The following is a 144179-nucleotide window of genomic DNA, read 5'->3' as shown; positions in this document are numbered from 1 at the left end:
TCAACTCCATCGGGTATTTAGTTTAGTTTATTATGTACATTGTTCGTACGACGACTCATTATCAGCGTATCATTCGCGTCGTAGCGCCGATTATATAACATGGTTCGCCGAAGACCTTAAAAAATGTAGCAATTCGCGTTAAGAATATTTTAAAAACAAATGGTAAATTTAACGTTCGAAGAGTGGGAGAAATTCCATAGCGCCACTCGTTGTCATATATGCAAAAAGCCGTTTGCGCACGACGATACACGCGTTCGCGATCATTGCCATCTGACCGGGCGGTACAGAGGTCCTGCACACTCAAATTGTAATCTAAATTATAAAGATTCTTTTTGTATTCCGATAGTGTTTCACAATTTATCCGGTTACGATTCTCATTTTATCATCGAGGAAATAGCCACAGCGTTCGAAGGGAAAATCGAGTTATTACCGATAACCAAGGAAAAATATATTTCATTTACCAAAAGTGTTGATCTTAAAGAAGAAGAAGAATCAAAAAATCAAATAAAATTACGTTTCATCGATTCATACAAATTTCTCGTATCGAGTCTCGATAAATTGGCAACATTTTTGGACAAAGATAAACTGAAAATTTTAAAATCGGAATTTCAAAATTAATCTGCCGAAAATTTTAATTTGTTAACGCGAAAAGGTGTATTTCCGTACGAATACATCGATTCCGTTGACAGGTTGCAAGATACGTGTTTATCATCGCGCGAATCGTTTTACAGTTCCTTGACCGGTGAAACTGTATCCGAGAGCAATTACGCGCACGCCGAGAACGTCTGGACACGATTCTCCATTCGGACGCTAGGCGAATATAGCGACTTGAACCTCAAAATCGATGTCTTGTTATTAGCCGACATTTTCGAAAACTTTCGAGATAAATGTATTGAAAGTTACGGATTCGACTCCGCGTATTATTATACTCTCCCCGGATACACGTGGGACGCCGTGTTGAAACATACAAAGATCACGTTCGAGTTGCTTACAGACATCGACATGGTTATGTTTATTGAACGTGGTATACGCGGTGGTCTGAGTCAATGTTCGGGTAGATAAGCTCGCGCTAATAACAAGTACATGGAGTCGTACGATCCATCGAAACCATCGTCGTACTTGATGTACTTTGATGTAAATAATTTGTATGGATGGGCAATGTGTCAACCGCTACCCTATGCCGATTTTCAATGGGTCGACGATGTGTCCAATTTTGACGTATCATCCATCGCGCTAGATTCGCCTACGGGCTATATCCTCGAAGTACCTGCAACATCTTCACGATGCGCACACTGACCTACCGTTTTGCCCGACACGCGACAAACCAACTGGCAAGCTGGAATTCAAACTGCTTGCAACGTTATACGATAAGAAGCGTTACGTGATACACTACCGCAACCTGCAGCAGTGTACGCGGCATGGCCTTCGTGTAACAAAAATACATCGAATTTTACAGTTTTCACAATCTTCCTGGCTTCAAAATTATATGGAATTAAATACACATTTCAGAACATTGGCTAAAAATGATTTCGAAAAAAATTTATATAAATTAATGAACAATGCGGTGTTTGGTAAAACGATGGAAAATGTGCGCAATCGTGTTGATGTAAAATTATTAACAAAGTGGGACGGTCGGTACGGCGCAGAGGCGATGATCGCGAAACCAAATTTCCACAGCAGTAGCGTTTTTTCGGAAAACTTAATCGCTACGGAATTGCGTAAACTCGAGGTGAAATTCTACAAACCAATTTACGTGGGTATGTGCATCCTCGACATATCCAAGACATGTTTGTACGAATTTCATCACGAGTATATGGCGCCAATGTATCACGACAAATGCCGAGTAATGTATACCGATACGGACAGTCTCATATATCACATCGAGTGTGCGAATGTGTATGAGAATATGAACGCGACATCGCTAGATTCGACACGAGCGATTATGCGGTGGACAATGAGTACGGTATACCGCTTCTAAATAAAAAGGTCTAAAACCGGGTCTGATGAAGGACGAAAACAACGGTGCCATAATGACCGAATTCGTCGTGCTCAGAGCAAAGATGTACGCGTTACGAGTGAATGGGAAAAAGGATACGAAGAAAGTCAAAGGCGTCAAGAGCAACGTTGTCGCGAGAACGATAACGTTCAACGATTACATGCGGTGCTTGAACGAAGAGATTGAAATGATGCGTTAGTAGTCGTGTATACGATCTAAGTTACACGAAGTATACACGATTCGCGAAACAAAAATTGCTCTGAGTCCGTACGACGACAAGCGATATATCGTACCCGATACCACCGATACGCTACCGTGGGGACATTATCGGATACCGTTGTAAATAAATGTATATTTCGTTTATTAATTGTATATATTTATATTGTATATATTTGTATATATATTTTGTACATAACCATGTATATATTTTGTACATTATATATTATATATTTTTATATTTATATATTTATATTTTAATAAATTTTATATACTTTATACGCATATTTTATGATTCAATAAATGTTGACAATACATTATTTTTATGAATCCAAGAGTTGTATGATTTATCCATTCCCAACCATTTCACGTAAACCTCGTCACCCTTTTTTTGTAAAATTTTTTCCACGAGATATACGTCAGGATTTGCGACGCGTTGTAACTCGTATTCGTAGAATCCTCCAGCGACGAGATTTCCCCGCGAATCCTCGAGTATGAATGTCGCGGGATTAGTTTTCTGCACCTCGATAATCTTAAAAATTTCGTTCGTCCAATTTGGTGTGAAACCTTTTTGAAAGATGGTCTTGTATTTGCTCACGCATACCGAATCGCCTACTTTAAATTTTGCCGAAGCCGCAATTTTTACGTTGCTGTACACCGTATTTAAAAGTTTTTCGGCGTTCAACGGAGTGACGTCGACAGGTCTCATACCGATGGTGCGATGTTTTCGCGTATTGTACTCTGCAACGAGTCGAGATAGTTTGTCGATCCATTTGTAATTTCCATTCAACGTAAACACTTTCCACATATTGTTTTTTAAAGTACGATTGAATCGTTCCACGACCGAGGCTTTCATAACGGAATATGTCGAGTAATGATTAATGTTGTGTTTCTTTATGAGTTTCTGCACACTCGAGTTGTAAAATTCTTTTCCCCTGTCGGGGTTTGAAAATTTTTTGGACATCTTTTATTGTCTCCAATAATCTTTGCGATCGTTTCGGACATTTCGTTCCCGCTCTTCTTACTCTTGAGCGGTACGCATACTTGTTCAACACATCGATAACCGTGAGTATGTATTTATGACCCTGTTGAGTCAAGAGTACGAACGCATGTCCACTACGTCCGCCTGCCACTGATCGTCGTATCCGCGTACAATGACGCGTCTTCGTGGAAAATTTCTTCTCGCCGGAGCATGTAATTCCTCGACTAGTTATCGCTTTTCGGAAGTGTTTTTGTTCTCTCGCACGTTTGATCGAGGCATAATTAATATGCGATATTAGTATACGTCTCGCTTACTGTGCCGAGTCAGATGTTGCATATCTCAGCACGTTCTTTATCTCATCCATCATTAATCGCAGCGCCTGTACGTTTGTTTCGAGCGCGATAATTTTTTGCTCAATTTCTCCCTGTCGATCTCTCAAAAGTTTATCCACGTTTGTTGACGACGTCGGTATCAGCTTCCGGTTGCGCTACGCGTTGAATCTTGCGCGACCTTGCGTCAAAGCCGGTAGTAGTTTGGCAGAGAGCGTTATCGCAAACGTAATTTCTCAATAATCCATTCCATTCATAGTACAAATTGTTCGACGTTCCCAACGATAATCCAAATTTATTAATCGACATTTCGGTATCGAGAACATTAACCGAATGACACGTATCGCTGATGCATAGTTTAATTTATAATAATGCCAGCCTCGCGAAGTTCTTCGATAATTGACGAGATTTCATTGTCGTGAGCATTGTTGCCGGCTCGACGCGAGGCGTCCAGCAATCGCAAACGATCCACCAATTCGTTGGGATCGTTCCAATGCACGTAATCGATCATGATATCGCTTAGCCTCATGGTGCGCGGCGCGTCTATATCTCTTCCCATCTTTCTATCGGGGAATAATGGCGCAATTATATATTTGTACTTGTATCCTTTATTAGTTTTAATAGGATTATTAAAACTGGCGACTTTGTTGTCGCGCTTATGCGCATTTGTTATATTTAATATACTTTGATATTTATACAAATCGTCTCGAGTATATTTTTTATGATTAGGAAATTTTTTAAAAATCAAATCGTAGATTCCTTCGGCTCCCTTATATTTTATTTCATCGATAATTATATTATCTTCTTTGTCCACATCGAAATATTTATCACGGAGCATCATTCCTTCGTTGGTAAATTTAACACCGTAGACGTAATCCATACTCTTATTTTTATCAACACTCATAATATCTCCTATATATTTTTGCGCCAATGGACCTAAATGCTCTCGGAACGTTTTCTGACCTTCGGACATTTCTAATTCGTGTTGGACCGATGTTACAAACGAATCGGGTGTGGTCTCGTGAATTTCTTCGACGGATGGTATTGTTTGACGCGGTACTTTTATCAGAGTAGAAACAGTAGCCATATTAGAAAATTGCTTCCTTCGCTTTGATCGATTCGGTGTCGAATATATCGGTGAATCGTTTATCGGCATATTCATCCGTGCTCGCTTTATTCCTTGCTTTGACTCTTTTATTTTTTCCTCATGCTTCTCTCCAAACGTCAAACTCAACGGTTCGATTTTCGACGCATCATTCCACAGTATTTTCGACAAGCTGTTTTAAGGGGTAACACTACTCTAGGATTTTGAAAAGATCGATTTTTTTTGTCTTAAGGGGACCGCCTACATTAGAAGGTCAAAATCAAACACTTTTTCGTGAATTTTTTACAAAGAAACTACACAATGGATTGTTTTGAAATTTTTACTGTTTATTATGTATATCAAAAGGTTTACAAAAAAATTTTTTTTATTAAATTTCATATGTTTAAATAAAAGTTATTAATAATTGAATGCCGATGCCTTTGAAAATTCCTTCTCCACGGCGTGCAGGATAGCGTCCCATAGAATCATCTGAATCATAAAAATAAAAAATTTTTGTAAAGTTTATGAATATAGCTTCTATTTGAACTAAAAAAATCATGAATTTATTAAAATAAATAAAAAAATTGTTGTTTAAACAATAAAATTGATTTTTTGTGGAAAATTTTCGTGTTTTTTTGTTAATAACTTTTTTTTGGCAATAATTTTTACTGATTTTTTTAGTTTAAATTGAAGGTAATTAAATAAGCTTTAATTTAAAAAAAAAAAAATCGATCCGTCCAGTAGTTTTTGAGTAATCGTGCACGCCAATTTGAAAAACATCGTTTCGAGAAAAACGCGTTTAAAGTTTTCGTACATGAAAAATAGTCGATAAAAATTTTTTATCGTTTATTTACCTTAACTTTTTGGTCAATCTGCTATCCCTGCTCCATAAGAAAGTCCCTCCTCTTCTTCAAACAGTTCATTCCTTTGTAATTGTTGTTGTTTCACGAGTTTTGCTGGCTGCTCAAGTGATCTGCTGCGGCGTTCCTGGCTTTTCGTCCGGTTTTCATCATTTCTCGAAGCTATTTCGCGGCAAACTGGCCCAATAGTGATGTCCATGCTTGACATAATCCTTAGGACTGACAAATAGCCTTCGTTAAAAATCCCAGCGGCGATCCAAGCGGCGATTTCGATTATTTTACGGCCGCAATGAAGATGTTTTGGTGCCAGTAGCCAAATCGTCGCGTTGAAGCTTTCGTTTGCATTCTGTGTGTGTCCGCCTAAGCACCTCTCAAGTAAATCTTTTCTTGAAAGATCTTCAAATATCGGGAAAATATATTTAGCTACTGTAGCATCCAAAGGAGGTGGGTGGGTGTATTCAAGTCCACGGCTCTCTGCAACACGAAATTTACACCAGCTGTCTTCTCCTATGGGGCAATTTTCATGTTTCGGATTCTCATCTGTTGAGACCATATGCCAATACGTTGCCATTACATTTCTCTGCATATCCTCAACAGAGTCGCTATTTCTCATTATAGCAAGGCCGTAATACTTTGTAATTTTTTTAATAAGAGCATCGGTTAGTTTTCCTTTGCCTCTGAGCTTTTTCTCTTTTTTTATGTTGCGGAGCCGAGTACCCATACGTTTTTCTACGTGATTCACACACTCACTTTTTACTACAACATGCTCGTCTCCGTAGGGATTCAAATCAAGGATAGCTTTGAAAGTTTTCGAGTCCCCGTCACCGATATAGTTCATGTAATGCACGCCGTATTTCCTTTCAGAAGCCGAGAACATTTCTTTTATTGAGTCCACTTCCATTTTACCCGCACTGCCAATATGATTCGCCGAGCATTCTTCTTCGTGTGTCTCGTACCAATTTTCAAATTCTTCTGTTTGTTCTTTTCCTTTCCAAGCAATGCACGGTTGACAATAAGAACTTTTCACCACCAGATCAATAACTTTACCGCTGAAAGAGGCAATCAATGTTGTAACGCCGTATAATTAAGTAAATCCTCGTTTTTTCCAGCTCCCATCACCGGAAACTTTGAAATCGAGTAAAGGCCTCTCCCTTTTTTCATTCTTTTTTTTCTCTTGCTCAACTACTCTTAGGCACATAGCATCAAACACCAGTTTCGTACATTCATGTATATGCTGTACTACTCTATCATACGTTCCTTTGCTGAGTCCCTTGCTAATATCCATGAATGAAACAAATAAGTTGAGGCGTTGTAATCCGATACCCAAAAGTCTCATGGCAAATATAATTCGATGATTTATTTCATAGCCAGTGTTTCTTAACGGCCCGGAATCAATCAGATGAGTACCACACGCGCACTTGACTGCAATTTTGAAACCAAGGCCACGAGTTCCCGTTTCTTCAAAATTCAAATTACGCTTGCACACTTTACAAATCGCGAGTTCTGAAATGGCAGCGAAAACACTTACAAACTCAATTATTCTATAAAAATGAGTTAGTTTTACACACACATCTTCTTGGGACGCAGTTTCTAATTTTCGAGCAGACGTGCCTTGTCCGACAGGCTCGTTATCTTCACCTGTAAAGCGATTACCGTGAAAATGTCTTCTTTTTGGTCTTGATGAACGAAATGAATCTTCTTTTTCACCTTTCGGATACGAAGCCATGTTGACAAAATCACGATAATTTATAAATAAAGCGCTATTATAATAAGCGCTCGGAGCGCTCGGAGCACGCGCACTATATATTATATTTCGACTGTTTACAGTTCGAATTCGAACTTGAAACTTTGGGAGCATATTCTACGGATGATATACTTTCAATTTAAGCAAAAAAATAAAAATCGATTTTTTTGACCCTCTAATGTAGGCGGTCCCCTTAAACAATGCTTTAACATCATAAAAACAATATGCACTTGGTTCTATAGTAAAAAAAAATTTTTTAAAGGCTCTGCTAACGTTTTTTCCGCAGCGCCTCGGAGCGCCCCTTGACGGTCAATCACTAACGCGGCGCGTTCTGGTTCATCGCTTTTGTCCTGTTTTACCTTTCAGGATAATAAGTGGTCCTGTTATTTATAGTGCAGAAGTGCATACTCAAAATAGCAACGAGAGTTTTAATTCGACAGTTTGGTCAATGACTCCGAAATCGACTTCCAGTGGCAAGCATGTGCTTGATACTGCCATATATATTGCTGTAGGCATATATAATGATGGCTTATCAAGTGTCGCGAGGCTCATGCAAAATTTAGGCATGAAAATTGGGACGAATTGTTACAATTTCTGCGTCGAATCGGACGAGCGCCGCATCAAGTATTCGGAGCGATCGCTGACTGATGCTGCAAAAGAGGCTCGAGTGCTGTTAAAATCATCCAAGAAGGATGAAGAAGAGGCGAGCATCAATCTGGATGGCCAAATGTATGGTTTTATCGGCATCGCCGATTAAAGGTAAACATACATTTCAAGCATTTAAGGGCTCGTAAAACTTTAAACGTGTTTTTCTCGAAATCGCTTTTTTCAATCTTAGCGAACACATTACTTCGACACGGTTGCATGGATCAGTTTGAAATTTTGAAAGTAGCTTCACAATTACATCCTTTATAGAAGTACGTAGGGGTTTTTCGATTCGATGTAAACTTTTTATTTTATAAACAATTTACTGCTTATTATTTGGCAAAAAACCGAATTTTTTTTTCAAAAGTGCACCGTTTCTACAAAATTTGATTAAATAAAAAATCCCTACGTACTTCTATAGCCAATAGTATATAGATTTTAAATTTTTTTGGTTTTTTGTTCCAGGTCTTATATTTTACGAGAAATTTGTTCGCTACTGGAAGTATTTTTTAAAAAGATCATTTCGAAGATTGGCTCTCTCGTCGCCATTTTGTACAAAAATAATAATAAAAAAATTTTTTTCTATACTTACATATATGCTGAATAAACGCTCTAAAAAACAATTCCCATTTCTTTTATTATACTCCCCAAAAAAATCGTCAAAGTTAGGCCATTTTTTCGGCCGCTAGAGTGGTGTTACCCCTTAAAGGCTTGGCAATCGGCTTAAATTGCCTTTCCAATATGATATCTTCCTCCATTTTACCAGTTTTCAAAGCGCGATATTTTTTGCGAATCGATTCGCTCGTTTTTGTAATCTCTGTCGCAATCTTTTCACGATCGCCGTTCATGATGCTCGATCGATATATCGATGATGGTATCGCGAAATCATTAAATTCTCTTCTATATAGTCTATTGATCAATGTACTATCTTTATCAATGACTACGAAGCCATATTTGCGTTGCCAACATTTTTGACACAATGCACGGAAATCATCGTAAGACATGTCGGTATTCACGTGATCGTTGTACACGTGTTTCAAGTTTGTGCTGTCTTGTTTAAACAGAATCAAGGCCATCGCACACGAATCTCCATAACCGTAACATAAGACGTAACGTAAGAATTAGCCAATAATCAAGCGTATAGAACAATTCAACCAATCATAGAGTATCCATAAGTTACTGTGCTTAACAGTAAGCCTCGACCAATCAAAACTGATTTTTAGAAAAGAATAGAAATAAAAACAAATATCAAAACATATAGCTAAAAGTTAGGTTATCTTATTTCATTAATCTTATTTCATAAATTCCAAAATATTAAGATTTATAAATCTAATACAAAAATGTCAAGAAAATGTTAAGATTTATAATATAAAGACAAAGTTTATAAAAATTGTTATGTAAGTATAATTATATAAAATTAATAATATAACAATAATATATAAATAATTAATAAGATTTACATGTATATATATATATATATATACAGGGTGTCCGTAAATTTTCGACCTTAATGAAATAAATAAGTAGATTGGCTCGAATTAACAAGAAATGACCGGTATTGCTTTGGGATTGTCGCAATAATTAACGAAATATTAAATAAAAAAGATCGGCCAATCTGCGTGAGTAAAAGCGCGCGGCGACGAGAGTCGTCCCACCGTAATCCGATACTACGAACGCGGCGAAGCGGTGGGCGGGTCGCTCTCCGAGACATGATGGTGGTTTGCGATATATCGCAATACCGCGCCGAAAAATGACCCGTCCCCCCTTTTCGTGGCGAGAAAATGATGCGCTATCATTTCCACACCACCTTGCGGTAGATAGCATGGTGCGCTTTTTTTATAGTGGTTTCCCCCATAGGCCTATTCCACTCTCAATTTAAAAATTATTCAAAATGCCATTTACTATACGCTGAATATATCGTAAATGTAAAAAATTAATGGACAGTACCTTTACAAAAATTCGTGGTTGAAAATTCCTCGATAAAATGTATTGCACACGTTGATAATGTGATACGATGATAAAATTCTTCAAGAATCCTTTCTTCATCTCGTACACGAAGACGCACTGCTGGACCGGTTATCCCGATATTATGCACGACACTCAGTTTCACATAATTATTGCACAACACGTAAAATTGTACGGCCACTTGGTTTTCGTGCACGCCCGAGAAATGATTCCATGTAAATTGCGGCCGCACGATAAGTATTTTCTCCCGCTAGTCCGTATGCCACAATCATATCCGTATATTCCTGCAGAGTACACTTCATTTTCACTGTTAATTTACTACGCAAACACAAGATTTTTATTAAAACGTCTTAGCTCTCGCACGCTGTTACCAGACTGCGTACGCCAGCAGCACGCAACTACAGCTGACAGCTGAGCGGACATGTGAGTGTAAGCGTACGTGTGAGTTCGACGCCTGCGCACTATGATTACACTCGCATGTCCGCTCAGCTGTAGTTGCGTGCTGCTGGCGTACGCAGTCTGGCAACAACGTGCGAGAGCTAAGACGCTTAGTAAAAATCTTATGTTCGCGCAGTTAATTACCAGTGAAAATGAAGTGTACTCTGCAGGAATATACGGATATGATTGTGGCATACGGACTAGCGGGAGAAAATACTTATCGTGCGGCCGCAATTTACATGGAATCATTTCTCGGGCGTGCACGAAAACCAAGTGGCCGTACAATTTTACGTGTTGTGCAATAATTATGTGAAACTGAGTGTCGTGCATAATATCGGGATAACCGGTCCAGCAGTGCGTCTTCGTGTACGAGATGAAGAAAGGATTCTTGAAGAATTTTATCATCGTATCACATTATCAACGTGTGCAATACATTTTATCGAGGAATTTTCAACCACGAATTTTTGTAAAGGTACTGTCCATTAATTTTTTACATTTACGATATATTCAGCGTATAGTAAATGGCATTTTGAATAATTTTTAAATTGAGAGTGGAATAGGCCTATGGGGGAAACCACTATAAAAAAAGCGCACCATGCTATCTACCGCAAGGTGGTGTGGAAATGATAGCGCATCATTTTCTCGCCACGAAAAGGGGGGACGGGTCATTTTTCGGCGCGGTATTGCGATATATCGCAAACCACCATCATGTCTCGGAGAGCGACCCGCCCACCGCTTCGCCGCGTTCTTAGTATCGGATTACGGTGGGATGACTCTCGTCGCCGCGCGCTTTTACTCACGCAGATTGGCCGATCTTTTTTATTTAATATTTCGTTAATTATTGCGACAATCCCAAAGCAATACCGGTCATTTCTTGTTAATTCGAGCCAATCTACTTATTTATTTCATTAAGGTCGAAAATTTACGGACACCCTGTATATATATATATATAGTATATATATACATATATATATACTCTATATATATATATATATATATATATTTGTGGAGAGTTTTCCACAAATATATATATATATATATACAGGGTCTACCAAAAGTGTGGAAACCCCTAAATATCTCGGAAAATATACGTTTTACAGAAAAGTGTTTCCAACAAAAGTTGTAGGGTTTAAGAAGATCTATATACTGATTCTATCAGTTTGACCTTGGATGGCGTCGTCAAGGTCAGGTCAAGGTCACATTGACTTTTTTAAATGACACCCCCTACATTTGATTGCATATTCTTATAGCTTAATTCAAGAGCTTTCCAAAACACTATAATAATGTTCATTTTTATTAAGTACTTTGCGAGTTATGAGGGTTGAATGATAGAGTAGCGCCGGTATTAACATTATCCAAGGTGTACTACATGGAGGTTACTCGCTCGGATTTGCATCTGTTGTGTGTGTGATCCAGCTAACTAAGGCAAGATCGATTCCTCAACATATCCTCATATTTCGCTGAAGTCAAATTGCCAAAAAATTGCTCCATAAAACGTGTATGAAACGTCTCGTTAGTTCCTTCATTTACCGCTATGTGACGCACTACATGCAGTCTAACTCGCATTTAAAAATCAACTAAGAATGTATAAAGCTATCAAAGAACGAGCACCTTCTAACTTCAGCTTTGAGCAAGCAGAAATTAATTGTTATCGTCCAAATACAACGTACGATTAATTAAAATTAAACGTTTTAAAAATGGCTGGCGACTTGTCGGAACGTGAAAGAATCACTATCCTCATGATGCGTGGATGGGGTGATAACGAAAGATCGTTCTCTGATGTCGTTCGATTATTTAATGACACGTATCCGAACCGTCGAATTAATAAGTCCACTGTGTTAAAAACAATAGAACGTTTTAGACAAACTGGTAGCGTAAGAAATCGCTCTAAGTCAGGAAGACCATTGTCTGCAACCAACGAAGAAAAACAACTTGATGTTCTGAAGACATTTATTGAAGATCCCAATTCTAGTGTTCAGAGAGTCGCTCAAACTCACGATATTGCTCCCATGTCGGTTTGGAGAATTTTAAAGAAGAACAAGTTCCATCCATATAAATTGCAATACGTTCAAGAATTGCAAAACGGAGATGAGGAGCGTCGTATACATTTCTGTGAAAGAATGATGGCACTAATAGATGTCCGGCCCATCTTCCCTTATCAAATTGTTTTCACAGACGAGGCAACTTTTACCTTAACGGGAGAAGTTAATAATCAAAATTTTCGTTTCTGGTCAGATGAGAATCCGAATTGGGTGCGGGAAACTCACACACAACATCCACAAAAAATAAATGTATGGTGCGGAATAATAGATGGCTATTTAATAGGGCCGTTTTTTTTTTAAGAATATTTGAACGCTCAAAGGTATGAGAGATTACTTGTTGATCAAATAATTCCAGCCATACAGAATACTTTTCCAAATAATTTCCAAGAAATATGGTTTCAGCATGATGGAGCTCCTGCTCATTTTGGTGCAGGACCACGTCGTATTTTAAATGAGACTTTTCCGCTACGGTGGATAGGAAGAAGGAACGGAAATGAGGGAGGAGAGGATTGGCCACCTCGGTCACCAGATCTAACTCCTCTTGATTATTATCTATGGGGATATCTGAAGAGTAAGGTTTACAGAACAAAACCTAAAACCATTCACGAATTGATACAGCGAATAAGGGATGAAATGGCTTTGATACCTTTTGAAACGAATCGTAAAGTCATTTCTACATTCTACCAAAGATTAGCATATTGTCAGGAAGTAAATGGCAGCCACTTTCAGCATTTACTTTAACACATTGAAACACATTTGCAATCGTTTGGTGCAACCTAACCTGATCTCTGTATACACGCACCGCACGCACGCACACGCACACATTTCGAACAATTATTATGATAAATGAGCATCCACAAATTTATTTACTGTTTACTATGTCGATTGCTTTCCAGGTCTTTAAATGCTCGATTGTAATTTGGTTGGGTCTTTGCTTTTGCTGACTGGATCCACGACCGATCTTGCCTTAGTTAACTGGATCACACACACAACAAATGCAAATCCGAGCGAGTAACCTCCATGTAGTACACCTTGGATAATGTTAATACCGGCGCTACTCTATCATTCAACCCTCATAACTCGCAAAGTACTTAATAAAAATGAACATTATTATAGTGTTTTGGAAAGCTCTTGAATTAAGCTATAAGAATATGCAATCAAATGTAGGGGGTGTCATTTAAAAAAGTCAATGTGACCTTGACCTGACCTTGACGACGCCATCCAAGGTCAATATACTGATCTCTGATATACTGAGTCATATACTGATAGAATCAGTATATAGATCTTCTTAAACCCTACAACTTTTGTTGGAAACACTTTTCTGTAAAACGTATATTTTCCGAGATATTTAGGGGTTTCCACACTTTTGGTAGACCCTGTATATATATATATATATACAGAGTATATATATATATGTATATACATATATATATATATTTTTAGAGTATATATATATAGAGTGTTTTCCACAAATATATATATATATATATATATACATATATATATCTCACAGAATTATCATCTTCCATTTCTGGAACATATCACAATATTACGCATTATAATAAATCTTAACAACTAAAAATTAAATCTTTGTACATGGTCACATATACATATTAGTATCACATACATACGTATTATAAAATAAACTTTTGGCTTGTGCAAGCCACTTTAAGATATACACGTAGTCTTGAACCAAAAAAAACGTAAGTTTCTGAAAATTATATAATTATTAAATTTTTAATAGATTCTAAACAATGAAAGAAAGAATTATTTTCTACAACTTTCTTAGTTACAACATATGTTAAATTGTACTATTTGATATATTGCGTGTATGTGTGTATATATATATATATATATATATATATATTTAATAAAAATAGCAAAAATAAGGAAAATGTATGTGTATGTATATATATATATATATACATACACATACATTTTCCTTATTTTTGCTATTTTTATTAAATATATATATATATATATATATATATATACACACATACACGCAATATATCAAATAGTACAATTTAACATATGTTGTAACTAAGAAAGTTGTAGAAAATAATTCTTTCTTTCATTGTTTAGAATCTATTAAAAATTTAATAATTATATAATTTTCAGAAACTTACGTTTTTTTTGGTTCAAGACTACGTGTATATCTTAAAGTGGCTTGCACAAGCCATTTGGACATATAAGCTATCATTTCCTTCTCTGTAATCGTACCATCTGTAATACGCACAGCTCCTAAAACAGTTATATTTGTAATACTTTATAATACTATATATAAAAATATTAAACTAAAATAAATATTAAAATAAACTAAAGATTAGCTTAATAAAAACTTACGCATAATACACTTCGCGAGCAACAAATCTTTGAATCCCATTTTTTTTAATTTTCCAGCCCAGCCGTACTGTTTTGCTATTTCATTTGTAATACTTCTTTTTAAAATGTTTATTATTAATTCTCGGCTGTCACGTCCGCCAATTTTATTCAACGAAATAGCCTATAAAAATCATAATTTATTTAAATTACTATTTATACCTAATTACGTATTTTATAAGTATATATAGGTATATATATGGAAAAAAATATTCACCATTTTCTCGAAAAAATCTTGATCTTCCAGATCTTTCTCCATGTTTTGGACTTGTTCGTGTGTTTTTAAAGGTAAAGCTACAAATTCCTCTAAAATTGATGCTTCTTTTTTTGTTGTATTATTTATTTGGTTTGCCTCTATTTTACAGAGGCGATCATCAACTAAATTTAGTTTTGTAAATATTTGGTTCAATCTTCTTAATATTTCAGGCAGCACATCTACAAAAAACAGCAGAATACATTCAGAACACTCGCATAATAATTGTTATTATAATACAAAAATATGTAGATTTGTCCGTATTAGAAAAAATTTATTTTGAAAGCTTTGTATAGTAAACATATATGAAATATATAAACAAGGCAAATCAGAGCCTGTGAGATTAACGCATCACCAACCGCGTATGGTTCTGATTTGCCTTGTTTATATATTTCGCGTTCGTTCATATTATAATTTCATGTCTATAAAATACATTATTTCATAATACAATAGTATTACTTTTGCCTGCAGTGTCTAAATAAGTGACTGAGGGCTCCTTTGTAAGATTTCTGTTAAAACTAGGATTATCAAATTCCACGCTTTGCATTTCGTTTCTCTTTGAAGGTTTAGTAACAATTAACGTTTTTGGCAATGGTGGTACTGGAAGTGTCTTATTTGCTTTTTGATGTTTAGAAATGATATCATTTCTAACGTTTACGTTATTGTTGTTGTTTTCATTGCTTTCGTCTGAAGAGTAATTATAATTTGTAAATAGTTTGTTTGGGCGTGATATGCGTTTCTGACATAAATTTTCCTTCTCAGAAAGATCTAAATCGGAATAATCTTTAGCAAGTTTTACTTTTTCCATTCCTGACTCGTACGTATCTGAAAATTAATGACAAATACAACATAAAATTTTAATTGTTAAATAACAAATATTAAGATTGTAAAATAATTTACTCACTTGCGGTCCCAAAAATGCGCAGAATTTTGTAAGCAGTCCACGTACTATTATCTGGAGAAATGTCGTCAATTATTGCTTTACGAAGCTTTTTTTCACTCAAAAGGCGGCCAGTAACACATTGTTTCGTCGTCAAATATCCACAATGATGGCACCAATTGGAGTCCATCATCAAATAGGACTATTGTAAATCGTGACATCTTCAATCTTCCATAAATATAGCTAATATATAAATATCTTGAAGCAATCGAAATAAAAATTAAATTAATTTGTTTTTAGAAATAATTAATAATAAGAAATAATTAATAATTTGTATTTCGATTTGTAAATAATTAATCGCAAAAATAAACATTCTTTCTTATCGCTGATTTAGTGATTTATATAATAACGTAGAACAAAATATACACATGAATATAATATATTCGTTGGTCTTTACTTGAGTACGAATTAGATAATTTTAATGCTATTTGTTCTAATTGAGTCAGTTTTAATTTTAAACTCACAATTCTTAATCTTTTGAATGCGTATTATAGCCTTATACGAAATAATTTTACGTCAAAAGATAATTTCATAACATAAATTTAATAATATTATATTATGTTGCCAACAAGTCAAATTAAAAAACTTAATTATAATTATTTTATTAATCTTATATAGAATAAAATAGTATTAAATAAAAAAAAAGAATTTTCAGAACTGTCGAATTTTTATTATATCAATATAATATCGTTACATGTCAGTTGTCAAGTATCTATAGAAAACATAATTATAGAATTAATGTAACAATTGTGTACCAATTAATAAAGCAAAAAAAGTAAAAAAATTTAATTAACATATATAATTTTATATTTGCTTATTATAATAAACTTAATTCACAGAAATGAAAGAAATATATTTTATGTATGTATAATAGGAAAAACAATGCTTAAATTATCTTTGTAAGTCATTTTCCACATTTTAGCTTCAATTTTTTCACATGGCCATACACGTATACGATCGTTTTCAATCACAATTTGAATATTAAAAGTATTCGATTCGCAAGGTAACAAGTACAAATTTTTTACATATTTTAATTTTTTCCCAATAATTAATTTTGTGTTATCTTCAGTTTGTATAAAGTTTAAAACTAAAACAACGGTTCCATTTTCTAAAAGTACACAATTATTTCCTTGATTATCGCAGTTAATCAAGTATGAATGACTCTGAAGTATTTTAAATTGAGAAATAACATTATATCCTTCAATCAGAGGTCCAGCTGTGTGACATTTTTTGAATAATATGCGATCATGAAAGTTATTAACACGATTTGAAGTCTTTGAATTTAACATTTCTATTTCAGCGTACCGTTTTACTGATTGCTGAAGAGGTTTATCTGGTTTACGAATCAATGTTTTAATACGTGTCATATGATTTTCGAATGGAAATGCACTATACTCATCTAAAGGTCCATATTTCCTTACATCTGCACAAATGTGCAATAAATTGTGAACATTATGAGAAACATATTGTTCACCATAAATTTGAGCGATTGTATTAACAAAATATTCTAGTAAACTTTGCGCATAGTCTATATTACTCATATTTTTTGAAAGAATTGGACTAACGAGAATTATTATTGCAACGTGTAAACTTAAAAAGTTTAAATAAACATCTTCTCTTAAAATATTTTTTAATACAACTGGACAAGTATGTAGGAGGAACTGTCGAAATTCTGTTGCTTTCCATAATCTAAAATCTATTAAAGATCTTGGTCTACGATGATACTCATAAGGCATTGTATTTCGTAAATTAAGTAACGCTTCTGATATCATTTGTTTCATTTGATTTGAAAGTTTCACTGAACTTGGTCCATTATGCCAAAGTAAAATTAGTTTCTTGACAACTCCTAAACATACTAGATGCATATAATCTAGTGGTACGGCTGTTACAGGTTTAAAATTAGGAATATTGGTTAATATTGTTTCTCCTGTTTGATAATTATTATATTTATAATTAATAAAATCTTCATCTGTTTTTAAAATAAAGTCATTATTTTCCGAGAAAAAGCATATTCGTCCATTAATATATTTCCCTCGAATAGTACATTTTGTACAGCTGCTATAACCATTAAAATTTATAATATTTAAAACAAAAGATTTAGCTGGAGCATCACATATTAAACCATCTATCTTAATTTCAATCTTTTGTCCGTTATGAATTAATGGATTATTTATTACATCAATTGCTTCGTCAACAAACTTTTGCAGAAAAACATTACTATTTGCAGGTTTTGCTTCGCCATAGTATGCCCCAACAATATATACTAATTTCGTAACAGAATTAAGACACAGTATAGGCCACAAAGAAGCATTACCAGATTTCGTAATTGGTAGTCCGTCGATATTTATAAAAACTCTAAGAATATTAGTCGAACCTACTTGTTGTATATGATCTCGTAACATTTTCTTAAGAGCTTTCTTAAAACCAAAATGATAATAATTCATTTCTGCAGGAATGCATTCCACATTTCTGGGAGTACCTAACAAAGTTCGCGGATCTTTAGGAAATGGTAAATTTGTACGTTTCCGTAAAATAAGGAACAAATTAGCTAGAGCTTTGTGCGATATACGATTATCTATATACCAATGACATAAATCTTTTTTAAATTCATCAAAATTTTCTGAATTTTCAATTTTATCCCCAGAATCATTTTCGAAATCGAATTCTATTTCGTTTTCTGACTGTAAATCCTCAACTTGGCAAGGTAATTCTACATCATCAAATTCGCCAGTTAGATCTATATTATTATCATCGATATCAGATTCAACAATATTATTACTTAAATTAATATCATTGTCATCATTATCATAATTGTCGAAATTATTCGAATCAGTACTTGGTTCTGTAATTGTATTGATAGTATAATTTTTAGATATTATTTCTGGACTGTTCTCATCAGCGGAAGATACATGATAAGAACAACCCGGTATTGGCTCAGATATGACATCTATATCCGTAGCTGTATTTTTTGCAATTAACCTTCGAACGTGTCGTTGAGAATAACACGAAAATCTTTTCCGTTTCTTCCATTGAAAAAATAAGTGTATATGTACTTACTGCGAATTCAACTTACTGCCTCAAATTCAACTTGCTGCAAACTCAATTCACTGCAAATTCAATTCACCTTTGATGAATATAATAATTAGAGACCTGTAATAATATGAAACATTATTAATTTTATTTTGAAGTAACACAGAAACAATAAAAATTTAGAATACTAAACAATGATAAATTAAAAGAAATGAGAAAAATGAACACTTCTATATCAATTTAAAAATGTGTATATAAAGAAGGATTTTAATATTGGATAGTTAGTAGTCTTATGTTGAATAAGATATATAGATAGCCCTAAATAACTCTTAATATGTGCATTGAAATACTATGTACACTTAATATCATTTTTTACTTTTCGATGAATTAATTCTCCTGCCAAGCAAAACTTTTTGGGAAGAATAGTGTAGACATTGTAAGATAAAATTAGAATACATATGATCAAAGATCTATTATTTATATAATAGATGTATAACATAATATATTTAGTATATTTTAAATTATACATACGTCTGAATATATTTGGGAATCCTTTTTTTTACATACTCTCTTTCTCGATGATCTTCAAGCATCAAAAGGGCTAATTATTTGCCACTTATTATTATTATCGATAAACCTAAAATTGAAAAAACAGATTATTATTTGGTTTTAATAAATATCAAATGTATGTATTTTTGTATCAATAAATATTTTTTCGTATCTATGTCTAATATTAATATTAATATTAATTGAATGCTACACGCATACTTTAGTACTATAGAGAACATCAAGAATTTGCATCTATTAATTTATTCTAATAATAACTATTAAATCTTTTTAATTTAGTCTATTATTATTTTATATCTTATTCAAAAAATTAATGATTATATTCTTATCAATCTGAATATTATATAAATACATATATAACTTTTGGTCGTTATAAATGTGAAAATAAAAGGCATAATTTTTGGCGTCTATAATCAATTAAAATAATAAATACCTAACAGAAATATCACACATTATAAAGTTAATAAATTCTAGAAAGATTAAATAAGAATATAATTCTAACAATAAATTGTTGTCCGATGCTGGTCGAGGTTGGATCTTTGAAGTTGAATAAAGTAAACATATATATTTATTATTCTATTTTTGACACACGTGATACTTTAATTTTTTATTAAACAATTATTTACACGTGTATATATATATATATATATATATATATATATATATATATATATCAATAAAGCTTATAATTTTTATAAACTTGGGAAACAACCTTTTTTCTTCTTTTCTCTCTTATACACAATAACTATACATTATTAACTTTTCTGTTGAAAATATAACAAGATCGACATTTCATATGATTTTTATATGTTAATTATATATAGTGTTGTTTTACACATACCTTTTATACGTGAGACAAATTTATCTTCAACAATACACTGTTCGATGCAACGCACGTGCCACCAACATGCTATCTGCGATCCCGCGGTAAATGTGATCACATTAGGTTAGATATAACATGGCCGCACTCGCGATAACCGAGAATCGAGAATGCGCGCCAAACATATATCATATGAAAGGTTTCAGAAATTTTGCATTTGTAATGTTACAAAATACTACATTGCAGATACATTTCAAATGTAAGGTTTCAATCAAGATGATTGCAGAAATGTTGCAAATGTAATATTTCAAAAAAGGTAGTCTCAGAAATATTACAAATGTGATGATACACAATTGAAACATTGAAACGTCTCTGCAACGTAACTGAAACTCTTTGTGCTATCAGGGTTGTATATAGAATAGATTCTTGTTCATGCTATCAACGTATACTATGGCATATTTTACTTATAAAGTGCAGAGACAAAAAATACGATCACAAAAATCTTTATTTTGTATAATAAAATAATAAAAATAATAAAAACATGATAAAAATATGAAGTTAATATAATTAAGATGATAAACATGATAAACATAATGGTGATAAAAATGATAATAATAATATTAATAATAATATCAAAAAATAGAATAAATAGTAATAATAATTATTATTTCTTCACAGATATGTTTACTGATAACACAGCCATGAAAGATCATAAAGCTAATTTTAAAGAACATAAATTATATACCAATTTTATTGTTGACATCTTTTGTTTTATTATTTTCTATGTTATGTTCATTGTCTTGCGAAATATCAAGCGACGCGGTAGCGTCGCGACGCCAAGTACATAAAAAATAAGTACATAAAAAATAGATCCGAGCATTGAGAGTCACTGTTTTTAACGCGGCGCTACCAAGTACCTTATCCGGAATTTTAGGTCTAAGAAATTTTCAATTAAAATATTTCAAAAACTAAAGCCGTAATCATAAATCTAACGATACTTTTATAACATAATATGTATACAAGCTTTTGATTGCGACCAGTTTGAATAAGATTGGTGCAGTCAATCCCGAGAAATAATGACCGCATATCAGAAATGTGACATTTTATCGTTTTCCTTCATTTCCAGGTTCAGACTCACGTACATATGCTCGCACGTATACACGCAAAGCAAGTTTGTCCCTCAAGGCGCATTTGCAACGCTCATATACGATTATTCGTTCGAGTGTGCAAATATGCCTTGAGAAACAAAATTATGTGTGGATATGCGTAACATTGTGCGTTAATTTTTTATTTTATCATATTATATTAAAACGCAATAATATATTAAAACGTAATACAAGTAGTATTCTCGTCAAGATAGAGCGCGTATCTTGGCAGGAAGCGCGCATTACGACTCTTTGGCCGACAATTGGTCCTTGGTTAAGTCGGACAATGCGTAAATATCTCAGCGCAGACCTGGCGCGTGATTGGTGGCCGGAGTACCACGTGGTACTCCGGGCCCCAGGATAGGAAGAGAGAGGTTAGTGTGAGGGCCTGAGCAGAATGGCTGCCTTATAGTATTAAGACATGTCTTTATGTCTTAAGACTTTGTCTTCATGTAACGCACAATACTGTCTTGTGTATCGAGTCTTAACGGTGCGTTTTGCAAGAACTCGCGTATGCGTATGTGAGGAATATACGTAAAAAAGCAATAGTGTATAATATACGACTGCTAATAATAGGTAAGTTTTCATAAACATTTATAATATAATATATTTAAATGTTTTAATATGTAATAACAATTTTATACGTTGAAGTGTATTGCAATAAACGAATATAACCTAACTTCTTTGTTAAAAGAGATTCGTTATGACACTTATAAATCAAATTTTTTATCCAATATTACATGTTTACATCTAATTATATGTTTAATTATTATTATATTTCTAAAATAATTATCTCGTTATTCAAATAGTAGAACTACTTTTTTTCTAAAAAATTGAACAAGATATATATTGTGCTTTAACTTAGATGGATAAATTGAATCTATATATTATAGTATTTGGGTACAATTTTTTCAGTCAAGTAAAATGGATCATCAATATTACGATTCTAATGCATATGTATACAATGTAGAGATAAATGAACAAGATGAGAGTGATATTTCTATACAAGAGAAAGACGGCGATGCTTTTTTGATTGAATTATATAGAGAACGCCCGTTTTTATACAATAAAGGAAACAACGAGTTTAAAAATAAGATAGTTAAAGATAATGCTTGGAATGAAATTTCCAAAATTATGCAAAATAAGAATTATGGTAAATTATGTTATTTTTTCAGCAATATATTTTATTACATCTTATTACTAATTCATGATACGATGGATAAGTAAAACAATATGATTTATTATGTATTTCAAAATTTTTAGGTAAGTTTTATACGCCTGAGTACTGCCAAACTCGGTGTACATCTCTCAGAAATCAATATAATCGTGAGAAACGAATCATAAATAACCAATACAAAAGTGGAAGTGCTGCTTCGACCCACAAACCCTTTGCATTTTATGCTCAATTGTCATTCCTTGACAACTATGTCAAACAACGCAGGTTTATAAATTGTTATTGCTTAAAAAATTACTGTTTTGTATATTATAACATATACCTATATATTTATTATATTTTCAGAACACATAGTAATATAAAAACAAATGAGACTACAATATCTTCTGCATCATCTTCCAAGCAATCGGTCGATATTCCAAAATCTAATTCAAAACAGAAACAGCTGATAAAATTACTACAGCATCGCTTTGTCTGCATAATTTTATAATGATTGAAGAAGAACAATGTAAACAAAAATTATATAGTACAAATCAATTTCTTCAAAACAACGAAAATGAACAAGTAAGACATTAAAATAATTTCCAATTATAGATAATAATATTTAACTACTCAAAATTTTGATACATGTACAATTATTGTAAATATAATAATTAATATATGATATAGATAATATTCTAAGTGCAATACTACGTTTTAATAATTTTTATGCAAGTTAATTAAAATATTAGAACATATATTTTTAATTAAATTAATTATGTAATTTTTTATAAAGGAAATAAGGTGGATATCTTTAGCAGAAAATTTAGATTTTGATGAAACTGTATCTTTTGCTTCAAAACAAAGAGATACATTGTGCAAATATTTTATAACACCTGCAGGAGAAGTCCCGTGGCAGTACGAGTATGTGCGAAGAGGTACATATGGTGAAAATGTTTAATAACAAAAATAATGGTTTATGGGTATGTACATAATTTTTATTTCTTACAACTTATTTATAACAAAACATAACAGACGATGTGCAACATATTAAAAAAAGTAAAATACTTTAATAACATAGTAGATACTTTAATAACATATTTTAATAATAAATACTTATATATAATATATTTAATATTTATATACAGGGTGACCCATTTTAACTTAGGCAGCCAAATAACTCGAAAAATAAGCACACTACAAAAAAATGGTTAGAATCAAAATTTCGTCATTTCGAGGGGGACGTACAATGACGTTAAAATCAGCCCCCCCACCCCTCCCCCTGGGCGGTGAGGGGTGGCAAGTTTGAAATCTTAAATGGGAACCCCTATTTTTTATTGCATATTCCTGTAGCTTATCTCGAGAGCTTTCCAAAACACTATAATTAAGTACCTTTTTATTAAGTACTTTTTGAGTTATAAGGCTTGAAATAATTTCTTAATTTTACATAAACCATAAAATATCTAGTAAACCATTCATTTTTCGATTATCTTACCTTCATACTTTTATGTACAAAATAATGAGAGGAATCAATTGGTGTAAAGAAAACATACAGTTGTTTTTAAGAAAAAATATGGAATTGTTAATTGCAAATTACATATTTTTTCTTAGAAACAACTATGTGTTTTCTTTACACCAATTGATTCCTCTCATTATTTTGTACATAAAAGTATGAAGGTAAGATAATCGAAAAATGAATGGTTTACTAGATATTTTATGGTTTATGTAAAATTAAGAAATTATTTCAAGCCTTATAACTCAAAAAGTACTTAATAAAAAGGTACTTAATTATAGTGTTTTGGAAAGCTCTCGAGATAAGCTACAGGAATATGCAATAAAAAATAGGGGTTCCCATTTAAGATTTCAAACTTGCCCCCCCCTCACCACCCAGGGGGAGGGGTGGGGGGCTGATTTTAACGTCATTGTACGTCTCCCTCGAAATGACGAAATTTTGATTCTAACCATTTTTTCGTAGTGTGCTTATTTTTCGAGTTATTTGGCTGCCTAAGTTAAAATGGGTCACCCTGTATATAATATATGTAATATTTATATATACAGGGTCTACCAAAAGTGTGGAAACCCCTAAATATCTCGGAAAATATACGTTTTACAGAAAAGTGTTTCCAACAAAAGTTGTAGGGTAGGTATAAAGAAAACACATAGTTGTTTCTAAGAAAAAATATGTAATTTGCAATTAACAATTCCATATTTTTTAAGAAGATCTATATACTGATTCTATCAGTTTGACCTTGGATGGCGTCGTCAAGGTCAGGTCAAGGTCACATTGACTTTTTTAAATGACACCCCCTACATTTGATTGCATATTCTTATAGCTTAATTCAAGAGCTTTCCAAAACACTATAATAATGTTCATTTTTATTAAGTACTTTGCGAGTTATGAGGGTTGAATGATAGAGTAGCGCCGGTATTAACATTATCCAAGGTGTACTACATGGAGGTTACTCGCTCGGATTTGCATCTGTTATGTGTGTGATCCAGCTAACTAAGGCAAGATCGATTCCTCAACATATCCTCATATTTCGCTGAAGTCAAATTGCCAAAAAATTGCTCCATAAAACGTGTATGAAACGTCTCGTTAGTTCCTTCATTTACCGCTATGTGACGCACTACATGCAGTCTAACTCGCATTTAAAATTCAACTAAGAATGTATAAAGCTATCAAAGAACGAGCACCTTCTAACTTCAGCTTTGAGCAAGCAGAAATTAATTGTTATCGTCCAAATACAACGTACGATTAATTAAAATTAAACGTTTTAAAAATGGCTGGCGACTTGTCGGAACGTGAAAGAATCACTATCCTCATGATGCGTGGATGGGGTGATAACGAAAGATCGTTCTCTGATGTCGTTCGATTATTTAATGACACGTATCCGAACCGTCGAATTAATAAGTCCACTGTGTTAAAAACAATAGAACGTTTTAGACAAACTGGTAGCGTAAGAAATCGCTCTAAGTCAGGAAGACCATTGTCTGCAACCAACGAAGAAAAACAACTTGATGTTCTGCAGACATTTATTGAAGATCCCAATTCTAGTGTTCAGAGAGTCGCTCAAACTCACGATATTGCTCCCATGTCGGTTTGGAGAATTTTAAAGAAGAACAAGTTCCATCCATATAAATTGCAATACGTTCAAGAATTGCAAAACGGAGATGAGGAGCGTCGTATACATTTCTGTGAAAGAATGATGGCACTAATAGATGTCCGGCCCATCTTCCCTTATCAAATTGTTTTCACAGACGAGGCAACTTTTACCTTAACGGGAGAAGTTAATAATCAAAATTTTCGTTTCTGGTCAGATGAGAATCCGAATTGGGTGCGGGAAACTCACACACAACATCCACAAAAAATAAATGTATGGTGCGGAATAATAGATGGCTATTTAATAGGGCCGTTTTTTTTTTAAGAATATTTGAACGCTCAAAGGTATGAGAGATTACTTGTTGATCAAATAATTCCAGCCATACAGAATACTTTTCCAAATAATTTCCAAGAAATATGGTTTCAGCATGATGGAGCTCCTGCTCATTTTGGTGCAGGACCACGTCGTATTTTAAATGAGACTTTTCCGCTACGGTGGATAGGAAGAAGGAACGGAAATGAGGGAGGAGAGGATTGGCCACCTCGGTCACCAGATCTAACTCCTCTTGATTATTATCTATGGGGATATCTGAAGAGTAAGGTTTACAGAACAAAACCTAAAACCATTCACGAATTGATACAGCGAATAAGGGATGAAATGGCTTTGATACCTTTTGAAACGAATCGTAAAGTCATTTCTACATTCTACCAAAGATTAGCATATTGTCAGGAAGTAAATGGCAGCCACTTTCAGCATTTACTTTAACACATTGAAACACATTTGCAATCGTTTGGTGCAACCTAACCTGATCTCTGTATACACGCACCGCACGCACGCACACGCACACATTTCGAACAATTATTATGATAAATGAGCATCCACAAATTTATTTACTGTTTACTATGTCGATTGCTTTCCAGGTCTTTAAATGCTCGATTGTAATTTGGTTGGGTCTTTGCTTTTGCTGACTGGATCCACGACCGATCTTGCCTTAGTTAGCTGGATCACACACACAACAGATGCAAATCCGAGCGAGTAACCTCCATGTAGTACACCTTGGATAATGTTAATACCGGCGCTACTCTATCATTCAACCCTCATAACTCGCAAAGTACTTAATAAAAATGAACATTATTATAGTGTTTTGGAAAGCTCTTGAATTAAGCTATAAGAATATGCAATCAAATGTAGGGGGTGTCATTTAAAAAAGTCAATGTGACCTTGACCTGACCTTGACGACGCCATCCAAGGTCAAACTGATAGAATCAGTATATAGATCTTCTTAAACCCTACAACTTTTGTTGGAAACACTTTTCTGTAAAACGTATATTTTCCGAGATATTTAGGGGTTTCCACACTTTTGGTAGACCCTGTATAATATATGTAATATTTATATACAATATATTTAATAATAAATATACGTACTTTAATAACATACTAGAAAAATCTCAATTTGAATTGGATAAATTTAATATAAAAAGGTCGACAGTTCATTAATTTTTATATTATAAGCATTTAAAGAGTTTACTAATGATGTCGATTTTGCACAATCAAGTCCTTCTATGTGTCCTTATTATATTTACATCAATATGTACAATATTGATATTTACAGTTCCAACTAATTTTAATCTTTTGCTTTTTAGGAGGTGTATTGTGTACATTGCATACTTAAGGATACTGTATGCACTGCAACAATCTGCTGTGATTGATAAGCTTTACTAGAATGAATTTTATTTATTAATAATCTTGAAAAAGTGTTTTATAATCTCCGTATCTGTACCTTAATTGGTGTATTGGTCTCACGTGCCATCTTCTAATATACTTGATACATCTTCTCTTACCTATTAATTTATATAAAATCATTCAATATAATGCAACTATCAACAATTTCTTTCTCCTTTGCATTTTATTTTGCACTTTTAACATTAGACGTTTATCTGTAAAAAAATTTTTTCAGTTTAATTTTAACATTTTATGATAAATTGTACATGCATGCGTGTATGTGTGTTTGATACAGATGATTTCCTTGTACGATATATCATTTTAATGAAATATTATATAAAATAAAAGAAATACAACTGTATGTTCTAATTTTAATTTTATAAAAATAATATAGCACAAAATATATCTTGGTCAATTAAAAAAAAAGTAGTTCTACTATTTGAATAACGAGATAAATATTTTAAAAATATAATAATAATTAAACATATAATTAGATGTAAACATGTAATATTGGATAACAAATTTGATTTATAAGTATCGTAATGAATCTTTTTTAATAAGTAAAGTAGGAATGTATTTAAAACTATTACTTACTTATTTGTTAATTATTTATTAGCTTTATTAATACTGACTGAAATTTCACTCATTATTCTTATTGTATCCATGTTTAATCATATAGCATAATGTTTCGATCACAAAATTACATTTGCAAGAGAGCTGTGATGTTGATGATCTGCGTGTAATAATAAACAAATATTTACACATAAATAAAAACTAATTACAAGAAACGAAATAAAACTTTAATTGTAATTATGCAATTAAATCTGTACATTAAAATACATTAAATTAATTATTGAAAACAAAAAAAAATATACTTTAGAATTGCACATATTGTATGTACATTTTATACATTTAAAATTGCACAAGTAAAAAAATATATTAAACACAAAATATTATTTGAGCATCTTAAATTATAAAATTTAAGTTTCATTTTGAATAACAATATGAAAAACATAATTTTTGTAAACTGAAAATCTTCATAATATAATATTTAATATTTTTGACAATATTATTATTGATGATATGAAAAACATGAAACTTAAAAAATAAAACAGTGCAAAGTGACAACTGTTTAGATAATAAACAAAAAAAAATCGTGCGTTAGGTATACAAAAAATATTACATTTTTTGTAATGGAGAAAATAAAGCATCAGTTATCATTTTCTTCCTCATATTTTTTTCAGATTGTGGAAGATTTGCTAAATGAGCAATAATAAATTGAGTAAATGCTTCATCTTCATTATTCTCATGTTTGTTATCTAAAACACTGCAAATTTTTTGAGTAACTGATGAAAATATATTTTCAAGTTCCTTAGTTTCATCTATTTTGTTTTTCTTATGTTTAACAGGTTTTATATCTAATACATCTAAATCTCTCTCTTTAGTTCGTTTACATATTTCATGTGGAACATTTTCGAGAATATTTTCTTTATTCTTCTCCTCATTATTATTCTCCTCATCAGTATTATGTTTCTCCTCATTATCTTTTTTCTCGTGTAAATTTGAATTAGATTTTGGAATATCGACCGATTGCTTGGAAGATGATGCAGAAGATATTGTAGTCTCATTTGTTTTTATATTACTATGTGTTCTGAAAATATAATAAATATATAGGTATATGTTATAATATACAAAACAGTAATTTTTTAAGCAATAACAATTTATAAACCTGCGTTGTTTGACATAGTTGTCAAGGAATGACAATTGAGCATAAAATGCAAAGGGTTTGTGGGTCGAAGCAGCACTTCCACTTTTGTATTGGTTATTTATGATTCGTTTCTCACGATTATATTGATTTCTGAGAGATGTACACCGAGTTTGGCAGTACTCAGGCGTATAAAACTTACCTAAAAATTTTGAAATACATAATAAATCATATTGTTTTACTTATCCATCGTATCATGAATTAGTAATAAGATGTAATAAAATATATTGCTGAAAAAATAACATAATTTACCATAATTCTTATTTTGCATAATTTTGGAAATTTCATTCCAAGCATTATCTTTAACTATCTTGTTTTTAAACTCGTTGTTTCCTTTATTGTATAAAAACGGGCGTTCTCTATATAATTCAATCAAAAAAGCATCGCCGTCTTTCTCTTGTATAGAAATATCATCTTGTTCATTTATCTCTACATTGTATACATATGCATTAGAATCGTAATATTGATGATCCATTTTACTTGACTGAAAAAATTGTACCCAAATACTATAATATATAGATTCAATTTATCCATCTAAGTTAAAGCACAATATATATCTTGTTCAATTTTTTAGAAAAAAAGTAGTTCTACTATTTGAATAACGAGATAATTATTTTAGAAATATAATAATAATTAAACATATAATTAGATGTAAACATGTAATATTGGATAAAAAATTTGATTTATAAGTGTCATAACGAATCTCTTTTAACAAAGGAGTTAGGTTATATTCGTTTATTGCAATACACTTCAACGTATAAAATTGTTATTACATATTAAAACATTTAAATATATTATATTATAAATGTTTATGAAAACTTACCTATTATTAGCAGTCGTATATTATACACTATTGCTTTTTTACGTATATTCCTCACATACGCATACGCGAGTTCTTGCAAAACGCACCGTTAAGACTCGATACACAAGACAGTATTGTGCGTTACATGAAGACAAAGTCTTAAGACATAAAGACATGTCTTAATACTATAAGGCAGCCATTCTGCTCAGGCCCTGAGGCTGGAGATCGGGTGACCCGAGAAATAATGACGGTGCGAACTATACACGTATCCAAGAACACCGTCGATCACGTAATTAATGCCGTCTCCCGAGTCAGACCCTGGAGACGGCATTAATTACGTGATCGACGGTGTTCTTGGACATGTATATAGTTCGTCCTCCAGTAGTATCTTTTTTATGCAATACTTTTACAAATACATCTGCATTTAGTTGAATGATTCCGCAGCAGTGTAAGTCAGTTATTTCATTACAAAGTAATTTATTCAATTAATTTTACATATCGAGATTCTTAGTTATTAATAATTATTTATTGTTTATAGTTTTTGGATTTTACCACCAACCATCAATGATACTAAAGAAAATGGTTATAGGAAATTTTGCAACAGAAAAGGTTGATGGAGAGATGATAAAGGCAATCGATTTTATGGTGGAACAGGTATAAATCTTTCCTTTTTTGCAATTGATGAAAACTAAGAGAAACATATACAGAATGTTTTGTTTAAAAAATTATTTTTAATCCTATTTATATCCTATATATATCCTATTTATATCCTATTTATATTTTTAATCCTATTTATATATATTTTTCCCATTTTTAGCTGAAGAGCTTAACGCATCCTGAATTAGCATTTCGTTTAACAATGAATTGCATAAATTGTTATGTACAACCTCAAAAGATATGTCATTTATATAACGATAATAGATGTATTTGATGAATATACTTTATCAAATGCTGTTAGGGAAGAAATATATAAATGTTATCCGAATGCAAAATTAGCACATTTGAAAAGCAGTGGGAATTTTCCATACTTATTTATAAATATGGAATAAAAAGCATTTATATTTTAATTCTTTTAATGTATTAAAAGAATTTTGTACGATTCAAAATAAATATCTTTAAATGATTACAATTATTATTGTTATTCTATTATTATTATTCATTATAATTAACAATGATAATTATTGTTTTTTATACATAATGATATAATGATCAGATAATATGCATGAAGCTGTATCCATGTAGTTCAATATAATTTTTTGTGAATGCTAGTATTTTAATTTATGAGATGAGATCAAACTTAGCGAGATAAAGATTTATTGTGTATACTGGATATACTAAGTTATATAATGGTATATTATCTTACTACTAAGATAAGATAATATATCTTAGTATATCAGTATCATTATATAACTTAGTATATCCAGTATACACAATAAATCTTTATCTCGCTAAGTTTGATCTCATCTCATAAATTAAAATACTAGCATTCACAAAAAATTATATTGAACTACATGGATACAGCTTCATGCATATTATCTGATCATTATATCATTATGTATAAAAAACAATAATTATCATTGTTAATTGTAATGAATAATAATAATAGAATAACAATAATAATTGTAATCATTTAAAGATATTTATTTTGAATCGTACAAAATTCAGAAATAGTGAAAGTAAACATAGTTTTTAAATGTAATTATGCAAGCAAAAATTATAAGAAATAAACATAAACTTCAAATTTAATCATTATCGTGTAGTCCTCGTTTGGTAGTTTTCTCATTGTGCCACTGTCTGCTAAAATCAATTAAAAAAAATAATGTCATTAATATTGTTGTATTTATAAAATAAAGAATTTTTTAAATATTTTGTAATGACAATTTTTATTACTTTCTTGGTCTTGCTCGTCTGCCCCAATTATAGTGAGCAGACGATAGTTGGTAGAGGAATCTCATAAATCTCTCCTGCTGCCTGCGTGCTCCTGCTGCTGTTCCTCTTGATCTTCGAACTAAAGATAAGGTATGAAAAGAAAAGATATGAAAAACATAAAAAGTATGAAAATAATAACTAAGATAAATAGATAAACTAAAATATAATTATTACCTCGTTCATTTTCATAATTAGCGAGATCGGGATTATCGAGATCAGCCACAATCATATTAGCGGCAACATTGTCAGAGTCAGCGATGGGAGCAGCAGCAGATTTTACGCCGGAATTAATGCTGGCGTTGGTACCAGCAGCAACAGGTTTGGCGATAGAATCAACAGCGACGGGTTTGGTAACAGAACCAACGACGACGGGTTTGGCGGTAGAATTCGTAGCTACTCTACGTTCAGCAGCAATGGGTTTGACGACGGAGGCAGCTGCGGCAGAATTAGACGTACGTCTAACAATAGAATTATCTGCGAGACCAGCGGAAGTGGCGGGACCGGCTATGGAATCCATTTCTTTTCCGAATCCGAACGACAACTCATTCATAAAATCGTCAACTTCTATGATCATCTAAAATTTTAAATTAAATGAATATATTTAAAATCAAATGAATATTATATAAGTTGTGAAATGAATATTATATAAAAAATTATATAAGTTGTTTAATAGATAAGAATATATTAAAGATGATGTCATAATACTTACTTCTTTCTCTGTGGCCATGTTTGATTATCGATTGAATCATCAATTGTTTTGCAAATTTTTATAAATATGTATCTTTTAGCAAAAAAGCTTGTTTTTTATTGGTTGTAATTTATAGGTAGCGCCATATTGCTTTGAGAACAATTTAAACAATTAATGTTATTATTGGTCAATCACAGCTATTCTGAAGAATAGAATGGTTGCAATTGGTGAATGATGTTATTAATTGTTTTTAGATCAAAACTTACTTCAGTCAAGAAATGTTACATGGTTAATGTACTGCACGGAGTTACAATCGTTAGTTACGGTTATAAACGTGCTTCACATACGTGCTTCACGTATATTAATTAACAACGATTCTGAGCAATAGGTAAATAGCATTATATTATGCGCTTGGCAATAAGAATGCCTTAACACACAAATTTATGCACATATATCGGAGCATATGTATGTTCTATGTACATATGTGAAAAATATATAAATTCATCTATTAAGGCATTTGATGAGCATATGCACATCACAATTTTATCTTATTATAGTAGCCGTTATTATTGCAGCTATTACAAAGATAGAAACTATCACTGGCTGTCATAAAATCACTGACAGTAATAAAAAATATCCATTTGTTTGATATTATATAAAAAAAGGTATATATATATAAATAAATAAATATTGAATTAAATGTATTTATATGTAATATCATGGATTACAAAATTAATAATGAACAATTTCTTTATTTGCAGGTGTCGTTAAATATTGAATTATTTATTATAGCGGCTGCTCTCTGGCGCTGGATTTCGGCTGCCATAAGCGCTGCACTAAAAAATTGGCTGCTATAAGCGCTGAATAAAAGACTCAGCTACATTAGCACTAAGTTTTACCTTAACATTTAAAGTCTTATCTTAAGTCTTGTCTTAATTGACAAGAATTGTTCACTATATAAGCACCGATTAAAAGATTTGTCTGCTTTCAAAGTATTAAATAGTAATAGTAATAAATAAATAATTAAATTTTTATTGTTAGTAATAAATAAATAATTAAATTTTTATTGTTAGTAATAAATAAATAATTAAATTTTTATTGTATATTTTTTTGTGTGTCCATTTATTATGTCTGCCAATAAAGTAAATGATAATAATCGATCCCTGAATGCTTACATGATGCAGATAATATTTGAAGATAAATGGTTAGAAGATATTCACATTGATCATTTTGGATTATTATTAAAATCTTGTTCAGAGTATCGACCACGTAAAACGTGGAGAATACAATGTCCTGATACAATCGAATCTGTTTGTAAAGATCAGAAACATATTCAAATATTACATAGCTGTAGCGATATAATTACTAATGAAAATGGACATTGGGTTTGTAGCTATTATGATACTAAAACTATTTATATTTATGATTCATTGAATTTAAAACGTTTGCATGCACATCATAAAATATATCTTGACAAGTTATATCCATTTTATCCTTTTAATAAAAAACCAGTACGATTTCCGACAGTTCAAAATCAATCTAATGCTTACGATTGTGGTATTTTTGCAATTGCATTTGCAGTATCACTTTTATTTGGCCTTCGACCAGATACAGTTATGTATGATCACACTTTGATGCGTCAACATTTGGCATATATGTTTCAATCAGAAAAAATAGAACATTTTCCTCGAATTATAAGACCTAATGATCAAAAAAAATTATTTAATTTGGATGAAATACAAAAAAGAGAAACTTTAGCTAGAAAAAAACGAGAACATCGACAAAATAAAGCTAAACAGGAAAATTTTATAGATTTAATAAAATTAAAAAACGATATAACTGAAATGACACTGGAGAAAGGAGAGAAGAAATATGATAAAATGTTAGATCAATTTGATCGTTGTATAATAAAAAAAAATAATGTTTTAAATAAATGTAATGATGTTAAGCACTCTATTGGCACATTTAAGAATTCCTTTTCATCACTATATATTGCTATAGATGAAACGCAAAATAATGAAAAGAATTATACAAATAATTTTCCTACATGTATTCAGGAAAACAAGTTATTAAGGAATGACAGTTCTTGTATAACAAGAATGAATGAATACAAATATACTAATTTTGTTGCAGATATTTTACCTCTAAGCATGCAATATATACAGATTATTCTTAGAGGTGAGTGGTTAGAAGATATTCATATTGACTATTTTAATTTATTATTGAAAAGTTGCTCAGAATATCAATCACGCGAATCATGGAAAATTCAATGTCCTGATAGAATTGAACCTGTTCCTAAAAATCAGAAACATATTCAAATATTACATAGTTGCAGTGATATAGCAACTAATTTAGACGGCCATTGGGTTTGCAGCTATTACGATACCAATGTGATTTATATTTATGACTCATTGAATATGAAACGATTACATGCACACCATAAAATCTATCTTGAAAAATTATATCCATTTTACTCCTTTGATAAGCAACCAGTACAGTTTCCAACGGTCCAATCACAACCTAACGGTAATGATTGCGGGGTTTTTGCAATAGCCTTTGCAGTATCTCTTTTATTTGATCTTCAACCAAATAGAATTATACAGGGTGTCCGTAGATTTTCGACCAAAATGAAATAAATAAGTAGATTGGCTCGAATTAAGAAGGAATGACCTGTATTGTTTTGGGATTGTCGCAGTAATTAACGAAATATTAAATAAAACAGATCGGCCAATCTGCGTGAGTAAAAGCGCGCGGCGAGGAGAGTCGTCCCACCGTAATCCGATACTACGAGCGCGGCGAAGCGGTGGGCGGGTCGCTCTCCGAGACATGATGGTGGTTTGCGATATATCGCAATACCGCGCCGAAAAATGACCCGTCCCCCCTTTTCGTGGCGAGAAAATGATGCGCTATCATTTCCACACCACCTTGCGGTAGATAGCATGGTGCGCTTTTTTTATAGTGGTTTCCCCCATAGGCCTATTCCACTCTCAATTTAAAAATTATTCAAAATACCATTTACCATACGCTGAGTATATCGTAAATGTAAAAAATTAATGGACAGTACCTTTACAAAAATTGATTCGTGGTTGAAAATCCCTCGATAAAATGTATTGCACACGTTGATAATGTGATACGATGATAAAATTCTTCAAGAATCCTTTCTTCATCTCGTACACGAAGACGCACTGCTGGACCGGTTATCCCGATATTATGCACGACACTCAGTTTCACATAATTATTGCACAACACGTAAAATTGTACGGCCACTTGGTTTTCGTGCACGCCCGAGAAATGATTCCATGTAAATTGCAGCCGCACGATAAGTATTTTCTCCCGCTAGTTCGTATGCCACAATCATATCCGTATATTCCTGCAGAGTACACTTCATTTTCTCTGTTAATTTACTACGCAAACACAAGATTTTTATTAAAACGTCTTAGCTCTCGCACACTGTTACCAGACTGCGTACGCCAGCAGCACGCAACTACAGCTGACAACTGAGCGGACATGTGAGTGTAAGCGTACGTGTGAGTTCGACGCCTGCGCACTATGATTACACTCAGTCCGCTCAGCTGTCAGCTGTAGTTGCGTGCTGCTGGCGTACGCAGTCTGGTAACAGCGTGCGAGAGCTAAGACGTTTTAATAAAAATCTTGTGTTTGCGTAGTAAATTAACAGAGAAAATGAAGTGTACTCTGCAGGAATATACGGATATGATTGTGGCATACGAACTAGCGGGAGAAAATACTTATCGTGCGGCTGCAATTTACATGGAATCATTTCTCGGGCGTGCACGAAAACCAAGTGGCCGTACAATTTTACGTGTTGTGCAATAATTATGTGAAACTGAGTGTCGTGCATAATATCGGGATAACCGGTCCAGCAGTGCGTCTTCGTGTACGAGATGAAGAAAGGATTCTTGAAGAATTTTATCATCGTATCACATTATCAACGTGTGCAATACATTTTATCGAGGGATTTTCAACCACGAATCAATTTTTGTAAAGGTACTGTCCATTAATTTTTTACATTTACGATATACTCAGCGTATGGTAAATGGTATTTTGAATAATTTTTAAATTGAGAGTGGAATAGGCCTATGGGGGAAACCACTATAAAAAAAGCGCACCATGCTATCTATCGCAAGGTGGTGTGGAAATGATAGCGCATCATTTTCTCGCCACGAAAAGGGGGGACGGGTCATTTTTCGGCGCGGTATTGCGATATATCGCAAACCACCATCATGTCTCGGAGAGCGACCCGCCCACCGCTTCGCCGCGCTCCTAGTATCGGATTACGATGGGACGACTCTCGTCGCCGCGCGCTTTTACTCACGCAGATTGGCCGATCTGTTTTATTTAATATTTCGTTAATTACTGCGACAATCCCAAAACAATACAGGTCATTCCTTCTTAATTCGAGCCAATCTACTTATTTATTTCATTTTGGTCGAAAATCTACGGACACCCTGTATATAATCATAATTTAATGCGTCAGCATTTAGTAAAAATGTTTCAATCAAATAGAATAGAACACTTTCCTCAAATTACAGAAACAATTAATTCAGAGCAAATTGATCACACATATGAATTCAGTGAGGATAGTATTGGTATTAACAATATTACAGTTATTAAAGATTTAAGTAGAGATCAACATCAACATGATTTAAAAAGAAAAATAAATAGTCATAATTGTAGAGACAGTAATAAAAAACAAAATAAGAACTCTGACATTTATACAGAAGATGTTTTATCGCGTAAAGCTGATGTTATATATACAAGTAAAAAAAGTGTTCTTAATAAAAAATATTATGAATTGCATAGAAATGATTTATTAATAAAAAAAAGTAAATATAATAAAAAACATAATGATATAAAAAAATCGAATAAGGAATATTATGAAAAACACAAAAATGATATAAAGAAATCGAAAAGGGAATATTATGAAAAACACAGAAACGATATAAAGAAATTGAACAAGGAATATTATGAAAAACACAGAAACGATATCAAGAAGTCGAGGAAGGAACATTATAGATTACATAAAAACAATATACTATTTAAAAAAGAAATTTACTGTAAGAATAAAATGAATAAAACAAAAATAAATAATAGAAATAAGCAAAATATGAAGTATAGTAAAGAAAAATGTATTAGAAATATATCAAAGCTTCTTAGGATGTCATCGTTGTCTGAAAATAGATTAGAGGCTGAACGTATAGCAAAATGGTGCTTTTATATAAGAAAAGTTAATATTTTACAAATGAGTAGAATATTTAATAAATGTAAACAAAAAATTGAAGTTTGCTTGACACGTGCAACAGAATGTTCTTCATCAAAATTTACAGATTATGTAAATATGTTTTGTGGACAAGATAAACATACCGCTTTTTCGGAATTATATTTTGCAGAAAGTATTTATCGTGAATATAATATTTCTAAACCTATTATAATGAATTCTGAAGGTAAAACAATTAATATTTTACCCTTAATAGAATCAAAACATAAAACTAAAAAATCATGGCGCTGTAATTCTCTTTGTAAAATAGAAAAAAATATTATTAATGATATGAAATGCTACTTTGAAGAATTTTTAAATTGTACATTACAAACTTTTCGTAAAAAAATTTTATATTATAATTGTTCCAATCAGATAAATCAAGACAAATTAGGCCATTCTCATATCTGTTATATTGATTATAAAGTATGTAGATCACGGTTTTTACCTATTGAGATAGTATCTCCTCATTATCCGATGATACGATATATTAAAAGATTAATATATAATTTAATCAATCTTAATAGAAAACTAAATAAATTACATAAAGCATTAAATGATGTTGATGTAAATACACTTCAAGATATTGTAAGTGAGGCTAAACAAAAAGCAAATACTTTTACACAGGTGACTACGGAAATTAATTTAAATGAGGATGAAATTCAGTCTCAATATTACTTAGCTTTTAAAGCATTTACAAAACGATCACTAGATGTTCCAAAATATGCCTGTATTTTTTGTACAAAATATTGTTTCAAAAGAGATATTCTCATGATAAAAGTTGATAAGAAAAATGATAAAACAGTTTGGAATAATTTTATTAATGATGTAAGATTAGAAATAAATGAAAATTGTGTTATTTGCAAATTTTGTGATCAATATTTTAAAAAGAACAAACTGCCGCCAACATGTAGAACTAATAAACTCGAAATTCCACCAGTACCAAAAGAAATAACAATATTAAATGAATACGAACGAATTCTTATACAACGAGCAAAAGCATTCCAAATTGTGCAAAGAGCACATACGGTAATGAATAAAAATCTACCGCATAAAGAAATGATTTCAAAAGTGAAAGGCAGAACATTTCATTTGCCGTTGCCATTAAATGAAACTTTAAAAAAAATTTGTCCTTCGACTGAACCTATTAATCTAAATCATGAACTGCATATATTAGTTCGTGGTATTCCAACTAAAGCGAATATAATTTGGAAAAAATTAGTCGATGTAAAAAAAGTATGGACTGTCTTAATATGGTTAAAACAAAATAATCCTATATATTCAGATATTATGCTACCAACATCTCCTGAGAATTTGTTGCATTCCGAATTACAAAACGTAGAGTTTCAAGAGCATGATTCGGAACCTTATGACAAAAATTTGGAGAAAGATAATGAAGAAAATGAAAAAAATAACACTTCTAAGAAAGAATACAAGGCATTATTAACTCAAATGTCGCAAACAAATCAATATTATAAACAATTTACAATATATCCGATGTATGAAAAAAGAATAAATGAATCTGCAACTACGCTTTATCAAATGATAAAAACTCAAGACGTTCCATTGGATAATCGTACTAAAGATTTGGATGTAAAATGTTTCCCTGATTTATATCCATATGGTGTCAATGGACAGCATGAAGATAGAAGTGTCCGAATAACTGATTTCGAATATATTAAAATGAGACTTATGTCGCAACACTCGCAATTTAGATTAAACATACAATATCTTTTTTATTTATTACATGATAATATGCGACATGATAATATGCGACAATTAAATAGTGGAATATTTCATAAAATGAATGTTACCAATCCTCGTGAAAGATATACAGCTGCCTCTTATTTGGAGCAATTATCTAATCAGCAGCTTGAGTCTAATTTAAGTACTATATTTTCCAAGTTACGGAATACAAAACAATATTGGAAAATATCTAGAAGTAATTTGCATTGCATGATATGTAATTATGGACCTGCTACTTGGTTTCTTACCCTCAGTCCATGTGAGTGGTTATGGACAGATTTGATAGAATATCTTCGAGAGATAAATGAACCAATTGCCAATCAAAATTCTGCGAACGAGCTTATTGCTCTCGATCCTGTATCAACTTCGAGATTCGTAGATAATAAATTTAAAGCTATGCTTGATTTTATTTGTTCACCTGATAATCCAATCGGAGAGGTCACTCATTACTTTTGGCGCCGTGAATATCAAGGTAGAGGTATGCAACATTTTCATTTGTTAATTTGGATAAAAGATGCCCCGATAATTGGTACATCATCTAATGAAGATATTTCATCTTTTATCTTAAAATATGCCACTTGTAGAATGCCGAATGAAAAGTTATCACCTGAATTACATCGACGTGTAAATACACATCAACGACATAAACATAATAATTACTGTTTGCGTACCAAAAAAATTAAAATAGATTTTTCGAAAGTATGCAGATTTGGCTTTTCACGACCCGTAACAGACACTTTGAAACTTAGAGACGTTGTTGTTTCAATAGCGGATAGAAAAAGATTGAAAACAAAAAGCAGACTGTATGATTTGCCACGATCTAAAGAGGAAATTAATATTAATGATTATAATCCAGCTATTCTTACTGCTTAGGAAGGAAACATGGATATTCAGTTTGTAGGTGAAAAATCTACGTTATTGACTTGGTATACTACGAAATATGTTTCTAAAGCAGAGAAGAGTAATAACGCAGAAAATACATTTGAAAAGATAAATTCAACAAAATCGTTAAGAAGTTGTCTTTGGAATATTGGAATGCGTATGTTGAATCATAGAGAATGTGGAACTCTTGAAGCTGCTGATACTTTGCTAGGAATATCATTATATGGTACTGACAAGGAAACGACTATAAGATGGTTAGATGTAAATATGATTAGGAGTAGAAAACTTAAATCTCACAAAGAGATTGAAATGTTAGATTCTAAATCTGTGGATATTTTTTATCCTTCTTTAATTGATACATATTATCCAAGCAGACCTAAAGAATTAGAATCTACTAATTTATATGATTATGCAAAATGGTATGATAATACAAAAACTAAACCAATTTCTAAGACAAGAAAGTATTACATGCTTAGTGAATCTCTATATTTAACGAAACGTAAACGTGGATATCTTATCAATCATTACAAATACAATGTTCATACTCAACCCGAACGTTATTATTTTTCATTATTGTTATTATTTCAGCCTTGGAGAGATATTAGTGAATTAAAGAATAGATGTGATAGTTATGCAGAAGCATTTTCTTTAATACAATTTAAATTGAAAGATGCTCTTCAATATCATGAAAGAATAATCGACATTCAGCAAGGTATGGATAATATCCAAGAATTAATTGAAAAAAAAATATCAGAAGTTACAAAAGATGAAGATGAAAACAACTGTCTTGATGTATTAGAATGTGTTCCTGTCGAAGTCGAAGGAGCTATGAAAGACTTTAAAGATATTGGCAATAAATTTGATGAAGTTAACGTCGAAGAAATGATAATGCAATTAAATATTGATCAAAAACGAATCTTTGATACAATTACTAGTGGTATATTTGATGAAAATAGTGACGTTTTTAGACTTTATGTAAGTGATGAGGGTGGTACTGGAAAGAGTTTCTTGATAAAAGCTATTAGATTTTGGATCAAAAAGTATATGGGAAAGGACACGGCAATAACTGCACCAACTGGTATAGCAGCTTTTAATATTGATGGACTTACTATTCACAGATTGTTTCAATTACCGGTAGAACATGGTCATACTGCCAAGTATAAACAACTTTCTGATATAGTACTTAAAATTATACGAGATGAACTTAAGAATGTTGTGTTAATAATTATCGATGAAGTTTCAATGATTTCAAATATTACTTTAATGTATATACATCTTCGATTAACAGAAATATTTAATACCACCGATTGTGATAATGGATGGTTCGGCAAAAAACATATACTTCTTTTCGGAGATTTATTACAACTTCCACCTGTGCATGAGGATCCGCCATTTATTAAATTATCTAAACTAAAAATTGAGAAATATATTGGTGCAATGGGAGCTGTAAATTTATGGTCTTTATTTAGTTATGATAAATTACAAATTAACGTGCGACAACAAGATGATAATTCTTATCGAGATATATTAACGAGAATTCGTGTTGGAACAGTAACAGATTCAGATATAAGTATTTTAGAAACAAGGAAAATAAATTTTAAAGAAATTAATTGTGATGGTCGATTACAAGAATTATGTGATTATTTGCAAAGCTTACCAATGGATACAGTTTGTTTAATTTCAACTTGTGCATTATGTGATATTTTGAATACTGCAATGTTAAGTCGTATTTCTTCGGATGAGATAGAACTCGTTGCTCAAGATCTAACAGAATGTGCACCACATTTAAAAAAAAAAGTTATGAAGATATTAAATAAAGATGATGAAGATAGTTCTCGAACAGCTGGCTTAGCGAGAATTATAACTATAAAATTAGGAGCACGTATAATGATTAGAAGAAATATCGATGTTAGTTTAGGTCTTGTAAATGGTACAATTGGTACAATTACATCAATTATGCGTAATGCATTAGACAATGAAGTAGAAAAAATAAAGATAACAGTGTCATCAGGAATAGAGCATATTATAGAACGCATAAGCGTTAAATTTGAAGTAATGGATAGAGCATTTGTTATAAGAAAACAATTTCCTATATGTTTAAGTTATGCTATGACTATTCACAAAAGTCAAGGTTTGAGTTTAAAACATGCTGTTGTAGATGCTGGAAATTCTATATTTAGTTGTGGACAAATATATGTCGCTCTTTCACGAGTAACTACGCTGAGTGGGTTGCATCTTATAAATTTTGATCCTTCCTCTGTCAAAGCAAATGAATTAGCTATAATAGAATATAATAGATTGCGAAAACAATATCGGCCAGATCTTTTAAATATTAATATTTCGAAACAACATGTCCGCAAAGTTCGTGATATTATTTGGATGTTATCAAAGAATGTTTCAGAATGTCAAATTGATGATAAGAATATTAATGATTGTACTTTATGGTAAAAGGACTACCAAATATTGATAATATATCTTGTTATGCTAATGTTTCAATTCAATGTATGCTTCATTCTCCTATTTTCAGAAAATTGTTACTTCATCTTGAACATTCAAATATTATAAAAAAATTTATTAATTCTTACGTATCAGACGATAAAACTATTAATATAATGGCAATACGTCAATTAGCAGGATATAAATATATTGAAAAATTTCAGCAAGATGTTAGTGAGTTTATTATAGATTTAATTAATAGCATAGATAATATAAAGAATGTAATTGAAAACCAATTAAATATAACTTCACGATGTAAGATATGCAATTATACAAATATAAAAAAGCATACAAATTATATATTATTACTTAAATTACCTGAAAATTTAAAGAAATCATATACTCTACAAGAATTAATACAATATAGTTTTACACGTTGGAATAATGTTGACAAAATATGTACCAATTGTAGTGCTATTTCTTTGCTTGAAAAGACTAATATAATAGAGACAAAAAGTATTATTATCTTACAGTTACCATTATTTAAAATCAATGATATAAAAATTATTAAAATAACAGATTTAAAAATTAAAGCTGTACCTACGGAAAAGATATATATTGGGGGAAATACATATAAAGTCATTAGTGGAATTTTTCATGAAGGTAAAAATATACTTGATGGACACTACACAAACATTGTACGTGCTAAAGGTACTGAATGGCAATTAATAAATGATTTAGTAGTACAAAAGTGTAGTTGGCCTCGAAGTGCTAAAAATGCATATATACTTTTTGCAGAAAAAATATAATTTTTACAAAAAGGTGTGATATCCCTCTAAAAAAACCTTACAAAGGTAAAAAAAGTACGCCAAGTACATAAAAAATATTCTACCATATGCAATAAATTTATGTTTAATATATTTAATAAAAATATCCCTAAAAATAGTTTACAGAAATTTTCCCTAAAAAAATAGTTGTCCTAAAAGAAAAACAAAACTAAATATGAAATCAATAATTAACTAGCCAAGTACATTGAAGCAATTCATAGAGATTTGTAATTTAAAATATGAAATATAATGATATATAATGATATATAAAAATACATTATTATCCAAATTTAAATAAATATTTGTACAATATATGAAATAGCACTAATATATTGCGAATTTTATCATAAACATAAATAATAAGTCATAAAATTATTTAACCTTTACAATAACATTGATTACATTAATCGGCAATTTTTGAATTTAGAAGTGTCTCGAAAAACTAATCGATTTGTTTCGAGATCATCAAGTTTTACCAAGTAAATCCGGAACTAAAGAAATTAAGAAAAGTTACATACAAAAACTTAATTCAGATAGCATTATAATATATTTATTATTAATAAATATTTAATTTTGAAATTAATTCTAAGTTTTACCAAGTAAACTTGCAATTGAAAAAGTTAAAAGCAAAATGAAAAAAACTTGGCGTGCTCTCGTCGTATCCCATAATTCACATAATTTTATTTTAGTAAATATTTAAAATTAAGATGATTCATAAATTATATTCCTGTAATTATTAATTACATATCTGTAATTATAATATTTACTAATCATAACAATATGAATATTATAATGCGGCGAGAGCACGCCAAGTTTTTTTTATTTTGCTTTTAACTTTTTCAATTGCAAGTTTACTTGGTAAAACTTAGAATTAATTTCAAAATTAAATATTTATTAATAATAAATATATTATAATGCTATCTGAATTAAGTTTTTGTATGTAACTTTTCTTAATTTCTTTAGTTCCGGATTTACTTGGTAAAACTTGATGATCTCGAAACAAATCGATTAGTTTTTCGAGACACTTCTAAATTCAAAAATTGCCGATTAATGTAATCAATGTTATTGTAAAGGTTAAATAATTTTATGACTTATTATTTATGTTTATGATAAAATTCGCAATATATTAGTGCTATTTCATATATTGTACAAATATTTATTTAAATTTGGATAATAATGTATTTTTATATATCATTATATATCATTATATTTCATATTTTAAATTACAAATCTCTATGAATTGCTTCAATGTACTTGGCTAGTTAATTATTGATTTCATATTTAGTTTTGTTTTTCTTTTAGGACAACTATTTTTTTAGGGAAAATTTCTGTAAACTATTTTTAGGGATATTTTTATTAAATATATTAAATATAAATTTATTGCATATGGTAGAATATTTTTTATGTACTTGTAATTATTATTCGAAATGTTTAATGATCCATCCGAAATGTTTAATGATCCATCCTGTAAGTGCTTCATACGTTTATCCTGAACTTCATTAGATAAGTGATCCTGAACTAATCTTGATTGGCTGTTGCTGCTTGCATTTTTGCGACTTGTACTTCTTAATAATTCTATGTATAAAAAAACAATTATGATATTAGTTATATTACCTCTATAATATAAAAAAGTGAACATATTTTATAATTTTATAGCATATTTATTTTATAATAATTTTATTTTATTAGCTTTTATTAATTTATTAATAACCTTTTTAATTTAAAAATACAAGTTTGACTTTTAATAGACCGTAAGAGCCGAACATGGATGATGGTGCATGAGTTTCAACAAGAATTAAGTTGAAACTGATATACGTGTCCTGGGCAACTATTTTTTGGTACAATACCAAGGCATTTAAATAATTCTCGTTACTTCGAGAAATTATTTTGATTTCCCCTCTGTTCTCCCTATAACGAGAATTATTTAAACTCCTTAGTATCGTACCAAGAAATAGTTGTGCTCAGAGCACATACATCTATTTCAACGAAAACTTAATTCTCGTTGAAACTCACGCACTATCATCCGCGTTCGGCCCTTATGGTTTATTAAAGTCAAACTTGTATTTTCAAATAGAGAGCTTTATATAATTCCTTACTTTCTAATTTATTAATTTTATTAGCATTTTAGTATTATATAATTATATATAAGATTCTGCATTGGTGAACATAGGGAATTCAATGCTAATTCGGTAAAATGTTGGCTCTTCTAACTACTTTACTTGACTATTTTAAAATAAAATTCCATTATCTATATTTTTTTAAAAGGCATATCAAGTATTATTGTATGAAATTAAAAAATTTTTTTATTGGCTATTTTTAAAATATTGTTAAATACAATCTTTTTTATCTCTTTCTATTTTTTAAAATCGAAATTGTATTTAAAAATATTACTATTTGACAATATTACTATTTAACAATATTGACTTCGTCAATAAAAATTATATAAATTTCAACCAAATAATCTTGATTTGCAAAAAATGTAAATAAAAATTTACTCTAAAATAATTAGAGAAATCAATATTTTAACTTTTCACAATTGACATTAGATTTTTTATGTTGTGTTCGCAAATATAATAGCTAATAATCTTTTAATTAAACTACTTACAGAAGAGCTTGCATTTATATCGATAAACTGTAATTGCTAAATTATGTAAAGCAAATTTTTTCCGAGAAAAAGTATTTGATAATATATAATATAGAGGGTATGTCATTTTAAGTAATGAAGCTGAATATCTCTTAAAGTAAAAGAGATTAGAAAAAATGTTTCAGACAAAAGTTGTAGGTTTCAAGGAAAGCATAAGATGCTGCCATTAGTTTGACCTTAAAGAGTCGCCTGAAGGTCATCTCCAACTTTTTAAATGGGACATCCTATATACATTTACATACTCTTGTAGCTTGCTTCAAGAGCTTTCCAAAACACTATAATTAAATATTTTTTCATTAAGTACTTTTCGAATCATGGGGCTTGAAATAATTTCTTAATTTTACATAAGCCATAAATATCTAGTAAAATATTCATTTTTTGATTATCTTACCTTAATATTTTTATGTACAAAATAATGAGAGGAATCCATTACGAAAAGAAAAAGCATAGTTGTTTTTTATTTACACCCATTGATTCTTCTCATTATTTTGTAACAAAAGTATTAAAGTAAGATAATCAAAAAATGTGTGTGTGAATATTTTACTAGATTTTATAGTTGATGTAAAATTAAGAAATGATTTCAAGCCTCATGACTCGAAAAGTACTTAATGAAAAAATATTTAATTATAGTGTTTTGGAAAGCTCTTGAAGCAAGCTATAAGAATATGTAAAAGTATATAGGGCATCCCATTTAAAAAGTTGGAAGTGAACTTCACGCGACCTTCAGGTGACTCTTTAAGATCAAACTAATGGCAGCATCTTATGTCCCTCTCGAAACCATATAACTTTTGTTTGAAACATTTTTCCCAATCTCTTTTACTTTAAGAGATATTCAGCTGCATCACTTAAAACATACCCTGACATACCCTCTATATTATATATTGGGTTGTCCGGAAAGTCCGTGCGGATTTTTAAGCAAAATTCGAATGAAAAAATTTTGTTGTTAAAAGTTATTTCATTCTGTGATATATGCACCATTATTTAGCACAATACTTTTCCATCTTTCGGGTAATTTCATAATTCCTCTCTCATAGAAGTCTTGGGTTTTTTCGGCGAAGAAGCTGTCCAAGTAGTTTTTGAGGAGTTGCAAAGAAGCAAAGTTCAAACCATTAATTGAGTTTTGTAGCGACCGAAATAAATGAAAATCCGAGGGTGCAATGTCGGGGAAATACGGTGGATGAGGCAAAACATCCCAGCCAAACGCCAATAATTTTTGGCGAGTCTGCAAACTTGCATGAGGTCTGGCGTTATCATGATGAAAAACGACGCCTTTCCTATTGATCAATTCCGGACACTTTTTGGCGATTTCTATCTTCAATTTATCCAACTGTGAACAGTACTTGTCCGAATCGATGGTTTCGTTGTCCGGTAGTAGCTCATAATATACTATCCCCTTCCAATTCCACCAAATGCAGAGCATTACCTTTTTCGGATGTAAGCCTGCCTTCGAAGTGGTTAATGGCGGTTCACCTCGCTTGCTCCACGACCTTTTACGCTCGACATTATTATAAATTATCCACTTTTCGTCGCCTGTTATGATGCGTTTTAAAAATGAATCGTATTCATTGCGTTTGTATAGCAAATCGCTGATGGAAATGCGGTCAATACGATTTTTCTCAGTTAAGTCGTGCGGCACCCAAACATCAAGCTTTTTTACCATCTGGAGCTTGTTTAAATGTTCGGAAACAGTTGATTTGCCAATGTTTAACCTCGCTGCGATTTCCCGAACTGTGATCTGCCGCTCGGAATCGATTAAAGCTGTTATTTGGTCGACATCAGTGGTGACTGGCCGACCAGAGCGAGGAGCATCTTCAATATTCATTTCTCCTGAACGAAATTTAGCAAACCACTTCTGACACATGCGATCACTTACGGCATCTTCCCCGTATACGGCACATATTTTTTTTCGAGTTTGTGTCGCGTTCTTTCCTTTACGGAAATAAAAAAGCATTATGCATCGAAAAAACACGTTATTTCCTTCCATCTCTAAACTAATGTCAAGTAAAAAGTTTTTAATTTATTGGGATAATTAATATCACTAAGTATGCGTTGAAATGTCACTAATCAAAACACGAAAGCATTTGACATATCACATCGACATAAACTTGTAAAATTCGCCTTTGAACAACATCTATTGAGAAATCCGCACGAACTTTCCGGACAACCCAATATATATATATATATATATATATATATATATATATATATATATATTAATATTGATATATAATACATACTTTGTGTGTGCATATTTGGAGGGGTTGGTAATTTACACTTTTGAAGAGATTCATCTGATGATGAGGATGAGGAAATTTCTCTTGGGATAATTTTTCTTTTCGTAACGTCATAATCAGTATCAGAATTTAGTTCCGATGTTAATTCAGCTTTTTTGGCTTTTTCCCTGGCTGTTTTATAGTTATCTGAAAATATGCAAATAAATATTTATATTATTATAACAAAAAATAACAATTACGTATTTACTGATTACAAAAATATATTGTATTATGACATATTGTATGATATATTGTATTGTAATGACATGCATATATATATAAATATTAATTTTTTTTATATTAACCATAACTGCTGTTTCAAAAGTTACAATATCATATGAAGGCCAACATGTATTTGGTTCGGCATGTTTTTTGATTGCCGCTGCAATTTTTTCCATTTGAAACGGCGGCCAATAACATTTATTATTAATAATCCAGGTAGATGGGACTGCTTCAACTGTATCTTCATTAATGAATCTTACAATTGTCCATAATTTCTCCATTTCTGTACATATCATAAAAAAATTTAAGCAGCATTTTATTCCAACTTTACTTATAATTTACATATATAAAGACGAAAGTTTTCAAAAACTTATTGGAAAATTGGATATTGGAACAGGATATCGGAAACCGATTGACATCCATAAATCCATTTCCTTTCACACTTGACACTCACACCATATGCGCGCATACACACTCAAATACACATTTACATATAAGCATATACACATATACATATATACACATACGCACAAATGTATACATACGTACAGTACATACATTAGGTGTTAGAGGAAATAAGTTAATGCATTTTCTAGCGAAGAGCACAAGAGAAGAAGAAAGATTATTCTGAATGCAATAAAGGAAAAACTACATATTTATTTTTATATTTTAATTTAATACATTTATTCGCAATTTGCTCTAAATCCTAAGATTCTAAATTCCCAACATCATTGATTACATATATGCCTAATTTTGACGATTTACATGGTATGGTATAAAAATCTGTAAGCATCTTATATTTCTTTCCAATTACAAAATGGCCTTCATTATTTACAACAAAATTTTTAATAAGAATAATGTTTCCATCTTTTAAGCTACAGCATTATCGGGTTCATTTATTTTTAAAATAAATTGTTTAAACACTATTTTGCCGAATTGATTACAATTATGAAAATTAATAAGTGGACCGTTAAAATGTGGATTTAAAAATTGAGGCTTATTACATCTCACTTTGAAATTAGAATTTATGCAATAGTTTTTTTCAGATATACGACAAACAATTTGTTCTAATTCCTTATTATTTTTGCGAATCATTTTTAATATAGATTGTAAATAATTTTCGAACGGAAAAGCACTGAATTCTTGAAGAGTTCCAAATTTTTGTGCGTCATCACAAATATGTAATAAATGATGCAGGTTGTGCGATGCATTTTCTTTACCATATAATTTAATAAATGTTTCTACAAAATATTGCAATAAGGATTTGGAATAATTTAAATATTGTTCCATATGCTTTGAATTTGACAAGATAGTAATAGGTACATGTAAAGTTAGAAAATTTAAATACTGATCATAATTTAGAATAGATTTTAAAACAACAGATCCCGTATATAATAAAAAAGTTCGGTTGCCTTCCATCTTTTACTTTCAAATAAAGATCTTGATTTTCTATTAAATTCAAAAGGTATATATTTTTTTTGATTTTCTAATAATTTTGATATTTCAGACATTTGACAAAAGGATAATTTTGTTTTAGGTTTTCCATAACACCATAAAGAAATCAGTTTCTTAACAATTCCCAAGAATATTAAATGCATGGGATCTGATGGAAAATCATTCATCATATTTATATTAGGAATTGATTCAATTATTGATGTACCTGTATGATAGTTTTCCTGTAATTTCAAACGGAATTCATTATCTGTTCTTAAATGACAACTATTCAAATACGGATACGTCATTCTATTAAGGTAATATTCGCCTTTAGCTGTACATTTAGAACAGGCGTAATAACCTGAATGACCCTTTGTATAAGTAATAAAAGATTTAGCAGGAACATTGCATATAAAAGATTTAATTTTAAAAGAATACGTGCGATCTTTAATTTTTATACCATAAATAGTTAAATTTCTTGCTTCTTCTATGAAAGATTTTAAAAATATATTGGCATCTGTGGGTTTTTCATATCCATGATAAATTCCAATAACATCAACTTCATTGTAATTTCCAATTAAATTGCATAAAATGGGATAAACTTGACTACTTGAACTTTTGAATAATGGTAGGCCATCAATGTTAATGTTAACTTCAATACAGTGTAAATTTTGAAAAGAACATCGCGTTAAAAGTGTTTTAATGCAATTACCTAAACCGAAATGATAGTAATGTCCTGGTGGAACGACGTCTACATTAATTTTCCTGGGAGTTCCTAATAAACTGCGAGCATTTCTAGGCAATTCTGGATATTTAATTTTTATATTAGATATTAATTCATTTAACGCAATATGAGTTATATTATTTTTAATTGCCCATTCTTGCAACCAAGATATAGAATTTGGAGAATTATCAGTGGAATTTGTAGATTCAAAGTTATTTACAAAATTGATATGTTCTATATAATCATCGGGATCACTGTCGGAATTATAATTACTTGTGTCTTCTAAATCATTATAGTTATTATTGATATGTTGAAAATCATTGCAACCCTGGTAACTTAAGTCATTATTATTCTCTAAATTATTACTTGAAATTAAAGATGTGTTTCTTAATAACGGCATTACATTCTTATTTTGAACAGTATTAATTACTAGATTAGTTATTTCTTGTGCTCTTCGATAATATTTTCTCCTTACTTTTGGCATTTTCTAAGTTAAGTAATATATTTTCCTACCTGTGATTGATAATGATTGTTGATTGACGAAAAAATAATCGTGCGAAAAGAAAATTCTGCAAAAACAACTGCAAAGAAGAATAATACATTTTATTAGTTTACTATAAAATTAATCATATTTACATTTAGACATTCAGATATATATATATATATATATATATATATATATATATACATATACATATATTTAGTTACATATATATCGTTTATATATTGAGTAATTATTATGGAATTATAGATTATCGTTAGAGGTTAGATTATAAAAAACGATAGTCCAATCAATTAGTGAATGAAGCAAAATACAATCAAATTGAATTGATCATTTGAGAATTTTATGTGTGTGAATAATGTGACAAACTATTCTTATGATATATTAAATATGTCTTATCTTGATAAATTTATAGCAAAATCTCCACGTGTTTTCCTAACCTAACCTAACCTCACAGCACTACACTACGCGTACGCGTGTACCAAATACTACACTATCGCTATTAAAACAAGAGCGCTGATTCGCGCTTGTTTAGGGCACGCATCGCACACGCCAGCGCCAGTACCGTCAATTTTAGCGGGACATTGTGCCTCGGAAGATAAATATATATATATATATATATATGGCAACATAGATATATGGTAATCAAGCTTTTCAAAATACAATTATATATACAATTTGTACATAAATATATCTAATTTATACATGTTTTAAAAAAATTAACAAAAACTTAATTATACAATTTTTTAATTCAAAAATACACTTTTTTCTAATACCATGTAACTACAGATATATATATATATATATATATATATATATGTATATATATATATATATATATATATATAGAGAGAGAGAGAGAGAGAGAGAGAGAGAGAGAGAGAGAAAACAAGTGTTAAATTATTATAAAAAACTAAATAGTTTTATAATATATTTTTGTAATATAATTAATACATATTTATATTTGTACGGTATATATATATATATATATATATATATATATATTATAAATATATTAAATATTATATATATATATATATATATATATAATACAAATATAATTATTTAAATATTATTCTTTATAATATGTTTATAATATGTATGTGTATACATATATATACCTATACAGATACATATTATAAACACATTATATGTATATACAGATACATATTATAAACACAATAAAAATGCTGTAAAAGAAACATTGAGCGCATATCGAAATATCGAGGATCGTGACGCGTCGCGTATTGCCCGTCTTTCGGTAGGAAGGAGACAGAAAACTGTATTCTGTCCTCTTCTACTATCCGAAGCTAGCCGAAGCGCCGAGCTCACACGTACGCTTACGCTCACATCCTCATTACCCCCTCCACGCCGTGTTGCATGTTGCTTGCGGCGGAGATCTGGCAGCTTTGATACAGACACACATGCGAACACATACATTCTCTCTCTGTCTGTCTGTTTCTCTCTATCTTTCTCTCTCTCTCCCTCTCTCTCTCTCTCTCTCTCTTTTATTCGTTCACTCACCTGTAATTTTTTTTTTACGAGAGAGGGGAAAATGCATTTTATGCATACCCACCGGTCGATCCAGTGAGTTATGTGGGACTCGAGTACCAAGTCGAATTACTCGGTACTCGGACAGCATTAATTTTTTGTTTTCATTTGAAGAAAATTGCTGCTGAATCATACCGATTGCTTCGAGAAGCTTATGGTGAACATGCTCCATCGCAAGATACGTGTGTGAACGATGGTTTCGGCGTTTCAAAAGAGGTGATTTCGATGTTGCAGACAAGGAACACGGAAAACCGCCAAAAAGGTACGAAGATGCAGAATTGCAAGCATTGTTGGACGAAGATGATGCATAAACACAAAAACAACTCGCAAAGCAATTAAGCGTTAGTCAACAAGCTGTTTCCAATCGCCTACGAAAGATGGAAAAGATTCAGAAGGTTGGTAGATGGGTACCACATGAGTTGAATGAGTGGCAGATGGAGAGGCGCAAAAACACATGTGAAATTTTGCTCAAACGATACAAGAGAAAGTCGTTTTTGCATCATATCGTTACTGGGGATGAAAAGTGGATTTATTTTGAGAATCCCGAGCGTAAAAGATCATGGGTAGACTCAGGCGCACCATCCACATCGACCGCAAGACCGAATCGCTTTGGCAGGAAGACGATGCTCTGTGTTTGATGGGACAGAAGGGTGTGGTCTATTATGAGTTGTTAAAGCCTGGTGAAACGGTTAATACCAAACGCTACCAACAACAATTGATCGATTTGAACCGTTCATTGCTCAAAAAATTATAATTATATGGCTACGCAGAAGATTATTTACTCTTGCATTATGGTATATTATTTATGTAAAAGTTTATGTATTTGTAGCATAGTCATAATAATAAATAATATAACAATAATATAACATAAATTGGCAAACATAAATTGGAATTTAATCACGACTTTAATTGGTCAATACCGGTTATTTTACACAATGAAAAACATGTGAGGAAGAGAGAAATTGCTGAAATGTTTTTTATCAAAAGTTTGACAACATTATTAACTTACAAAAGGACATTGAGAATTTAAACAATATTTATGATAGACCTTACAAAAGGACATTGAGAATTTAAACAATATTTATGATAGACTAATAAAGTTTGTTTTGTCTTTCTCTGTTTCATGGAGAGGTTGATATGATGAAATCTTGACACAGTGATTTCCTTATTTCCTGATTTCTACAATATAATAGTTAACTAAGATATTGTATGTATATAATTTTCTGTTCACTTGTTATTTGAAATTACTGTAATTTATTTTCTGTTTATAATACTGGAAACAATCTGTGTTAGCATAACAGCCGCTAGTCTCGGGGAAAAAACTAGTTGTAGTGGTCCCCGGGGGGGTGGGTCCCAATCACCACGACACAGCGCGTCCTCAGGTTGCGGATAGAGGAACGGCCTCTCTGTCCCGGTTAGGGATAGAGGCTAGCTGCGAATAAATTGAATAAGCAGTCGCGGACAGCCAATTGGAAAAGGCCCTCCTGTTTGGGGGTTGGGCGTAGGTTTGATAAGCTCACACCGTAAAACGACTTTATCTTGTAACAACCAAAGCTCGTCATGGATTCTTCTGGGGTAAAATATTCCGGAGGTAAACTAGTCCCCCGTTCGGATCTCCGGGTGGGGACTACCTCGGGGAACTCATGTCGCATAAAGTCAAAAAACGGGAGGGATATCAAAGTGGGTACGTGGAACGTCCGAAGTCTTTACAGACCTGGGGCGTTCCAATCGATGGTCGGGGAGGTCGAAAAGTACGGGATGGAAGTCGTCGCGTTGCAAGAAACAAGATGGACCGGGGAAGGTTCACTTAACGTGGGTTCATATGCGTTTCACTATGGAGGGTCGGAGATCCATAGTTTTGGCGTCGGTTTCATGATTAATAAGAAAATTTTGTCTGCGGTAAAAAACGTTAAATTTATAAACGAAAGACTAGGATTGCTCGTTGTGCAAGGCCGATGGTACAAGATCGCGATAATCAATGGACACGCGCCGACGGAAGATAAGGATGACGAAATTAAAGACGGATTCTACGAGGAACTTGAACGCCTCGTGGACCAGTTGCCGAATGATTACATGAAAATAGTCTTGGGGGATTTTAACGCGAAGATCGGTAAAGAGGACTTTTTTAGACCAACGATCGGGTTCGAAAGCTTGCACGAGGAAAGTAACGATAACGGAGTAAGGGTGATTAACTTTGCGACCGGCAAAAATCTTATCGTCAAAAGCACATATTTTAGACATAAAAATATCCATAAACAAACTTGGATTTCCCCGGATGGAAATACGCGTAACCAAATTGATCATGTTCTTGCAGATAAACGGCGTCACACGAACGTACTCGATGTTAGGTCTTATAGGGGGGCGGATTGCGACTCGGATCACAGTTTGGTAATTGCCAAAATCAGAGAACGTCTTTCGTTAAACAAAACTAACGGGCAGTTAATTGGTTCCAAACGTCTAAATGTGCAAAGTCTTACCGAGGGAGAGAACGGGATAAAATACGCGGTCGAAGTAACGAATAAATTCGCGGCCTTAAAGGAAATTAATGAATCGGAGGATAATGCGGTTGACAAACAATGGGAAAACGTACGCGACGCGATAGTAAAATCGGCGGAAGCCACGGTTGGTTTTTGTAAAAGACGCAAAAGCAAGCCGTGGTTTGACGAAGAATGCGTAAAAATTGTTAAAGTACGAAACAAAGCGCGTATCGCATGGTTGACTCATAATACGGCTGAAACTCGGAATCAGTTTCTTAATATTAGGCAAGCGGCTCATAATATGTTTAAAAATAAAAAGCGTCAATACTTGAAACATAAAATTGAAGAAATAGATGAAAATTGTCAAAGCAGTAACGTCCGCGGTATGTACATGGGAATAAATAATTTTAGAAAGGGATTCCAAGCTAGGACGGAAATGGTAAAAGATGAGAACGATAATTTAATTACGGATTCAACGGGAGTACTAAATACTTGGAAAAATTATTTTGATCAGTTATTGAATGTTGAATCTGAAAGCGACCGGGAAATAGAGAATTTTGAGTTTCACACGGCGGAACCTTTGATTAACGAACCGACAATTTCAGAAGTAAAAATCGCGATTAAAAAATTAAAAAATCATAAAGCACCGGGCATCGACCTGATTCCGGCGGAATTAATGAAATGGGGAGGAAGTAGGTTAATAGAGGAAATTCAGAAATTAATTATCTTAATCTGGAATAAAGAAGCATTGCCGGAACAATGGAAAGATTCAATTATAATTCCGATTTTCAAAAAGGGCGACAAAATGAGTTGTAATAATTATCGGGGCATCTCACTGTTACCTACTTGTTATAAAATTTTGTCGAATATTTTATTGACGAGGCTTGTACCATATGTAGAGGAAATAAGTGGGGATCATCAATGCGGTTTTAGAAGAAATAGATCGACTACAGATCAAATCTTTACTATTCAAATCTTGGAGAAAAAATGGGAAGTTGGTCAACCGGTACATCAACTTTTTATTGATTTCAAAAAAGCGTATGATTCGATTAAACGGGAGAAAATGTTTGAAATCTTAATTCGGCTGGGGATTCCTAAAAAATTGGTTAGCATGGTTCAAACCTGTTTAAAAGATTCTAGAGGTAGAGTAAAAATAGGTAATCAAATATCGGAAACTTTTAACATTCATAGCGGATTAAAGCAGGGGGATGCATTGTCACCTCTTTTGTTTAATTTAGTATTGGAATATGCTATTAAAGAAATGCAGAAAAGTGAAAATGGTCTGCGGTTAAACGGTATAACACAGCTATTAACATATGCGGACGATATTGCTTTGCTTGGGGATAATAAAGTAACATTAATTGATAACACTAAAACTTTATTAGATAAAACGAAAGAACTTGGGTTGCAAGTAAGCGCTGAAAAAACTAAATATATGGTCACTGATAGAATCCAGGATATTCATAATTGCGAAAACTTGGTCATTCGTGATAAAATGTTTGAGTGGGTCAGCAATTTTAAGTATTTGGGTTCGATTTTAAACCAAACTAATGAAATAAGAGAAGAGCTTAAGAAAAGAATTAATTTGGGGAATGCTTGCTTTTATTCGGTTAATAAATTACTCGGTTCGCGAGTGTTGTCTAAGCGTTTAAAAATTAGAATTTACAGAACGATTATTTTACCGGTAGTCCTTTATGGCAGCGAAACGTGGTCATTTACGTTAAAAGACGAGAAGAAATTTAGAGTATTCGAAAATAAAATACTTCGAAAAATCATGGGTGCAAAGCGCGATGAGGAGACGGGCGAATGGAGAAAAATACATAACGTAGAATTACATCGATTATACAATAGTCCAGATATAATTAACGTTATAAAATCACGCCGATTAAGATGGGCAGGCCACGTGGCGCGTATGAGTGAGGATCGAACCGCATATAAAATACTAATGGGTAAACCTAATGGGAAAAGACCATTGGGTAGACCAAGACGTAGGTGGGAGGATAATATTAGAATGGATCTTAACGAAATGGGGTACGAGGGGCGCGAATGGAAGGATCTTGCTCAGGGACGGGAACATTGGCGAGATTTGGTATTTGCGGCTATGAACTTTCAAGTTCCGAACGCCAGTTAATAATAATAATAATAATAATAATAATACTGGAAACAATTTTTAGTTCACTTGTTAAGGACCAAAACCCATGGTCGGAACGTTGTGATACATTGTCAACCAAAAATTGCCAGTGTGGTCGATTTAAATTTCGTCTTTTATTTTATCTACTGGCGACAGGAATTTAACTTAAATAAATAAAGCTTTTTTAAATCTGTTGCACACTGTTTACAGCTTTGTTTTTTATTTATTTGTTTTAACTTAACTAAATTTTATTTGTTTTAACTTAACTAAATTTTACTAGTCTTATTAATCTTATTTGCTTGTCGAGTTATTTGTTGCACATTCAAAGGATTTTCTTGAATACAAAATCTAACGGACGCTATCAATTCATTGAAGCGATGATGTTCTATAAAAATGAAGTGTAATTCCTTTTCTGTTAATTAAATAATCCCGTTTAATTTAATTATAAAGTAAATTAATTTGTAACGATGCGCCCGCGCCTCGTTTCTATTTGTCGTTATTTAATAAAATATAATTACTTCTTTATTCGCTTCCTTAATCGCACCCGCTATCTCGCTCACAACCATGCATGCCCGTACGCTTCCTCGCTCGCACGCTCGCTGTCTTGCTTGCTGTCTCGCTCTTTCCCTCTCGCTCTGTCCGAATATTCGCGAATTTTCGCAGTCATGCCCCACCTGAGTGATTCGCCAGGTAGGGGAATCTCCGGCCGGTATAAAAGCCGACACGACCAGTGCATCGAGGCCAGATCCTGACCAGATCTCGCCCGGGCCGAGGTGTTCCTCGGCTCGACCGGGTGTCTCCAGTGTCGGTCATCCCATCCCGCTCGAGGCGTTACTCGATCCGCCGGGTGTCTGCGGCTTCCTGAAGCCGATCCTGGTCGAGGTGTCTCTCGACTCCCGCCGAGTAACTCCGACTCCTGTACCAGTCCCGGTCGAGGTGTTCCTCGATCCACCGAGTGTCTCCGGTTTTCCCGGATCCAGTCCGAGACGACTTGTCGTCCGATCCACCGGGTAACTCCGGTTTCCTTGTACGCAGTCTCAGTCGAGGCATTGCCCGACTGCACGGGGTGTCGCCGGCATCTCTGAGCCGTCCTGATCCAGCCCTCAACCAGCCCCGTCGACGATTCAACACTAGTTCTAGGTTCCGTGTCCGTCCCGAGTACCCGTCACGTTTCCGTAGATTAAGTCCGCGTTTCCGTGATCGTCCGATACTAGTTATACGCGTTTCTCGTCCATCCGTTGTATATTACTTACCCGCGCAAGACTTACTGTTTTCGTTTGTACACCGGATATTATTTTCAAGTTTAATCATTGTACGCACAATCACACCGACATTTATACTCTCGCATACACACCTTGTACATAATTCATTCATTCAATAAAAATACATCTAGTTTTAAGAAAATGTTCGCACAAGTTGATTTATTTCCCCCCCTTCGCTCAAATCCTGGCTATCCGACGAGCCGTTCCGGAGCGTCAAGAAAAGCGGACCGTTTCAAATTATTTTGCATTAAACAACTGAGTAATTGAAATAACTGAAAGGATCACCGGAGGATTTCCCGAGCCCCGAGGAAGTCAGGCGGGGCAAGGGGCGTTTGCCGAGAGTATTTCTCTTTGCGGCCGAGAATTTCCGGGACCCATACAGCAGAATTACGGCCGTGATAAGAATCGGCCCATGAAGGGCGCGACACGGCCCTGCGCCAATTAGATTCGGCGAGGAAAATCGGGGGAAACGATCGCCGACGTGTCTCCCGCGGACCTCACGCACCTCACTGTTCGGCGGATTAACGACGCAGATCCCGTTGAGAATACCGAGAGCTTTTTCTGTTGACGATCTTCGAGGACCATTCTGGTGAGACGAACGATCTTTCTGTAAGGCCAACAATTTCGCTGCCGCTCGGGCGAATTGTGTCGGGCCCTCGATTTTATGTATCAGATAATATCGATTATTCGCGTTTGTCGCACGTGGCCCATACGCTATTAACGTCTCCGTTCTTTCGCGATTTTGGGAAACACGCGAATAATAGAGGGGCCGAGCGATTCGTCCGAGCTTTTGTTGTAGGACCGCTGCTTCCCCGGGAAACGCCGCCGCCGCCAGTCACCATGTCATATTTCGCGTTGTCGTATATTGTAAATTGTACGCGTTTTCGTGAGATCTATCGTCGTTGTGAGCTTATTTCGTCGTTATTTGCATAATTTGTGCGTTTCGGCTGTCGTAGTTTGTCGGAAAATCTTTATGTTTCGACCGAAACTCGTCGTATTAACGTGACGTCGTTGTATTGCGCCGTACGCCCTACCGCATTCCATCGCGCGGGGCTCGCAAAGTATCGATTGCTATCGGGTAGATCTCGGGCGGGCGAGAACAGTATCGCGGGTGCGATTAATTGCCGCACCTTCATTAACCCGTCGGCTAATAATCTATTTGTCTTTCCCAGCTTTTCACAATAGACACGCATCGACCGCGTGATCCATGCTCTGTCTCGCTCGCTCTTGATCGCGGCCGTGCGCATCGATAGCGCTGTCCTTGTCTCGCTCATGGGACTCGCCGCCGTAATATAAGACGCCGTAAATAAAACAAATTTCACCGAATTGCGACTGGTTGTGCGCGTGAAATTATGTCGAAATGGCAACCAAATGATTAAATACATTTTTTATTTTATTCGATTTTCTTTTCTCGACGAAATATATGTTACGAATTTTTATGATTACTATTAGTTTTCTCTCAGTGTTACAACCGTTCTCGACCTCCTCTCCCCCGCTCTCCGCGAACTCCATGCCTCTACCGACACCGTTTGCGTGAGCTACCGAGATTTCGGGCCGTCACGATCGGCCTTCCGATTTTCTTTGCGATTAATTAGCGTTTCGCGCGGCGCGGATATTCGCGCTTGGCGCCCAGAAATTCTTGTTCTTTTTTTTTGATGCGACCGCCTAGTCGACGGAGGGTGATCATGCCGAAGGTGTGCCGTGGATCAACACCATCGGTCCTCTTAATAACTTCCCCGTTCAGAAAAAAAAAATAAGAAATTTCACGGTCACAGTACATAAATTATCTTTTTCTGCGTAATCATAACTTGTATGAATAGATTACTTGGAAGAATAAGGTTTAGATGTTGCATGAAAGTAAGAAAAGAGTAACATCATATTTGTAAAATTGGAAATATATTTGAAGTTTTGGGAGGATGTACTATATATGTTGATGCTGTCTTATAAAATAATATATATTACGATACGCAACAAACTTGTATTAAACTTTTATGACGATTATATTTTATTATTTACTCATTACATATTTTATATATATATATATATATATATATATATATATATATATATACAGGATGACCCATTTTAACTTAGGCAGCCAAATAACTCGAAAAATAAGCACACTACGAAAAAATGGTTAGAATCAAAATTTCGTCATTTTGAGGGGGACGTACAATGACGTTAAAATCAGCCCCCCCACCCCTCCCCCTGGGCGGTGAGGGGGGGCAAGTTTGAAATCTTAAATGGGAATCCCTATTTTTCATTGCATATTCTTGTAGCTTATCTCGAGAGCTTTCCAAAACACTATAATTAAGTACCTTTTTATTAAGTACTTTTTGAGTTATAAAGCTTGAAATAATTTCTTAATTTTACATAAACCATAAAATATCTAGTAAACCATTCATTTTTCGATTATCTTACCTTCATACTTTTATGTACAAAATAATGAGAGGAATCAATTGGTGTAAAGAAAACACATAGTTGTTTCTAAGAAAAAATATGTAATTTGCAATTAACAACCCAGATAGCACTGAATGTCTTATGGACGTACATTTTAAGTCCAATTTGTGTCCACATGTCCATGGACATAAATAGGGCATAAATTGAATGTCCTCTTTTGGATATCAATCAAATGTCCTAATTAATACGTCCTATGGACATTCGATATATATTATAGTTTAGAATTGTTGATATTTTTATATTAACGTTTAAAAACTATTTGTCTTTTATTATTATAAAATGATTTAAAATATTTTTCAAAAATTTCACTATTTTTTATTATTAAAAGTATATCATTAATAAATATTGTAACAAATATTTTTTAACATTTATCTTCGTATATATAACAAAATAATTAATATTTATAAACAAATTTTTTTAAAAGTGTTTATAATGTATAATTATTTAATTCAATAAACTTATTATATTTGTTGAGAAATTTTCAATATTACAAAATCTGTTTTTTGTACATCATAATCAAAATATTTAAATATTAAATATTAATTATAAATTCTCCAGAGAATTTAATTATTTTAAAATTGTTTTTAAATACACACACACACACATATATATATATATATATATATATATATATATATATATATACAGGGTCTACCAAAAGTGTGGAAACCCCTAAATATCTCGGAAAATATACGTTTTACAGAAAAGTGTTTCCAACAAAAGTTGTAGGGTTTAAGAAGATCTATATACTGATTCTATCAGTTTGACCTTGGATGGCGTCGTCAAGGTCAGGTCAAGGTCACATTGACTTTTTTAAATGACACCCCCTACATTTGATTGCATATTCTTATAGCTTAATTCAAGAGCTTTCCAAAACACTATAATAATGTTCATTTTTATTAAGTACTTTGCGAGTTATGAGGGTTGAATGATAGAGTAGCGCCGGTATTAACATTATCCAAGGTGTACTACATGGAGGTTACTCGCTCGGATTTGCATCTGTTGTGTGTGTGATCCAGCTAACTAAGGCAAGATCGGTCGTGGATCCAGTCAGCAAAAGCAAAGACCCAACCAAATTACAATCGAGCATTTAAAGACCTGGAAAGCAATCGACATTGTAAACAGTAAATAAATTTGTGGATGCTCATTTATCATAATAATTGTTCGAAATGTGTGCGTGTGCGTGCGTGCGGTGCGTGTATACAGAGATCAGGTTAGGTTGCACCAAACGATTGCAAATGTGTTTCAATGTGTTAAAGTAAATGCTGAAAGTGGCTGCCATTTACTTCCTGACAATATGCTAATCTTTGGTAGAATGTAGAAATGACTTTACGATTCGTTTCAAAAGGTATCAAAGCCATTTCATCCCTTATTCGCTGTATCAATTCGTGAATGGTTTTAGGTTTTGTTCTGTAAACCTTACTCTTCAGATATCCCCATAGATAATAATCAAGAGGAGTTAGATCTGGTGACCGAGGTGGCCAATCCTCTCCTCCCTCATTTCCGTTCCTTCTTCCTATCCACCGTAGCGGAAAAGTCTCATTTAAAATACGACGTGGTCCTGCACCAAAATGAGCAGGAGCTCCATCATGCTGAAACCATATTTCTTGGAAATTATTTGGAAAAGTATTCTGTATGGCTGGAATTATTTGATCAACAAGTAATCTCTCATACCTTTGAGCGTTCAAATATTCTTCAAAAAAAAACGGCCCTATTAAATAGCCATCTATTATTCCGCACCATACATTTATTTTTTGTGGATGTTGTGTGTGAGTTTCCCGCACCCAATTCGGGTTCTCATCTGACCAGAAACGAAAATTTTGATTATTAACTTCTCCCGTTAAGGTAAAAGTTGCCTCGTCTGTGAAAACAATTTGATAAGGGAAGATGGGCCGGACATCTATTAGTGCCATCATTCTTTCACAGAAATGTATACGACGCTCCTCATCTCCGTTTTGCAATTCTTGAACGTATTGCAATTTATATGGATGGAACTTGTTCTTCTTTAAAATTCTCCAAACCGACATGGGAGCAATATCGTGAGTTTGAGCGACTCTCTGAACACTAGAATTGGGATCTTCAATAAATGTCTGCAGAACATCAAGTTGTTTTTCTTCGTTGGTTGCAGACAATGGTCTTCCTGACTTAGAGCGATTTCTTACGCTACCAGTTTGTCTAAAACGTTCTATTGTTTTTAACACAGTGGACTTATTAATTCGACGGTTCGGATACGTGTCATTAAATAATCGAACGACATCAGAGAACGATCTTTCGTTATCACCCCATCCACGCATCATGAGGATAGTGATTCTTTCACGTTCCGACAAGTCGCCAGCCATTTTTAAAACGTTTAATTTTAATTAATCGTACGTTGTATTTGGACGCTAACAATTAATTTCTGCTTGCTCAAAGCTGAAGTTAGAAGGTGCTCGTTCTTTGATAGCTTTATACATTCTTAGTTGAATTTTAAATGCGAGTTAGACTGCATGTAGTGCGTCACATAGCGGTAAATGAAGGAACTAACGAGACGTTTCATACACGTTTTATGGAGCAATTTTTTGGCAATTTGACTTCAGCGAAATATGAGGATATGTTGAGGAATCGATCTTGCCTTAGTTAGCTGGATCACACACACAACAGATGCAAATCCGAGCGAGTAACCTCCATGTAGTACACCTTGGATAATGTTAATACCGGCGCTACTCTATCATTCAACCCTCATAACTCGCAAAGTACTTAATAAAAATGAACATTATTATAGTGTTTTGGAAAGCTCTTGAATTAAGCTATAAGAATATGCAATCAAATGTAGGGGGTGTCATTTAAAAAAGTCAATGTGACCTTGACCTAACCTTGACGACGCCATCCAAGGTCAAACTGATGGAATCAGTATATAGATCTTCTTAAACCCTACAACTTTTGTTGGAAACACTTTTCTGTAAAACGTATATTTTCCGAGATATTTAGGGGTTTCCACACTTTTGGTAGACCCTGTATATATACATATATATATCTCACAGAATTATCATCTTCCATTTCTGGAACATATCACAATATTACGCATTATAATAAATCTTAACAACTAAAAATTAAATCTTTGGACATGGTCACATATACATATTAGTATCACATACATACGTATTATAAAATAAACTTTTCGTTTCTGGAAATATCGTAATATTACGCATTATAATAAATCTTAACAACTAAAAAATAAATCTTTAGACATGGTTACATATACATTATTATCACATACGTACGTATTATAAAATAAACTTTCCATTTCTAGAAATATCGCAATATTACGCATTATAATAAATCTTAACTAGAAATTAAATATTTGAACATGGTTACATATAGTACATGGTTACATTAATATCACATACGTACGTATTATCAAATTAACTTTAACAACTTAAAACTAAAACTTTGAACGCTATTACAATGTTAATATTACACATCATGTGTGTCATATGTAGATAATATATATGTAAATAATATATCAAAATTCGTCTTCTTTTTCTTGTTCAATTCTTTATTTATCTTCCTTCTTCTTCTCAGCATTCAATCTTTCTTTGGCTCTTCGCAGCCATTTCTGGATCGCCTCTTCTAAAATTTTTTTAGTATATTCGGAATTACTCTCTTGACCGGAAACTGTAATAAAAATCAGGATCTTGTAATCAGTAATTTCTTTTTTGATTATACATGTGGTTTTATTAAGATTAATCATTTAGATAAGAAAAATTGTATTAGTATACAAATAAATAGCATTATGTATATTAGACGCTTACTAATTAACAAGTCAGCGAGTTTTAAATGACAAAACTTTCGCTTTTGTTTTGCTCCAAGCCAACTATATTTTTCTGCTAGCTCATTGGTCAATAAACGAGTACAATTGCGCTTAATAAATTCATAAGGATGTTTTCCTCCAACTCGAGATACTTCTTTAACCTACAATCAATGTTTTGAGTACATTTTATTTTGAAAATTACAAGTGTAACAAATATATTTAATATTAATTTAATAATTTGAATATTTATTATTAATTTTTAGTAATATATTTCCATAGTAAACACTAATTAGACTTACAATGTAATACAAATAGAATTAAAAAGAATTGAAAAAAAATCAGTTTCATTTTTTGAAATTTATATACTAATTTGATTTAATAAATTTTTATTTCCAATTTGAATTTATTTACTAAGTTAATTTGTATTTTATAATCAACATACCTATTTAAAATTTTAGATCAATTAGCTATAATTGTCTTTAAAATATTTTTGAAAACTTATATCATTGCAAATAATTTAAAATAAAAAATTAACAGCAAACATGAGAATTGCAACAATTTCTGTGTATCATAAATATATAATTATACTATTCAACTACTACTAAAGTACTAGTATCCAACTACTAGTTATAGTTTAATGATAATTAACGAAGTATTATTACTGATGTTTCGAAATTATTTGGTTGGTTTAAAAATTGCTCAACATGCTCTTCTAAATCTTCGATAGAATTAAAAGGAAGATGGAGAAAAGAAAAAATAGACTCTTCTCTTTGATTATTGCCATTTGGCCGTTGACGGATTTGTTGCATCAGTTCATTTTTCATGTCTCTTAAATCATCTGCTATTTGCCATAATTGTGTCCTGAAGTATGATTGCTGACGGATATAATTTCTTTAAAATACTGAAGCACTATATTGTAAATAAGAACAAAAATAATAAAGATTACTTATTAAATTTCCAATTTTTTAAAAACTATTAAGATTGTATATGCATATATTCCCTGATAGCACAGAAAAGTGTCTGCAATGTTGCAGAAACATAACACTGAAATGTTGAAACTGTTGCAGTTACGTTACGTAATGTCTCTGCAATGTTTCTGTAAGGTTGCAGCAACGTCAAAATGTCCGCTTTTATCCGCAAGAACGTTTCTGAAATATTACAGAAATATGTTTTGGAAGCTTTCAGTTAGGTTACTGTAATGTTTCTTTTTAATTTCTGTTAGGTTGCTGTAATGTTCTTTTTAATTTTATTAGAAACATTGCAGAAATGTCGCAAGAACGTATGATATTAATTATTATTGTTGAAATAAAACACAAATACTTTTAATAAATCACTTTATTTTTATTATATATATTATGTATATTTACTCATATTTAATAGAAAATTATTTATATAGAAAATTATTTATATAGAGAATTATTTATATAAAAAAACGTAATATATAATTATAATTTTATAAATTATAATTTTTAATATATATATATATATATATATATATATATATATATATCTTTTCTTATATTGCACTTTTTATATTGCATGCTTTTAAAATACTGATCACTTTATTATTTATCACTTATTTCATCAGCATCATCATAATAATCATCATCAGCAGCAGCAGCAGCAGCAGCACCGTCTGCTGCTTTCTGATCTTTCCTGAAAATAAAAATAATAATCTGTGAGAAAAATAACGAAATAAAATATTTAATTTGTTTAAAGATAGAAAAAAATAAGGAAAATGTATGTGTGTATATATAAATATATATATATATATATATATATATATATATATATATATATGTGTATAGTATACATATATGTCATATTTTATTGGTACATATACATATACAGGGTGTCAATTAAGTCCCGGGACGGCTGAATATTTTCTCATGTAAGGTATTTTTTAAAAAGGTCAAGGTCATTTCTGAAGTAATTTTCAACGAGGAATTCAACGGTGACCTTCAATTTGACCTTGAGCTTGACCTTCAAGGTTATTTGAAGGTCAAAGTGTTTTTTTTTAATAGGAACCCCTATTTTTGATTGTATATTCTTATAGCTGACCTCGAGAGCTTTCCAAAACACTATAATAAAATATTTTTCCCTCAAGCATTTATCGAGTTATGATGCTTCAAATCATTTCTTAATTTTACATAAACCGTAAAATATCTTGTAAAATATTCACTTTTCGATTATTTTACCTTAATACTTTTATGTACAAAATAATGAGAGGAATCAATTGGCGTAAAGAAAACATATAGTTGTTTTTAAAAAAAAATATGTAATTTGCAATTAACAATTCCATATTTTTTCTTAAAAACAACTGTATGTTTTCTTTAAACCAATTGATTCCTCTCATTATTTTGTACATAAAAGTATTAAGGTAAAATAATCGAAAAGTGAATATTTTACAAGATATTTTACGGTTTATGTAAAATTAAGAAATGATTTGAAGCATCATAACTCGATAAATGCTTGAGGGAAAAATATTTTATTATAGTGTTTTGGAAAGCTCTCGAGGTCAGCTATAAGAATATACAATCAAAAATAGGGGTTCCTATTAAAAAAAAACACTTTGACCTTCAAATAACCTTGAAGGTCAAGCTCAAGGTCAAATTGAAGGTCACCGTTGAATTCCTCGTTGAAAATTACTTCAGAAATGACCTTGACCTTTTTAAAAAATACCTTACATGAGAAAATATTCAGCCGTCCCGGGACTTAATTGACACCCTGTATATAAGTATATATACATACCCTAACAGCACAAGTAGATTCTGAGAATGTTCTAAGAATATCGCAAAAGTATATTGTGTATATTCTCAGAACAATCTCAAACGTACTGCGATTGACGCAGTACGTTCTGCGAATGATCTAATGTCCGGGGTAGCATCTCCCATAGTATTTCTCCGCGAATGTCTATAGTTGGAGGATAGTTTCAGAAAATGATGAAAATGGGAAGATTGCAGTAGATCATTTATACACGCACACATATATACCGCCAAGTGCGCGCGTGCTCACGCATTGAACAGGATAGGTTAGGATTAGGTTAGGTTAGGATTAGATTATTAATGTCAATTTTGATTTTTTATTGATGTTTTTATTGCAAAAACGTTACTTCAAAATATGTGTCATATACATTATGAACACATTATTCTTCATTACATATATGTTATGTATATATATATATATATAACATTTATAAATAAAAGAAAAAGTAAATTCTCTATATATCGTAAACTCTCTCAAAATAAAGATTTTCATTATAACTCGAACAAAATTTGAAAAAAGCAAAATTCTTAATTGTAATCTTTGGCTCTTGCGCTAACGTGTCTTATTTAAATACGTTGACAAGATAATTATCACATTCAGTCAGAGGGCTCTTCTAGTTCTTCCGGAAGATCGTTTCGATCCCTCTGAATTTTTCTTTTTTTTTCTTTCTCTCTATCAATACGCTCTTTAGCGTGAGCTAACCATACTTTTATTGTATTAGATATGTGCTCATCCTTTGCTGCTTCATGCGCGTTTCTTACAATAGCTAAAACAGAAGGAAATATGTTTTTTGAAATTAATTATTTCAACTTCTTTTTTATTTGAATAAAAGGCATCTCTAACACATTTGCAAAATGTAATTTAAATAAAATAGAATAAAATGAAATTTCTTCTTTTTAATTTTGTTTCTAAGACTCGTATGTAATTATGATGGATATAATTGAAAAATATTAATATGACTATTACAATTTCAAACATTTTTAACATTTTTCAGAAAATTAAAATATAATGTATTACAAGTGTATCAAAAGTAATTTTTAGTTTTATCAAAATATTCAAAAGCCTTAATAATGTTAGGAAGAAAAAAATTGTTCCTTAAGGGGGAATACGCAGTCAGGCAGTGCGAAAACAGAGGGTCTTTCTCGAATTTTTTAAAAGAAAACGAATAGTTTTTTATTTACAAACTTTTGCATGATATTAATCAACATTTAAGAACATTTTGTAATTTTTTCATTAAGAAATAATAATAATTATAATTGTTGTGACTATTTTGATATGGCTCCTAAAAAAAGTGGCATTCCGATGGACACTGTAACTCGAGGCAGGATCATCTGAAACCAAAAACCCAAAAAGATTTCGTTAGTAGAAGACTTTGTCTTTCATGTGAACGAAGGATTTTGAAAAAAATTAAATTTTGAATTTTTTAGAGAACTTTTAAGTTTAGAGAACTTTTAAGTCACGATTTTTGCTTAAAAAATCGACCGATTTTATTTTTTAAAACAAGTTCTAATCATCAAAAAAAATTCTTCGTTCACACGGAAGGCAAAGTCATCTACTAACGAAATGTTTTTGGGTTTTTTATTTCAGATGATCCTGCCTCGAGTTACAGTGTGTCCACCGCCTCGAGTTACAGTGTGTCCACCGGAATTTTTTGAGGAGCCATATTAAAATAGTCACAACAATTATAATTATTATTTTTTAATTAAAAAATATTAATTAAAAAATTACGAAATATTCTTAAATTGTTGATTAATATTATGCAAAAGAGTTTGTAAATAAAAAACTTTATTAGTTTCCTTTTAAAAAATTTGAGAAAAATCCTGTTTTTGCGCCGCCTGACTGCGTATTCACCCTTAATAGTTTACTTACTTAATATTACTTGACACAAGTTCAGCTGGGAAAAATTCTTTTTTTTTTTGGCACCATGCCAACTATATAATACAGCAACTTTGTTTGAGACTATTTGTCTCAATAAATTTAAACATGAATTTTTAATATCCCGCGCTGTCAATCGTGTTAACTGTTTGATCTGTAATAAATAGAAAATATTATTAATACCTCTTTCAAACGTGAGTTTTTAAAAGTATAGCTTTTTAAACAACACTTCTTGGATGTCACTTAGGCATCCTAATTAAAGAAGTTATATCACACACTTTTAATTTTCAATTTTTAAAGCAATCATTAACTGTTATCCTCTTCAATAATTCTCTTAAACAAATATTTTCTAATATTGAATTATAATTACCATTTCATTTCGGTATACAATGTCATTCGTCAATTTTCGTTCCATAATTTCTAAATCATTTTCGTCTCTTAGTGGTAAATGTTGAAAAATATCAATTTTTTCCTGTGCTTCTTCTGCAATCTGTGCGGTATTAGAAACCTTTTCTAAAATTTTTTGGGTTAGTTTCAGGTTATTGCTCATTTTTAATTCCAGATGTTGGAATTTTTTAATTATGTAGCGTTCAAAATCAAATCCTACAACACATTTAAATTACATTTATGCATGTATATATATATATATATATATATATATATATATTAATATGTACATAAAAGTATTAAAGTATGATTATTAAAAAATTAGTATATATATATGTATAAACGTAGTTTCATAAATATTTTAGTTTTCATATCACAATATATTAAAATGAAATAAAATAATCTCATAAATTTAATAAAATGATCTCGTAAACCTTACAATTTTTAGTAATTTTTAAAACGTTTTTCGTAAGATTTATTTAGATTTATTTAGATTTATTTATTTTTTAGCAAATCTCGCGTAACTTAAACCAGTGTATGAGTACATACATACATGCCTATATACTTTTACGAATTATATGTTAAAAATACAAAAAGATCGCAAAATTTTAAAAATAAAATTGTTTTAAAATAAATGTTTTTGAAATAGTAAAATATGTAATGGAATTGCTGATTTTCTTTGAAAGCGTCGATATTGAAATTTTGGAGTGTATTTGAAACTTTTAAGATTAAAAAAATTATACAGTTGCATACTAACCCTCAGTATAATTTGACATATGTCTGTTGGGCAGGACATTTTCATTATGAAGACGTTCAGTGATGTCTATCGAAGTATTTAACATATGTCTGTTGGGGGGGACATTTTCATCATGAAGACGTTCAGTAATGTCTATCGAAGTTTCCGCGCACTGTCCTGAAACTGATTAAATAATGCTATCATTGTTTCCAAACAATTTAAACCAATTTATTTACATTTAAGGGCGTTCTATAATGCAATGTAAATATCTCGACACCAGTCGTGAAGCAATTGCGAGAGCCAATTAGAAGCTCAGAATGAGAATAGAAACAGGAGGGAACATATAGTACTAAGCAGGCGGATGGAAGTGACTATATACAATGTATAAAGTGATGCTCAAGATAGCTACTCAAGCGTTGATTTATTGTCTGAAACAGGAGCCGATCATGTTTGATGCAAAGTGACGCTCAAGATGGCTGCCATGACGTAGTTCCGTTCGTCAAAATCCTGCCTCAACTATCGATATTTTCCCTCCTGTTTCTATTTACTCTGAGTTTAAAAATGTCACTACTTCATAATTGATAATGGAATGATTGCGACGCATTGCCTCTTACAATAGTTCAATAATTTCTAAAAAACATGAATAATATAGAAGACAAAATTTCTTACTATTTGTTCTACACTGCCCGTCAATGACTCGTGCTGTTGTTATGTCTCTCTTACTCTGCCTATACCGGCGCTGAGGTACGAAACAGAATAAGAGAGAAATAACAAATCCAACGCAAATCATTGACGGACGGTATACATACATAAACATATATACATGTATATATAATCTAAATAAATAAACATTTACACACATACAATAATTAAAGACACATTAAATAATTAAAGACAAAACGGAGATTACTAACCTCGCTTAGAATTTAAATTCAAACTTGGAAGACTTGTATCACAACGCGGAATTACACATTTCTTTACATCGCCGCGCGCATGCCGTCGTTCAGGCTCATGATTATCACAACGTGGGAATACACATTTATTTATATCGCGCCGTCGTTCAGGTTCAGGATTTACATTAACAATACACTGTGAATCTGAAAATGGTAAAACAAAACATATAAATCATAAAAAATTAAAATTGTGTGTTAAAATATTAAGTAAAATATGCAATATTAATGCAATTTGTAAAAAATAGTTTCCTTTAAAAATTAGATAATAAAGTGCAATTTTTAAAAACTTTGTACATGAACACAAGAAAATATAAATACGCATGCAGAAATATAAACGTACACACACACACGCACGCAGTCATTATATATGTATATATTAGATATTCGAGAATATAAAATGTAAATTAGTAATGTACATAAAATAGAAGGTATATAGAAATCATTTCCATACAAACCTTGGCTGGAATTTAAATCCAAATTTGGACTGCGTCGGACTACATTTTCATAATCAGAATACTCCGAAATTGCGAAACTGCTTTGTGAAGCTAAAAGTAAAAAAGAAAAAAGTATATAACTATTAATATTCCAATAAAATTTTGTTTTTGCATTATTCTATATGTTTTAATGTGCGATATTAAACATGATATAATACAGAATTTAATGTAATACATAATGTTTTTTATTACAAGGTTAAAATGATTCTTGATATAAAATCTTTATCTAATCAAAATAAAATAGAGCATTGAATATTATAATTTTATTATAATCGTATTGCTGTTGTAAAAACTATCATGTATACATATTTAGATAAAAATTACTTACGAAAATCAACTTCTTCAATGTTGTTAAAATTGTAAGATGCAGTACTTTCTTGTTCCAGTTTTGTGTCGGCAATTTTAGAATACTTTATTGTATTATTTTTACATACTCGAGTTGTTTTTGTGGACGTCTCCTTATAGACGTTTTTGATTGGAGGTTTGGGAAGATCTGAGAGAATGGCTTGCTCAGAATCGCTTTCATCGTTAGTATACTCATATGAACTGGAATCATGCATCTTAGCCGCTCTAATTTTGCGGGATTTTTTACAAAGTTTCTGTCTATCCTCGTCGGTACAAGAATTGATGTCGGACATTTCTTCAGCTAATTTCAATTTTTGTCGAGCCACAGCATAGTTTGCTGAAAAAATAATATATGAAATAAACATAATATAAGCACCATTGTTTTTCTATAAAAGCAAATAAAAGTATCAATATCGTATTTATAGAAAATAAATATATTACAAAAACTTTAAATAATTAAATTACTTACAAGATGTCGCATATATTTTCAGGACAGTATGCTCCTCCCATGTACAATCAGGTACTTCCATCAATTTAACCGCTTTGTCATATCTGTCGTTACTGATATAATGTCTGGGCCATTTTCATTTTCGTAAATCACTACTTAACCAAGTAGCGGGTACGATTTGCAGACCATCTTTGAACTCAACAATAGCATATTTCTTTTTATTGTCCATTCTGTGCGAAAATAGATGCAAAAATTAAATATCGGAATGTAGAAGCGGAAAAACGGCAAACTTGTCATTTTCATATGGCAATTTAACATATTTTTTAACTATGGTTTTCAACGGCCATGCCTTTAAGTCAGATAAAGTATGAACAGAATAGATATCCAGTAACGAAGATAAACACGGAACATTAAAGACATCTTCCTTTTCCATGAATTCTTGACCAATAATGACAGGAATATTTCGTTTTGCGCAGTAAACTACATTTTTTATACAGACAATTGCACCACAACTTAAACCACAACAGCTATCGGAAAGTGTGTCAGCTTTGAATGTCATTCCGTTGAACTTGACAACTTTATATTGTGGATTGTGGCAATTCGGAATAATAGGACCATCATAATGTAAGGACATTAAATTATAATGTTGTGGCCCATAATGTGGCCTAGTAGTTGAGGTAAATAAGCTCTTTTCTTTTTCAATGAATCTTCGTACAACTTGTTGTAAAGGTTTTTCTGATTTTCGAATATACTTTTTAAGTATCTGCATGTAATTTTCAAATTGAAAGGCACTGAAGTTGTCTAGAGGTCCATATATTTTGACGTCATCAACAAGATGAATAAGACTATGCACATTATGTGATACGTTTTGCGCTCCGTACAATTTTACAAATGTTTTAACAAAGAAATAAATAAGCTCTTGTGCATAGCTAAGGTGTTCGTGTAACTTCTCCGAGGACAAAATCCTTATAACAACATGTAATGTCATAAAATGTATATATACATCTTTTTTTAATATAGATTTAAATGCTATTGGTCCTGTATAAAGTAATATTTGTCTATATTCTGTAGCTTTCCACAATTTCACACAATCTAATCTTCGTGGTTTTCGTGCAAATTCAACAGGTATTGATGGTTTTAATTGGCTTATTAAACGTGTAGAAATATCGTTCACGGCTTTGTATTGTAATCGATATTGCAGTTCTCCATGAAGCCATAAGTTTAACAATTTGCGCATAATTCCTAAGCACACCAAATGCATATAGTCCAAAGGCACATTTGTTACAGGTTTGAATTGAGGAATATTTAAGAGACTGCACGTTATATTTGGCTTATGATAATTATCGTCTATCTTTTGTATGAAATCATCGTCAGATCTAACAAGGAAAGGGTCGGAAGTGTCCCCCTCCGATTTTAATGAGCTTTGAATATGTTGTAGTCTAGATCAAAATAGGAGACACGTATTTTTTTATAAGTGCTGAGTCGGCCGTTAAGGGGGTGAAACACCTTCTTGAAAAAAATCGATTTTTTCATTTCTCAGCGGATACCGTCGAAGCGATAAGAGATATAAACAAAAGTTTCAAATAAAAGTTTTATGGTCTTTAATGTACTTCAAAATCATGTAATCAGATTTGTCGAAAATGTCATATTTTTCGAAATCCCCCCCCTCCCTTTTAATGTTTGAAAATTTTTAAATTTGTCTCATAACAAAACTTATAGCTCATTTAACGACAAATTCAATCATATATAATAAAGTTGTATTCCGAAGTCACATTTTTCAGAAATAAATTAAAAATATCCCTATACACTACTATACGCCCGCTTTATCCGCCTTATGACGCTCGTTATTCACAGCGACAGTCATTTTTCTTCGCAAACTCACAGAGGCAACCATAAATTAGCAATAAATAATTTATGAGAATATATTTTTATAAATTATAGAAATTATATTTATAAATATAATTATAAATTATATAATAATTATAATTATAATATATGTCTATATTATGTGACAATAAATATACATATAATTTATATGGAAAAGTAATGTTTTTAATGCATGAAAAATAAAACTAGTCGGACAAGGAAAATTATTGATCAGATGCCGATGTTAATAGATTCAATTCTATGAATAAACAGATGTCGCATTCGCGAAATGAGTTGGTGCAATATATTATTTTATTAACAACTGCGTGCAGTGGAACACATATTACTATTAAAGCGTCTATCGAATATACGCGAGCGCGATAGTAAATATATTTATATATATAAGAAAATAATTAAAAGGATTATAACTTATAAAGCGAGCGAAAAAATGCGTCGCGATAAGAAAGTCAGCTGCCCGAAGTGCTGATACAGCCAGTATCACACGGCCAAGTCATCAAACAGAGGAAGAAATCACTCTCGAAATAGCGCTGAATTGCAATAAAATGCGAGGAAGTCTTCGGACTTCCTTCGCTTGCATTTTGATCACGCCACTTTAGAAATAACCAATGATTTTATTTGGTCATGCCACCGCGCGATCCTCCTCCGATAATCGTTCAGAACCGGAGGCGTTAAAAGCCACCGCCTAGAAGCGGCGGACAGTCACAAATCAGTTATCAAATAATTAACAAGTGCTCGAGTTAATTAACAAGACTAGCCGTTATCCTGAAAAAACAATTGTGCCCCACGCACACAACAATACAGTATGTATGTACTTTTTCGATTTTTAAAACTTTTATAGTTTTTTGCTTTTACTTACACTTCATTCAAAATTGCGGTTTATCTGTTTTGTTTTAATGTATTTAAATTATAATTAATATTTTATTACTTTATTTAAGTTATGTGATAAAACTGTTCTATTTTTCATGAAACTCGGAAAACGTAACAAATTATTAATACGCATTAAATAATAAAATATTTTTGTTGCTAATAAGTATTTTTTTGCTAATATTTATAAAACAAATATACATAATGTTAATAATTTTTTTAGATAATGTTTAATCCAAGAAATGTAGCAGTACTGCTATACACTGCACTGTATATGACTGGGGAATTCCCAGAAAGTCCTGTTACAACAGATGAAAATGAAACAAAAGACATGATGGAAAATATGCTTCGATCAATGTATGAAGAAGCGTTTGAAGTTTATGAAGAATCATCATTAGATTTTCAAAACGAATTTGATATACCTGAAGTAGAACCTGTAATTGATGAAGAAAGAGAAGAAGACACATATTTTGTAAAAGAAATTGAATGTGTTGCGGATTCTGTACCAATAGAATATAAAAGAAATGCAGTAGAGTTATGGAGAAGTGGAACAAAAAAGTCAAGAACTCTTGCATCTATAAGAAATAGATTTCGGAAAGTCACGTCATTACGTCAATTAAGAAGATGGGAGCAGCAAGTAAATCAAGGTGGCAACAGATTTGATAAACTGAAAGAAATTTCAACATATACGTTAAATAAATTCCATGAAGGTATTGAAAAGGGAATAATTATTCATGACATTGATATTGCTCGATGGGCTCTTCGCGCACAGAAGGAAGTAAATCTACTTGGGTTTACAGCATCATTATCATGGGTAAAAAGGTTTAAGCTTGCACATAATATCGTATCTAGAAAAATTACAAAATTTATAACAAAAAAAAATTTAGCGTCAGACAAAGATTTAGAAGCACGAAGCAAGTCATTTATCGAAAATGTTAAATCTTCTATTATACAATATGGAATTGAAAATGTATATAATTCGGACCAAAGTGGATTTCAATTAGAATTTCATTCCGGTCGTTCACTATCACCTATTGGTATTAAAAAAGTAGAGCGCATAGTACAATCCATATCAGCAACTACACATAGTTATACTATACAACCTATTGTTTCAGCTGATGGTAGATTATTATCGCCTCTGTTTATTGTTTTAAAAGAACCTACTGGAACATTTGGTCCAATAGTAAAAGAAACAATGTTTAAAGATAATAATATCTTTGTCATGGCATCAAAATCTGGAAAATTAACATCGCATCATTTTGAGATCTGGATAAAAGAAGTGTTTTTTCCAAATGTTGGACCAAAATCAGTGTTATTATTAGATTCTTGGACTGGTCATTGTCCTGATATAATTCAAAGAAACAAACCAGATTTTATAGACAATATTAATTTGTTAACTATACCAGCTGGAGCAACGGGAAAAATACAACCTTTAGATGTATTCGGTTTTCGTTTATGGAAAAATTTTGTTAGACATTTTTCAGATACCATCATGCTTTTAGATCTTGACGTCAAGCTTCATTCAAGAAACAATATTTTAAAATTACAATCATTAACACATAATCAATTTTCATCACCAAGGTTTAAAAATTTATTCAAATATGCATGGTATAAAAGTGGTTATTTAGAAAAGAAACCAGAAGAATTTGATACACCAGTAGATTTTTGTTTCAAAACTAATTTAAAACCAACATGTGATATTTGCGGTGAAATTGCTGTAATTTCTTGCGCATGGTGTAAAAAATCCCTTTGTATAAATCATTTCTTTCATGATCATCATCTTTGTAACCGATATCAACCATGAATATTTGTTATTCTTGTATGCAATAATTATGTACGGTATTTTATGTAATATTTCCATATACATATATATAATGACTTCGGAATACAACTTTATTATATATGATTGAATTTGTCGTTAAATGAGCTATAAGTTTTGTTATGAGACAAATTTAAAAATTTTCAAACATTAAAAGGGAGGGGGGGGGATTTCGAAAAATATGACATTTTCGACAAATCTGATTACATGATTTTGAAGTACATTAAAGACCATAAAACTTTTATTTGAAACTTTTGTTTATATCTCTTATCGCTTCGACGGTATCCGCTGAGAAATGAAAAAATCGATTTTTTTCAAGAAGGTGTTTCACCCCCTTAACGGCCGACTCAGCACTTATAAAAAAATACGTGTCTCCTATTTTGATCTAGACTACAACATATTCAAAGCTCATTAAAATCGGAGGGGGACACTTCCGACCCTTTCCTTGTGAGATGTATATCTAAGATATTTTATACTAATTATGTATTAAAAATGTTATATTTTTACATTTTTTGTGTATATAACCTTAAACTATTCTAAGCAGAAAAGCTTTATAAGTATGTAAAAAATATACAAAATATTACGTAAATCATATATAAAATCTGTCTGTTAAACTTTATTTACTATTATATGTAAGATAAAAGTTAAAGAAAAAAAGGATTACCTTCGATTTCACTAAGTTGAAATCCCTTATTCCATCGAGCAAGCGGGAAGAGACCGGAACAGGAACATATGCAGATGGCGTTAAACGTATGTACCGTTTCCATATTTGGCGTCAAACCTGAGATTATACGCCCGCGATAGAAAAGCGTACGTATCTTTACCGTATCTTTGAGTAAATTCTGAGATTGTACGCACGCGATAGAAAACCGAATCATACTATAAGAGATATTATAGAGTTGTTCTCAGTATCTTACGGATGATCATAGTATAATGAGTATGAAAATGGGATGATACGCAGGATATCATGTGCTGTTAGGGTATACATACACACACACACATATACATATAAATAAGTGTATAAAACGACCGTATGTTCGTGCTAGATTCATTAATTATTGTGAATCTCAAAATAAAGTACGAAACATTATTGCGTATGATTTTTTTTTCATTTTGGTAATATTTATTATTGGAGTAACATACACATATATATTTTATTAAAATACTTTTATTGAAATTATTAAAACATTAAATTTTATGTGAAATAAGCATTTTAATTTTGTATATATTATACACGCATATACATATATATTACTTTATAATATATGCTAAAGTGAAAAAAGATCACGCGCTGTTAATAATATGTAATAAATATTAAGAAATGTATGATATGTTTCGTACTTTTGAGATCCACAATTATGGATTTAGCACGGACATGAACCAATTGGTCGTTTTACCGTGGCAGCGAAAAGTGGATTCGGCCACGTAGTACCGCCGGCCGTAATGGTACGTAAATGGATCCAGTTAGCGCCACTTTATGGCGGGGAAAAAGCGTTCCCTGAAAAAGGGCAGCATGACCCCTCTCAGGCTTCTCTCTGACGTTACGTATATTATATATTTTCAGTGTTGGCAATAAACTGGCAGCAATTTCGGAACACGGCCATACTTGACTGTGATTGGTCAGTTTCTTGAGTCTTATGCTTTACAACCTTAAGCGGGGAGCACACACTTTCGCATAAGCGCATAACGCATAAGCATAAAGAAATGAGCCAATCAGGATCTTTTATTTTTATCCCCACTCCTTGTCCCGAGGAGTTTGCATTGTGCATACAGCATAATGCATAAGGCGTCGAAAAATTCGTAAGAACGAATTTTTTATGGTTATGGGTTGTGGTTGTGCAAGAGTCGATGAATTTTACAAGGGGTCTGTTCTTTTTAGCTGCACTGCTGCACTAGTGCAATAAGTTAAGAAAGAGACAAACATACTTTCTTTCACACTAAACTAATTGCACTAGTGCAGCAGTGCAGCTAAAAAGAACAGGCCCAAGATTGTTTCCAACCTTTCTAACCTTTTCGAAATATATCGACGTCATAGACATCATATAACCTCAATACGAGGTTAAAGACATTATTTCACCAACCGGTGATCAAACTGGAAAAACCCACTATCGACGTCATATAACTTCATTAAAAATCTCCTTCGAAATATATCGAGAAGGTGTGTTTAAATATTCTTTATTATTATTAAATAAAATTCTTTGATTATCATAAAATTATTTTTTTTTCTATTATTAATTATATAAATATTGATAGGAAAATGGATCATGATTCATATTATTATGCTACATTATATCAAGATGAGGATGATGAAAATTTTGATTATGATGAAAATAAAAATGAAGTGAGTAGAGATGCTTTGCTGATTTCTTTAGTGCGTGACCATCCTTATTTATACAATAAGGAACTGACGGATTTTAAAGATGCCATTAAGAAACAGAATGCTTGGGTAGAAATAGCAAGTATCATGAACATGACAGGTACGTACATAATGCCTTTCTACATTTGAATTATATTAAGTTATTATTTTAACTCATTTTCAGTAAAAAAAAAGTAGTTACTAATTAATAAAATTATAAAAGAATTTTGACATTTTTTTGAATAATTAAAACTTATATTTAAAATAAATTTTATTAGGTGCTTTCCATTTAGCAATACAAATCAACACAAGCGTCATTCTATTTTTGTTTTACATTATGTCGACTTGTAAATGAAAAGCATCCATTGTTAAATTATTATAAATATTATTAAATTATTATATTTTAATTTAATGAAATTTTTATTGCAAGTGGAAGAGTGTCAAACCAGATGGATCCGACTGAGGGAGCGCTATTCACGCGAAAAAAAGCAACAACAAGAAGAAACAACCACTGGAAGTGGAGAATCAAAAAGAAAAACGTTTGAATTTTTCGATAATATGCAATTCCTGGAAAGATTTGTTAAAAGGAGAAGGTACGATTAATATGTAATTATCTATAATATTAAATATAATATAGAAGTTAGAATAGTTAATAATGCACATTTTTGTTTTTAGAAAAATAAAAGTATTTTATTAAATTGATAGAACCGAAACAAATAATACAAACAATTGATATTCTAAGATATATTTTATTAAAATAATATTTGATTGTTCAGAAAATTCTTTTTCAAATTTGAGAATTGAAAATGAACTTCTGAAACAACCTAATACATTACACATGTATTCGCAAGTATATTTTAATTCATTTTTTATATTACATCTTTATATTTATTTCTTTTTCTTTCAGAACACTGACCAACATGCCAAACAAAAACGTTCCTCCAGGGACAGGATTTTCCAATCTACAAAAGTATGTAACATGTAATCAAAGGTTTGTTCATGTCCCAACATGTTCCTTTTCACTCCTATGCGATATTGAAGTTTTTATCCAAATTATCCAATAGGATCGCATTGGAGTTAAAAGGAGCATGTTGGGGCATGAGACGCGAACAAACCTCAAGTATCAATTTTTATATACAATAGAAATCTTATATTTATATTATATCAGTAATAAAACCTATGTTATTTTGTTGTTAGAAATTTTAACTCACATGACGAAAAAGAAAATAATGCATCTTCCATAAACGTGGCTACTTCAAGTCAACAACTATCAAAAAAAAGCGTCATAGATTTAACAAGTAATACCGTGCAGCATATAGGGTTAGTAAAAGTTTTCATGTTTTTCTAAATTTATATATACATATACAGAAGCATAAATAGAATAATGACATGTTAAAACTTTTTTGTTTTTAGTAAAGACGCCTTAACTTCGGGTGTGCACTCAAATTTTTCTGATAGCTCTTCCACATCTGCAGCAAATGTCTCTAGCTGTACGCAAAACAAAAGTTTCATTGGACAACGAAAAAAGTCGAAAGAAAAGCCGGATGTTCTAGAAAATGCCATTGGCAAAGTTACCTCTTTATTAGAGAACAGATGTGTACCAGTTTCTTCATCGCCATCATCTCTAAAGCCGGAAATAGAAGAAGATGTGGCTTTTGGTCAATTATTAGTTTCATCATTTGTTAATATGGCCCAAGAAACAAAGACAGACAAAAGGAAAGCAATAATGCGTATTTTATATGACATATAATTGTTGCGTATTTTATCACACGTAATTGTTGCATCTTATATGATATTTTTTTTCCTTTTATGACATAATTATTAGCGATATATGTCTAGTTAAATATTTTCATGCAACATGGTGATTAGTAATACACGTTATTTTAAGTTTATTTTTGTATGCAACGTGTGATAGTGAAATATGTTATTTTTTTTATTCAATATTTGATAATGATATATTTTTTTTAATTTTTAAATAACATGCAATTATTAGAGATAAGATATTAATTTTGAATACAATTCATGTGATAATTAGTAATACACGTTATTTTAAGTTTATTTTTTTGTATGCAACATGTAATAGTGAAATATGTTAAGTTATTTTTTTATCCAATATGTGATAATGATATATTTTTTTAAATTTTTAAATAACATGCAATTATTAGAGATAAGATATTAATTTTGAATACAATTCGTGTGATAATTAATAATACACGTTATTTTAAGTTTATTTTTTTGTATGCAACATGTAATAGTGAAATATGTTAAGTTATTTTTTTATCCAATATGTGATAATGATATATTTTTTTTATTTTTAAATAACATGCACTTATTTGAGATAAGATATTAATTTTGAATACAATTCATGTTATAATTAGTAATACACGTTATTTTAAGTTTATTTTTTTGTATGCAACATGTAATAGTGAAATATGTTAAGTTATTTTTTTATCCAATATGTGATAATGATATATTTTTTTTAATTTTTAAATAACATGCAATTATTAGAGATAAGATATTAATTTTGAATACAATTCATGTGATAATTAGTAATACACGTTATTTTAAGTTTATTTTTTTGTATGCAACATGTAATAGTGAAATATGTTAAGTTATTTTTTTATCCAATATGTGATAATGATATAATTTTTTTATTTTTAAATAACATGCACTTATTTGAGATAAGATATTAATTTTGAATACAATTTATGTGATAATTAGCAATGCATGTTTATTTCCTTTATGCAATACATAAGTGGCACAAAATGTTATAAGAAACAAGAGGACTAAAATTAAAAGAAACAAAATATTATATTTATCTTTTTTTATGCAATGTAATAAATACTTTTATTATAAAATAAATATATATATTTATAAGTAAATAATTTTAATTTTTATTAGTATTTTACTATGCATCATCACGATGTTGTCCTCTTCTCACATAATCATATTGCCAAAAAACTTGACCAGGTGGTGTCAGAAAATAATTAGCCAGTTTATCTCGTTGATTATAAGCAATTTTAGTTGCATGATGCTTTAAAGTAGGAGCTATATCTCTCAGTGTGTTTTCAGTATATCGTCGTCATTCCCCAGGGATTATATTACCTTCAGAATCCTCCGAATCTACAAAATGTGGAGGACAGTATATTCTATCCTTTGCTTCCACAAGATCTTCCTGAGATTTTATAAAATTATGCAGACATATAGTCGCCATAACAACCATGTCTATATATTTTGGATGCATATTAATAGGTTTTCGATATATTCTCCATCGGGAGGATAAAATACCGAACGTATTTTCAATTGTACGCCTTGCTCTGGATAATCTGAAAATCAATAAAGTGCGTTATAAGCTTAAGATATATTTAAATAATACAATATTAAATTTCTTTTCTATTCCTGCCCTGAAGTGTGCACAATGATGCAGTAAGTTAGAGTGAAATAAAACCTACTTGCCTCATTCTAACTTATTGCACCAGTTTGCACAGTTCAGCCAGTGGAATAGAAAATAAATCTATAGTAATAAAAATAATTACGCAAATTGCTAACCTGTAATTAAATATTTTCTGTTTTTCATCAATTATTTTTCCGGAATAAGGTCTCATCATAAAAGTATTGATCGGGAAACCACTGTCTCCAAGAAAAAAACAAGGCAATGTTATGTTACTTCCAGAAAGATTTGCGGTCCCTTTGGGAAGATTCAAACTTTCGCTTTTCAATGCCGAATAAATTTCAGAGGATGTAAAAATACCACCGTCACTATTGCCACCATATGAACCAATGTCAACTAGCGTAAACATGTATTTATGATCACATGCGGCTAGTAACACAATGCTAAATGTTTTTTTATAATTAAAAAATAAACTCCCGGAATCTCATGTATCTCTACATGTTTGCCATCAAAAGATCCTGCGCAATTGGGAAAATTCCAACTTTCAAAAAAACCAGTACAAATTTTTTTCCATTCTTCTTCTGTTGGCAAGCTTAGGTAAATCGGCTGCAATACCTGAGCTAAAACTTGGCAAGTTTCATGGATAATTTTTCGAACAGTTGACTCTCCACATCTAAACGCCAATGCTATAGATAATATTTGATCTCCGGTTGCTAGAAACCTGCACAAAATAATTGATAGAAATATTGATAAGAAAAAAATAGGAGTAACATTAAAAAAATAATATCTTATACATATACCCAGATAGCCAGGAGTGCTAAAATCACGTTTCACTAAAGCTTTGCGGCACAGTTTGTTTCAATTTTAACAACAATTTTCTGACAAACATTTGTCTTGATTCGTCTCATCTAAATATTTCGAGCAAATTTACGGCAAAACTTTTCGTCATATAATGCTGCAAATAACACAGAAAGGCTTATTCATAAATTTTAAGCATAGAAAAGAGCAAATGATGCTATCACAGTAAAACACAAACTTTGCTCAATAACAGTAAATCTTATTACACACCGCATATAATAGCAATTTTGTGACAAAAACAGAGCAAATCTTACAATGAACGATATGATAGATAATTTAGGAAAAAAGCAGAGCAAAGTTTACTCTAGCTCGATGAGACGCAATATTTATGTAAATAACAACGCAAGTCTTGCTATGCATGGCGTGATAGCAAATTTGTGGCAAAATCAGAGCAAGATTTATTTTGGTACGACAAGACGCAAAATTCACGCAAATAACAGAACAAACCTTGTCACGCACGATGTGATAGCAAATTTGTAGCAAGAACACGGCAAGGTTTGCTCTGGCACGAAACGCAAAGTTTACACAAATAACAGAGCAAATCTTGTCCTGTATAGCGTGATGATAAATTTAATTATATTAAAATCTATTATTGATAGTCCTTTTGCTTATTAATAATATCGTATTAAAAAATTGACAAAAAGATGAAGAAAAAAATAAGTTTTTGCGACATTTTGTCTTAATACTTTTAGAATGTTTATGTACATACTTACGACTTATATATGTACTTATGCGATTAATAATTTGTATTAGACTATACTTTTAAGATATTATTTAAATTATTTTGAGGTTTTTGGTCAAAATGATATATGCTAATATATCATAATATATCGTCTAATTTATCTTTTTAAATGTTAAAAATATCGAGAAATGATCTTATTTAAAAAACATAGGATGACTTCATTTTTCCGTATAAAAGTAATGAAATAACAGATATTTTTTTAACAAATCTAGTTCCCATATTTTACAGAAACCAACGATTTTTAATTAAAACATTTTAATTGAAACATTTTTTTACCCAACTAATATTTAAAATAATTTATCAAAAAATTCATAAATATATTATTTACTCATAATCTCCTTGAGCTAATTTGTAAGAAAGTAAGAGACGCGCGCGCGTCTATTAATCTAACCGACGTTTATTTTTGCAACTATTACAGTTTTATTGTTATTATTCAATATTGGCTGCGGTCAAGGAGATGCTGAGGATGCTTTGAAGCGTTTGATTGACCAATCAAGTTAAAGAAATCTTTACCGATTTTTATTCCGATTGGTCAATCAAACACTTCAAAGTATCCTCAGCGTTTCCTTGACCGCAGCCAGCATTATGTATAACATACATATTACATAATATAAGTAATATTAATAAAATTGTATGTAACATAATTTTTACATAATTTGTATATAATTTTTGTTGATAATTTATATGTAAGATAAAATTTGCACATAATTTTTATTGATACTTTTTACATACTTGTACATACGTTACTATCATATTTTAATTACTTTATATTATTTAAAGTACTTTAATTACTCTTATTATTTATTTTAATTTGTTTAAAACTTTCATTGTTTATATAATATATATATATTGTATATATATATACAATATATATATATATATATATATATATATATATATATATATATAATGATATGCTCGATTATTAATTTATAACTTGCACTTTTTTAAAAATATTTTTAAATACATTTTTTGTTTTATTTCTAAGATTGTCTTAGCACATAAGTTTACATTTTAGTTATATTCTTTTTTCCTGATTGGTGGTGTAAAATGTTTCCAAGCATTTGAGACATTTCCCGAACCGCAGCCATGTGCGCGACTGAATCACGTGTCACGTGCATAGGACGTGACCAATTCCGTCCTGTATACAGGAGCCCTGATTGGTTACCGCGTCGTTTCTTGTCGCGCAACAAGCGTTGCTGCGTTCTGTGTGCACAAGCCCTAATGTACTGCGCATGCATGAGTCTCATGCTACAACCAGTGCTGCTTCCAAGTTCTTCTGAATTGAACCACCGTGAGTGCCGCAAGGTTATCGCAGAGGATACAATTCTAGAAGATTTTTGAAAGGCGTTCCAGGCGAGTATGAAACCAGTTAAATATTCTGTTTCGCGTAAATGTTTTCATCGGTTGTCTGCGAGACAACGAAGGCGAATTACTTTAGAGATTAAAGATACTTTACGTTTAAATAATGCAACACTTTTACAAGATTCCGTTACGCTCAAACATAGGGATAATGTTACTTCTTATATTCACGTTGCTGATTCCTTTCGAATAGACAATATTTCTTCCACAAATGATATTGCTAATGATATCTCTAATATTACAGATAACGGTAATATCGATAATAATATATTATCTAATAGTTATAATGGTGATACTGAAGATTCCACTTCCTCATCTCTTGGTATTTCTTCCATTGACGAAACATTTCAAGATCGTTTAGCCACATGTTTTATTAATAATAATTTAACACATGTTCAAAGTAATAGTATTCTATCTGTTCTTAGAACGCACACGTGCTTTTCTTCGTTACCAAAAGATGCTAGAACTCTTTTAAAAACTCCACGAACACCTGCTGTCGTATCCAAAATAGATCCTGGAAAATATATTCATTTTTCTCTTGAGGCAAAAATTGTTAAAACTCTATCACGTCTTCCTTCGAAATCAATACCGTCTGAATTAGAAATAGATTTTAATACAGATGGTTGTAGCTTAGATAGGTTAGGAAGTATTCACATTTGGCCAATTCAATGTAGACTTGCTAATATTCAATACACGAAGCCAATAGTAATTGGAATATATAGTGGTCCTGAGAAACCACATGATTCTAATTTATTTTTTGAGAAATTTGTTACAGATGTTAATAGTATAATAACTAATGGTGGTATAATTTTTGGTGGCAATAAAATACCAATACGTTTAAGATGTTTTATAGCCGATGCACCAGCTCGAGCTTTTGTTCTTAATCATAGAGGCCATACATCTAGTAAACCATGTTCGAAATGCAGAGTTTCTGGTATACGATGTGAAGGTAGGTACATGTTTGGTGGTATTAATCATCTTCTTCGAACAGACGCAGAATATATTAGATGTATAGATGAGGATCATCATAAAGATGGCAAAAGTCCATTGTCAATGTTACCTATAGGTATAGTTTCACAAGTTCCTTTCGAGTATATGCATCTGGTATGCTTGGGAGTTATGAAGAAACTTTTATCCGCATGGATATGTGGTAAATATACACGTTTCTCAAAATTATCAGCAAAATCCATTGCTATAATATCTCAAAGATTAGATAATCTTAAAGTATGTTGTCCATCAGAATTTGCAAGACGTCCTAGAGCAATTGATGTATTTACTAAATACAAGGCAACAGAATTGCGTCAATTTCTATTGTATACAGGTCCAGTCGTAACATACGGTATCTTAAATCAAAAAGTACATACTCATTTTTTGTTTTTGCATACTGCCATAAGAATATTGGTTTCTTCTTCACCATCGAGAAAATATTTAAATTTTGCTGAACTTGCTCTACAAAAATTTGTTGCTCGATGTGAGAATCTTTATGGATCATCATTTATTTCGTACAATGTGCACGGTCTTCTTCATCTCACAAATGACGTGCGGCAGCTAGGCCCTCTTGATTCATTTTCTGCTTTTCCGTATGAAAATAATATGTCAATCTTCAGAAAATATTGTAGGAAACCTAATTTTCCTCTTCAACAGTTTTCCAATAGAATGGCAGAGATGGAAGCTTGTGAAACAAATTTGCACCGTAGTCAAACTCATTCTGAATTCATTGATTCTTCTGCGCAAGTATTTGCAGCGCATAATGAAGGTCCTCTTCCACCTAATGTTAATCCTACGAGCCGTCAGTATCGTAAATTAATATTTAACGGAATTTTGTTGAATTTAGATATACGAGATAATTGTTGTATTTTACACGACGGATCGATTTGTCTCATTGTCAATATCTTAATGGACGAAACCATATATTTAATTGTGAAGAAATTTCAAAAGATAGATTCATTCTATGATGTTGGTATTTCGTCTTCAGCAATTGAAATATTTAAATGTTCCACATTAAGTAGTGAGATTTTTTGTATCCAATTGAATCAAGTACGCTTCAAATGTTATAAAATGCCTTTTTGGGGTTCATTGGTAGATGATAATAATAGTGACGAGTCAGAAATTATCGAGTATATAGTTTGCGCAATTATACATACAGATAATCTAAAATAAAACTGCATTTAGCTATTCTCTTAGATACAATTTGCAGAAAGAAAAATAGAATCTCCAGGATGACTAACAAAATACAGGTTAGTATAATTGTGCCTAGTTAATTGTGTGTATCTCTATCTCTCATTCTTATTTTAATTGGAATGGTAATGTTGACTAAATTCTTCAAACATTTTAAATGCTCTCTACATTTTTTGCGCTTGAAGAGAATCAACACAGGAATCATTCTTAAAATATATATAATTGTAATTATATAAGATTATTATTCGAGTATTATTCAAAATTTGGTTTTTCTCTCGTTTAATTTTCTATCTTCTATTTTTTTGCATAAAATGTCGAAGTTTTTTATTTTTTAGGAATTATTTTGCATGTACTGATTTCCTTGAATGCTCTATATACTCCAACGGCTTAGATTCTTCTTTTCAGAATATTTGAATACACACACGCACGCATATATACACATATATACACATTTGCATATATATTCATATGTACACATACGCGCGCGCGCGCGTGTGTGTGTGATGTGTATGTGGTGTGTGTGTACATACATATACCTATATTATATATGTATTTACAGAAAGAAAGAATATGGATCAAACGGAATATCATCGTCCCAAACGGAACATCATCAAACCACGACGATTTCAAACTACATCATCTTCGGACGAGGCAGATACAGGAAAAAAGACGATGGAGCTACAAGGCAGTCAATTAGAAGAAGATGTCGCTGAGTTACGGGGAGTATTAGAGAATCATTCTCCCGATATAAATATGCATGCTCATCATTCACTCACTTACGCACAATCTAGTGACACAACACACTCACAAACTAACGCACAATCAACCGTTACACAACACAACAGTTACACAACACAAGCATTTTGCCCCAATGTCACATCACACTCAACTTACGCACAACCATTAACAGTCACCCACACAACACAAGCACCTTTTATGCACGAAACATCACAATCATTATCCTACGCACGACAGAGTTTTCATCTAGACTCTCATTCTTCTCAACAACATACAACACAAACATTTACACATGAACCACATGCATCTGTCACTTATACACAACTTGATAACAGATTAAATACACCACGTAACATTCAGTTGCAGGCTTCAAACATCTGGCCAACTTCAAGTTATCTGCCAAGTTCTTCGTCATCAGTACGAGCTGCAGGAGAATTTAATGATGTGAGACTAGAAATTCAGTGAGTGTACATCGAATAGAAATTTTTATAATTGATATATATGTACACTTTTTATAGTCATATACAAAAATATAATAACATTAATGTTTACAGAGCCATACATGGGAAAATAAATCTGTTAACTTCAGAAGTTCAGTAAGTTTTAAACGCATTACGTACATAAACAATCTCAATCATTTTTATATCGTAGGTCGGAATTCATAATCCATGCTTATATTTAAGATCTTCTTAAGTAAGACTTGAAAATGTTATATGGCTATTTCATTGGCTGAATAGAATCTTAAGACAACCTAAAACCAGACTTTAAGATGATCTTAAATATAAGAACGGACTATAAATTCCGGCCTTAATCTATTATTATATTATTTATATATATTATGTGCTTTTTACAGAAAAATACATCAAAAGTTGGAAAAGGTATTGACACAGATGAGCAATAGCCGAAGACATATGCCCGAAAAGCCAATATTTTTGCCAATATCATCTGTTGAAGACATTGAGAAATTTGAAACGGCCAATGATGAAGAATACATGAAATTGGTATGTAAAACAAAAAGTCATCTCATATAACAACAAAAAGTTCATCTCATATATATATATAAGTATCATATATATATATATATATTTGCGTCAAATGTACTAAAATTATATATATATATATATATATATATATATATATATATATATAATTTTAGTACATTTGACGCAAATATATGTAAATAAAAATACATGTAATATAAATGTAATATTTTTATAGTTGAATTATTTGATTTTTATTGGTGGTCTCAATGTAAAAGAAAGTATTAATTTATGTGTGAGAGAAATATTCCAAGATTCTTTGATGACCTTCTACACTTGGTTTGGCCGTGAAGAAAATCAACGACCCCTATATAATACCCGCTTAGTAAAAGCTATTTACGGTATGATACTATTACGCATAATACTAAAGTTGCGTTATTAATAGTACTATTTTATATTTGTTTCCTTTTACAGATGCCATCTGTGAAAATAAAAATTTTGAAAGACCAATGCGGGCTGCATTTCAAACATATATGCGGGATGCTGTGCGAACGGCCAAGCAAAGACACAGGAACAAGGCCCGCAACAATTTACGTCATCCGGAAAGAGGAAATAGAAACGAGAGAGCACTATGGAGCGACGAACACGATGAGATACAAGCACATGAAAATTAGGTCAGTTATATGAAAATAAGTATATATTCTTATACATGAACAAAATTTGACAATCAACTCTCTCTGTCTCTTTCTAAATACTAATTCTCTTTTCTTAGACCAGATTGCATCAACATTATATTGGATTTAAGCGATATACCTAAATATGTGTCTATTTTTATGTTTCTCTTTAAATAAATAAAGACAGACACATATTTAAGTATTAAATCCAAAATAATGTTGGTGCAATTGAGCTTTAATGATGTTTCTCCTTAATTCCATTACCTTTTTATATTCCTAATTTAATTCCATCTCTCTCTCTCTCTCTCTCTCTCTCTCTCTCTCTCTCTCTCTCTCTCATATGCGACTATTTATTTCACATAAATAGTTGCATATGAGAGAGAAAGCAATCGAATTAGAGTAGAAAAATAAAAGTGATAAAATTAAGGCTGAACATCATTAAAAAGATTAAATTTAGAAATGGAAGAAAAGTTATTCATTAAATTTTGACCATGTATACTATAACATATTATTAATTCTTTATAATTTTTTTCATTCCGCAATATTAAAAGCTGGTCGACTATTGCACACTTACAGGAAAAATATGTTATATATTTATAACTGTATACTTATATGTTATATATTACTTACAGGAAGAAAGAAGATCAAAATATCAGTTCTTGAGGATGTACAAGCAACTTTCATGTGAACAATGATTCATATTGAATGAATATTGTTTTCACATACGAAAATTGTTCATATATACTCAAGAATTGGGATCCAGAAAGAAGCGAGAGGAAAACGGCGGCCTGAGGACAAGGACAAGGACAAAGACAAGGACAAGGACAGACAAGGAAAATCATCGATCAATCGGCACTTTTTAGCGCCAAATGGCACTTTTCATTGGCCAAACGGCATTGAAAGTGCCACATTTTTAATTGTTCAACGTGGAATTCGCCTCGATTCACAAAATCGGCACTTTTTAGTGCCAAATAAAATTCACCTTAATTCGCAAAATCGGCATTTTTTAATGCCAAATAGAATTCCATTTTCAAAATTAGCACTTTTCAATGTCACTGTAAACTTATTTCGTAAATATGAACGATAATGTTACTATCGTTATATATTAATGTGCATGTATAATGACATGTCAAAATACATGCACAACACGTAATGATAGTGATATTATCGTTCAAAGTTACAGAAGAAGCCTACAGTTATTATACGTTCATCTCCACGATTGATCAATCAAATATTGGAGATGAACGTAACACGTTCATCTCCAATATTTGATTGATCAATCAGAAATCTTTGACCAATAAAGACAAAGATTTCCGATTGGTCAATCAAATGTTTTCAAGTACTTTAGCCAACTTGACAATCCAATTAAAACTTTCATAAGTTGTTTCCTTATTAATCATTAATTGCATTAATAACAATAATGTTAAAAATAATTTAACTAGATAATAGATTAATAACGAAATTAATAACTATCACACATGTAATATAAATTTGTGTTTGTTTCCTAGAAAAGAGAACGAGACAGATTGCGCCAATCAATCCTTCAGTATCGAATCCAGCTTTCACATTAAAGGAGTTTGAGTGTTCGTTTGAAGAATCATCTGCAAATTACTGGTTATTACTCTAAGAATGAAAATAGAAGCCTAATTAACTGTTATCGGCACAGAAATTTACGAGAGGCAGAACTATAGAAGCAAAAAAAGCGAAAAAATCCATAGTCCACAATAGTTGAATCAACAAATAAAGTAAGTAATTTTATAAACTTGCATCACAATACCTCGAATTTGGGATACATCATACAAGATAAAGTCTTTCAATTGCAATTTGACAAATGGAACTTTATGACATATCATTTTAAAACGTAATAAAATCTAAAATTTGTTCTTTATTTTTTAAACTAAGATCACATATTTATTTTATCTTTATTTATGTATATAATAATGTTTATAAAAATAAAGCAAAACTATATATGTTACTATTAAATATATTCCTATTATACATTTCAGATATTGGTGTTAGCTGAGAACTCCTAAAACGAAATTGACGTTGTTCATCTTGGCTCAAGCTCAACGATCAATTAAAATAAAGAAAAGCCAAATAAAAAATTTCTGTTATTCAATTAGTAAATATATCATCGATGACTCCTGAAAAATTCAACCAATCGATGTCGCATGAGATGAAATAATTGAAACAATCTTTCTTTCGCTATTAGACAATTGTGCTTTACTTCACGCGTTTCTATTATGTAAATATAAAGAGTCTACAGATATTAATCTTATAACTTATGAGTATTTAAAATTGTCTATATAATTATTATAATTATTATATTTATAATTATTATAATTATTATAATTATTATAATTATTATATTATTAATTATTATATTTATAATTATTATAATTATTATATTTACAAAAAGATTAAAAATTTATACAATTAATACATTTAATTCTATAATAAGGATTAATTCTATAATAAGGATTAAGATTCTATAATTCTATAATAAGGATTAATATATATAATTAATTCTATAATAAGTATTAAGATTTTAAATTAATTATGTCGATATTAAGGTCATTATAATTCTGTAAAAGATGGTGTTAATTAATTTTCCCGTCTAGATACGCGTGAAGTAAAGCACAATTGTCTAATGTTAATAATACATTCATACGAAAGTGTTTGCCGAACTAATGATTGAGTATCAGATAGAGAACTGTTAGAATCTCGATAGAGACTCTAAAAATTCTCTATTTGTTAGCTACGTCCGACAAACGTAATATCATCGTAATCGCGAAAGAAAAGTCACTTTGATTAGTTTATTTAATGTAATGCCGATTGATTGAGTTTTTTTTGTATGTGTATATTGTATATATATATATATATATATATATATATATATATATATATATATATAGGCTACAGATTGTTAATATAGACTATATATTTATATTTATAATAGTTATATATATTTATATATTTATAATATATATTTATTATTTTTATATTAATAAAAAATATATAAACTGTAATTAATATTATTAATTATAACCCTTTTAATAAGTTCGTTAATTTATTAATTACATCAACTTTTGTTCTGTTCTTGTCACAAACTTTCTATCACGCCGTGCACGGCAAAGCTTGTTCTGTTATTTGCGTGAATTTTGCGTCTCATCATGCTAGAGCAAACCTTGCTCCGTTCTTGTCATAAATTTGCCATTACAGCGCGCATGACAAAGCTTACTCCGTTATTTTCATGAATTTTGTGTCTCGTCGTGCCAGAACAAACCTTGCTCCGTTCTTACTACAAATTTACTACCATATCATGTATGGCAAGGCTTGCTCTGTTATTTGAGTGAATTTTACGTCTTGTCGTGCCATAACAAATCTTGCTCCGTTTTTGCCATAAATTTGTCACTACGCCGCGCACGGCAAAGCTTGCTCTGTTATTTGCGTGAATTTTGCGTCACGTTGTTGCAACAAGCCTTGCCAACAAAAACTAAGCTTAATGCGGACACACCTTGTCGCAATTTTGCTGCAAAGGCGTGCTCGTATTTGCTGCAAACTTTGCGCAAAGTTTGCATCATTTTGCTTGCTGGGTATGTTTCATTCTTCAATTGAATAGTTCATAACAAAACAAGTAACTACCTTAGAGTTATGATCAATCGCTGCTCTGGATTTAATGCTCGATGGTTTGATTTAGTCAAAAATGGTTTTGTCATTTGTAACAAAAGTTTTAAAGTTTCTTCTCTCATTCTTGTATACCGAAAAAATATATAAGGATCATGGTGCCTCATCTCTTGAAAAAGATGTTCATAATCTCCATACATGGGACGTAGAGTGTTAATGGGTCTTACCCACCATCTCCGATTTATCCATCTTTTACTTCGTCTCCTTCTTTTTAATAATGCCAACAGACACAATTGCAAAACGAATAAAATAATATCATCCTCATTCATATTTATGGAAACAGATGCCCTGTATCTATTAAGTATATAATCAGACATTGCCTAAAAAAATATAAGAAACATAGTTTCCAAAATCTTATATATTCTTAATTATATACTAATTACATATTCCTATTATTTTATTGCTTTTTTACAGTTATATATGAATATATGAATTGACAATACTGTTTACATATTCATTAAGCTTTTAGCGTCTACATTTATATGAAAATTGTATTATAAATATAGACTGTTTTATATAAATTAGTTATGCATTGATTTACCTTTCCATTGGATTTAAAAATCTGATATGTGCTGTAGATATTTTTTCTCCTGCTATTTGCCATACATGTAAATCATGGACATTTACGATACCCGGGAAAGTTTCTAATAATTCTCTTTTCAAAGAATCGATATTTATATGATTCGGAATTGTTTGAAGCAGAATCAATCCTAATTCTTTCACTACAAAAAGATAGAGAAAACTGATTAGTTTCAAACATTATTATATATTAATCACAGAATGAAAAAAATCTAATCAATTACTATGATAAATTATTTTTATACAAATATATATTACATTATCTCTCGTTATTCTATATTTAAAAAGAAATATACTCACTTTATGGACAGCAAAGAACGAACACGAAATTGAAGTTTCACGAAAGTGAAATTGATGAAATAATGGCGAAGACCGGATCGATGAACTTAGCCACATCGGAATCGGTGAAATAAACTAAAATTGACGAAATACTAATATGACGAAAACGCATCCTAGAACATCTCGACACATTTATCTAAAACCTTGGCTTTTTGATATTGCTAGTGGACTTCGTCTAGATGGATTTCACACTTTAAGGATAAGAAAGCGGACTGAAACGGACTACGCCATCTTGAACATAAAGATCGTACATACGTGTACATGTGCGTTGCTGCATATTATGCTATGTACTATGCATTATGCTTATGCGTCTATGCGAAAGTGTGTGCTCCCCGCTTTATGCTACGGCCATTGTAGACGACTCTTGAAGCGTCATCTACACTGAGATTTTAAGGAGACTTAAGGCATAAGACTTAAGAAGTTGACCAATCACAATCGAATTTTCTCTTAACACTTGACAGTAATTGGTCAATTTCTTAAATCTTACGCCTTAATTTTCCTTAAAATTTCTTTGTAGACGACGCTTAATGTAGCGTCTATAATTAGCTTTTAAGGCGTAAGTCTTAAGAAATTGACCAATCACGGTCTAGTATTAGGAGAATATTCGATTGTGATTGGTCAGTTTCTTCAGATTTACTCCTTAAAATTTCATTGTAGAAGATGCTTAAAGGCCATTCTACAGTGACCGTAGCATAAGGATGTAAGGCAAAAGACTCAAGAAAATGACCAATCACAGTCAAATATTAAGAGTATACTCGATTGTAATTGGTCAATTTCTTGAGTTTTACGCCTTAGAACCTTATGCTATGGCTATTGCAGACGAACCTTTAATCCCAATCTACAACAGATAATTTAAGCTCTAAGCCTTAAGTAATTGTCCAATCACAGCCGAGCATTCTCTTCATAAGCCGCGTTCCGAAATTATTACCAGTATACTGCAAATTCTATAGTGCACATTACGTATATTATATATTTTCAGTGTTGGCAGTAAACTGGCAGCAATTTCGGAACACGGCCATACTTGACTGTGATTGGTCAATTTCCAGAGGTTTACGCCTTACAACCTTATGTTACGACTGTTGTAGACGACTCTTGAAGTGTCGTCTACACTAAGATTTTAAGGAGACTTAAGGCGTAAGACTTAAGAAGTTGACCAATCACAATCGAATATTCTGTTAATACTTGATTGTAATTGGTCAATTTCTTAGATCTTACGCCTAAAGTCTCCTTAAAATTTCATTGTAGACGACGCTTAATGTAGCGTCTATAATAAGATTTTAAAGCGTAAGACTTAAGAAATTGACAAATCACTGTGTAGTATTAAGGGAATATTCGATTGTGTTTGGTGACTTTCTTAAGACATACGCCTTAATATCTCATTGTAGATGACGCATAAAGGCAATTCTATAGTGGCCGTAACATAAGTTTGTAAGGCGAAAAACTCAAGAAATTGATCAATCACAGTCAAATATTAAGAGAATACTCGACTGTGATTGGTCAATTTCTTGAGTTTTATGACTTACAACCTTATTCTACGGCCATTGTAGACGACTCTTTAATCCCGATCTACAATAGATAATTTAAGCCCTAAGCTTTAAGAAATTGACCAATCACAGCCGAGCATTCTCTTCAGAAGTCGTATTCCGAAATTACTATCAGTACTGCAAATTCTATAGTGAACGTTACGTATATTATATATTTTCAGTGTTGGCAGTAAACTGGCCGCAATTTCGGAACACGGCCATACTTGACTGTGATTGGTCAATTTCCAAAGGTTTACGCCTTACAACCTTATGTTACGGCCGTTGTAGACGACTCTTGAAGTGTCGTCTACACTGAGATTTTAAGGAGACTTAAGGCATAAGACTTAAGAAATTGACCAATCACAATCGAATATTCTCTTAATACTTGACTGTAATTGGTCAATTTCTTAAATCTTACGCCTTAAGTCTCCTTAAAATTTCATTGTAGACGACGCTTAATGTAGCGTCTATAATTAGTTTTTAAGGAGTAAGTCTTAAGAAATTGACCAATCACGGTTTAGTATTAAGAGAATATTCGATTGTGATTGGTCAGTTTCTTAAGTTTTACTCCTTAAAATCTCATTGTAGAAGACGCTTAAAGGCCATTCTACAGTGGCCGTAGCATAAGGATGTAAGGCGAAAGACTCAAGAAAATGACCAATCACAGTCAAATATTAAGAGTATACTCGATTGTGATTGGTCAATTTCTTGAGTTTTACGCCTTAGAACCTTATGCTACGGCCATTGCAGACGAACCTTTAATCCTGATCTACAACAGATAATTTAAGCTCTTTCGGAGATCTAGGTCAACGATTGATGCGTTACTAAGAGTTCGGGAATACACGCAGTCTGCAATCGACAATAACGAATTTGCAATAGTGATTAGTTTGGATATAGCCAATGCTTTTAATTCAGTTCCATTCTGGGTTATTTTGGCAGCGTTCGAAGAGAAACGGATTCCGACTTATCTGTGTAGAATGGTGGCAAGTTATCTCACCGATCGTTACATTGTATACAAAAACAATGAAGGTGGCTGCGTCGAGCGTAGGGTTTTGGCGGGTGTCCCGCAGGGATCGGTCCTAGGGCCACTCCTGTGGAACATCGCGTTTGACTCTGTGTTGCGGCTGCGCAGGGAGGAGGGATGTCACATAGTTTGCTATGCTGATGATACCCTCCTCATATCCAAGTCGGATAATTTGTTCGATGCAATTATTAAAGCCAACATCCAAATCTCTAGAGTTACACATAAGCAAACTAGGGCTAACTGTTGCGGAGTCTAAGACAGTGGCAATGTTATTTTGCAAACGAAGGCCTCAACGTATGCCTTGTGTTAGGATTGGTAGCGTGAATATCCAGGTAGAAGAATCTATGAAATATCTTGGTGTCCTAATTGATCGTACCTGGAGCTTTAGGGAGCATGTTAAGTATATTGAATGTAAGTCTGCAAAGGTTACGCGATCTTTAAGCAGATTAATGCCTAATTTGCGAGGTCCAGGCGAACGCAAACGCCAATTGTACGCCACAATAGTTACATCCGTAATCATGTATGCGGTCCCTGTTTGGGGTAGGGAACTTTCTTCTTTCCCAGCTAAAGCATTGAGTACTTTGCGCCGTATACAGAGGACAGTGGCAATAAGAGTTACGGCTGCCTACCGAACCGTGTCTTTTGATGCCTGTACACTGCTGGCAAGAATGCCTCCTTGGTCACTGGAGGCTTCTTTTAGGTGTCGAGTATTTGAAAGGATCCAAGACCTAAAGCGCTCGGGCGAATATACTCAACAAACGGACAAGAAAATTCGTGACGAAGAAGCTAATACGCTTCTCAGGCAATGGGATACCCTCTTAGGAAACCCTAATAACTGGGGTAACTATACAACATCAGCGGTAAGGTTACACTTAAATAAGTGGATGAGCCGTGGGCATGGAGAGCTTAACTACTTTAGTACTCAAATTTTAACAGGACATGGCAGTTTTGGCCACTTTTTATATAGGATACGCAAGAAGGACTTTACTGTATGCACTGTGCTCACGGAGATGACACTGCCGAGCACACAATGAGTTATTGTCCGGCGTGGACTGAACAAAGAAACAAATTACTTACGGAAATTAATGTTGATCCTCTTGAGCGATTAACGCTCGATAAGATTGTTGAGAAAATCCTCAGGAAAAAAGAATATTGGCATTCATTTAATAATTTTGCTACTGTAGTTATTACAAAGAAAGAAGAAGAGGAGAGAAGGCTTGAACGTCTCTCTCTCTCTCTATACCGGAATAGAATAGATTAGATGAGATTAGGTTAGATTAGATCAACCGCTAATTATTTACCTATTTATTTGGAATAATTGTTACTAATTGTGTTATTAATTTTCTTGTTAATCCACCGACTTGCTCTGTCTCCTGTCTCCCCCCCTCTGTCTCCCGTCCTTCCCCCCTCATCCCTCCTTTCATCTATCAGAGTGTTAACCCGGCGTGGATGGGGGGGGTGGATGTGGGGTCGTGGTTGCCCCCGAGTCTGCTATTCCCACTCATGGCGGGGCATCTCAGTATTTGCACCGTGGCACTGGGGTGTCTCTCTTGCAATCATATTAGTTATGACCCGTGCTTGCAACGCTTGGTCTATTCTCATTGAGGGACAAACTTTTGTTTGTAGTGCGCTTTGACGCACACGCGTGGCGACTTCCAGAAGTTATGCGCAAGCGTTTCCTGGAAGTCGCCTTATGCGGTTAGGATGCCACCGGTGAGATTTAGCGGGTAGTCAGCCTGGGGTGGATGCATTCCGACTGGAGTCCTGCACTACCCGAAGCTTCCTTCCCGAAGCAGAGGGTGTCCGTCAATTGGATTCCTCATCGTCAAAAAAAAAAAGAATTTAAACTCTAAGCCTTAAGTAATTGTCCAATCACAGTCAAGCATTCTCTTCATAAGCCGCGTTCCGAAATTATTACCAGTATACTTCAAATTCTATAGTGCACGTTATGTATATTATATATTTTCAGTGTTGACAGTAAACTGGCAGCAATTTCGGAACACGGCCATACTTGACTGTGATTGGTCAATTTCTTGAGTCTTACGCCATACAACCTTATGCTACGGTCATTGTAGACGACTCTTGAAGCGTCGTCTACATTGAGATTTTAAGGATACTTAAGGCGTAAGACTTAAGATTTTTACTGTTGTCATGCGCACGATCTTTTTCGATCAGCTGATTGATAATCAACTGATTGTGACGTATGGGCGCGCATGTTCGTATGTTGCTTAGATTTCGTCGACGGTTGACAATGTTATTGTCAACGAGCATGATAAGCGTTTCTTAGGCGTTGAAAAAATAAGAGATAATTCGACCGGTTGAGTTTTTGTAGAAAATAGGTATTTCGAGAAGTTTCTCGACGCCCGTTAATTTTGAATTTTCGGGTTTTAATATAGAAAAATGTGGATTTTGGCTATGCGATTTTTAACAATGGTTATAAAATTTGAACAGTAATATATACTATTTTAGGATCCCCTTAACAAGTGATCTAAAGTAGGAGTATAACATCGCTTAATTTGTTGTTCCATCATTTAAAAAAAAAAACGTTTTTCCACATCCTGCTCCTCCTGTAATAAACAATCGTAAAGGTTCAATAATTTGACCTTGAATATCTTGTTTAATATGATTAGTAATTGTATTAAATAAATTAGATGATTTTATATTCATATTTCTAACATTTTGCACGAATTCTTCTGCAGAAATAACGCGATCTGCTTCATTGGATCGTGTAAATCCAAGTCGGTATTATTATATTTATCCATTATATAATGTACACGATCTTTTTCTACCATAGACTGCGTATTTGTGTTGTCATCATCAAATGCAATAATTTGAGCTATAACTTCTTGTAATTCTCATTCTATAAATTGGAATTGCTCAATATTTTGCCCCTTACGTAGAAATTTTAACAGAGATTACATAGAAGTTTTAATAGATGACGCTTTGCATTAAATGCTTGTTCTGCCGATTCATATCCCTGAAGTAATTCTTTTTCATTTCTGAAATGAACATGAACTACTAAATAACTAAAAAGTATGTAATGTTTCGTGACTATTAATTTGAGTATAATATTGTGTTTTTAACACTGCAGGCCGTGTACGTTGTTTCATTCTCGTATCATCTTGTGAACGGATATACTTAGTTGAAATTATATCATTTTCTTCATTATAAACTTCTACATCTCCATCTTCTTCATAATTATTCAATCGTGATATATATTCATATGTAACAACACATTCAGCTAAACTGAGATCGTCCAAATTTTTCGGACGTAAACAATAGCGATTAAATATATTTGCATATAAGTTATTAATGTAGCCATCGCTGTTAAAAATAATATCGAGTAGAGATAGCACTGCCCTCTCTCGTGAATTGACTGACACTAACGGGGCGCGAGTACGAGTCCATTCGGAGCCCTTGGACGGGCTCATTATTCCTTTGTCTTCTTGTCGCAAATATCGGAAAAAGATTTCAAGCAGTTAGAAATCCTGAGAAAAAACCGTGTAACAGTACCGTGCAATAAAGTACTTCTAATATAATTATCGGTGTGTCTCTTATTCTCAAGATAGTCTTATATATATATGTTACATTAAGTGGCGACCGTGACAGAACTGGAAAAGCATTTGTGACATATTCTTGAGAGAAATAAAAGGTGACACGATGGATAAGATGAAAAGATCCCGTATTATTACACGTGCGGCATTTACCCGCAATCTAGGCTCATTGAATACTGAGTTGGTAAGTGGAAGTCCAAACATTGCGAAATTACAAGTATATTTCGAGATAGTAAAGGAGAAAGCGGACCTGCTCGAGGAAATTGATCGCAAGATTTTTGAGGTTATGATCGACAACGATTATAGCGAAGAAGACCTCATGCAAGAATCTGATGCTGCGGATGAATACAGAACGAAATATCAGCGAGCGAAAATTGCAATAAGTAGTGCGACTAATCCGATTCAAGCAATGTTTTTTTCACAGGACGCGGAACAAGTAGCACATGTTCCTAGTGACAATGCGCGTACGTTCAAACTGCCAAAAATACAATTGCCAAAATTTAGTGGATATCTCAAAGAGTGGTTGCAATTTAGGAACTTGTTCAAACACATTCATGAGGATCTGGATATAACCAAAGAAGATAAATTTCAGTACCTGATACAAGCAATGGTGAAAGATTCCAGGGCGAGCATATTAGTCAACAGTTTTCTGCCGACAACGGCGAATTACGATAAGGCTATTACCAGCTTGAAATCACGTTTTTATAAAGAGGATCTACTTGTCGAGGTATACGTCCGAGAGATGCTCAAGTTAGTATTATAAAAGTCAATAAAAACAAGTGGTCATGTTCTCTTATCGAGCATTTATGATAAACTCGAGACACAATTACGAGCTTTAGAGTCGCTAGGAGTCACAACAGATATGTGTGCTGCGATCCTTTGGTTGAATTGTCGTTACCAGAAAATCTCTTACATATATGGCAGAGAAATACGAAAGCGATTAATTCTTCTACATCGAAGCAATGTCTAGATGAACTAATGTCATTTTTGCAGACGTTAGTAATGAGCGAAGAAAGAATCGCTATGGCAATAAGTGGTTTTGGATTAAACATTGAGTCTACAACTAATCAGGATAAATTCAAGAAGAAAGTGAAGAATGAACAGAAAGATATTGCTACTGCTGCGAGTCTTCTCGCAACCAAACAAGACAAGACACTCTTGTATATTTTGTGACCTAGATCATGAAAGTGCATCGTTCGTAAAGGCTAAAAAGATGTCCTATGAAGATAGATGCAAAATCGTTAAAATTAAAAATGCTTGTTTTTATTGTGCAAAGACGGGACACAATCATAAATATTGCAGATATAAAGGCAAATGCATGGTGCAGTAAGAGGCATGTTTTGCTTTTGTAACGTAATACAACATCAAATGCTTCTGTAAAAGCTAATCAAGAAGAAAAACTTTCCAAGATAAAAGAACAATCTACGCTTGCTAATTTTTCACTGAGCTTTCAAGAGCTTAAATGTGGAGTCGTAGCACTAGAAACGTTACTCGGATGGACTTTAATTAGAAACGTGGATAACTCACCGCAGCAAAAGGAAGACGCAACACTCATGGTCGTATCTATGTTTACATGTCAGGAAAACATTGTCGACTTGTGGAAGCTGGATACGCCGGGTATTATGGATCCTAGCTTGAAAAAGACAGATGATGCACATCAAGCAAAAGTTAAAGAGAATTTTCAGCATACCATTAAGATGAATGAAGAAGGTCGATATGAAATATTTCTTCTTTGGAAGGAAGATTACTTACCACTGGTAGAAAATAAAGGATCGGTTATAAAACGACTTGAGTCTACTACTAAAAGACTTAAAGCTTAAAATCTTTATGATACGTACCAACAAATTTTTGAAGAATAGTTGTCCAAAGGCATTATTGAAAAGGTTCCGGAGGATGAAGTAAACTACAATGCCTACTATCTACCTCATAGAAGTGTGATCAAAGAAAATAGTACTACGAAAATAAAGCCTGTATTTGACGCATCTACTTCTTGGAAAACTCCACCGTCACTGAATCATTATCTCGAAACAGGTCCTAATTTGATTGAACAAATTCCGAGAATTCTACTACATTTTAGACGACGAAAGATAGGAATAACTGCAGACATTTGGAGTGCTTTTTGCAAATTGTATTTCACCTGACGATAGAGACGTATTGCGGTTTCTTTAGTGGAAGAAGACTCGTCCAGAAGAAATAGAAGTATACAGACATCGGCGAGTAATTTTTGGAGTCTCCAGCAGCCCTTTCTTCTTAGGGGCAATGATCGAATATCATTTAGACAGAGCACTACAACAAGGACAAACGGAGGCAGGAATAGAAATCATTTAACAATTAAAGAAGTCTTTCTACGTAGATAATTGCGTAATCAGTGTTAATATGCACAGCGAGGCCGTAGCATTTGAAGTTACTGCAAGACAAATCATGGCAGAAGACAAATTTGATTTGCGAGGCTGGGAATACACGGCTCAAAAAGAAACATATAAATTGACTTTTGTACTCGGATTGCTTTGAGATAAAGAACAGGATACTTCAAGGTTGACACCTACATTGTGGGAATTTTACACTACGTCACAGATTACAAAGAGAAATACTATCTGCTGCTCAAAAAGTATTTGATCCCACTGGTCTGTCTTCTCCGATATCCTTAAAATCTAAGCTGTTGTTACAGAACCTTTGATCATGCAAAATCAGTTAGGACGAAGAAGTACCTGAAAATATTAGAGCTGATTTCGATAACTAATTGCAGCAGCTTCACTAGTTAAAGGCACTACATATTCCGCGACACGCTTTTCGTCAATGTAAACTGTCTTTTCATGTGTTCGTAGATGCTAGTCAAGATGCATACGCAGTTGCCGTTTTTGCGAGGACAGAAACTCGAGAGAACATATATATTATGACGTTGCCATCTTGTCGCGCGTCCATCCGCCCCGGCAACTTTGACGGGGCGCGGGCCGAGCGGCCGCGCTAGAAGTCAGATTGCGAGAACAATATCGAACTCCCCGGAGAGACGAGCGGTTTTATTGTATTTTGCGACTTATTAACTTTTGTATTTTGCGATTTATTAACTTTTGTATTTTTTTGTATTAATGAAATGTCGGGCAACCCGCCGAAGAACATCCGGAAGGCGAAGGATTTCATGAAACGTCGAGGGATTTCATGAAACGGCCTGCGACACGGCGCTCCCCGCCGGCGAGCGGAGGAGGAAATAGCGCCCGAATAATCGAGCTCCGGGATGCCACGGGTAAACATCGCCCCTCGTCGTATAAAGGAGGACGAAGGCCCAATCGGCATTACTTTCCAGGGGTGGAGAACGGGGTGGTGGGGTTAGATGGGCCTCCACCGGATCATGAAAACCGGGGCCCATGACAGCAGAATTTGAATATTCGAGACCGTTTCGCGCAGGGCGCAGGAATACCTCGTGTATCGCGAGGCGCAAGGATATCGCGCGTGTCGCGGCGCGATTTACCGCGGAACTGCGCACTTCTGCACGCGGTCATTGACGCAGCTATCGACCCTGGATCTCCCGATCTAGGGACTCACTCTGGTGCGGGCGCTCGACGCAATCAGTTGAAAAGTCGTAATAGTTGTCGCATTGTGCTAGTCGTTGTCGTTGGCGGGATCAAGGAGAGAACGGCACCTCCCTGCTCGAAGACACATATCGGTGAGGTTGCCTATCTTTTGTAAGCCACGTACGCGATTCGGTCCGCCGACCGGCCGTTCTGTCGCCGTCACCATTTTCGTGTTTTGCTGCCGCTCGGGCCTTGTGCCGAGCTGTCGTATTTCTGGCGACCGGAGACAAACGATCGAGGTATCGCGGGCAGTCGTGACGTAGGCATTAATTGATAGGGTATCGTTCGTCTCTCTCCGGGTTTCGGGATGTTAAACACGCGTAGTTATCGACCGCCGAACATCGACCGCGTGCGCTAAAAATCGCGGAAAGCGTGTATGCCGCCCGTGTTGTCGTGTCGCTGTCGTTGCCGCGTAAAACATCCTCGCAGACGATCCACGGACGATTTTCGTGTCTAATTGCGTTTGTGTAATCGATTATTAAGTGTGCGTGTGAGCGTCTAGTATTATAAGTGTGAGAGTATTATAAGTATTTGCGTCTTTGTCGCGCTCATTATGTCAATGAGTAGCGCGCATTTTGTAATGATTATCGTTTGTCGAATGTGTTGCGGTGCGAGATAATCGCCGAAAAATTCAACTGTTATCGAAATTTGAGCTGGTTGCGCTGAGAAAAGAGGTGAAACGCAGGGAGAGAAAAATCTCCGGCCCCCGTCAGCTATCGAATATCGACCGTATCGCTCGCCGGTCGCAGACGAGATCTATTTTCGCAAAATCAGTAATTATTCTCGCTCGATTTTTAGTCACGCTGTCAAACCCTTCTGCTGTCAATTGGAATAGCGAGTTGAGAAATTACGAGGAAAAAGATAAGGTACGATAAGACGTCGATATAGGTGTCGAAATTCCGTTACATTTTGGAAATATTGTTCGGTCTGGCGAACTCCGGCCATAAAAACGGGCTCGGGTAAATAACAGAAATGCGCTCTCTTAGGTTGTCGATTTCGAGCGAACATTCGATTTGATTGGATTATTATTATTACTACCTCTATTGATTTGATCTATTATGTATTGCGTTTTCTCATATCTTTGAATTTATTGTGAATATTCTTACTCGGATTTGTTATTTAATTTTATTTTTATATTATTTTCCTATTAATAAATTTGTTATATGTCTTTATTAAGTTCGCGTAATTTATTTGAGTGTTAGTCTCTCGTGATTGTCGATTTTCGTTTTGTCTGTCGAATGTCGAATTAGCGAAGTCTTGCATAATCAATTGACTTTTTCCAAGACACTGCCCCTCTACCGTTAGGCGAACTAGTCGGCCCGTGGCGAAGCAGGCTATCGTTTTTCGTGTTCTGAGGCGTTTAGCGAAAATTGATGCGTGAAAGACCGCATCTGACGCCCAACTTCGAGATGTCGAGACGGCTTTCGCTTCACCGCGGCTCGCGCGCGAACACCCTCCATCCCTGTTCCCTCGAGCGCGAGTATACTATATTCACTATGTTTTTGACGGCGTTTTCGCTCCCCTTCGCACTCTCCTTCTTAACACCCTGAGGAGTATTGCGAAATTAATAATTTTAATTGAATAAAACGTCGCAATATACAACTTATTCAAGCAAGATCCAGGATATCACCTATTGAAAGAATAACGATACCTCATCTGAAATTGTTGGCTGCTACTATAGGAGTAAGATACGCTCAATAAAAGAAGCTGGAGATTTCGAAGAAGTTTTCTTTTGATCTGATTCGAGTACAGTTGTGGCGTGGATACGGAAAGACAAGCTATGGAACACATTCGTTGAGAACCGAGTAAGAGAGATACGTTCATTATCTGATCCTAACAAATGGCGTCATGTACCGGGATCCATGAACCTGGCTGATCTACCTTCAAGAAGATGTGGAGCTAAACACTTAGTAGAATCTCTATGGTGGGAAGGTTCAACTTGGCTGAAACTTCCTGCGGATCAATGGCTCTCATCTGATGACATTGAGAACAAAGAGGAAAACAGCGAGATTAAAAAATCAGCGTATCGAAAAAAAAGATTTCTAATAATAATATAGAAGTCGCTTATATCCATCACACAAGAAGAAATAGGATGATACATGAAAGGACAATCTAGATATCTAAGAATAGTAAGAACCATGGCTTGGATCCAACGTTTCATGGTTAATTGTCGAGCTCAGCAAGCTGTAAGAATCTCAGGAGAATTGAAAAAAATTCGTCGATGCGGAGCTTGTAGTTTTAAAGTTATCATAAGGAGAATCGTTTAACGAGAATGAACCACGATTCAATACTTTAGATACATTCAAGGATGAATGTGGATTAATACGTCTAAAGTCACCAGTAATTAATCGTGATGATGAGTATAACTTTCGATGTCCCATTGTGTTAGATCCTAAACATCCTTTAACTAAAATGTTAATCCAGTACAGACATCAACAACTTCATCACGCGGGAATCCAGGTTGTAATGAATGATTTGCTAGAAACATTTTGAATTCTCACCTACAGAACAGCAGTACGATAAATGATTGTTGGACATGCAAAAGATACAAAGTCAAAAAAGCAGATGCTAGTCTCGGTTGTTTAGCACATGAGCGTGTTACGGAAGTAAATATTTTCGAAGTCACAGGGATCGATTATATCGGGCCTTTGTTTCTTAAAAAAGCACAATAGGCTTGGATTTGTCTATTTACTTGCGCTATTTATAGAGCGATCCATTTGGAACTCACGACGTCTCTTTCTACTGAAGCTTTTCTGCAAGTTTTACGCAGATTTATCACACGACGAGGAAAATCTTCCGTAATTTACACAGACAATGGGACAAATTTCATAAGAGCACGTAATCTACTTAAAAAGATTAATTGGAAAGAAATTCAACAATTCAGCACAAGTCAAAAAAAAGACTGCCGTCTCAATTCTCCTTCAGCAGCTTGGTGGAGAGGATGGTGGGAACGTCTGGTAAGAATAGTAAAAGACCTGTTGAAACGGACATTGAAGAGAGCGGTGTCTATCCTGAAGAGATGAATACTATTTTATGCGACATCGAGGCTGTCATTAACTCTCGTCCGTTGTCCTACTTGGCAGAGGATCCAACACAATTAAAAACATGGCGTTAACGCCAATGATGTTTCTACGAGAAACTCTTCGGAGTAATGTATCTGATTTGGATAAGATAGACGTTAATCTGAACAAGCGGATGTGATATTGTCAAAGCTTGCGTAATGAAGTATGTAAACGTTTCCGTTCTGAATATTTAGGACAACTAGCACGGCGGATAACAAAGAGCTACAATGTTCCAGTAAAAATTGGAGATATCGTCTTAGTCGGCCAGGATAATCGTAAGCGTTTAGATTGGCCAAATAAGCAAAAATTGGTCAAATAAGCAAAATTTTTCCAGGTAAAGATGGTATCGTACGGGTAGCTAAGGTAAAAACCGCCAGCGGAGAATTAGTACGGCCCATTCAGCATCTATATCCTTTGGAAATGTCGGATACGTCAGAGTCAAACATAGACGACTCAATGCAGATTAAGGAGAACCAGAAGGAATCTACTCCGCAACCTACTTCGAACATCGTTCATACTAGGAGCGGACGATGTATAAAGATACCGGATAAAATCGGATACTATTGGGTTGTTCAAAAAGTTATTGCGGTTTTTTCATTTGATTTTCAGGTGCGTTTATTTAATATACGTAATGAACATTAATCAATAATATATTGGCCGTTTTGTTCAATAACCTTTTGCCATCTCTCGGGTAACTTCATAATACCGCGTTCATAAAACTTCCTATCTTTCTCTGCGAGAAACTTGTCAAGGTGCTGTTTGATGAGGTCTTCAGAAGCAAACGTTTTACCATTCAAGGAGTTTTGCAAGGAGCGAAATAAATGGAAGTCTGATGGCGCAAGGTCTGGGCTATATGGTGGATATGGCAACACATCCCAACCAAGCTGCAACAATTTTTGGCGAGTGACCAAACTTGTGTGTGGTCTCGCATTGTCGTGGTGAAACACCACATCCTTACGATTGATCAGCTCGGGACGTTTCTGTGCGATGGCATCACTTAATTTCTGTAGCTGCTCACAGTAGACATCGGAATTAATCGTTTTATTCTTTGGAAGCAGCTCATAGAAGACTGGTCCCTTCCAATCCCACCAGATTGACAGCATCACCTTCTTTTGGTGGATGTCCGCCTTTGCTTGCCTTTCCGGTGCTTCATCTCGCCTACTCTAACTCCTTTTTCGGCTCACATTGTTGTAGACAATCCATTTTTCGTCGCCCGTGATCATACGCTTCAAGAACGGATCGTTTTCTTCGTGTTTGGTGAGTTGATCGCAGACGTTCATACGCTTCGTCAGATGAATTTCTTTCAACTGATGCGGTACCCAAACATTGAGCTTCTTCACGAAACCAAGCGATTTCAAATGGCCATGAACACTTCCAATGGACACTTTTAAAGCGGTAGCAAGCTCCCGAACCGTTGAATGCTTATTTGCTTGCACCAATGCCTTAATTTTATCGTCATCAATCTCGGAAGGCCTACCGGAGCGATGAGCGTCTTTAACTGAAAAATCACCACCACGGAATCGGGCGAACCAGTTCTGGCACTGACGTTTTTCGATGACATTTCTGCCGTAAACTTGACGCAACTCTTCCCTTGCTTCAGTTGCTTTCTTCCCTTTTTTGAAGTAATAAAGCAAAATATGGCGAATATGCTCTTCAAAATTCTCCATGTTTAAACCACAATTGCAAGCACAAAACTCGACCGAATTGCGTCAACTTTTATTTTGGTTTTTAGGTTAAGTGTCAACAACAAAATGCGCATAAATATTTGGCATTCATGTCACGCTCAGATATAAATAAACGTGGATAGCGCTATTTATTGGAAAAAAACGCAATGACTTTTTGAACAACCCAATAGTTTTTTTCCCTGTGGGAGGAATGTTAAAAATAATGTAGAGTAGGGATAGCAATACACTCTTTCGTGAATTGACTGACACTAACGGGGCGCGAGGACGAGTCCACTCGGGGCCATTGGACGGGTCCATTGTTCCTTTGTCTTCTTGTTGGACAGATATTTCAAGCAGTTAAAAATCCTAAGAAAAAACCGTGTAACAGTACCGTGCAATAAAGTACTTTTAATATTATTATCGGTGTGTCTCTTATTCACAAGTTAGCCTTATATATATATGTTACAATCGCAATGTAAACATACGATAACGTTCTTGTAGAAAACAGTTGTGTTTACAAAAACAACTTTTCGTGAACTATCACGTAAATGACATAAACGAAATGCACATTCACAAGTAGATACCTGCCTATGTCGAAGTATAATCATTGATATATTGAATGATTGCTTTCCTATGTCTTCATCATACCTCTGCACTTTATATATTATAATTGCATTTTTATTGCTTGACCAACATTGTGAGATTCATGTTAAGCTGCATATTTAGCTATATAATAGACTATACGCGTAACACTTCCATAAGATTGCAAATATTACCACCCCATAATTTAAGGAGTGTAGGATTATAATTAATGATATAAATATCTATAGAGTTGCGCTTTAATATACAAAAACGTCCATTATTACAAATAGCTTCATCTGGTCCAAGCAACATTGTTATGTCACTAATTTTTCTAGGAAAACCAAATCGACATTGTCCGTTGTCTATCTTCATAACACGTACTAGTATGTTTATGCACTTGAACCCGTGCTATGAGTGCATCTAATTCATTATCTCTTGTAAGAGATGTGCACGACACAATCTTATCAATAAGAGCAATACCATCTGGACCCTCGAATGATGGAATTCCTTCATTCCAACATAGCATATGTTAGTGTGGACTATCTCTATTTTGAAATTCTACTCTCTACCAGAAATCTATTAATTTTCCACCTAACAAAGTCTCATCATTTTGCAATACACGATAGCATGAACACGAACCATAAAATGACGAGATAATGTTACCAGATGCTCAACAATTAATCGTTATTTTTCATCAAATTGCAAGTTATTTATATTTTTCCCTTTTCTTCCAGCTGCAATAAGACATGCTTTCAATATGTCTTTTCAATTAAGATCGTTGCAACTTAATGTTAAAAACCATTGTAGTGGGCCGAAAATTACGAACCATAGCAATTAAACCACTATATGCTGTTTGTCAATAAGAGCCACGTAAAGCTCTCATATTAATACGCAAATTTTGTACAAGACTTTCAGGAATAGTATTTCCTTGCCTTAATCTATCTAAGACAAACGCAAATATTTGGCCGAGTTCGATAATATTCCATAACGAATAAAATAAGTAATCATTTCGTCGAAATTTGGAATCCTGACATAAAATACGTACTTGACAATAATCTAATGGCGTTATATAGTATATTGTCGTGATGGTTCATGAAGTCCATTCCCCGTCCTTTCGGAAAAAGCAAAACCAAGCTAATTATTCAGCTCGAAGTTTGTTTGAAATTCATATTTCGCATGCATATCATCTCAGCTCATTATTACTGAAAATCGAAATTTTTCAAATTAACGGACGTCGAGAATCTTCTCGACGTTTCTATTTATAAAAAAAAAACCGATCGTTCGAGTTATCTCTATTTTGTTGCCACCGCAAAAAACGTTTGTCTCTGCCGTTGACAATAACAGTGTCAACGGTCGCCGAAAACTGTATAGTTTACGGGCATGCGCGCCCATGCGTCACGATCAGCTGATCACCAATCAGCCGATCTAAAAAGATCGCGCGCATGACAATTAACTCATTGTCAGCGGTAGATCTCATCGGCGGCCAATGACGCGCAGCGCCCTGAGGTCACCGCCAAAATACAAAGTTAATTGGGCCACGTCGACACGGGCCCAAAAATCTGCCCGGTATATAACGGGCCCCACGCGTAGACAAGGCGAAGTCTCGCACTTTTCGCTAAACCGCACTTATTGTAAATCGCTTCGCAAACCGCAGTATTACTCGACCGCTTTTTTCACTCGGACTTTCCTCTCGATTACGGACTTGAACTAATTTCGGCAATATTTTTCGAGTTCTGAAAAATATATATATTTTGTGTAAAACTTTATTCATCGTGTGATGTTAAAAATAAAACTATCAAAAGTACAAAAAAAATCATACGTGTCGTGGCTTGTTTTTTTCTCAATTGTGCAGTGTCCGAGTTCAAGACCTTTTCTGTCGCGCCTCTCGTTTCGAATAACTCATTCGCGAACATTTTCTGGTCCTTCGAGCCGGATTTTTTATCCGCATCAGCAGTTCGTGGGTGAATCTTGTGACATAGTGCGTGAATCTGAAACTGAATAGTGATCATGTGCAGATCTAAAGGCACTGTTGGAGGCGCAGAACGACATCCACGGACGAATGTCTCGCTCCGTGGACAATCTGCGCAAGATGGGCGTCTCGAGCATTACCGCCGAAGCGATTCAGGCTCGCCTCCGCATTCTCGACACGCTGTGGACCAGATTCGAGGCCCATCATGACCTCATTGTAGCGGTGCTGAAAGACAAATATCTTGAGAGTGAGTACGCAAAGAATGATTTTATTGATATCGCGGAAACTACCTACGTGACACAAAGGAGCATGCTGGTCGAATACGCGAACAAACTCAAGGGCGAGTCGTTCACTACGCCCAAGGTTGAGGCTCACCAAGAGCAGACGCTCAAGACCTCGCTGCCGCGAATTAAGCTCCAGTCGTTCTCCGGTGCATACAGTGATTGGCCCGCGTTTCGCGACATCTTCTTGTCCATCATCGGGAGCAATACATCCATTTCCGACGTGGAAAAGCTCCACTATCTCCGTACGAGCTTACAGGGTCCTGCGGAAAAACTAATTAAATCATTGCCGATTGTCGGGAGCAATTATGACAGGGCGTGGTCAATTTTAAGTTCTCACTACGAGAACAAGCGAGAGCTCATTCGCGCCAACTTCGCTGCCTACACCGCCGTGCCTAAAATGAAGAACGCGACCGCTGACGAGTTGAACCGAATTTATAACGCCGCCACGACTGCCATCAATGCTCAGGAGAGCATTGAAAGGCTCATCGGCACGCACGGTATGGACCTCTTCAATTACTTGCTCGTCGAGCGCTTTGACCCACAGATTCGAATACAGTGGGAGTGCTCCCTCAATCCGCGATTCCGTCGACCCGCCGAGCAACGACGTCCTTATGGACTTCATAGCGAAGCAGATCCTCACGCTGAACGCCGTGCAGCCAACCACTGCCGCGAAATCCGGAGACACTTCTCGGTCCGCAAAGTCGCACTTTGTAAAACGCGCATCCGGTTCGTCAACGTGCGCCGCCTGTAAAGAAAAGCATTCGATTATGCAATGCTCGACGTTCAAGGCCAAGACCGCTGCTGAGCGAAAAGGCCTAGTAGAAGCAAACAGATTGTGCTTCAATTGCCTCGGCAACCATTACCTGGCAAAATGTCAGTCGTCGAAAACGTGCTTCACTTGCAAAGCCACCACACGCTTCTGCACGACGCATACTCGCAATCTGATGGTGCGATTTCCTTGTCCACCACACGCTTCGCATCAGACCGCAAGGCAATTCTTCTTGCCACCGCACGGGTCACTATCAAGGACCACGTGGGAAGACCGCACGACATCCGAGCACTGATCGACCAAGGATCAGAGATCTCTCTAGTCTCAGAGGCCCTGGCACAATGATTGCGCCTGCCGCGGATCCGCTCCTCGATGACGATAGCCGGGATCGGAGGAGCCTCTGGAGCAACCCGCGGACGGCTGTCTTTGGCGCTCTCCTCGGCAATAACTGGAGCAACGCTCCCCGTCCAGGCGTACGTTCTGCCGCATCTCTCCTCTTACCAGGGGCCCATCGTGCGAGCCAGCGTCATCTGGCCCCACATACGCGGTCTCTCTCTGGCCGATCCGCAATATTTAGACCGAGATTCAATCGAGATACTGCTCGGTGCGGATGTCTATTCCGCCATCCTTCAAGATGGACTCCGCAAGGGATGCAAAGACGAGCCCATCGCGCAGAAGACCTCCCTCGGGTGGATTCTGTCGGGAGGACACCGAGCCACGACCCAGGGTAGCCATGCCGCTCACCAATGCACTATAGACCGCCAGCTGACCGACTTGGTGCAGCTCTTCTGGGAGCAGGAGAAGGAGCATACCGCTCCCGTCGCTCTTACCCCGGAGGAGAGAAGATGCGAGGACATCTTCGTCCGCGAGCACTCACGCCGGACGTTACATTGTGAGGCTTCCCTTCTCCGGAGCTCCACCCTCTCTGTCAGGAACCCGTCGGCCGGCCGAGCGTTTGCTCCATGCCATGGAGCGCCGCTGCGACAAGGACGCTCGATTCGACAACTTCTACCGCAGCTTCATGAAGGACTACGAAGACCTGCAACACATGGAAGCTGTAACCACATCATCACAACAAGAAGATACTGCAAGGGGCTACTTACCGCATCACGGAGTGTTGCAAGAAACGAGCACCACCACTAAGCTCAGGGTCGTGTTCAACGGCTCACAGCTCACGACCTCGGGCACCTCACTCAACACCAGTCTGCTGACTGGTGCCAACCTCTTGCCAGTTCTCGCCGACGTATTCCTGCGCTGGCGCTGGCACCGTTACGTCTTCTTGGCGGACATCGAGAAAATGTACCGCCAAATTCTCGTTCATCCAGACGACTGCGATCATCAGCGGATACTTTGGCGGCACCGTGCCGTTGACGACATCCGCGAATACCGCTTGCGAACAGTCACGTATGGCTTGGCGTGCGCGCCATTCCTCGCCATACGGACCTTGCACCAGCTCGCCGACGACGAAGGTCACCGATTTCCGCAAGGAGCTGTCGCGCTGCGCCGCGATACTTACGTGGACGACGTCGTGACCGGCGCGAGCACCCTCTCGGAGGCCACCGCAGCGCAACGGGAGCTCCGCAGCCTCTGCATGGCGGGCGGGTTTCCTCTTCGGAAATGGGCGGCCAACCACCTCAGCATCCTGGACGGCGTTCCGCACGAGCACCGGCTGACCCACTCACCTCACTCGTGGTCACACGAGAGTCACACAACACTGGGTCTTCACTGGCACCGGGCCAGTGACCACTTCACATTTTCCCAACCGACACGTCACTTCGACGAACTAACAAAACGGCGTGTCCTGTCCGAAACCGCACGAATGTTCGATCCTCTCGGCTGGATCACCCCGGTCACAATGCGGGCCAAGATCCTAATCCAGTCCGCCTGGCTCCAGAAGATCGACACTCCACTTCCATCACCGGACACGCTCGCTTGGAGGAACCTGTTCTCGCAACTTCCGCGCCTCAACGAGATAAAGGTATCTCGTTGGCTCGGTAGCGACGGTCCGCACTCACACGTCGAACTACACGGATTCGCCGACGCATCGGAGCGAGGGTACGCCGCCGTGGTGTACCTCCGCTCCTCCACTGGAAGGGGCATCACACTCCACCTGCTGACCGCTAAGGGCAAGGTCGCGCCCGTGAAGCCCGTGTCCTTGCCGAGACTCGAGCTATGCGCGGCCGCCCTCTTGACGAACCTCGTCGTTCACACGCGCACTCTGCTAAGTTTGTCCTCAGCTCCAGTCTTCCTTTGGTCGGACTCCAGGGTCACTCTTCACTGGATCCACGGACACGCCTCCCGCTGGAAGACCTACGTGGCCAACAGAGTGTCGCTGATCCAGGAGCGGCTACCCGAGGCGCGATGGCGACATGTGCCGGGCAAGGACAACCCAGCTGACTGCGCCTCCCGAGGAGTTCTGCCCAGCGACCTGGTCGGTCATCCTCTGTGGTGGACGGGACCATCCTGGCTTTTAGAGGACCAAGCAAGGTGGCCGAACAACGACGGCGCCCTGCTGAACACTGCTGTGCCGGAGCAAAGAGCCGTCGCCTCACTCTCGGCGGCTGTCAAGGACGTCTCCGAGTCGGCCTTCCTGCTCCGTTTCTCGTCATTGTACCGACTGCTCAGAGTGACAGCCTGGTGTCTTCGACGGACCGGCACCCGGAGATTTCGCACCACCGCTGACGCCGCACTCTCACTCGTGTCTTGCGAGATCGAAGACGCACTCCTTCGCTGGATTCGCACCACACAGACTCTGCACTTCCTCGGCGAGATCACAGCACTCAGCAAAGGACGCGTCTTGCCACCCAGAAGTTCTCTCACCAAGCTGAGTCCGTTCCTCGACGACAGCGGTGTAATGCGAGTCGGAGGACGACTGAAGAACGCCATCCTGTCTCACGACGAACGGCATCTCATCATCATCCCACCGGAGTCAAGAGTAGGATATATAGGAGAGTTCTAACCCAGGTCCTCTCAGGGGGGGTGAGGCGCGCGGGGGATTACATAGGCGCGGGGGAATGACGTCACGCGGGTGGGATTTCGGCGGCGGCGCGTGTTAGATGTTTTATGGTAATATTATATTACATGCCCGGCTGATAAATAGTATTGCGCGTACGGACATGTTCAGTTTATAAATAATATAAACATCAGCATTTTTGAATTGAGATTATGATCGTATAATAGAGATGTGACATTATCGCCATATCGTCGTAAACGCCTCGTAAAAAGTACGCGCGGTCCCATATATTTATCGAAAGTATATGAAATATTGTGTCGCATGCCCGGTTGATAAACAATATAAACATCTGCATTTCTTTGAAATGCATCGCGTGCGAGAAGAACGAGTGCGAGGGAGAGGGAGCGATGGCGCGAGGAGAACGCGTGCGAGAGAACGATACTTATACATAACTAGCGCAGGGATGGGAACGCAAGAAGAGGTCTGTAAATAAATACATTTTTTTTCCAATTAAAAATATAAAATTTAATAAAATGTGTATGACTAATAAAATAATAAGTATAAAATAATAAGAAAAAATATAAAATTTAATCCATTATATTATAGAGTGCCCATAGCTCATCAAAATTTACATAACAATCGTCATTACGATTTCTACTTAAATCTCCATTCAGATTATTTTGTTCTCCATTCTGATCTCCATTCAGATTTCTCATCTCTCCTGAAACATTCTCCTACAAAAAAAAATCACCCAAAAATAATTACTTGAATATTTTAAATTAATTTCGTAATTATATTAGCAAAAATTATCCATTACCTGTACATTCCCTTCCTGTTGTTTTTTCTTTTGATATGCATACTTTTTGTATATAATTTCAGGCGGACATTTACATTTACGAGATTGACATTGTGTACAATACCGCGTTATATATAATAATTTATGATGATTACCAGCAATGCATTTTCTAAAATCATCATATTCAATATCATGATAAAAATCATTCCAGATTATTAAATCTATATACGTTTGGTTTATGCCCGTTGGGATACGTATATTTATACACGGCGTGTATGTGCAGTCATTGATACACCTATCTACCCAACTGTAATCGACATTTTTATATATGTAAACATGGTCTTCATATTCAAATATTTGATCGCAATTATTGCGTCTAATACATTGGTATTGCCAACCATCTTCTGAGTCTATGATTCGAGTAATTTTACGTTTACTGCCGAAATAAGAGTAATCATCATCATCGTATACATCAATTGAGAAGTGTGTCTTCCGAATTTCACGAAAAATTTTCAGTTGTACATGATCAGGCCATTCGATATACCCATTCTCGTACATATTAACCTCGGCTTGTCTGACGAAACGTTGCTTACGCATACCTCGTATGCCTAATTCTCGATCGCGCACATATTGTGTTATCGACATCTGTTTAGTGTTCGATTTTTCCATAGCACTATTGTTGTCATCTCGGAAAAGGTTGATTATGCACCTCCATTCGTCTATACGTGTTTGCAGCTCCATTGTTGTAATATGAAAAAATATTCACTTCTTCACTTTCGATTTCTTCACTTTTGATTTCTCGACTCGCGCACTGCCAAATTCTTTCTGACAAGGTAGCGAGATCTCGAAACGAGATCGTATAATAGAGATGTGACATTATCGCCATATCGTCGTAAACGCCTCGTAAAAAGTACGCGCGGTCCCATATATTTATCGAAAGTATAAACAATATTGTGTCGCATGCCCGGTTGATAAATAATATAAACAAATAGTACCTCAGAATCGTCTTTCACGATTTTTTCTCGGAAGAATTTTTAACGTATCAGCGCCGATGTTTGGCTGCTTTGTACCCTTGCTTCCACCGCTCGTATATCAGCGCTTTCGCGGTACACCCCTCACCCCCGATATAAGTAATTTTAGATTTTTTCGTTCGACGTATCCTTATCTCTCTTTCTTTCCTAGTGTTTGCTCTCTCATGATAACTCTCTCTCTCGCGAGGAGCTATGCATGAAAGCTGGGATGGGCAAACGCAAAGAAAGTACACAACGATATAGTAAACTTAAAACTATTTATTCAAGTTTTTATATATTTTTTGTCTTACATATTATATGGACTAAAAGCTAAAGCCGCCAGCTCGCAATCGACGAGTTGATGCTTGTTGAAAGCGTCACTCGCGCGTATTACATTTGATACTTCTTTAGGATCTGTTACAGTGGACGCGATATTGGAGAATGCGTAAATTTGACATCGACTGTCTCTATCACTTTATTCAATCGATCAAAAGTTACATCTATGCAATCATCGAGATCGAACATACGATGTAACGTCGATTCGACCATCATCATGCATACGTTCGAAGATACGAGACTTATGAATTTGGCGTCGTTAATCGTACGAACTCGCACTGTTAGCGGTCCAACGCTTATAAAATTATACATGTCGTGAGAGTCGTTCCGAAGGAGATTTAGAATATTGCGACGTTGCTCGCAGAGTCCCTTCCACGTTTCGAGAGATAATATCAGTCCCTTTCCTCGATGATCTCCTATGACAATCTCCACGTAACTCGGCGGACCCACGTTGATACCGATTTCGAGGAATTTGAATTCCGTAGCTGTCAATGCGTATCGTCTGCCTAGTATACGAACCGCACGACGCTCCGACGAAATGCTACGGGAAAAATTAAAATTAAGTAATACTAATAATACAATTTGTAAAAATAGAAAAATAGAAAAATAGAAAAAAAATATTAAACGAAACTTACTCGTCGTATTTGTTCTCAAACGATGGAGTTTTATCACGACTCGGCACGTAATTATTCACGTGTCTTCCGATGCCGCTGCTGCTTCTTTCAACGTAGTACATTTCTCTGGGAGGTTATGAAAAGTGAATCCACGAGCGGTTAACGCGACACTGGTCGGAATTACAGGAATTAATCGGTTATACCCGACGCTCATCTACCAAAAGTATAATGTAGTGGTGGGGGATCAATGTATTGGAATTTAGGATAAAAGGGAGGCGGCGCTCGAACAAAAGAATTCTTAGAAATGCATGCAAAGGATTAGGGTGGGGAAATAAGAGAGATAACGCATATTAATGTTTACATATTTTATTTTTCTCGCAATTCTTTCTGGCGTCGCGACCACCAATTAAATATTTTGAATACATTTTGTAATGCGCAATTCTTAACATGTTTTCCGCATCGCATACTATTCGTATCATCTAATTTATTTAGAGCATCCATATCTTCGTAATCCGCATCCAAGGTTTCAATAATATAGCCGTTCCCCGCATCGTCTAATATATCGGCCAGCCATTTTTGCTTTTCAAGTCCTTTGACGTACACGACAGACGATTCTTCTTCTTCTTCATGTATCGCACCAACGACAGCTGTTGTAATCGCACGCTGAGCCAAGCCATACGGAACGTTTCCGTCTTCCCATTGTAATCCGTGATGATTTCTAATCAGCCATGAGACTTGACATCGCTCAGATTTTGTAAGCGTGTGCCACGGTACGGGACTTGCGAAAAAGTAATGCGATAGAACATCTCTTTTTCAAGACTGCCGCTTCCTTCACGACAAAATTTTTCCCAACGATAAATCCTTGCAGATCCACAAACGTTGGTATGGACATGACGAGATCTCTCTCTCTTCGATACGCCAGTCGAGAGGAACGACAAAACTCTAAAACCATCTCGCAAGACTTTGATTTATATCATGCTCCTCTTCCCCCTCTCTCTTCTGTCGATGTTATCGCCTAGGTGATTTTGCGTACAACGTTGGTCAACGGATTGTACTGGATCACGCGATCGTGTATGATGAGGCAGTACGCAGTGGCGGCACGTTCTCCTTACACTCGAATTCCAATCTCACATCCACGGTCGCGCTCTTGACCGATTCGTTTTGTCGAGAACAATCGATAATCACGAACGGACCGTGTTGTAGAAACTTCAGGACGTTGAGACTCGGCTCGAGATACTCGTATCCGTAATAATTCTTGCAGAAGCGTGTGTACGTATCATACAGAATGGAATATCTGTTTTTATCTAAATCCAGATTCATATCGTCGTACGGATAATATTCCGAATTCAGATAAAGTTTAACGTTGATCAATTTGCAGTGGTCGAATTCACTCGTATCCTTAGACATGACATTCTTCCGACCTGTCTGCAGAGCGAAGATAACGTATCGTGGTTTCTCTAGCTGAGTCGCAGTCTTAATGGCCCACGAATGCTTGGTTGTAAGCTGCAATAGCGGATACTCGTACAGATCCCACGAGCGAAAAGCCATGCTGAGATATCGTCCGCTTTCCAGAGCACGCAGCATTGACAACTTTTTGATTTCGCTCAACAGCACGTGAGGCATTCGCCATTGTATCTTGAATATGTCGATCACAAGCTCCTGCGCCGAATTTCCATGCAGACAATTGTTGTCGTTGCGCGATCGTATCAAGATCAATTCGTGACGAGCGTTAATCACCACGCGTCTGTAATCCTCGTAAAATCCCAGCAACATGTAGAGCGGTACGCAAAAATTGAAATGTCCATTCGTGTAGGTAAACGGCTCCCAGCCAGCATTTTTCAAAATCGTGTCTCTATCGGATGATACCGTTACATAGTTTTTGAGCGTAGTAGTTATTCCTACGTTTCTATTGCGATCAATCTCAACACCGTCGAGTTCGTATCGAATCTCGTCGAACATGAATGCGACGCAATTATTTCCCATTATCACTTCATTTTCTCCTTCAGCTGGTGGTTTGTTTTTCGTTAGTCGTCCCTCGATGTATAGAAAACTCTCATGCGGCAGCGTATACAGATCCTGTTGTTGTATGGGTATTCTTATCTCGTCATTGTGTCCGAACGTTGTATTGGCGAACGGGTTGTGCGTGTGAGTCTCGATCTTGACGATACGATCGTCAAAGATAGGTTCGTCACCGATGTTGAGAATGTCTGTCATCGTTCAGCTGTTTCGCACCGCGAATCCCAAAGATTGCAAAAACGCAACGTTTGATGCGCTGAGTTTCTTTTTCTCGGATGATTGGATATTAGCGAACGTCGACGTTGATGTTGTTGGTGTCACTGATTTCGTAAAGATTGTGTTATCTCTCGCGTCTTTCGATCCGTTCAACACGAGCATCTCATACGTCGCATACGTACGTACGTTATCGCCGCAGCCGTCGTACGTGCAATCTTACGGTGATCTCTTCTCCTCGAAAATCGAGCAATCGTCCGTTCTGGTCGACAACGCGTAACGTTAAATCCGTAATGCTCCGCGCGATGATCGGCAAGTAAATGCGCCGGCGTTTCCGATATCTTATATCCCGGCGGTACCCTCGGTGAAAATTCGTGTATCGTATGAACGAGTTTGCCGTTGTTGTACGCGCCCGCGGTCACGTTACATTCTACGCGGATAATATTAACGTTGATAATGTTAATCGGCATGTTCGATTCGTACCATTTTCCCGGCTCGAGAATACGATTCGAGAATCCTAGCAGCGATTCAATGTTGCTAGGTTTGCTAAAATTTAATCTGTATGCGCATTTGATCTCGCTTCTCATCGTATTGTAATTAGCGCGGAGCACTATCGGATATTCGCCATCTTCGTAGTCATCGCCGTCAATATGTTTCTTATCGCGATGTTTCCGTGAAATTGCACGTTTCAAAAATTCATGTATATCTCGCAACTCGTACGATCCCTCGGGAATCGTAATTTCCGCGTCGTCTTTGCCAAAGTAAACTTTATTATTCGAGGAATTCACGTTCGGTATCGTGTGATAAGTCTCAAAATCCGTTAGACCGAGTTCGTATTCATCGTCGCTCAAATCTACAGTGGGAAAGAAGTTTGCCGCGAGAACGCTACTCTTCCCAGTCAAGGTGAATGTCATAGACATGTCGACGAAACTGTTGAACAAATACTGAGTTAAATAGCGCGATATCCGTCTTTAAATTCGCACGCATCGACCGTTCGAAGAAACTGCAAGCACAATTGTCCGCAGATGCTCTGATCGTAAGTTTGAACAGGCGTGTGATTGTACTGTATCTTCGTTACGTTTCGTCCGAAAATATCGCACAAGTTCCTTGGGAGGTCGAAGATTGCCGAAACTGTCGAAATATACTACGCGATTCCCCCTCTTTGCGTCGCGTACCCAATAGTACCCGGTCCTTCGACGCTATCTAAATTTACGATGCGTTCTCGTTTTGATAATACCACGATCGGNTATATGTAAAAGATATCGAAGTTACAAACATTTTAAATTTTTGTTTTTGGGGTTGCCTTTAAAATTTTACTGCTAGAATAATCACCGGGGAAGCTACTAGAAGGTCGTCAGATTTTTATCGTTAATCTTTATTCGTTTAATGAATTATCCTAACAAAGTCTACGCCAAGTATTGGCTTTATTTTGTATTAATTGTTTTATTTCTTTTACAGGTTACCGAATGGGAGCGTACATGTATTTATATACGGGGAGGAAGAGGGTTGATGGATCAACATTTCTACGTCGAAAATTATAGGGGTTGTTTCAACGCATAATTTTATAAATATATATATATAAACATATATATATATATATGTTTTTAGTTAAGACATCGGTGTTGTAAGGATTTTTGATTATATAAGTATTTTTAATGGTACTACTATAAGACGTACCTATTAATATTATGTTATTATATTTTTAGCACGTTTTAATTATTATATTTTTTAATTATTTAAAGGCGATTGTGTTGCTTTTATGATTATATAATATGCTTTTGCCTGTCATGTACTATGCATATTAATTATTTAATCAATTCTGTCAAGTAATTTATCAAGTCTGTCGCTAAAATTTAATTATTAAATTTTATCGTTAATATTTGATTCTTCCAATTATATTTTATTATTGATGTTTCATTAAAATTTTGAGATTCGTTAACTAATTAATTTTTCTCTTTCAGGTGCAGGACTACCGTGGCTTTACTTTTAAATGATATTTGGATTTGTCGATGTCGAGGTGGATGATTATTAAAAATCGCTCACATCGCGGGATTTTATATAGATCTTGATTGTTAGTATTAATTTCTTTTTAGAGGAAGTTAAGGAATACAAGGTTTAAAATTATATTATTAATTAACAAGAATGTGTATACGTATATGTATCAAAATTTTAATATTGGTTTGTATGTCTTAAGATATTAATTTTATAAACGGCATACAATAAGATTTTATAAATGTTGATACTTTTGCTTTATATAAATGAAATATTGAATTATCATTGATCATATAATAATTTTAAATTTTGATTAATGCATTAAGATTTCGATTGTTCATATATCAAAATGATTTTATCTAATTTATTACAATTTGCTTAGGAATACTGTTGCTGGAAATATCTTTTATTAAATTCTCATTGGTCAAAGCATTGATTTCTCAAGGGATTATTATTTTGTCTTAGTTTATTCGCGATATCCGTGTAGGGCAAAAATCGTCGTGTTTAATATATGTACATGTATGTGTATTAATTGTATTTTTATTATATATTTTTCCTACACGTTATTAGAGAATATATATATATATATATTCATTGGGAAAAGGGAAGCTTATAAATCATTTCATATTTATGGTTTGATAATCGTGAAGAAATTACATAAGTAAGCGTAAATATTTCCCTTTATTTTATTATTTTACATATTTATAATGTTAACTTATTATTTCTTTTGTAATTCTTATGCGTTAATTTTCATTGATATTATAAGGGATTGCATATATTAATTATACGAATTTAGTTTTCTATAACATGGCGATTGACTATTATTGTTAGTAATTTGCCTTACGCGTATTTATTTATAATTGGTTATGTAATATATGCATGTGTCCGATTTAAATATTATTAAAATTTATGTCCTTGGTTATTGGTAGGACATTTGTCATGAAATAATTTAGTATTAATGTACAGCGTTAAATTGAGAAATTTTATATTTTGATTATATTATCTTGGAGGGTCATTATCCTCTTCAATTACTTTATAGGAAATTGTATATAGACTTTTTATTAATTACGATTTTTCTTTTTCAGGTTTCTAGTGGTGAGAATCTACATTTAAGAGAGTGTTTACGCGGGAGAGAGAGAGAGATGTTCAAGCCTATGATTTGTGCTACAAGATTCCAACGATATATATATAAGCATAGACGTTCTTATTATTATTATATTTTATTTATTCTTTTGGTTCAACAAAATGGTTTATAAATCAATTTTATTTCATTGAAAAAAAAAACTCTTATTAATTTCTGGTTAACACACACTATATTTATTTAATAAATTCTGTATGTCATAAAGACTAATTAGGGGACTTTTATTTATCCGACAGATCAAATAGAAACAGATACGGATTTTAATTTTATTTAATTTATTCTCTTGAATTTTAAGTCATTATATTTATAAATTTTGTTGATGATCAACAGGTACATTTTGTTGTTCCGTTTGGTGTATCTATGTGTATGTCTCATTTAATAATTAGGTTAGTAGGATCAATATAGCGATTTTTATTTCAATATATGTAATAGAATTAATCATGATCAGATATATATATGTGGGTAGCGTATGTATATTTTGAGTAAAGTATAATTCGAGTGATATTTGAGTCTTATAGTTCTCCTAAATAGTAATGGAGATGTTAGACACAAAATTTCAGATATATATGTATATATAAGAGGCGGTATTTATGCTTGTTTAAAAATGTAATCTTATTTCAACAAATCTGTTGGTCATGGTATTAGAGTTTATTATTAGAAGTATCATGTATAAGAGTTATAATTTTTCTTTTGAACGTATTGTACGTTTGTTCTCGGTTATTTGTTCGTAATGTAATGAGTACGTATTTTTACTGAGTGGCTTTATATGAATATATATATATGTCACTATTGTAAAGACGATTTTATTTAGTTTTTGTGCAGAGTTTATTTTATTAATTATTTGTATTAAGCATTTTTGCTTGTAAATCAAGTCTTTGCGTCTCCTTTTATACGGTTAGGTCCTTAAGGTTATATTGTTAATAATTATTTAAAAGGGGCTTGTGGAGCAATTCCATTAATGTTAATCGTTGAGGGTTTTGATTCTTACTTTATAAGAGTGTTTCTTGTCTCTACTGGAAAATATGGGATTATTAGATTTGGCTTATATCGATGGGTTTCCCTTTACAGATTCTTAAAATTGGGGATCTATGTACGAGTATACGCGTATGAAGGCGGAAAATATTCTAACTATTTGAAGAGTGCGGATTATATATACTTATCGGAAGGATAATTGATTTTACACTTCACGATACTTTAACTAGAACTTAAATCTATTCTATGTAAGTATATATATTTTCTTTTTCTTTCCTTTCATATATTGTTTTTTTTTTTGTTATTTCATCTATTATGGTTTTTTTTTGTTAACAAAATGAATCGTTATCGAATCTGTTTCATTACGATTGATTGTTTGAATAATGAAAGATATTTGTAAATATATATATATTCTAGATTTGAAATTCTTTACATTATTATGGCTTTAAGATTTTCAATATTTTTAATTAAAGTTTATTCAATAAGTTTCCAATGATAACGGTTAGGTCCATTTTGTTAGGTTTTGTCTATATATATATATATATATTTAAATATATTTGCTAATGCTGGTTTTACGGTTAGTTCCACTAGTATAACGAAATTTTATATAGAGTAATGACGATATGATAATATTATAACATTTTATTGATATTTTCTATAATTTTCAGGTATTCTGTAGCGACTTTCAATGAGTGTACTACACATATGCTATCAGCGAGGGACAGATATATATATATAGACATTATTATATAACAATAGTAGGTAAAGATTATGATATAGATATAGTTTTGGAATTTTAATATGCGATAATAGTGTAATATAAAGATTTTGAAAATTTTTCATGCGGGACGTAACACCCGTCAAGATTTCCAAACCAAAATCTGCCGATACTGTAAGACAACCTGGACATCTAATACAGGAATGTCGAAAATTAGCCTATCGAAAGGCTCTTGAAGGAAATCAACTTAATAATTCGGGAAACCAGCAAGGCGTTCCGCAAAGAAGCGACGTCCGACGGAACGACCTGCAAAAAGGACGTCCGACTTATCATATAAAGGAGCGGCAAAAGCAAATCCACCTCAAGAAAAGGAGACACAACCCCCAGAGTCTGCCAAATAAATGATAAACGGAAATCTACGCACTTAGCCACGGTGACATTATCTTCCTCTGAATTGATTACGGATTGCAAATTTATGATAGATTCAGGATTTGGCTTGAATCTTATTAAACGAAAATGTTTAAAACCTCATGTTTCTCTCGACATGAGTAATCTTTTATATTTACAGGGAATATCTCCTGAAACTGTCGTCACCTTAGGTGCTATCTCTATACCGATACTTGGCAATCTCACGGAATTTCACGTCATATCGGATTCTATAGGATTTCCACAGGATGGAATATTGGGCCATAAATTTTTGGAAGAACGAGCTGTCATAATAAATTATCGAGACAAATACATACAACACGAGGATACAAGAATACCGTTTTCAAAATCTGGTGCAATACGACTCAAAGGGAGAACAGTAACTCCTTGTCATTTTTACATTGCTAATCCAGAGAAACGGACTGGATACGTGCCTCGTCAGACTCCAGTAAAAGGAGTATACTTCGGTGAAGCCGTCGTTAATAATTACAATGGAAAGGCTTACATGCCAATATTCAATACTTCCGAGGAAGAATTGATTTTCCACATTCCTCTTATTCAATTGCAAGATTATGATACTTGCGATTCAGTCGATAATTCTAACGGAACCCGAGGGCTTTCCGAAAGATTAATCGAACCTCTGTATTCTGAAATATGCGAACCTCGAGAGGATTTCGCCAAGGGAATAGATAATCCCATATACTTTAATCAAGCTTCACCAGAATCAAAAGATAGAACAGCCGACATTATAAAACTTCTACGTCTCGAGCATCTGAACCCAGAAGAGTCAGATAGTATTCAATTATTAGTGTATAAACACTCCGATAGATTTCATCTACCCGATGAACATCTTCAAGCTACCAATGCAGCCCAACATTATATTCCTACTACTAATGAAGTGCCTGTTCACACTAAGCAATACAGATTTCCTCCTGTGCATAAAGAAGAGATCAATCGACAAGTGAATGAATTATTATCATCTGATCTTATAGAAGCTTCCGCTTCTCCTTATAATTCTCCTTTATGGATTGTTCCTAAAAAACCAGACTCTCAAGGAAATAAAAGATGGCGAATGGTCATCGACTACAGGAACCTTAATGAGAAAACTATAGGAGATGCATATCCCCTTCCGAATATAACGGATATATTAGACCAACTCGGGTCAGCAAAATATTTTTCTATATTGGATTTAGCATCCGGTTTTCACCAAATACCTATGGCATCTAAAGACGCTCACAAAACTGCTTTCTCCACACCTTATGGACACTATCAATTCAAGCGAATGCCATTTGGATTAAAAAACGCGCCTGCAACGTTCCAGAGACTAATGGACAACGTTCTTTCAGGACTTCAAGGGAACGAATTATTTGTTTATATGGACGACATCGTCATATACACAAGATCTTTAAGAGAACACGAGATTAAATTTGAAAGATTAATGCAGAGATTAAGAACTGCAAATTTAAAATTACAGCCAGATAAATGCGAATTCTTAAGAAACGAAGTCATGTATCTAGGACACATTATCGGATCCGACGGAGTTCGACCCGATCCTGCTAAAGTAAAAGCTGTAATGAATTTTCCAATTCCAAAGAACCCAAAGAATATTAAACAATTTTTGGGATTAGCTGGATATTACCGGAGATTTATCCCTAATTTCTCTAAAATCGCAAAACCATTAACTGATCTTTTAAAGAAAGATAAAAAATTCGAATGGACAGGAAAACAAACTGAAGCTTTTGATATTCTGAGAAATTCATTATGCTCGGAACCTATTCTGCAATATCCAGATTTTTCTAAACCTTTTGTATTGACCACTGACGCATCCGGATATGCCGTCGGAGGCGTACTCAGTCAAGGAATAATAGGGAAAGATTTACCCGTCGCTTACACGTCACGTGTATTAAACTCTGCAGAACAAAAATATTCAACAATAGAAAAGGAATGTTTAGCTATTGTCTACTGTGTAACTCATTTTAGACCATATTTATATGGAAAAATCTTCACTATAGTAACAGATCACAAACCATTAGTATGGTTGCATTCTATTAAAGACCCTTCTTCTAGATTATGGAAATGGAGAACTAAATTATCTGAATATCAATACGAAATACGATATAAAAAGGGAACTTTAAATAATAACGCTGACGCTTTATCAAGGAATCCGCCTATTAATATTGCTATCCCTGTATTCGCAGTAGAAGAGGAAGGAAATCATTCTTCAGACGAATCAATATTCTCACATCGACCACAAATTCCTCGCAGGAAACGAATCACGGATACTGGTCAGATACCTACAAAATCTCTAACTCAAATTGAACCGCCGGAAAGGGATCGTCCTTCCGAATACGAAAATATAAGTAACTACAGCAATCGAGAAGTTACCATTGAAGAAGTTCCAGACTCAGAAGATAGTCAAGACAGAGCAACCTCAACGCACTCTGATGTAGATTATGCTGACATATTTGATTCTAATATTGTGCCTTATGGACAAGCACACCACACTCCTCCTCCTTGGAGTACAGCTCGAATACGAGAGACTCGAGATAATCTATTAAAACAAAAAGATAATCATGTGATATTTATATATTTAAATGGAACACCTTATGATAATGGTGCTAAATTATACCAAGAGGCAAATTTACTCCCTAAATACGAAGGCTTAACTTACGAAAGAGCCAGAGTAAATACTGTAAGGTCTAATACATTAATCGCTTTACCAATAAAATATAATGATCGCATTCGAATAGAAGTGCAAACATTAAAAAATTGTTTATGTTCTCTCGTAGATGTTGTCAGAGAACTCGGACTTTCTTCCATAAGTATCAGTAAAACATATTACTTCGACGATTTACCATGGTCTTACATATTTAATCAAATCAAAAAACATTTACAAGAAATGTCTATCGACGTAACTATTTGTCTAAATTTAACTCAAACACCTGATATTGAGAAACGTCAATCATTAATTTTGGAAAATCACGCCTCAGCCCACGGTGGACACAAAGGCGTTACAAAGACTTATAATCGCATTAGACCACATTATTTTTGGAAAACCATGAAACAAGATATTCAAGAACTTATTCGCACTTGCCGCGATTGTCAATTAAAGAAGTTAACAAGAGTGAAAACAAAACAACCTATGGTTATTACCGATACTCCTGGAAATGCATTCGATAAAATTTCTTTAGATATTATGGGACCACTCCCTATAACTAATAATAATAATCAGTACATATTAACAATGCAAGATTTATTAACCAAATATTCAGCTGCAGTACCTTTAAAAGAAGCTACATCTTTAACTATCGCTGACGCTTTTACTAAAGAATTTATTTGTATTTATGGTGCACCTCGCGCTATATTAACTGATCAAGGTACCAACTTTTTATCCGCTTTAATGCGACAATTAACAAAGAGATTTAATATTCAACATTTTAAAACTACAGCATATCATCCTCAATCGATCTTTAGAACCTCAAACGGATCTTTAGAACGTTCACATCATGTATTAACAGAATATTTAAAGACTCAAATAGATACGGAAGATAATTGGGATGAATATTTAAAACTTGCTATGTTTTCATATAATACCAGCGTACATGAAGGAACAAAATATTCACCGTACGAATTAGTTTTCGGTCGCATAGCTCGATTACCTTCTTCTCATCCTATTATAGAAGAAAATATTGAACCAACGTATCATGATTACCTTACTACTTTGTTTAATAAATTAAAAGATGTGCAAACAAAAGCGCGACAAAATCTTATACAAGCAAAAGAAAGGAGCAAACAATATTATGATCGGAGATTAAACCCTCTACAAATTAAAACAGGAATGCACGTATTTCTTCTTAAAGAACCACGAAAGGGGAAATTCACTGAACAATACACTGGACCTTATGAAGTAATAGAATTATTACCTCTAAGCAATATTAAGCTTCGCATTGGAAATCGAACACGAATTGTTCACACAGATAAGATAAAGATATCTCATATCCAACCGGGATGAAGCACTAATCTTAAATTTTTTGTTACAGATGCACTGGCATAAAAAGCCAGCACAGCCGGCCTTGGCTACAGCAGCCCCGGATTCAGCAATATTAAACCTTGTGCAGCAATCCTTCTTATTTGCACACTGCACAAAAGTCACCGGAGCTATATGCCTCGATGACGACAACAACTTATGTCACAAGTGCTATTCAAGGATTCGTACCTCACTCATTCATGAACGATACCGATCAATGCGCACACATTTCTTCGTAAACAGTCATACCGTCAGAGACGAATTCTGTTTAAAGTGCAACGCAACAGTGATACAAATTCGACCAATTAGTGAGTGTATCCCTTGTGCTTTAACAGCACGCAGCTTCCTCAGAACTCTTCACGACACATCGACTCATGTAGACGAATGTGAATATCCGCTAGTATTAACTGTAGTTAATAGAGTTTTCCTCTAAATTCATCGTAACGAGGGTATGTCCTCTGATGAATCAGTTTATTGCGTTAAAATCACAGGATATCGAGACTTTGTTTTAAATTGTTATTTATGCGAAACGTGTTATCAAACCATTCAACCTCCTATATTGCAAATGCAATTTTCTTTTATTTTCTCTCACTTTATTTCTCTAGAACCACATCGTTCTGAATTACTTTGTGTTAACTGTCTTCAATCTATTACTGTGTTAACACCGCTCTATCAATGCCCTACATGTCTCAGAGATATTATTGATTTTCTAACTTTTAACATGAATTAGATTACTCTAGCATGTCTCGGTCTACTTCTACCCCTTTATGCATTAAATTACATGGATATCTCCATTTGCTTACTCGCAACTATTACTGTTGTACTTGCTATACTATTATTTATCACCCTCTTCTTCAAAGACACTTTTTACCATTAGATCAGCATACTATAAGTATTGCCCCTCACACGCTCCCTACCATATGTAGTCGTTGTCGAAACCCCATGACTATTCAGAGACCCATAACAGACTGTAATATTTGTATTAGATACTTTAGTGGGCTTACTTCTTTGACTCCCCTAACAATTAAAAGGGATGGACCCTCTTCATAAAATAATGCATGAAGAACTCGATGGTTATATATGCAAAGGTGAATACTATTGCCCCGTATGCGTGACACACGCATCAACGAAAGACTATCCTGTTAAATATCACGTTATATCACACGATCCACCTCATCCTCCTCCACTTAAATGTTACTTATGTGCTACTCCTATAGCGCAAAGAACTCCCTTGATAGATTGTCAAAAATGCTTTTTGTTTTACCTTGAAGAAGAGAGAGAGCAAGAACTCTCACGTAACCGTCATAATGAATAATTCAAATCTTGAAAACATTTCTTGTGAACATCCGATCCACCGAATTTTACAACACTGTCCAAACATATGTAGTTACGAATGTAAAAAGGTTATGTTTTACAAAAAACCAGGAAATTGGGATAAACCTTATACTCGAATGTGTTGTAACTGTTCTAAATTACGCCAAATTAGAAGCAATCATGAACTTGTGGTATGTCATTGGATGACATCTGGCAATATAGTATTTGCTAAATGTGAATTTTGCGGATCTGATTTAGATGAAACTCGTCCTCTCTTAGAATGCAAAGAATGTACATTTACATATTTCGAAAGAACATTATATGAACTAAAACATGGACGGGATATAAATCAATTAGGTGTATTTGCCTTCTGCAGTACACATAAAAAGGGAATATACGCATAAACGGCAAAAATGTGCCCTCCTTATAAACAGAGATCTACTATACATCCTATTTTACGAGACTCATTTTATAATAGTCTTCTCGTAAAATGTATAATCATTACAACTCATGACGTTGTTTATTCTTCATCACCTTATATTATTTGTTCTAATTGTTACAAACCTAAAGCTTATAACAGAGTCTTAACTCGATCTGTACACACCTTTCAATATGGCAATGTGCCTATTCAACGGTGTCAAACGTGCGGTAAACCATGCTGCACTAGTCGACCAATCGTAGAATGCCAAGAGTGCTTGCGTGCTTATTATCGATTTATATTTGTAGCAATGAAAAACGAAAGTACTTTTGAACGATTGATCGGCATATCCATAAATCCTATTACTTTAGAAGTAGAATATGGATTGAGAGAAACAAGAACTGAACCAATCGATCCAAATGAATTCTTAACGATATTAGATTCTTGATTCTCTACAACAAATAATTTTGCGATATTTTACAGATATTCATACATACATATATATATACATATATATATATTGAACAAACATAAAATAAAAAAAAAACAATAATAAGTTATTATAAAAATATTACTGAAAAAATATGAAAACATATATCTTCTATATACTTACAAATATACATACAAGCATATATAAAATGAATACATGTTAATGGATATTTTGAAATAATCCACTCTCTTATATACAAAATATATATATGTGTATCCTCAAAGCATACATAACGAAAAAAGAAAGGAAAATGTAATCGTTAGTTGATATAAAATATTATGTTATCACCACAATCATTATTATAATCTCATGTAACAAAATAGAATATATATATAATTATATTATTTACACATAATTATTTCAGACCATGACGACCTTACTCTTATTAATCATAATAAGCGAAGCGTCTGGCCTAATTGGATTTGATTGTGGCGGACAACACCTCAATATCACAGCTGTCTCATTACTTGATGTTGGAGAATGCGACTTAGACATAAGCACCCCCAACACCACCGAAGTCTATATACAATTATTGCAATTATCTGACTACAGCTACACGGAAGTTATTCAATGTAAAGTTGAAATATCAAGAAGCATTTACCATTGCGGAATGCATTCGCACATTTCTATTGTTCATAACGGAAAGGCCGATTATGTACACGAAACCGATTATTCTCAATGCTTGAGAATGTTTCAAGATGGAACCATTACCTTAGGAGATCATCATCTCGTCACAGGATTAAAGGCTAATCAAACGACCTACCGCAGTATTACTATGGCTGGACGAATACAAGTAGACGGATATTGTAAGGGAACGCAATATTCCGACCCTTTTGGAACTTGGGACGACGTCGTCGTTCAAGCAGTTGCCAACATATCACTGAGATCTTCATACGTACCTGTGCAATTGAATACTGGAAAGATCAGATTAAAATCTGGCACAGTCTGCGATCTCGCTGATACCTTTTGTTTAGATGCTGATAATGGATATTCTTATTGGAAATCCATACCCACAACTTCCTGCAATTTTCATCAGTATGACGTCCTCTACGAAGGACCAGCTACTAAAATCGCCGAAAATCATTCCACTACAGCAACACCAACTATTTATAGCTTGGTAACTCAGGAAATTACTTTCGCTCTCATGAAGACGAAAGAATTACCATTATGTGGATATACTCTCTTGTGTACTGAACACCCAAAGCTTTTCATTTTAGAAGCAAATAAAGGCGATACCTTTGTCAGTCGAGGAACTATTCCAGTAAATAATCTCGACATCTTCACGTATATGAATTCAAAATTCGTATACATAGAGAAACATATTAAACAGCAAATGACTTCTCTATATCACAATGTGATACAGCAAAAATGCGTTCTCGAAAGACAAGTAATCACTAATGCCTTGTCCTTCGCTACTACACAACCAGAGGAATTTGCCTACCGTCTAATGAAAGGACCTGGTTACATGGCAGTTACCACTGGAGAAGCCGTACAAATAATCAAGTGTGTTCCAGTGGAAGTCACTGTAAGAAGAACCGACAGATGTTACACGGAACTTCCCGTTACAGTTCACAATAATTCTTATTTTCTTACACCTAAATCAAGAATAATTACCAAAATAGGTAATGAAAAGGAGTGCAGTAATGAATTACCGACCTTGTATAGAATTGAGGATACATGGATCCAACTTACACCTGCTATACAAGTGAGACAACTGCCTCCCCAGCAATTGAAGCCTATGGCAGCCTTAACATGGAGATACCTTACTCCAGGACCGCTAGCAGTAAGCGGAATCTATTCCGCTAGTGATTTAGAAAAACTGCGAAACCATATCATGTTTCCAGCAGAGAAACCTGCACTGCTCAATGCAGTCGCTCGTGGACTCACCGGACATTCCATGAACACTGAAGGAATATCCGTATATAATTTACTAGACGAAGACTCTCTGAATAAAATTGTCGAGAGTACAGCATCCCGCATATGGCAGGGATTCATCAATTTTGGTTCGGCAACCGCTGGACTCGTAGGAATCTTCATGATCATCCGTCTTGTCAAATTAATCATTGACATGATCATCCATGGATACGCCTTACACATGGTCTATGGATGCAGCCTACACTTATTCGGAGCACTATGGAGCTCCCTTGCAAATCTACTACTTCATCTTGCTCGTGAACCCGAGAAGAAGAAGAAGAAACTTGAAAATCACTGTGAACCAGTCACTGACGGGGAACCAACAGCACCTCCAGAAGTTATTACTCAACAACCCCCACCATCTAAACCGCCAAGGAAAACGAAACCTTGCCATCCGGATCCAGAAAACGTAAATATTAACTCTCAATATTCTACGTTAAGAGACCGCTTGAGTACTATAGAGGAAACCGATTAAAACTCCCTGACCAAAATCCTTCAAAAATATCGGATTTTGTCTTTTTTCGGGGGGAGGTGTTACGTCCCGCTACAAAAATTTATTTTAAATATATAATCAATATATAATCACATTACATTACTACTTATATACTCTCTCGAGTTAGTTTTTTTTGCTATTATATAATCGAATAATAATATAAAATTATAGAAGATCAAAATGCTGTATTATTCATACAAAGAGAATATTTCTAAAAATACTTCATTCACTCTTTATATAAAGAAAACTCAGTTATATTTAATTATTCTATATAATGAACCCACATTACATGTGCAAAAGATTCTTTAAATTCATATTAAAACTCTATAGTAAATAGCACATTGATCTTCTTGCCTTATTTTTCATAAAATATAAATTGCAATAAGCCTGCATGGCTTAAGAGATGAAACGCGCCTATAAAACTTCAACACTATTTACTCTCAATGCGCCTATATAACGTTGATCATATATACATTCAGTAAAATTCTATATTAAATACTTTAATACTAATCTTATATTATTTTCAGCTCTTATAAGGGGATCAAAAACGCTATAATACAAATAATTCACTCTAATTACTGCTATTACAATATTCTTTCGCCTAGAAAAGCATTATAATTCATATTAAATAGCCTTATTGATCTTCCTTCTATTAAGCGCCTGCAAAACCGCAGCCGTTTATACTCTTAAAGCGCCTACAGACTCTATATCGTATATACAAACGCCTAAAAACTTATACCTTTCATACAGTATAAGCAGCGCCTACAGAATAGTAACCTCTTATACTTTTAAAGAGCCTGCAAGACTTCAACCCTTTCTACATGGGATGGTAAAACCAATTCCTACTTTACCGACCAAGGATAAATGATAATATAGGAAATTCCTACCTTACCGACTGATGATAAAACAGATTTCTACTTTACCGACTTTTTGTTACCGACACTTTTCTACCTTACCTACCTATGGTAACATACCGACTTTTTGTTACCGACACTTTACTACCTTACCGACTTATGGTAACTTACCAACCCAACGACTTACCGACCTACCAGTTACCGACGTTCTACCAGGAGCATACCTCTTTTATGAATATGCTACCCTGATACTTTAAAATTTTAAAACTTTAATTTTTAAAGATATTAACCAACAAACATACATATATTTATATATATTCTTTCACTAGGAGCATGCCTCTTTCATATACATGCTATCCTAATACTTTAATTTTGTTTAAATTCAGAAGTTACCGACATACTAACTTACCGACTTACCGACGTATACCTCCTATGAGAATATACTATCCTGATACATTATAAATCTTTAAACCCAAATTTTGAGGACCACAGCCGAATATTTACACATGTTTTTACATAATTCCATATATTTTCGACTCCCTAATCTATAGGGAGGTCCAAATGTTAAATTCCATTATTCTTACAAATTTTGAAGTCTTGTTGGTAAAACATATTTCTTATACGTACACATACTATAGATACTTTTATTTAGCCGTCTACATATACTATATATGCGTTACTAAATACGCATATTCATATTGTTTATAACAAAGATTCGACCATGAGCTCATCAGTTAAATAATTTATAATAATTTAAAGATAAGCCGATGCGATAATTTGGCGACGCAAATCTATTTTAATCGAAGGACACCTGTCACATAAATTATACGAAAAAATATCGAATGTCACTGATAACCTTCAAGAAAAATATCAAGTATCAGAAGAATTGTTGCCAAAAGTGACTCATCGATGACTCACCGCATCCGGTTGCATCAGAATTTTTGCTACTTCCTGATTGGCTACTCTACTTCCCCCACCACCTCAAGACCCAAAAACGGGGACGCAATCATCGTTCAAACGCCTACGCAAAATTGCGCACGCATCACCCTTCTACCGATGAAAAGCTGCGCACGCATCCAATTTTAAGAGGGGAACCAATCATCAGAGACTCCGCCCTGCGAAAAGGAACCTGCTCCCACTCTGCGACAATTGCCCAAAAAGTAGGAATCCCGTTATAAAAACCCATGCAGAGCGACTCTCTTCGCATTTGACACACTGCTCTTTCATATTATTAAATTCGCATTTGACACACTGCTCTTTCATATTATTAAATTCGCATTTGACACTTAGCTCTTTCGAATTATAAAATCTGTACTACACCAGCGACATATCTAGAGCATCAGACGCTTTGCTCTTTTGATCCCAAAAATCCACGTCACATCTTCGAGATATCACGAGACTCTACAGAGCCAAAAATTATAAGAGCAGTCGAATCTTTGACTTTCCACTTTCGGAAGCAAAGCAAATAAAGTTATTTTAAAATCTTCGAGTGTCACTTGTCATTGGCTCCTTCAACTCTCCTACAGCGACGTCACCGAGGTAGACTGTCCTCCCTGGAGATCTTCAACTTTACTCTGCAGTACTCATTGGTAAGTACTTATTTCTTTTATTTTACATACTTCTCTACTCTCGTGATTTGCAACGATATTCTACTACACTTACTATCTCTTTATTACGATCTACTACGATCAATTATTGCATCTATGTCTACTCTTGAGATGCTTATATGCAATTATAATTAAACAATTGAAATAATATTGCAATTACATACACGAAGATTTATCGAAGATATTATTATTATTAATTGAATCATTAATACAAATTATTTGGTTGAATTATTGAAGACTCATTAAAAAGCTTCATTATAAAGACGAATTTATAATCGCTTTCAATTTCCGAACAGACCTTCTTAAGTACATTCATGAAAATCACATATAATGGTAGTATGTCTGTCTCTTTTTATCACTAGATTCTCGGCGCGAGATTCAAACGAATATTATTAAAGGAATCATTTTAACTATTTGATTGAAGGCTAAGCAAGCCGATACGGTATCTATCCTTCCATCTTCCAGTACCTCTGTATTCCTTCAACATTATAATAAACGAAATAAAAAGCAATCTATTTTCCTACCTACCGAAAGTCCAGAAATTTCTATGAATCTACATATATTTTTTCATGTATAATATATAAGGAGTTGGGGAACCTGCCATTTTATTTTACCATATTTCATGGCAGTCCGCCATTTTGTGAACAACTTTCAATAGTACATCGCATATTCTTATTGAAGCAATTTGCCAATGATTTAATTCACTTTTATTGACTCTATTATTTTATTTCATTTTAACAAATTAATTAATTTATTTTATTTAAAATTATATTTGTATGACTCATCGTCGTATGACTCATCATATAATTTATTGAAATATTCTGTTAACGAACACCTGCTGTATGACTCATTTTTATTTTATTTTATATTCGTATGATTCATCATTGTATGACTCATTTTTATTTTATTTTATATTCGTATGATTCATCATTGTATGACTCATCATAAAATTTATTATAATATAATTAAATTCATTTATTAAATTAAAATCTTTTATTAAATTGAACATTTGGCAATTTGAATTATTTTAATTTGAATTATTTTATTTTATTATATGAAACATTTTATTCAAATCAATTGATTTCTTGTATTTCATGAACTGTTGCCGCATCTGCGCGATACTTTACCGCTGCATCTGCGCAACTCTATTTTAATTATTTGCGATGGTATATAATTAACATGTCTCCTTATATGATCTTCTCTCTCTAATATACTGGACAGCTTCATCTTTCTCTGATCTGCTATATGTACCAACGACCAAGGAGAGAAACCAAAGAATAAATATGTACTAAAGGATATTAAATAAATCTATATAAATTTGTACTTTTCCTAAAATAAAGTGAATCTTTATTTCTTAACACGCACGATCCACAAGCATAATCCTTCGGAAAGCAGATAAATCCAGCGATCCAATCAAAGCAGTTAGGTCCAGAGCTCCCGGCGATCCCGAGGTATAGCCGGCATTGCGCAGGTTGCCTCAAAAGATAAATTGGGAGACGCACTTCGCTCATCTGTATGGTAAGCCCAGCAGGTCTGATCCTAGAATCAGAGAGTGAGGGAATAGTTACCGAAAACTGGAGAAGTAAGACGTAACACCGGTCAGGACACCGGAAGATCTTCCTTCCATACCGGAAGAACGAAGACCCATAGAACGAAGAACAGAAACTGAGGCTGGTCCATCCAACCCAGGTCAGGTTCAGGATCCCCCTGAACCAAATTTCTACCCAGAACCAGAAAACCTAGTCTTACCAAGCAGTATCCAACCCCTCGCAGGACTAACAGACGAAGATTTTATCGAGATCTACGAATACTTGCAGCGAGATAATTTCTTCAATAACCGCGAATAATAACCATATCTGAATATCGCTTTAGACATGCTATAGAGAAAGAGCATTAATTACATACACACATATCTATACGTATAACGATACACATTACCTACAACTGTCAAATAATAATAATAATAATAATAAAAATTTGCAAAGCTTTAAGGAAGCGAAATAATAAAAGAAAACAGATCAAGAGGATAAATTGGGTCAGGTTTAACGCACCTAATTTATTTCCCATCGTCAATCCCTCTCCTGAAAGAAGCGCAAAAGATTCTTAGTCTCTCGGCGTCCTAGGGTATAGCCGGCTTGGCAGGTTGCCCTGAAAAAGAAATAGAGAGAAGTTACAATTGCGTAACAAATAAATACGTGAGAAGTTACGATCGAGACGTAACAATAGCATGCGATGATGCGAACTACTGAACTAATCTGAAATGAATGCTTTTAATCCGGATAACTCAAGCCTATGCGACATACTAACGTGAATTAAACGCTTTTTTTCAAGATACCATGCGATGATGCGAAGTACTGAACTAACCTGAAATGAATGCTTTTAATCCGGATAACTCATGCCTATGCGACGTACTAACGTGAATTAAACGCTTTTTTTCAAGATACCATGCGATGATGCGAAGTACTGAACTAACCTGAAATGAATGCTTTTAACCCGGATAACTCATGCCTACGCGACGTACTAACGTGAATTAAACGCTTTTTTTCAAGATAGCATGCGTTGATGCGAACTACTGAACTAACCTGAAATGAATGCTTTTAATCCGGATAACTCATGCCTATGCGACGTACTAACGTGAATTAAACGCTTTTTTTCAAGATACCATGCGATGATGCGAAGTACTGAACTAACCTGAAATAAATGCTTTTAACCCGGATAACTCATGCCTATGCGACGTACTAACGTGAATTAAACGCTTTTTTTCAAGATTGCATGCGATGATGCGAACTACTGAACTAAGTAGAAATGAATGCTTTTAATTCGTATAACGCACGCCTATGCGACGTACGAACTTGAATTAAACGCTTTTTTTCAAGATAGCTTGCGTTGATGCGAATTACTGAACTAACCTGAAATGAATGCTTTTAATCCGGATAACTCATGCCTATGCGACGTACTAACGTGAATTAAACGCTTTTTTTCAAGATACCATGCGATGATGCGAAGTACTGAACTAACCTGAAATAAATGCTTTTAACCCGGATAACTCATGCCTATGCGACGTACTAACGTGAATTAAACGCTTTTTTTCAAGATGGCATCCGATGATGCGAACTACTGAACTAAGTAGAAATGAATGCTTTTAATTCGTATAACGCACGCCTATGCGATGTACGAACTTGAATTAAACGCTTTTTTTCAAGATAGCTTGCGTTGATGCGAATTACTGAACTAACCTGAAATGAATGCTTTTAATCCGGATAACTCATGCCTATGCGACGTACTAACGTGAATTAAACGCTTTTTTTCAAGATACCATGCGATGATGCGAAGTACTGAACTAACCTGAAATGAATGCTTTTAACCCGGATAACTCATGCCTATGCGACGTACTAACGTGAATTAAACGCTTTTTTTCAAGATGGCATGCGATGATGCGAACTACTGAACTAAGTAGAAATGAATGCTTTTAATTCGTATAACGCACGCCTATGCGATGTACGAACTTGAATTAAACGCTTTTTTTCAAGATAGCTTGCGTTGATGCGAATTACTGAACTAACCTGAAATGAATGCTTTTTATCCGGATAACTCATGCCTATGCGACGTACTAACGTGAATTAAACGCTTTTTTTCAAGATAGCATGCGAATATGCGAAGTATTGAATTAAGTAGAAATGAATGCTTTTAATCCGAATTACGTACGCCTATGCGATGTACGAACTTGAATTAAACGCTTTTTTTCAAGATAGCATGCGTTGATGCGAATTACTGAACTACCCTGAAATGAATGCTTTTAATCCGGATAACACATGCCTATGCGACGTATTAACGTGAATTAAACGCTTTTTTTCAAGATATCATGCGATGATGCGAAGTACTGAACTAAGTAGAAATGAATGTGTTACGTCCCGTGGTGTCACGGAGCTACAGGGTAGTCGGACACGACAGGACTTGATCGCTTTTTCGGGTCAAGCAAACCTACGCGGTTCTTCCCGGCGATACGCGCGATCTGAATAACTCGGACTTAATCTTCTGATTCGGAGCCGGTTGATTCTTCCTCGGGGGATGAAATGGGAATTATAATGCTACCGTCTTGGTTAGGGGAAAAATTCGCGGAACGCGAAAGGTAATCAATGTATTGTTGTGAGCACTCCCCGCACTCGTCACTGACTCTGCATCCACTTAATCGACTACCGCAGGAATTACAGGCGACTCCAATACATTCGCCAATTACGAGTTGGTGTTTAATTATATATGAGTATTGTTGGTGTTCTCCCGACGGCAGGGAGTAGTAACAAACAGGGCAAAGTGCGTTTCTGGTTATATCATGGGAAAATCCGCACGCCTTTTGACAATAAGCTTGGGGTTGTTCGAGGGGGGAGAAAGGGGGGGAGTGGATAAAATTCTTAAATCCGTGATGACACATTAGGGGAAGTATGAATTTAACGCGAAAAGTGCTTAGAAAGTTGTTTTTGCCGAGAAAATCGGATCGGAAAGCGAATTTTCGAAAACTGGGTCATCGAGAAAATTTATCTAGGTCACTGGGCTGTCGGATTAAATCCCAGAACTCGAAGTAGGTCACTGGGTCAAAATATATAGGTCACGCGTTAAATGCCAAAGTGAAAGTAGGTCACTAGGTCGTCGGATTAAATCCCAGTGAATCAAACTTTAGAAAACGCGTTTCGGGGCCGAATTAAACCGCGAATCGAATTAATTCGACGACAGGGGAGTCTCTGATGACTATTTATTAGCGTTAATATCAATTTTGTTGCTCTGATTCCACGGGATCGCGTTTTATCCGCGGCACGGCGTTGGCGATTTAATTCCGATGTGTATGAGGCGCGTTGGAATGTGTCTCGGCGCCGAAGGGTCGGGGCGCGGTCGTAAATTTTAGGAGACAAAGGGCTCGACGAACGCGTTCGAACAAGATTTTCTTACCTTCGAGAAGATTCTAGAAGTTTCCTCAGGATCGCTCGGCTTCCTGCTTGCTGCCGTGATTGATTAAGACACGTGATGCACCTCGTGGGTCTCCAGGGAGGGTGGTGGCAGGCCGGAATGGGGTGACGTCTGTATCGATGGGTGTGAGCTTCTCCGGCCACACAGTATTGCACTTCACTTTCGAATTGTTTGCAATTAATTGTTCGTATTCCGGATCTAAATAATTATCAATGATGCGCGTATAGCGATCCGCGGAGCACTCGTAATGGCGACGTAGTCGGCGTAGTTGGTTCTTTCTCCCGGCACGGCGAGTTTTAGGCATTATGATTTAAATAAAAAATAAAAAAACATTCTTGGATTTATTATTGCTTAGCTATTACTCGATGTGCGGTGGTCCTCACTGATCAAGAATATTTCAGCTATATCTGTGAGCGGTGGTCCTCTCTGACAGATAGAATAAGTCCAAGATTGCGATATTGATTATTGTATTTTAAACAATTGGATGATTCTTGGATTAATCGTAGCTTCGCTATTGTTCAATGTGCGGTGGTCCTCACTGATTGAAAATATCTCAGCTATATCCGTGAGCGGTGGTCCTCTCTGACAGATATCGATGATCCAAGATCACAATGTTATTTAGAATTTACTACAAATGAATGCGTGCCTGGTGAGAAATCTCAACTAAATGCAAGGTAGGATTCGATAAATAATCACGACGTTGATATATCAAATAAAAAAGAATATATTCTAGACACTGGTATATATGAGCTAGTACAAAAATCTTAAAGTTAGAGTTCGACTTAGAATTTAGAGTTAGATTTAGAAATTGGAATTAGTATTAGAGTTCCGCTTGGGAGCTAGATCTTTTCGGTTCGAAGTCACGATGTCGACTGACTGAGACTGGGCCCGCTCTGAGGTCCCTTGATTTCGGCGGCTCGGCCGCTGCGGCGGTCGAGAGTGGGGAACTCCGAGAGAGAGGGGCCCGGGATGAGCGCCATCTCTCGGCGTTCGGCGGAAGCTTATACTACTGCGGCGCCGCGCTCGGCCGCAGGATGAGGTTCGGTGTCATGGCGCGCCTAGGCGCGTGATTCAAACGCGCTAGAATGGACTTAGTCGTTTTTGCAGTGAAATTCGCGGAAAATTTAGGCGCGGGATATAACAAATGCTTTTAATCCGAATTACGTACGCCTATGCGATGTACGAACTTGAATTAAACGCTTTTTTTCAAGATAGCATCCGTTG

The 144179-nt window shown here is 34.1% G+C and overlaps 8 protein-coding genes and 3 long non-coding RNA genes across 14 annotated transcripts; 6 read left to right on the top strand and 5 right to left on the bottom strand.

The window, feature by feature from the left end:
• Positions 1 to 14426: 14426 nt before the first annotated feature.
• Positions 14427 to 15006, bottom strand: LOC112637883. The gene is made up of 3 exons (XM_025408556.1): positions 14901 to 15006; positions 14648 to 14807; positions 14427 to 14545 (listed from the first exon to the last, which is right to left on the bottom strand). Exons 1-3 carry the CDS (start codon positions 14940 to 14942, stop codon positions 14427 to 14429), a joined length of 321 nt encoding a protein of 106 aa, XP_025264341.1. The 5' UTR covers positions 14943 to 15006.
• A 15194-nt stretch (positions 15007 to 30200) lies between these two features.
• Positions 30201 to 31023, top strand: LOC112637878. The gene is made up of 3 exons (XR_003122775.1): positions 30201 to 30429; positions 30520 to 30635; positions 30799 to 31023. It is a non-coding gene; the product is annotated as an uncharacterized LOC112637878 (long non-coding RNA).
• An 866-nt stretch (positions 31024 to 31889) lies between these two features.
• Positions 31890 to 32300, top strand: LOC112637876. Its single transcript, XR_003122774.1, has 2 exons — positions 31890 to 32000; positions 32106 to 32300. It is a non-coding gene; the product is annotated as an uncharacterized LOC112637876 (long non-coding RNA).
• Positions 32301 to 47363: 15063 nt separating this feature from the next.
• LOC112637882 (histone-lysine N-methyltransferase SETMAR-like) lies at positions 47364 to 48230 on the bottom strand. Its single transcript, XM_025408555.1, has one exon. It carries the CDS (start codon positions 48228 to 48230, stop codon positions 47364 to 47366), a length of 867 nt encoding a protein of 288 aa, XP_025264340.1.
• Positions 48231 to 54872: 6642 nt separating this feature from the next.
• LOC105255149 (LINE-1 retrotransposable element ORF2 protein) lies at positions 54873 to 57722 on the top strand. Its single transcript, XM_011264278.2, has one exon. The coding sequence runs from the start codon at positions 54873 to 54875 to the stop codon at positions 57720 to 57722; it is 2850 nt and encodes a 949-aa protein (XP_011262580.2).
• A 7299-nt stretch (positions 57723 to 65021) lies between these two features.
• Positions 65022 to 66042, bottom strand: LOC112637875. Its single transcript, XR_003122773.1, has 3 exons — positions 65897 to 66042; positions 65236 to 65395; positions 65022 to 65098 (listed from the first exon to the last, which is right to left on the bottom strand). It is a non-coding gene; the product is annotated as an uncharacterized LOC112637875 (long non-coding RNA).
• A 2385-nt stretch (positions 66043 to 68427) lies between these two features.
• Positions 68428 to 73388, bottom strand: LOC112637879. The gene is made up of 8 exons (XM_025408551.1): positions 73260 to 73388; positions 72774 to 73127; positions 72407 to 72496; positions 71913 to 72095; positions 71020 to 71181; positions 70246 to 70478; positions 69870 to 70029; positions 68428 to 68766 (listed from the first exon to the last, which is right to left on the bottom strand). Exons 1-8 carry the CDS (start codon positions 73318 to 73320, stop codon positions 68597 to 68599), a joined length of 1413 nt encoding a protein of 470 aa, XP_025264336.1. The 5' UTR covers positions 73321 to 73388; the 3' UTR covers positions 68428 to 68596.
• A 13027-nt stretch (positions 73389 to 86415) lies between these two features.
• Positions 86416 to 93345, top strand: LOC105253677. Of its 4 annotated transcripts, XM_011261840.3 has the most exons (9): positions 86416 to 86511; positions 88715 to 88754; positions 89255 to 89894; positions 89988 to 90029; positions 90287 to 90434; positions 90652 to 90814; positions 90888 to 91087; positions 91720 to 92832; positions 93094 to 93345. In XM_011261840.3, exons 3-7 carry the CDS (start codon positions 89266 to 89268, stop codon positions 91085 to 91087), a joined length of 1182 nt encoding a protein of 393 aa, XP_011260142.2. In that variant the 5' UTR covers positions 86416 to 86511; positions 88715 to 88754; positions 89255 to 89265; the 3' UTR covers positions 91720 to 92832; positions 93094 to 93345. The 4 variants fall into 4 exon arrangements, with proteins under 4 accessions (XP_011260142.2, XP_025264335.1, XP_019883803.2 ...); XM_025408550.1 differs by lacking the exon at positions 88715 to 88754 and having other exon boundaries at positions 86435 to 86511; XM_020028243.2 differs by lacking the exons at positions 86416 to 86511; positions 88715 to 88754 and having other exon boundaries at positions 89223 to 89894.
• Positions 93346 to 98505: 5160 nt separating this feature from the next.
• On the top strand, positions 98506 to 99273 carry LOC105250741. The gene has a single exon (XM_011256993.2). It carries the CDS (start codon positions 98506 to 98508, stop codon positions 99271 to 99273), a length of 768 nt encoding a protein of 255 aa, XP_011255295.2.
• Positions 99274 to 109587: 10314 nt separating this feature from the next.
• LOC112637881 (histone-lysine N-methyltransferase SETMAR-like) lies at positions 109588 to 110091 on the bottom strand. Its single transcript, XM_025408553.1, has one exon. It carries the CDS (start codon positions 110089 to 110091, stop codon positions 109588 to 109590), a length of 504 nt encoding a protein of 167 aa, XP_025264338.1.
• A 4568-nt stretch (positions 110092 to 114659) lies between these two features.
• Positions 114660 to 116651, top strand: LOC112637880. Its single transcript, XM_025408552.1, has one exon. The coding sequence runs from the start codon at positions 114660 to 114662 to the stop codon at positions 116649 to 116651; it is 1992 nt and encodes a 663-aa protein (XP_025264337.1).
• Positions 116652 to 144179: the final 27528 nt, after the last annotated feature.

This window comes from Camponotus floridanus, unplaced genomic scaffold, assembly GCF_003227725.1.
Source record: "Camponotus floridanus strain SB8 unplaced genomic scaffold, Cflo_v7.5 scaffold215, whole genome shotgun sequence".
Taxonomy (NCBI): Eukaryota; Metazoa; Arthropoda; class Insecta; order Hymenoptera; family Formicidae; genus Camponotus; species Camponotus floridanus.
This window is presented reverse-complemented; position numbering and strand designations above follow the sequence as displayed.

Coding starts and splice junctions, on each gene's coding strand:
- LOC112637883 (XM_025408556.1), bottom strand. CDS start 14,942: ATGGAGAAAGATCTGGAAGATCAAGATTTTTTCGAGAAAATG. Junction 14,808..14,900: donor AAGATTTTTTCGAGAAAATG/GTGAATATTTTT, acceptor TGATTTTTATAG/GCTATTTCGTTGAATAAAAT. Junction 14,546..14,647: donor GCTCGCGAAGTGTATTATGC/GTAAGTTTTTAT, acceptor TAACTGTTTTAG/GAGCTGTGCGTATTACAGAT.
- LOC112637882 (XM_025408555.1), bottom strand. CDS start 48,230: ATGAATATTGAAGATGCTCCTCGCTCTGGTCGGCCAGTCACCACTGAT.
- LOC105255149 (XM_011264278.2), top strand. CDS start 54,873: ATGGAAGTCGTCGCGTTGCAAGAAACAAGATGGACCGGGGAAGGTTCA.
- LOC112637879 (XM_025408551.1), bottom strand. CDS start 73,320: ATGGAAGTACCTGATTGTACATGGGAGGAGCATACTGTCCTGAAAATA. Junction 72,096..72,406: donor GGATTTAAATTCCAGCCAAG/GTTTGTATGGAA, acceptor TACCATTTTCAG/ATTCACAGTGTATTGTTAAT. Junction 71,182..71,912: donor GAATTTAAATTCTAAGCGAG/GTTAGTAATCTC, acceptor TTATTTAATCAG/TTTCAGGACAGTGCGCGGAA.
- LOC105253677 (XM_011261840.3), top strand. CDS start 89,266: ATGGATCAAACGGAATATCATCGTCCCAAACGGAACATCATCAAACCA. Junction 90,030..90,286: donor CTGTTAACTTCAGAAGTTCA/GTAAGTTTTAAA, acceptor TGCTTTTTACAG/AAAAATACATCAAAAGTTGG. Junction 90,815..90,887: donor CTTAGTAAAAGCTATTTACG/GTATGATACTAT, acceptor TTCCTTTTACAG/ATGCCATCTGTGAAAATAAA.
- LOC105250741 (XM_011256993.2), top strand. CDS start 98,506: ATGTTATTTTGCAAACGAAGGCCTCAACGTATGCCTTGTGTTAGGATT.
- LOC112637881 (XM_025408553.1), bottom strand. CDS start 110,091: ATGGAGAATTTTGAAGAGCATATTCGCCATATTTTGCTTTATTACTTC.
- LOC112637880 (XM_025408552.1), top strand. CDS start 114,660: ATGGAGCGCCGCTGCGACAAGGACGCTCGATTCGACAACTTCTACCGC.